General features: G+C 38.3%; 8 protein-coding genes and 1 pseudogene across 18 annotated transcripts; 6 read left to right on the top strand and 3 right to left on the bottom strand.

Annotated features, from left to right (window-relative positions):
• Window positions 1-388: 388 nt before the first annotated feature.
• On the bottom strand, window positions 389-24,444 carry aars2 (alanyl-tRNA synthetase 2, mitochondrial (putative)). Of its 4 annotated transcripts, XM_051693695.1 has the most exons (22): window positions 24,159-24,444; window positions 22,142-22,330; window positions 21,701-21,846; window positions 21,419-21,610; window positions 19,007-19,151; window positions 17,591-17,736; window positions 17,386-17,494; window positions 17,218-17,256; window positions 16,939-17,053; window positions 12,936-13,063; window positions 12,656-12,800; window positions 10,989-11,158; window positions 10,786-10,899; window positions 10,350-10,490; window positions 10,125-10,262; window positions 5,718-5,821; window positions 5,492-5,600; window positions 5,250-5,375; window positions 5,008-5,118; window positions 4,693-4,776; window positions 922-1,035; window positions 389-843 (listed from the first exon to the last, which is right to left on the bottom strand). In XM_051693695.1, exons 1-22 carry the CDS (start codon window positions 24,414-24,416, stop codon window positions 658-660), a joined length of 3,009 nt encoding a protein of 1,002 aa, XP_051549655.1. In that variant the 5' UTR covers window positions 24,417-24,444; the 3' UTR covers window positions 389-657. The 4 variants fall into 4 exon arrangements, with proteins under 4 accessions (XP_051549655.1, XP_051549656.1, XP_051549657.1 ...); XM_051693696.1 differs by lacking the exon at window positions 4,693-4,776; XM_051693697.1 differs by lacking the exon at window positions 10,350-10,490.
• A 1,497-nt stretch (window positions 24,445-25,941) lies between these two features.
• Window positions 25,942-56,533, bottom strand: rrbp1b (ribosome binding protein 1b). 6 transcript variants are annotated; one of them, XM_051693693.1, is made up of 27 exons: window positions 56,419-56,533; window positions 53,354-54,083; window positions 53,108-53,256; window positions 52,895-53,017; window positions 52,416-52,568; window positions 52,201-52,319; window positions 51,866-52,019; window positions 51,184-51,322; window positions 39,681-39,808; window positions 39,452-39,489; window positions 39,247-39,363; window positions 38,940-39,002; window positions 38,794-38,854; window positions 38,595-38,629; window positions 38,411-38,498; window positions 38,039-38,131; window positions 37,683-37,775; window positions 35,190-35,294; window positions 34,993-35,082; window positions 34,797-34,889; window positions 34,635-34,706; window positions 34,221-34,313; window positions 31,579-31,662; window positions 29,943-30,020; window positions 28,567-28,647; window positions 28,332-28,475; window positions 25,942-26,512 (listed from the first exon to the last, which is right to left on the bottom strand). In XM_051693693.1, exons 2-27 carry the CDS (start codon window positions 54,048-54,050, stop codon window positions 26,477-26,479), a joined length of 3,126 nt encoding a protein of 1,041 aa, XP_051549653.1. In that variant the 5' UTR covers window positions 54,051-54,083; window positions 56,419-56,533; the 3' UTR covers window positions 25,942-26,476. The 6 variants fall into 6 exon arrangements, 2 of the variants coding, with proteins under 2 accessions (XP_051549653.1, XP_051549654.1); XR_007896693.1 differs by lacking the exons at window positions 25,942-26,512; window positions 28,332-28,475 and adding an exon at window positions 30,456-30,795 and having other exon boundaries at window positions 28,577-28,647; window positions 29,943-30,155; XR_007896692.1 differs by lacking the exons at window positions 25,942-26,512; window positions 28,332-28,475 and adding an exon at window positions 30,729-30,795 and having other exon boundaries at window positions 28,577-28,647; window positions 29,943-30,570.
• A 7,056-nt stretch (window positions 56,534-63,589) lies between these two features.
• Window positions 63,590-65,653, top strand: LOC127438294 (protein PET117 homolog, mitochondrial). The gene is made up of 2 exons (XM_051693796.1): window positions 63,590-64,140; window positions 65,501-65,653. Exons 1-2 carry the CDS (start codon window positions 64,045-64,047, stop codon window positions 65,651-65,653), a joined length of 249 nt encoding a protein of 82 aa, XP_051549756.1. The 5' UTR covers window positions 63,590-64,044.
• A 4,384-nt stretch (window positions 65,654-70,037) lies between these two features.
• LOC127438255 (cysteine-rich protein 2-binding protein-like) lies at window positions 70,038-76,436 on the top strand. The gene is made up of 10 exons (XM_051693709.1): window positions 70,038-70,296; window positions 70,541-70,662; window positions 70,900-71,021; window positions 71,190-71,368; window positions 71,688-72,107; window positions 74,323-74,903; window positions 75,031-75,164; window positions 75,321-75,496; window positions 75,638-75,828; window positions 75,934-76,436. The coding sequence occupies exons 1-10, from the start codon at window positions 70,038-70,040 to the stop codon at window positions 76,105-76,107; spliced, it is 2,358 nt and encodes a 785-aa protein (XP_051549669.1). The 3' UTR covers window positions 76,108-76,436.
• Window positions 76,437-76,929: 493 nt separating this feature from the next.
• On the bottom strand, window positions 76,930-94,731 carry dzank1 (double zinc ribbon and ankyrin repeat domains 1). Its single transcript, XM_051693710.1, has 21 exons — window positions 94,567-94,731; window positions 93,237-93,361; window positions 92,994-93,147; window positions 92,782-92,899; window positions 92,137-92,218; window positions 90,656-90,759; window positions 90,469-90,557; window positions 90,227-90,344; window positions 89,759-89,872; window positions 89,572-89,664; window positions 89,130-89,252; window positions 88,652-88,807; window positions 86,143-86,365; window positions 85,955-86,058; window positions 85,518-85,601; window positions 85,313-85,403; window positions 78,266-78,348; window positions 78,089-78,172; window positions 77,811-77,938; window positions 77,645-77,719; window positions 76,930-77,241 (listed from the first exon to the last, which is right to left on the bottom strand). The coding sequence occupies exons 2-21, from the start codon at window positions 93,343-93,345 to the stop codon at window positions 77,070-77,072; spliced, it is 2,304 nt and encodes a 767-aa protein (XP_051549670.1). The 5' UTR covers window positions 93,346-93,361; window positions 94,567-94,731; the 3' UTR covers window positions 76,930-77,069.
• Window positions 94,732-96,439: 1,708 nt separating this feature from the next.
• Window positions 96,440-102,887, top strand: polr3f (polymerase (RNA) III (DNA directed) polypeptide F). Its single transcript, XM_051693768.1, has 9 exons — window positions 96,440-96,662; window positions 97,205-97,322; window positions 97,404-97,471; window positions 101,441-101,508; window positions 101,588-101,700; window positions 101,810-101,953; window positions 102,076-102,183; window positions 102,274-102,465; window positions 102,556-102,887. The coding sequence occupies exons 1-9, from the start codon at window positions 96,607-96,609 to the stop codon at window positions 102,631-102,633; spliced, it is 945 nt and encodes a 314-aa protein (XP_051549728.1). The 5' UTR covers window positions 96,440-96,606; the 3' UTR covers window positions 102,634-102,887.
• An 841-nt stretch (window positions 102,888-103,728) lies between these two features.
• On the top strand, window positions 103,729-116,183 carry LOC127438266 (neuronal pentraxin receptor-like). Of its 2 annotated transcripts, none has more exons than XM_051693733.1 (5): window positions 103,729-105,048; window positions 111,709-111,943; window positions 113,722-113,954; window positions 114,034-114,213; window positions 114,306-116,183. In XM_051693733.1, the coding sequence occupies exons 1-5, from the start codon at window positions 104,371-104,373 to the stop codon at window positions 114,537-114,539; spliced, it is 1,560 nt and encodes a 519-aa protein (XP_051549693.1). In that variant the 5' UTR covers window positions 103,729-104,370; the 3' UTR covers window positions 114,540-116,183. The 2 variants fall into 2 exon arrangements, with proteins under 2 accessions (XP_051549693.1, XP_051549692.1); XM_051693732.1 differs by having other exon boundaries at window positions 103,731-105,048; window positions 113,713-113,954.
• Window positions 116,184-123,905: 7,722 nt separating this feature from the next.
• Window positions 123,906-129,292, top strand: LOC127438293 (dynein axonemal light chain 4-like). Of its 2 annotated transcripts, none has more exons than XM_051693795.1 (4): window positions 123,906-124,029; window positions 124,494-124,571; window positions 128,282-128,365; window positions 128,626-129,292. In XM_051693795.1, the coding sequence occupies exons 2-4, from the start codon at window positions 124,500-124,502 to the stop codon at window positions 128,788-128,790; spliced, it is 321 nt and encodes a 106-aa protein (XP_051549755.1). In that variant the 5' UTR covers window positions 123,906-124,029; window positions 124,494-124,499; the 3' UTR covers window positions 128,791-129,292. The 2 variants fall into 2 exon arrangements, with proteins under 2 accessions (XP_051549755.1, XP_051549754.1); XM_051693794.1 differs by having other exon boundaries at window positions 123,915-124,029; window positions 124,489-124,571.
• Window positions 129,293-134,255: 4,963 nt separating this feature from the next.
• On the top strand, window positions 134,256-143,772 carry LOC127438087 (extracellular serine/threonine protein kinase FAM20C-like; annotated as a pseudogene).
• Window positions 143,773-144,179: the final 407 nt, after the last annotated feature.

Raw genomic sequence — 144,179 nt, 5'->3', positions numbered from 1 at the left:
CTCAACTATTTTGCTGATCGGGGATCCGATTTTGTGGATCCATTTAGTTGTATGGGTTGAGTGAGACAGTTCAAAGTATATGCCAAGAAAATTAAATATAAATTGGGTATAACAGTAAATATTTGAGAAGTTTTGTATTCTAAAATTCAAGCTTTTAAATTATTAACATTGAACAATCTATTTACAATTTTAAGCCCCATTTTTTTAGGACATTGGAGACAGAATGGAAAATCAAGCACAATTACAATTTCTTAATTTTCTTATGGGGTTCACAGCAAGGTATTTACTAGAAAATAGAACAAAGAGAATAGTGTAATTTCTTAGATTCAAACATAACACAATGGTTTTAAATTTAAATGATTAAATTATAAACAGATGTATGCAAAACCAGAGGAAATAAATCATTTATTAGCACTGTTTTATCTCAAAACACAACCCCACCCTCAAAACATTTACAATGAAAAATATACAGTAGGTATCCTTTTAAAACAAAGGACCAGGTTAACAAAACTCCCTTTTGTATATTTTAAGTGTCGAGCTTCCTATATTTTAAGGTTGATTTAAGCATTTTCATAAAGCAGATCCATTGTACTATGCCACTGGTTTGGAGTTTGTCTTTCCTCCTTAACCAATCCAGTTATAATCATCCAAGCTTGTTTAGTTTGTCCAGTTTCTGGTTTTGCTGTGAGGAAATTCCTCAGCCCAGTGCAGGATCTCTGTTATATCAGTGACATCTGTCACATTGCCGACACCATTAGCGACCACGTTGGATCCGCCTGCGTTTCCTCCCAAACGTGCACACACTGAGAGAGCCCACTCGCTTGCTGAAACACTAGTACAGGCCTACGACAAAGTATGAATATCAATTGTATGACTGTGAGTGGTTATAGTGTAGTTATGTGATTTTGTGTGTGTGTGTACCTTGGGTACTTGGCAGGCACACAGCACTTTCCCTAATGGCTGCAGGTGAGACAGCAACATGACCAGAGAATCTGGAGTGTTCTTACTCAGCTGGTTCACAGTTTTCATTAAAACCTGCAGAAACACCATCACCATCACTAACACTGTTATTGTTATTAACATCATCAGCATTATTATGAACAATGTTAACAACACCACTGTCAACACAAACACAGACACGATCAATAAAAGCAAGGGTTGGCCAGTATATCAATTGTTTATAATATATTTGATATTGGCAATATCAAATGAACCAAAAATGTAAATATCACAATTATTTAAATGCACTTTTAACTTGCCCATTAAAGGGATAGTTCACACAAAAATGAAAATTTTCTCATCATAACTTTCTTTCTTCTGCAGAACAGAAAGAAAAAAAAAATAATAAAATAAAATATTTCAGCTCTGTAGGTCCTCACAATGCAAGTGAATGGTGGTCAGGACTTTGAAGCTCCAAAAAGCACATAAAGGCAGCATAAAAGTAATCCATCAGACTCTAGTGGCTAAATCCATGTCTTTAGAAGCGATATGATGGGTGAGAAACAAATTTAACTCGTTTTTTACTATAAATTCTCCTCCCTGCCCATTCAGAAAGCGAATAGCCAAAAACAAAAGAAGAAGAATGTGGAAGTGGAGATTTATAGTAAAAAGGGACTTAAATATCGATCTGTTTCTCACCCACACCTATCGTATCACTTCTGAAGACATGGATGTAGGCCCTGGAGTCATATGGATTACTTTTATGCTGCCTTTATGTGCTTTTTGGACCTTCAAAATTCTGGTCACCATTCACTTGCATTGTATGGACCTACAGAGCTGAGATATTCTTCTAAAAATCTTCATTTGTGTTCAGCAGAAGAAAGAAAGTCATACACATCTGGGATGGCATGAGGGTGAGTAAATGAGGGAATTTTCATTTTTGGGTGTACTATTCATTTAAGTTACCTTTTGTGGAGCATATTTAATCCAGTAGGTGGCGACAAAACTGCATCTTTTTTTGTATGAGTGAGTAATTCAATCAATGACACATTTTCAATTAAAGTCATTCACCAACGAAACAATGGAAGTAAATGAGAATGATTGTTCACTTATAAGATTCGTTCAAAAACACTGATTTTTTTAACGAACAAAACACCACAAGTTCAAAACCAGAGTATGAGAGCAGTGCAGAGAGCAGAGCTGTGCTTGATATTCTGACTTCATTTGGAACTATTTTAGCTTGCGGAGAAAAAACTGGCCAGTTATTTAATTATTTACTTATTTTTTTAACAGTATACAGTGTATACTATATATATATATATATATATATATATATATATATATATATATATATATATATATATATATATACATACACTGTTGTGCTCAGAAGTTTGCATACCCTTGGAGAATTGGTAATATATGTACCGTTTTTAAAGAAAACATGAGTGAGCAGGCAAAACACATTTCATTTATTTCTTATGGGATTCATATTCAACTGTAGGTTATAACAGAATGGCACAATCATAAAACAAAACATGGTAACAAAGAAAAAAATGAAATGACCCCTGTTCAAAATTCTGCATACCCTTAGTTCTTAATACTGTGTATTGCCCCCTTTAGCATCAATGAAAGCATGCAGTCTTTTGTAATAGTTGTCTATGAGGCCCCAAATTCTTGCAGGTGGTATAGCTGCCCATTCGTCTTGGCAAAATGTCTCCAGATCATGCAAATTCTTTGGTCATCTTGCATGAACAACACTTTTGAGATCTCCCCAGAGTGGCTCGATGATATTAAGGTCAGGAGACTGTGATGGCCACTCCAGAACCTTCACCTTTTTCTAACCACTGAAGGATCAACTTGGCCTTGTGCTTAGGGTCATTGTCATGCTTGAAAGTCCAAGAGTGTCCCATGCGCCGCTTTCGTACAGAAGAATGCAAATTGTCTGCCAGTATTTTCTGATAACATGCTGCATTCATCTTGCCATCAATTTTCACAAGATTCCCCATGCCTTTAGAGCTCACACACACCCAAAACATCAGTGAGCCACCACCATGCTTCACAGTGGGGATGGTATTCTTTTCACTATAGGCCTTGTTTACCCCTCTCCAAACATAGTGCTTATGGTTGTGACCATAAAGCTCTATTTTGGTCTCGTCGCTCCAAATTACAGTGAGGCGTGTCAAGGTGTAGTCGGGAATACTGTAACCGGGCCTTTTTGTGGCATTGGTGCAGTAAAGGCTTCTTTCAACCATGCAGCTAATTTCTGCTCAAGTATCGTCGTATTGTGCTCCTTGAAACAACCACACCATCTTTTTCCAGAGCAGCCTGTATTTCTCCTGAGGTTACCTGTGGGTTTTTCTTTGTATCCCGAAAAATTCTTCTGGCAGTTGTGGCTGAAATCTTTCTTGGTCTACCTGACCTTGGCTTGGTTTCAAGAGAACCCCGAATTTTCGACTTATTAATAAGTGATTGAACAGTACTGCCTGGAATTTTTAAGGCTTTGGGTATATTTTTATATCATTTTCCATCTTTATAAAGTTCCATTACCTTGTTACGCAGGTCTTTTGACAGTTATTTTCTGCTCCCCAAGGCTCAGTATCTAGCCTGCTCAGTGCATCCACGTGAGAGCTAACAAACTCATTGACTATTTATACACAGACACTAATTGCAATTTAAAAAGAATGTAAGAAGATGGTTGGAAGAAGATGAACCAGACAGTGATCAGAGTGTCCCAAAGCTGCTCTAGGAACAGAGCGATATGCATCCTTTATTGTTGTGTAGCAGTGATCCAGTATATTTCTGTCCCTGGTTGGGCATGTAATGTACTGTTTGTATTTGGGCAGTTCACATGTGAGGTTTGCTTTGTTAAAATCCCCAAGAATAATAATAACTAAGTCTGGGTATTGTTGTTCTGTGTCTGTGATTTGATCAGCCAGCTGTTGCAGCGCTGTGTTCAAACACGTGTTTGGCGCGATATACACACACACCAGAATAAACGAGGAAAACTCCCGCGGCGAGTAGAAAGGCTTACAGTTAATAAAGAGCACTTCCAAATTAGGACAGCACATCTTCTTTAACGTTGTTACATCTGTACACCAAATTTAATTGATGTAAAAGCATGTTCCACCGCCTCTCGTTTTCCCCATTAACTCCACTCTGAACAGCTGAAAGCCCGGCAGATGTAACATGCTGTCCGGAATGGCTTCACTCAGCCAGGTTTCTGTGAAGCACAAGGCAGCAGAGGTTGAAAAGTCCTTGTTTGTATGGGTGAGGAGATGTAGTTCGTCCGTTTTGTTAGGGAGAGAGCGGAGATTCGCAAGATGAATGCTCGGCAGCTTTGTTCAAAAGCCCCGCAGACGGAGCCTAACCAGCGCGCCTGCTCATCTCCCTCGACTGCGTCTCATAGCTCGTTTAAACAACACAGCCGTGCCTCCAACTAAAATGTTAAACAAAAGGTCAGAATATTCAAAATCCGGGAAAAGATTGACTGGTATATACTGTCGAATGTTCAGCAGTTTGTCTCTGGTAAAACTGACTGGAAAAAGATTACTAAACACAGGACAAACAAACAAAAACAACAAAACAATAGAAGCGCTCCACACTGAGGTGGCCATCCGCGGCGCCATCGTGATGTAAAAAAAAATAAAATAAATATATATATATATATATATATATACTGAACACTGTGTATACACACTGACGCAAACACCATCACTATCACAAAGAGCACTAAGAGGTATGACCTCATACCGATATGGAGTCTGTCTGGACTAAGTCAACCAGCACAGTTTTATTAGAGTGTTTGTCCAGCAGCTCCTTTGCTCTCAGGGCAGCCTGAAATAAGAAGAAACAATTAACCACTAGAACAAACAACACATAACACATGAACAAACATTTCACAGAGTGAATATGACATAGACAGTGGCTGTGTTTCAAAACCTAGTGAGATGCTTACATAGACAGTATTTTTTGGGCACCATAGGTACATTGGTACATTTAATTCAAACATGCCTACAATGCCCAAAAATGCTGTCTAGGTTCGTACTGGTAGTTCACGAAGTCTACCTCTCTGATCTCCAGTTTTCTGATGGTGGTGTTGGTGCTCCTTTGCAGAGCTTTCAGGCGAGTCTGCAGCTCTCTTCTCTGCCACTGTGGGATAGGTGTGCTCTCAACGGCCTAAAACACATAAACAGGTGTAGTTATGTAGCAACTGCCTTTATCTTACATATGATATAGACAACTGAAAGAATTCTAAAGCATGTCTAGATCCAACATTGAAAAATTTATATGTGTGGAGATTCACATACTTCCGTCAGGAGGCCGAACTCTTTGGAGAGCCTCTGTGCTGCTGATAGAGAAAGGGTGTTGTCAACACCTATACGGGCTGCCAATGACTCCACCTCGTCCTGCAAAGCTTGGCCCGCCTCCCGAGCCTGGATCACAGGAACAGTCACATGGAGGCAGTGTGTTTTCACTAAGATGCACCATTTAGGACCATATTAGACAGAAGATAAAAATCATACTACATGGTGGCTTTCATTTTTCTAACCTCTTTGGCTTCGTCTCCAGTAACGGCAATGATACGGCTGATGCCTTTCACTATCTGTCGCTCAGACACGATGACAAGATCCATAATTTGTCCTGTCCGCAATAAATGCCTGATCAACAAACAAACATATTAGTAGCTTTGATTGCAGCTTGGGAAGGGTAAAACGGCTAACGTTATCTTATTATGAAGTATTTGCGATAATTTGTAGTTTGCAGCCGAATCTTACGTGCCACAGCAGAACTCCACAGAAGTGTGTTTGTCTTTGTTTGAGGTGAGCAGATCTGAAACAGGCACAGCCACGGACACCACTCGCACTGGGTCTGGATACACCTGAAACAAACACACAAAAGACCACAGTTAAAGAAAATTTCTGTTTAATACAAGATCAGTTAAAATCTATTATCAGCATCTCTGACATGCTGTTAATTACCACAGAAAATAATTCTGATTCGTCACTCAGTTTGCAAAAAAAAAAAACAGTAATTCACTTACAATGGAAGTTTATGGGGCAAGGAATTGCACCAAAATAAATGATAAAACACACCATGTTTTGATAGTATAGCCACAAGATTTACACATTATACAGTGGCAAGAAAAAGTATGTGAACCCTTTGGAATTTGTGATCATAAAATGTGATCTCATCTTCATCAAAGTCACAATATATATACAAATATAGACAAACAACAATGAGCTTAAGCTAACAACACACAAACAATTATAATCTTTCATGTCTTTATCGAACACATCCCATTAAACATTCACAGTGCTGTGGAAAACCTATGGACACCATGCCTGTTTAATGTTTTCTGTATAGTAGACTCATGAATAGAGATGTTAACCAGTTCCAATGATTTCTTCAAGTCTTCAGCTGTCACTCTAGGTTTTTTTTTTTTTTTTTTTTTACTCATTGAGCATTCTGCAGTGTGCCCTTTGAGTCATCTTGGCTGGATAGCCACTTTTAGGGAGAGTATCCACAGTACTAAATCATTTCCATTCATAGAAAATTTGTCTAACTGTGGACAGATGAAGCTCTTCAGGATAACTTTCCAGTGTTATGCAAAGCAACGATTCTTGATCGTAGGTCATCTGAGATCTCTTTTATGCGAGGCATGGTCCACGTCAGCAGGTGCTTCTTGTGAATAGCAAACTCAAAATGTTTGAGTGCTTTTTATATGTCAAAGTAGCTCTAACCCACACCTCCAATTTATTTTCATTAATTGGATGCCAGGTTTGCCAACTCCTGACTCTAATTAGCTTTTGTTGACGTCATTAGCCTAGGGGTTCACATACTCTTTCCATCCTACACTGTGAATGTTTGAATGATGTTTTCAATATGAACAAGCCAATACAATAATTTGTTCATTATTAAAACAGATTGTGTTTGTAAATTTTTGTAACTGAGATGAAGATCAAACCAGATTTTAAAACAAATGTATACATAAATGCAAAGGGTTCACATACTTTTTCTTGCCATTGTACATGTTAACAAGAGATTAGTGTGATGAAATGTTCTATTTATTATCTTATCTGTGCAAAGTTTTATCCAATTTTTCAACTCATGTCATGACCACGCAAAGTCGGAAAACCCTGTAAATTGCATGATACGCGCAAGGAAACCAGGGCCCGTATTCACAAAGATTTTTATTCTTACCACTAGGAGTTCTCCAAAGAGTTCCTAGCTAGGAGTTTTTGCTTAAAACCTATTCACAAAACTGCTAAAGACAAGTTTTAGTAAGGAAATCTTAAGAATAATGTGGAGTTGACCTCGTTGCTATGTATGACGACATTTTATTAGCGTGCTCTTTTGAATCACCCTCAGTGATTGGTAGACAGGGAACTGCTATTTGTCAGCTAAGACAGACAAACGAGATATTATATATATATATATATATATATACTGTATATACACTGCCGTTCAAAAGTTTGGGGTCACTTACTCATTCTTTATTATTATTTTTTCTTCACATTTTAGAATAATAGTGAAGTCATCAAAACTATAGAATAACAGAAATGGAATTATGGGAATTCAAAGTAGCCACTCTTTGCTTAGATACAATTATATTTTTGTCTACAAAACTAATTTCAAACATGTATACTGTTGTTCAAAAGTTTGGGGTCACTTGATTGAAATGTTTCTCATCATCTTAAAAACCTTTTGATCTGAAGGCGTATGCTTACATGTTTGAAATTAGTTTTGTAGACAAAAATATAATTGTGCCAACATATTAATTTATTTCATTACAAAACTAAAGTTTTTGACATGGATGACTTGGACCGAATAATAAAGAAAAGCAGCCAATAAGTGCCCAGCATAGATGAGGACTCCTCTAATCCTGTTTTAAAAGCATCCCAGTGTGATACCTCAAGAAGTTGGTTGAGAAAATGCCAAGAGTACGTTTCTGCAAATTTTAAGCAAAGAGTGGCTACTTTGAATTCCCATAAATCCATTTCTGTTATTCTATAGTTTTGATGACTTCACTGTTATTCTAAAATGTGAAGAAAAAATAATAATAAAGAATGAGTAAGTGACCCCAAACTTTTGAACGGCAGTGTATATACAGTATATATATACACACACACACCAGGGCTCCAGACTGTGAATAAAATGGTTGCATACGTGATCAAAAGTAATTATTGCGACAATAATTTAAAATCTATTCGCCATTGGCAGACGGGTTGTGAACGTTCATATGCGGTTTCATCTTGTGAGTTATTGAATACATCTTTAGAGCACGCACCAACAATGTGTCTCAAGCCGCTTTTCACCCATTCTGTTGTGATTAGCCTGCAGCACCACACGCAATAACAAACCCAGCGCAAGAGAGTCAGGACCAAATTACTCTTTTGAACTGGGTCTTTTTCATGAATCACCCAAAAATAACTGAGGGTGTCAACTCAGGAGCTCAGGTTAGCAGTTTGAATCAGAATCACTTTCTCAGCAAATCATCCATCAGTGTGTTCACAACTGGGAGCGCAGACATTTCAAAATAGAGTCCCATGTATATTTCGGGGTTCTTTATAATTAAAAGTCCCACATACCTATATATAAGAGATCCAGCTTTTGACATTTAGGATGACTGAGGGACTCATACAACTATTACACAAGGTGCAAACATTCATTGATGCTCAAGAATGCAACACACTACTATATGCATACTATGCTTTATGTAAATATCTGCTTATGTAGTTTCTGAAGGGCAGTATTAAATACAAACATTTGCATCTCTTATATTTGTATAAAGTATGAAAGTGGTGTGAACATTGATGAGATAAAAAGGGGAATGCAAACTTGCGTATCTTCTCAACTATATATACTGTTTATTAAACCTCAGATTAATGGGTTATCAGCTGTCAGCTGATTTCTATCTTTTTTCTGAACAACAATCTAAATTGAGCAAATATATTATTTGGCGATTAAAAATAGCCATTTGGCTCCTTAATGTATCAGTGAAGGAGCCAATGGCTCCTAAGTCATTTTTTTTTTTAGTCTGGAGCCCTAAATACATACATGTAGTAGATGATAGATAGATAGAAAATAGATGATAGAAATTCCCAATTCATCCACTACACAGTTTATTTTGATGTGGCCAGCGAGCACAGAGTTATCAAAACCTTTATCTCTGGTGTAATTTGGTTGTTTCAGTTTTTGGGAGAGGTAATTGCATCTTTAACTAAGTTTACAATAATGAAAACACCTTCGCGATTCAGGCGATAGCTTTTTTAAAAGTCAATGTAAACAATATAATATTTATAACATTATAATATTATATTATTAAAATACATAGACTCAATTGTGATTCATGCGATTCCTTTTTAAATGGTCAATGTCATTATAATATTCTGCTATATTGTTTTTAATATGGACTGACAACAGCAGCCACGGTTTGGATTGTTTGCGAGTCACTCTTAAGGAGTTCAAGGTCCTCAGGACGACTTCTAAGCTGTCATGGGTTTAGGAGCTACTTTTAGCATTAAAATGCTTAATGAATTACTCTTAGATTAAAATTTTACGAGTCCTAAAATTAGGAGTGACACACCCCTAATTTTTAAAAATTGCTCTTAAATTTCTGCGTTAGGAGCTACTTTTAGCCTTAAGATTTTATGTGAATACGGGCCCAGAAAGGAATTACATAATCTCTGTTACTCAAATTACTCAAAAAGGTAGTCCATTTCAGATTATCAATTACTTTTATAAAATTTTAATCAGATTACTTCCACGATGGAAAAGTAACCATGCAACTAAATACTTTACTTTTAAGTTACTTTCTAAAACCTCTACTAACATTTTTCACAGAAACATTTTGGTTTTCCTGGTCAACAAATTCAAAATAATGCCTTTATTTCCTCCTTGTCCATTGATGTACACAAGCCATAGACTCAGTAAGTGTAATCCAAGGAATTAAATTGTAACTTTGAAAAGTGAAAGTCAGTAACGGTAGTCTGATGAAAGGATTTAAAATGTAATCTGTTACATTACTTTTTTGACTAAAAGTAATTAAATTACAGTAAATAATTACTTTGTAATTGGATTATACCCAACACTGCCTTAACAATACACATAACAAACCCTATGTGTATTCATCTCATACCTAAAGCACAGCAGAACCCATGCATTTGAGAAACATTCATTACCTCATCTACTGTTCTCAGTCCTGCAATCTTTTTCGCTCTGGACAGAGAGACCTCCTCTATGTGCACGTCTGCATTTTGCTTAATAATGTTCTGCACCAACTCCTCAACTTGTTGCAGTTGAGACACACTCAAAGAACCCTGCATTTAAAAAACATACACCAACACACTGTTATTAGCTATCTTTGTAATCATTTAATTACTGAGGTGACTAGACAAACATTTCACCTTGACGCTGAAGTCAAAGCGGAGGCGATTGGCGGTAACATGAGAGCCTCGCTGGTTAACAGAAGGACCTAGCAGCTCTCGCAGAGCGAAGTTTAGAATGTGTGTGGCAGTATGCTTCACCATGCAGCCCAGACGCCTAGCCTACGCACACAAACATTCAGTATACACCACTCTTACAAGTACTTTGGCTTTACTGTGGTAGAGATGGTATCAGATGACTGCAATAACATGGTACTTTGAAGTATACCATGCTACTGATTGAATACTGAATGCTACCATGGTTTTTATAGAGTATTTCCAAGGTTGTACCATAGTACTACCATGGTGCATGTAAATAATAAATGTAAATAATTGTTTGTTAGTTAAACCCAGAGGTGTTTAGGTTATCAGCCTTCAAACATGACTATAAAATGCAACTCTGCTATGTAACTCCTACCTCGTCCAGATGAAGCTGCACTTGATCTCCAGTTCTTACAGTCTCTGCTGCAGTGACCTGATGTACAGCGTAACCCCCCACCAGGCGGACACACTCTACGGGGAACAGAACATCCTGAAACACACAATCCCAAATCATTATCATACCTGCTTATCAAATACACTATGAAAAACAAGACATGTCAGGTGGGAGTTACAATTTACCTGTAGTCCTTCCTTGGTGAAGTAGCCTTGGTCATGTGCCTGTCCTCCCTGCTCTGCGTAGAAGCTGGTCCGGTCCAGAATAACACCACAGCGCTGACCCTCACCCACCTCTGACACAAGAGACCCTCCTGTGTATAGTGCCACAACTGATGCTCTGCAAGGTTGAAATACTGAGAGAAGAAGGCAGTTTAATCTTACACCAAATCCTAACCAGGTACAGTGCAATAAAGCAACAAGCGATAAATGCTCTTCCATATTAAAGGAATATTCCGAGTTCAATACAAGATAGGCTCAGATGACAGCTTTTGAAGCATAATGTTGATTACCATAAATTTTTTTAGACTTGTCCTTACTTTTTTTAAGCTAATATCTGGGTTACACTGAGACACTTACAATGGAAGTGAATGGGGCCAATCTGTAAATGTTAAAATACCCACAATAGTTTCAAAAGTACTGCCACATGATGTAAATAACAGTCGTGTTAACATGATTTTTGTGTGATAAAATCACTTACTAACCGATTCTATGTAAAGTTATCAAATTTTACAACTTCCTTGCCGTGACACCGTAATGTTGTAAACCCTAAAACGACTCTAAAAACCACTATTTGAAAAGTTTTAACAGAATTGTTTTAACAGAAGTATTAATGTAAGTGCGTTTATAAAATTATATGCTTCACATTACTGTATTTAAATCCTCCAAAAAAAAATCCCATTCACCTCCATGGTAAGTGCCTCATTGGAACCCAGATTTTCACTTTTTTTAAAGAAAAGGAGGAGTTGGGGGGGGAAGGGGGGGTCCTGGGTAGCTCAGCGAGTACTGACGCTGACTACCACCCGTGGAGTCTTGAGTTCGAATCCAGGGTGTGCTGAGTGACTCCAGCCAGGTCTCCTAAGCAACCAAATTGGGGTAACCTCCTCGTGGTCGCGATTAGTGGCTCTCGCTCTCAATGGGGCGCGTGGTAAGTTGTGCGTGGATCACGGAGAGTAGCATGAGCCTCCAAATGCTGTGAGTCTCCGCGGTGTCATGCACAACGAGCCACGTGATAAGATGCGTGGATTGACTCTCTCAGAAGCGGAGGCAACTGAGACTTGTCCTCCGCCACCCGGATTGAGGCAAGTAACCGCGCCACCACGAGGACCTACTAAGTAGTGGGAATTAGGTATTCCAAATTGGGAGAAAAGGGGATAAAAAAGAAAAGAAAAAAGAAAAGGAGTTGAAAACTTTCCACTTTTCAAAATATGTAATTGCCCAAAATCACTTGAATACACCAAAATCACTTGAACACACATCACGTCATAATAACAATTACTCGTAAGTAGGAACTTCAAAGGTGGACTTTAAGGCAGCAATAGTCATAACCAGCCGTAACATTCTACAAGGCATTTTGTCAATCACTTGTTTTTTATTTCTGTCATGTCGCAGTGGGTAGCCCCGCCTACACTGAAGTATCATTGGTACAAATTCCTGCTCCACATAGCTACATATTGACCACCAAATATGTTCTTGTTGGTTGAAATTTTATGCACAGCATTTTGCTTTCAGTTAGGACAGAAAAACCACTTAATGCTAGAAACTTGAAGCCTCACATCTGATTTGGACATAGTGTTAAAGACATTTAACAGCTTCACAAACTTCTGCATACATTCCCTCTTCACTCTCAATACCATATCGTCCATCCGGCCCCAAGGTGTAGCAGTATTTCGGCGAGTCATCTGTGTGAGGAACTCCTTGGTTTTGCAGCTCTGCTAGACTATGGACATCCAGCTGGTCCACTCTTTTGCCATCCTCCTCCTCCGACTGACACCTCAACTGATAAAAACCCCAATTATATAAAGTCCATATTTCACAGCAGGCTCATCTACCATTCAAATTCTTGGTTAAGAAAGCCACTCTGTTGTTTAGTTTCACAGCCAAAAATTGGACAAAATGTATTACTACTAATACCTTCTCGTATTCATCTTCAAGAAACTCCATTTCTTTTTTATCCACCTTCTTGCCTCCCTCCTCCAGCATCAGATCAATGAGTTCGAGAGGGAAGCCCAGGTTACGATGCAGCGACCAGGCAACTGAGGCTAATTAACAGACAACAACACAGGGGACAGAGAAGGTGGAATAAATCAACATCACATACAGTGTATCAGTATTCATGCAAGTGATTTTCGGTGATCTGGAGTGGTGGCTTAGTGGTTACAATCTGAGCTGGTAACTGAAATGTTGCCGTTCACAGCCCACTAGGGACAATCCATGAGCTATCACCCTTGTCCCCTTGAGCAAGGCACTTAATAAAGGATTGCTTTAGGGCAGTGTCAGACAGAAACTTTTTTTTTAGTAAGGGGCATTTTTTGCCCCCAGAATTGATTCTCAGGGGCTTTTTCTTACCTTTATGGGGGCACTTATTTCCTAACATATAAAATGTGTCATCCTTTCATCTAAAATACTTTTAATCAAATCATTAAAAATACATTTTCCCAGGGTGTGCTGAGTGACTCCAGTCAGGCTTCCTAAGCAACTACCTGTATGCCCTAGCAACCTAACCGGTTGCTAGGGAGGGTACAGTCATGTTGGGTTAACCTCCTCGTGGTCGCTATAATGTGGTTCTTGCTCTCGGTGGGGCATGTGGTGAGTTGTGCATGGATACCACGGAGAACAGCGTGAAGCCTCCACACGCGCTAGATCTCCGTGGTAACACGCTCAACAAGCCACGTGATAAGATGCGCGGATTGACGGTCTCAGACGCAGAGGCAACTGAGATTCATCCTCCGCCACCCGGACTGAGGCGAGCCACTACGCCATCACGAGAACTTAAGAGTGCATTGGGAATTCCAAATTGGGGAGAAAAGGGGAGGGGAAAAAAATACATTTTTAATCTTATTAGATTACCAATAAAAATAGACAGATAAATTTTGTCAAGAGAAACTTTGATGTTGTTGACCTGACAAAGCCTTGTCTGAAAGTTTTAACTTGTCTTAAATGTTTGATGGTTTCAGACGGACTGTCAAATAGATACAGTCAGACAGACAGACAGAAATATAGACAGACAGACAGAAAAAAAGAGATGGATAGATAGACAGACATACATACAGACAGACAGACGTATAGGTAGACGGAAAGACAGAAAAAATAGAGATAGACAGACAGACATACAGACGTATTGATAGATAGAAAAAAGATAGATAAACAGACAGACAGATGTATAGACAGACAGAAAAAAATAGACAGGAAAACTGTCAGACAGATAGACAGACAGACAGATGTATAGATAAATAGACAGAAAGAAAGAAAAAAGATAGACAGACAGACAGACAGACAAACAGTCTGTCAGATAGATAGATAGATAGACAGAAAGACAGAAAAAAGAGATAGACAGACAGACGTATAGATAGATACAGTTGTGCTCAAAAGTTTGCATACCCTGGCAGAAATTGTGAAATTTAGGCATTGGTTTTGAAAATATGACTGATCATGCAAAAAAACTGTCTTTTATTTAAGGATAGTGATCATATGAAGCCATTTATTATCACATAGTTTTTTGGCTCCTTTTTAAATCATAATGATGGCAGAAATCACCCAAATGGCCCTGATCAAAAGTTTACATACCCTTGAATGTTTGGCCTTGTTACAGACACACAAGGTGACACACACAGGTTTAAATGGCAAATAAAGGTTAATTTCCCACACCTGTGGCTTTTTAAATTGCAATTAGTGTCTGTGTATAAACAGTCAATGAGTTTGTTAACACTCACGTGGATGCACTGAGCAGGCTACATACTGAGCCATGGGGAGCAGAAAAGAACTGTCAAAAGACCTGCGTAACAAGGTAATGGAACTTTATAAAGATGGAAAAGGATATAAAAAGATATCTAAAGCCTTGAAAATGCCAGTCAGTACTGTTCAGTCACTTATTAAGAAGTGGAAAATTCGGGGATCTCTTGATACCAAGCCAAGGTCAGGTAGACCAAGAAAGATTTCAGCCACAACTGCCAGAAGAATTGTTCGGGATGCAAAGAAAAACCCACAGGTAACCTCAGGAGAAATACAGGCTGCTCTGGAAAAAGACGGTGTGGTTGTTTCAAGGAGCACAATACGACGATACTTGAACAAAAATGAGCTGCATGGTCGAGTTGCCAGAAAGAAGCCTTTACTGTGCCATTGCCACAAAAAAGCCCGGTTACAATATGCCCGACAACACCTTGGCAAGCCGCACAGCTTCTGGCACACTGTAATTTGGAGTGACGAGACCAAAATAGAGCTTTATGGTCACAACCACAAGCGCTATGTTTGGAGAGGGGTAAACAAGGCCTATAGTGAAAAGAATACCATCCCCACTGTGAAACATGGTGGTGGCTCACTGATGTTTTGGGTGTGTGTGAGCTCTAAAGGCATGGGGAATCTTGTGAAAACTGATGGCAAGATGAATGCAGAATGTTATCAGAAAATACAATTTGCATTCTTCTGCACGAAAGCTGCGATTGGAACGCTCTTAGACTTTCCAGCACGACAATGACCCTAAGCACAAGGCCAAGTTGACCCTCCAGTGGTTACAACAGAAAAAGGTGAAGGTTCTGCAGTGGCCATCACATTCTCCTGACCTTAATATCATCGAGCCACTCTGGGGAGATCTCAAACGTGCGGTTCATGCAAGATGACCAAAGACTTTGCATGACCTGGAGACATTTTGCCAAGACGAATGGGCAGCTATACCACCTGCAAGAATTCGAGGCCTCATAGACAATTATTACAAAAGACTGCACGCTGTCACTGATGCTAAAGGGGGCAATACACAGTATTAAGAACTAAGGGTATGCAGAATTTTGAACAGGGGTCATTTCATTTTTTTCTTTGTTGCCATGTTTTGTTTTATGATTGTGCCATTCTGTTATAACCTACATTTGAAAATGAATCCCATAAGAAATAAAAGAAATGTGTTTTCTTTAAAAACGGTACATATATTTCCATTTCTCCAAGGGTATGCAAACTTTTGAGCACAACTGTAGATAGATAGATAGATAGACAGACAGACAGATAGAAAAAAAAGATATTCATTATATTCATCAAGAATTCATTGGGGGGCATTTTTGTCAATTTTGGTGGCATTTTTGCCCCGAGCCTCCATTAATTTCTGACCCTGCTTGAGGGGGGAACAATTAATATTATATCTGCGTAAAAAAAAAAAAGTAATGATTGTCAAACTACTTCTCGCTGCCCATTCTTGTTGGTTCAAGTGGATATTTTCTTCACCCTGCTGTCTGTTGTATAAGAGAATAGTGCAATGGAAAATGCATACAGTATAAACATCAGATTGTTGTATACAAGCATTAAGTCATTTTGGATAACTCATGAACAGTGTTGGGTGTAATCTGATTACAAAGTAATTAATTACTTTAATCTTATTACTCTTTTAGTCAAAAGTAGTGTTATGCATTACGATTAAAATTCTTGTAATCAGATTACAGTTACTGACTTTCAATTAAGTTCATTACTTTTAAGTATACTACATTTCTAAAATAATATATTTTATTTAGAATAGATTTAAAACATGAATTATGTTTATATGTACATCTGTTTGTGTTTCTGTGACCACTGAAGAGACAACGACAATGAATGAGGAAATTCAAAGTGTAGATTATTTTGAATTTGTTGAGCGGAAAAACAAAAACATTTCTGTGAAAAGTGTCTAAAGTAACTTAAAAGTAAAGGATTTACTCATGTGATTATTTTTCCCATGATGAAATCATTAAATTAATCTAATTACAATTTCAGAGAAGTAATTAGTAATTTGTTGTGGATTACTATTTTTGTGTAACTTACCCAACACTGCTTATGAACTACATTTAGCATCAACTAATTGACAAATAGAACTAAAATGGTAGTTTATTTTCCCAGACCTCATTACAGGGACAATAAAGAGGCTAGAAAGAAGCAAATCATATCACTGTGTGTGTTTTACCTGGAAAAACAGCTGTGTCTCTGTCCATAATGCTCAGAGTTCTGTCAATCACCCTCCTGCCCTGCTTCAGTGAGGACAGGAACTGGGCTTCGTTTAGATTAATCAGATCCATGATCTACAGAAGAAACACCAAAAGGCAGGGTTCCCAGTTGTTCTTGATAACTGGATAAGGATTTTTCACATAATTTACAGATATTAATTAAAGTTTAATAAATCATTACCCTGACACCCAGTGTTTACCCAGATCAGATATATTTAATACTGTTCATACATGCTCACCATCTCAGACTCTGTGTGCAGCTCTGGATAGGCATCACCCTGTGAAAGAGAGAGGAAAAGAGAAAAAACATTGAACTTTTGAGCTTTATTCTTTAAGGCACAATGCAGTGATGTTATAACCTGATAGTTATAACCTGATAGCTCAGGTCTGAATCAGTCTTTTCTCACCAGTATATGTGCTACAGTAGGCACCAGGCTTGCCAGCGCACCCTCAGGTGCCTGCAGCACTTCTGCAGAAAACCGCATGGCACGTCTCAGTATACGCCTTAACACCAACCTATGACAAACAAATATACCACAATGTGAGAGAAGGTACATGCAGTGTATATTTAAAGTATTCAAACTATTTTGTCATGAGAGGTTTAACACTCACTCAGCACCGTTCATGCCTGGGTAAACTCCGTCAGCGATACACACGCAGAGCGTGCGAATGTGGTCCGCCACGACCCGGTAGGCCATGTCCACCCGACGCTCATCGGCCTCTCCGGTCCTGCTCTGATATGCAGGAGCCTTAGAGCACTACACAGGCACAGAATAGAGAAAATGTGCATTGTGGTTCACTACATGATTTAAAGAAAGTTATTTTTAGAGCATCAACCTTCTTTAGCCCTTTAAGTTCGGATGGGCCCACAGATAAAAAAAAATTGTTATAAAAATATTAATAACTATAGTCTCGACCAACACTTAACATTTTAAAGATTAAAAGCTGTACTTTACAATGCATGTAAAACTGAACAAGTGCTAAGAAATTTGCAGACAAATCAGAAGTGTTTAGTTTTGATAATTTATTAATAATTTTGCACGGCACATTTTTTTGAAATCGGTAAAAACATCAAACGGATCAAATAGCCATATGTCATTGGAAAACTCTCAAAGAGTAGAATAAAACCATCCTATGTTTTACTCACAGACAAAAATGTAGTGAGAAATAGCTAAGTACATTTCTTTGACATACATGTTACAAGTAAACAGGTGTTGCTTATATGCCGCATTTTTGCTTATAACTTATCAAAAAAATATCACATACCAATACTTAGAGGAGGTGGCTATCTTTAAAATGAGCCTACACACAATGTAATCGAATGCATAGACCATTAGATAATCCACACGAAGCACAATGTGCACACAGCACATAATGTGCTATCTGGCTAAAAAAACATTAGCTTTCCTGGATCAGATGACTTCATCGGAAAATAATGTAGTATGTTGTCCAGCGTCATGGAACGCTAAACCAATTGTATCAGGATTCAGATCGCTGCAACCAGAGGTGGAAGTCATCTAAATATGGGCAGGGAGGATCCTTCACTCTAATTACATATGGCCACCAGGAGATGGTGCCAAGTACATGACACAGAATCAATGATGACTCAAATGACACAGAATGGAACTGAATGAGATCTCGTTACTCATGCCTGCTTGCTTTGGAGAGACAGTATACCTTTAGTCATTTAAGAATTTGCATGTGTAATTAGTTTTTATGTACAATTTTTATGTTTTATTTGTTTGGAGAGGCTTTCTGACACTTGGAGACGTTTTTGGACACTGGGATAAATTATATTTATAATGCTGTAACTTTTGATTGCTTTGTCGTATCAACACAAACTTTTAATTAGTTACAGGTGACATGATTGGGAACAAAACAAAAGCAGTTTTTCGGAGCTACCTTATTCATACCCTGAGATATAGAATGTCAATTCAGAAAAATAAGAAACATTTTAATTTTTGGCTCAAGTTTTTTTTTATGATTTTTCAGCAGTTTCTTAGGCTGAGAGTCTCAGAATTTAGAGACCTGGTGGATGGCAGACAATAGAGGTGTGAAGAGGTCTGTGTCGTAATTGGAACGTTTCCCCTGTAGCACAGTCACCAGTCGCTCTAGACCCATCCCAGTGTCCACACTGCACTGGGGCAGAGCTCGCAGACTGCCATCCCCCTCCCTGTAACACACACACACATTCAGAACTACACAATGTAACTTTACTAAACACATAAGAACATCACTTTCACACAAACCGGAATCGAATGAATGTGACCAGTGCAGTCCGACGCCCGAGCGAATTACTCTTATGATTCAGTTCTTTTAAATCTATCCCACAAAACATACATCACTTACTCCCAAGCAAATAACTTTTATTAGCTTGTTCTTTTTAGTGAATCAAAAACATACTAAACCGCAAGTAATTCAATTCATCATGTTTGCTTGAAATGAACCAAGAATTCAAATTAATTACTAGATGGTTGTTGTTGTTTTTTTTCGATTTTCTCCCCTTTTTCTCCCTAATTTGGAATGCCCAATTTCCAATGTGCTCCAAGTCCTCATGGTGGCATAGTGACTTGCCTCAATCCGGGTGGCGTAGGACGAATCTCAGTTGCCTCAGCGTCTGAGACTGTCAATCCGCACATCTTATCACGTGGCTTGTTGAGCGCGTTACTGCGGAGACATAGCACATGTGGAGGCTTCACGCTATTCTCCGTGGCATCCACACACAACTCACCACACCACCCCACCGAGAGCAAACCACATTGTAGCGACCACGAGGAGATTACCCCATGTGACTATACCCTCCCTAGCAACTGGGCCAATTTGGTTGCTTAGGAGACCTGGCTGGAGTCACTCAGCACGCCCTGGATTTGAACTCACAACTCCAGGGGTGGTAGTCAGCGTCAATACTCGCTGAGCTACCCAGGCCCCCCTACTAGATGGTTGTTGATTTGACAATGTGTAGTTAAAGCTAAACATCATGAGTTTTTTTCCAAGTAGTGGTATTTTATAAAAATGAATAAATTATCTTAATTAAAAAAGTCTGTGTAAACACTACACGGCATTAATTTCATGCGATTAATTCTATGAAACTGTGCAAAAAAAGCAGCTTTAAAAAAAAAAATGCAATAAATCATGTCCCCAACCCGTACATAAATTCAGTAATAAGGAATGTTTCTACTATCAGAGCAATTTATGCTTGATGTACCACCTAGGCAAGGAGGGGCAGTCAGTGCGTCACCTGTACATGTAACGTGCCTCGTCAAACCAATGAGCAGGCATCTCAGCCTTTTACATGTGCACTTTTGCACTCAAAGACAGCTGGACAGAACTGAGATCCCGAGACACATTTTTTCAAAGTTTCAAACTATGTTTAACTTAGCACATCATCTTAAAAACCCAGGGCTTAGGACTAGAGGCGCTGAAAACTCGTGAGATGCAACGCAACCAAGTGAGAAGCTCCAAAACTGTGCATCTGACGCACAAGTACATAGACCAACAACTGAAAATAGAGCAGACTGAAGTAGGCCAATATTCTGTTATGTTCAATGATATGGAAATAAAACAAACTTATTTAGAATTTTAAGGACACTTTTTAAATTGTCTAAATGCTTAACTTGTCTGTTTCCACAATATATGTATAAGATATGTATTTGAATTTAGGGATAGGCATTTCGAGTAATTTTGTAGTCGAGTACTCTAACACATAAAAACACGAGTAATCGATTAATTGAAATTTTGAATTATGTTCAACCTTTGAACCTGTTATTCTTATGAAACAAATAAACATACATTCAAAGTCTTCTGTAGCGATCACTTTAAATAATTTAAATATTATTTTTGAGTGAACTATTCCGTTAACAATGTCATGCATCCACAGCACCAACCAATGCATTAAGTGGTAACAGGCAAAGGCACAAAGGAAAATCTAATTTCAATATTCAAGTAGTGTTTTTGCTAGTCGAATATTTAAAGCTGAACCAGTACTCAATTAGTCGTTTACTTGTGCACATCCCTATTAATTCTGAAAGTCTGAATTTTTTTATTATATATTTACAATTACTTTATTAAATTCTAAATTACTTTTATTTGGGGGCCTTTCTCAGTAAATATTTATATGTGATTATTCGATTAATTAATTGGCAGATGTAATTTATTCGATTAAAAATGTAATTGATTGACAGCCCTAGTAAACACCATTTGTGAGAATCTGTTCTGTAAATATGACATTATCTCATCATTTGGTAACAGACTGCTAAAGGCAGTAAATCCAATAAAAATTAATTAATATATTAATAATTATTAATAATTTCTTCCTCAAAATTTTTAAAATAATTAATAATGGAACCATTTAGGAACTGGAATAGATAAGAGATATCGAAATTGGAACAGTGAAACCCTTACAATAAAATTCCTTTCGATTCAAATCACTACATTTCTTACCTGTTATACTGCATAAATACTAGATTCCAGATCTCCACCACATCTGGAGTGTCCGCATTAACCAGCGAGGCTGCCTTCCGATTCCCAATGTGATCATAGTGAATCTCAGTGCAGGGGCCACATGGTCCCATCTCGCCCATTTCCCAGAAATTATCCTTCATTCCAAACGGCAATACATGATCTGGCCGTACTCTGTAGAGGAATGTCACATTGTCCAATGAATGTCCTACATCAAACTAAGCAAGCAAGTAAAAAGTGATTTTTGCCCATCTGTGAACATACCCCATGCTGAGCCAGATCTGCCGAGTTTCCTCGTCGGCAGGGAGACCACTCGCTGCATCTCCAGCAAAGTACGAGACATATAGGCGTTCGGCAGGAATGCCGTATTCTTCTGTTAAAAGGTGCCAGGCCATTGCACATGCCTCCACCTGTAGAGTTATTGATGATACACAAGAGTATAATTGTATGTACCATGGTACTCCATGGAGCTTCAAAGTATACATATGATATTGCTATGGCACAAAAAAAATATATAGTACCATGCTACTTTTTGGCAGTTTTTGTTAGTTATGTAGTCCTCCAGCTAGACCAGCACCAACAAGTCTAAACCAGCATGGAAATTTATGATGGTCTAAGCTGGTCTTTTCAGTAGGGGAATCAAGTTGCCTAAATAGGAGTTGCCCTCATTCTTCAATGAGAATGGCCACAGAACTTCAAATATACCTTAAAATAATCTCCAAATGACCAGTTTCCCAGCATTTCGAAGAAGGTGTGATGGTACACGTCCCTCCCCACATCCTCTAGGTCGTTGTGTTTGCCTCCAGCACGGACACACTTCTGACTGTTCACCACCCGCCGGTATGATGCCATCTCACTGCGGGGGTCTGCGCAGCCCAGGAGAATGGGCTTAAACTAAGAGACAATGCATTTATGACAGACTATCATCAAAATTCTAGGTAGAAAAGACAGTACACTGTTTATTAACATATTGTTGAGTCAGTTTCATTGAAGTTCACACAACTATTCTTGCAGAGTAACCCCAGGTGTAGTTCATCATATCAACTATGGAAAGGTTCAACTAAGCTTGACAACCAGAAAGTGTACCAATAGTTTTTCTATTTTATTTTGAACAGCACATCTATTGTTTTAATTTAAAACCGTACTATTTTTTGGTGAAATGTTTTGCTTTAAAAAAAATATGCTTGTTCTATTTTTCTTTTAAAATAACTACCACTTAGGTTAACATGATATCTAATGCAATGAAATGTTTGTGTTAAAAAAAAAATTGGCTACTGTAAATAAATACTAATTCAGAATTAATTAGTTGTATGTATTTAGTCTTCTAGATAAGCTGGTCTATGATTTTATATACTAAAGAGTTGAATATGAGTTAAGATTTTAACCTGCTGTATCTTATTGTTTTTCATCTAGGTCTTTCGGTTAAGCGTAATTTATAATATCTAAAAGTGTAATCTCTATGGAAAGCCAAATTATCTTTTAATGTTCCCAGCTTTACTCATCATAATTGCATTTTTTCTAGTAAGAATACCAATTACAGAGGTCTATAATTGAAATTTTACTAGTAATAATTTTAATTAGAGAGCTCTCTAAATATATTTTTACTAGTAAGAATTTCAATTAGAGAGCTCTTTAACTGAATTTTTACTAGTAAGAATTTCAATTAGAAAGCTTTTTAACTGAATTTTACTAGTAAGAATTTCAATTAGAGAGCTCTTTAACTGCATTTTACTAGTAAGAATTTTAATTAGAGTGCTCTTTAACTTAATTTTTAGTAGTACGAATTTCAATTAGAGAGCTCTTTAACTGAATTTTTACTAGTAAGAATTTAAATTACAGAGCTCTACAATTGAATATTTACTTTTCATATGTTTCAATTAACTCCCATTCTTTTTAATTACAAAGCACTACAATTGAATTTTTACTAGTAAGAATTCCAATTAGAGAGCTCTACAATTTAAATTTTACCAGTAAAAAACAAAAACATTAAAGATATGTTTAATTGCAGAGCTCCGAAATTGAATACAGAGCTCTGCAATTATATTTTTACTAATAAGAATGTAATTGGAGAGCTCTGTAATTTATTTTTTTACTAGTAAGAATCGAAATGCAGAGCTTTTCAATTGGATTTTTCACTAGTTAACATTGCAATTGCAGAGCTCTGTAATTCAACTGTAGAGCTCTGCAATTGCATTCTTACTAGTAAAAATGTTATTAGAGAGCTCTGTAACTAAATTCTTACTATTAAAAAATCATTTGTAAATGTTTTTAATTGGAGTTTTTACTAGTGAAAAAAGCTAATAGAGAGCTCTGTAATTGGAATTTTAACTAGCAGACATTGTATTGTAGAGCAAGTAACACTGGGAGCTTTAATAGCTAAATCGACTTGCCATTTAATCCCTACACGTTTCCCTAACAAAAAGCACTGTGGCAGTATCATGATACAGTGATTGTGTGAGATGGTAATACCATAGTACTGAATAGTTACCATAATGATGTATATTTACATGGTAATCCAAGGTACAAACAAAACAATAATATTATTATTACATGTACGTGTAGGAAAAGCATTATATTACAACGACCCATGTCCAACATGGTGCTTTCTAGTACTGTTTGTTAATGTTGTCGTTTCTTGTCTGTTTAATGTTCTGAAAAACAAACAGTCCTGTACGCAATGGCATGCATGTGTCATTTTCACATGAATGCGTTGACTCTGTACCTGGTTCATTCCTGCATTGACGAACAGGAGGCTCGGGTCTCCCCTCGGACGCACGGGGGAGGACGGCACCACTCTGTGTTCGTAACCCACCCTGAAAAAGTCGATAAACGTCTGTCGTACTCTTTTAGATGTGAACTCTTTATTAGCTTGCGAATAGGATCGCGACGAATATCTTCTTGAGCCTGTCGATAATGTACTTAATTTCGTGTTTAAAAATGCACAGTGGAGTTGTTTCACCAACCCTATGCGCGCAGCCATCTTGCCAGCTGGCCGGGGTTACAGCGTCAAGCAGCATCCAATAAGCGACGAGCAGGAAACCGAAACTAAAAGAAGAGCTGGCGCGCTCAACGCTGCAAGTCCCAGTGCCAAAATCTCTTTCACTTGATTTCATAGTCTATTTTTAAAGAAAGAAAAACATTTGCTGTCTAATACTTGTACAGTTAGATATTACTGTCCAACCTATTTTTTTACTTTCAAGAATATTTTGGCTAGACACTTGACTCAACTGAATGACATTTTTGAGTAACATATTTAATACGCTTGTTTTGCCTTTGTGTTATTACAGGTCTCATACGTTATGTAGACATGGAATTATTAATAAATGTTTAATAACAAATATAATCGTTACAGTAGTAAATGTTTTTTAGTTTTGACACCTAGTCAAACATGGAAACCAAATATTGGTCTTTAGCAGAATAATCCGGGTTTAATGCAAATGAAGCTCTATTTGCCCCTCCTTTTTTAAATAAAAAAAGAAGAAGAGGGGGCCTAGGTAGCTCAGTGAGTAAAGATGCAGACTACCACCCCTGGAGTCACGAGAGTTCGAATCCAGGGTGTGCTGCCTGACTCCAGACAGGTCTCCTAAGCAACCAAATTGGCCCGGTTGCTATGGAGGGTAGAGTCACATGGGGTAACCTCCTTGCGATCGCAATTAGTGGTTCTCGTTCTCAATGGGGCACGTGGTGAGTTGTGCGTGGATTGCAGAGAGTAGCATGAGCCTCCACATGCTGTGAATCTCCATGGTGTCATGCACAACGAGCCACGTGATAAGATGTGCGGATTGACAGTCTCAGAAGCAGAGGCAACTGAGACTTGTCCTCCGCCACCCGGATTGAGGTGAGTAACCGCGCCACCATGAGGATCTAGTAAGTAGTGGGAACTGGGCATTCCAAATTGGGGAGAAAAGGGGATAAAAGAAAAAAAGAAGCAGCAAAAATCAGGGTGACAGTGAGGCACTTACAATGGAAGTGAATGGGGGCCAATCAGTAACATTAAAATACTCACTGTTTCAAAAGTATAGCCACTGAATGTAAACAATACGCATGTTAACATAATTTTGGTGTAAAAAAAAAATGACTTACTAACATTTTCTGTGTAAAGTTATAGCCAATTATACAATTTTGTTGCCATGATGATGTAACCACAGAAGCCACAAAAATTACGATTTAACCAACTGTACAGCTCAAATAATACAAAAGTTTTAACAGAATAATTAATGCAGTACTTTTATTAAAATTACAAGCTTCACATTTATGCCTTTAAATCGTCCAAAAATTGGCCCCCATTCATTTTCATTGTAAGTGCCTCAGTGTAACCTCGATTTTGCTTTTTTTTTTTTTTTTTTTTTAAGAAAAGAAGGGGCGAGTCGAAATTCATTTTTATGGTAATCAATAGTATGCCACAAATGCTGTCGATTGAGCTTAACTTGTACTGAACCCGGAATATTCCTTTAATGTGAACATGTTTTAATTCTTTTACTCTAATTGACGGACATAAAATGTGATACATTTTTACAATTTTCTGTTTAATTTCTTAGTCCTAAATGCCTCATATCAACATACACACAGGGTCTTATTAAAAACCTTATAATAGTAGTGTACATAATACATATTCTGGTATAAATCATCTCAACAACAAGATCAACCAAAAGTCATCAAGTATACTGATTTTTATTATTATTTTATCAAATTTTTCAGCAGACAACTGCAAGGTGTAAGGCTTGTACTGCATTGCTACACCATGAAATGGTCCTTTTTTTTGTCACCAATGAGAACATACAAACAAAAGATTAAAAAAATGAGTGATTGCACAAGTCATCATGTATCTTTTACACAAACACTTCTCCCTTTTCTTTAACACTGAATACGGTTTTGTGGGAACTTTTCAGTCACCTAATAATAGCTCAATAAAGTAAAAACAAACCAAAAAAAAAAATGCTCCCACCCTTTACATTTCTCTGATTTCTTATATTTGCTACAGGAGAGAATACAAAGCAAATAATGCATAAGGAATTTGTTGTTGTTGTTGTTTTAATTCGGTCACACAGTTGTCCCTTCTTTTGTCTCTTCAACTTCCTGTAGAAAAAAAATAGAAAACACATTAGAAAAATGAACCTCTATTTTGTCTTTATCATCTAACATACAATAAATATGCAGGGCTATCTTTAATTAAACTGTCCTGAGTGCTCAGTGAAAAATCCATCCAAGATGGCAGCCAAAGCAAATGTCAATTATAAATACTATTCATTCAAAATGAAAAAGTACAGAATGTTTACTTACAGTAAATCTAATAAAAAATAATAATTTGTAATATAATGGACCCAATATTTGTGTGTAGGACTGGGTATTGATAGAGATTTCCCGATTCGATTTTACTTCACAAGTTCTTCATTTGATTCCGATTTCAAATCGATTGGTATATTTCAGTTATAATGTGCATTTTGCTTACATATATGAAAGAAATTCTATTCTCAGCTAATGCGGTTAATTATACAGGGGATTTTACAAAAATATACATTTTGCAAATGATATTTTATCATTAGTTTTTCATCATTTGTCACATTTTACCTTTTTAAAAATGTTCAAATTCATGTTTTCCATCAATTGATTTGTAGAACACACACTGAAAACTGGTACTGTCTCTTTAAGCGTCTCTGTGCTTTGGTTGAGCGTATGAGCGTATGACACACTCGAATGACTTCTTTACCGCATCCTTTTGATCAACAATTGACTGTAAAGAACAGAAAGGATATTAAAGAGCACCTATTATGGTTTTTAAATGTGCCTAATTTTGTTTTAAAGATCTCATACAATAGATTTACATGCATCCAAGGTCAAAAAACACTTTAATTTGCTCATAATTTAAATTGCAGCATTACCTTTTTTTCCCCAGTGTCAAAAATGACTTGTTCAATGATCCATTCTAAAGGATTTATTCTAAACTCCTCTTTTCAGAGAGCCTACTCTGCTCTGATTGGTCAGATGTCCCAGTCTGTTGTGATTGGTCTACCGCTTAGTGTAGTGTTTGAGGGTGGGTCAAAGCTGTTCAAGAGCAGCCAATGACCAGAGGCGGGTTTTTTGTTACCAAATTACGTAGGTTAGTACAGGAAGTATGTCTGGAATTACTAACAACTCATTTCAGGTGTTCAGAATCGGTTCTCTCTTTTGGGAGTCAATAACTCCATTTGTCGTGTACTTTGATTTTTGAAACTTTGCAGACTTTTTTACATCCACAAACAGCTATATAACACACTACATGAAAGGTGATATTTGAAAAACCATAATAGGTGCTCTTTAAAAGAGACATTATTCAGTGACAAATGGTTTGCTTTGTACACTAATTATAATCTGATTACACAGAACGAGTCAAATCAAAACCAAACTTTTTGCACTCTCAATATGCATTGGAAGGATTGCTACACTTCTTCACCAATATACTACTCAATTACTGGCAAGTGAATCTAAACATTTACCAGCCAGTGGCTAATCACAAACATTTTTAGTTGCATAGCGCTAAATGTGCTAGCATATTTGAGTGATTTACTCGCACTGTAGAAGGCTGTTGCATCGAGTAAAAGATCTAACTTGGAATTTAAGAATCGATATCGTTCAAATGTAGATTGCAAGTAGATCAAATTTTTTTTTACCCAGCCCTATTTGTGTGTTCTATGTATTATTATTCCTATTTGAGTATCGCAACGTTAGCTTAGCAACATGCTATTGGAAAACTCCATCAAAATCAGTTGGGGCTTGAGTATTCTGTGCAGAGATGTAACAGCATGTGAAAAAAAAGTATAAAAGTATATCCCAGCCCTTAAAAGGCTGCTGCCTATGCAGCTGACGGCAAAGCAGCTCACTAGGTTTCTGGAAGAGATCCATAGCATTTGTAATTAACCTTGTCCTGATGCTGCTCTTGCAGGCTCTTCGCTGTCTCTTTCTCTTTGGCCAGCTCTTCCTGAGTGTTCATCAGGAGCTGCTGCAGTTTAGTGGCTGCCTGGCCAAGATCTTGCGTCAGTTTACTCTCTTTCTCCAGTCTCTCCTAATATAGAAACACATACAAACCTTTTGAGACCACAGCTCCTTGATAGGCTGGTTTAACCTGAGATGGTGAAGTTGAAAGCAGTACGAACCTTTAGCACTTCAGTTGCTCCCTCTTCTGCAGCTTTTAACTGTTCTAACCGGACCTCAAGATACCGCACACACTTCTGTGCCTGAGTGGAAACAGACACATATGAACAACTTCAGAATTAAAAAAAAAAAAAAAAACACACCATTCTATTAAAACACCAAAAATTATTACATTTCTATTAAAATAGAAAATAAATTTAGATAAAAATGAAATCAAGTGTAACTAAATACAATTAAAATAAAACAAATTTAAAATTAAATCAATTTTAAAATTAATAAAGTCAATCAATTAAAATTAAATTAAAATTTCATAATTTTATAATTCTAAAAAATTAATTTATACTGAATAAAATTACATTAAAATAAAAATAAATTACATTTGATTTAATTTATTTTTATTTACATTATTTTACTTATATTTTATTTATTATAAATTATAATTGAATGAAAATAGAAAAATTAAAATAGAAAATAAATGTAGATAAATGAAATCAAATGTAATTAAATGCAATTAAAACAAATGTAAAATAAATTATAAAATGAATCGAGTCAATTACAATTGAATTAATAAATTAATAGTAGATAGATATAAACATTTTGTTATTTTATAATTCTAAAAATGTATTTATAATGAATAAAATTACATAAAAATACATTTGATTTATTAAATACCTTTATTAAAAATTTTCATTTTAATTATATTTTATTTATTATAAATTATTTTTATAATAAAATCATGAAATTTTTATATAAATCTATTACTGATTAATTTAATTGTTTTACTTGAATTTTATTAAATTATTTAAAATTTATTCCATTTTATATTTGTTTTTTAATTTGTTGTTTTTTTAATTTAATGTTTTATTTTAATTTAATTGCATTTTGTTACATTTATTTAAAAAAATTTAGATTAAGAAAGATATATCTAATAATTTTCTAAGAATGTTAAATTTATTAAAATGTTATTTAGAATTTTTTATTGTAAATAAGTATTTATAAATATAATATATATGTAATACATTATTAATTAATAGTATATTGATATTACATTTCATTATTTTATTATAAAAAATAATTTACAATTAATCAAATTAATTAAAATACAATTAAATAAAATGTAAAAAATGTAAGAAAAAAATCTAATTAAGATTCATTTATTAATTTAAATTAATTTAAGCTTAAAATAAATCAAATTAAAGTAAAACCAATTAAAATGTTATTAATAAATAATTAATAGTAGATTGATTTTATTTTATTACAACAATAATGAATAAAATTAAATAAAATTAATTAATTATTACTAATTTAATTTAAATTATTGAAATTAAAGGGGAAAAACGACTAAAATAATCGAAATTAGACCTCTAAAATGTGTTACCTGTTCGTAGTCATTTGCTAGCTGCTGCCTAATGTCCTCTTTTGTCTGCAGTTTATTCGTTGCCTCCTCCAGCTGCGTCTGTACCAGTAAAGATGAACAGCGAGTGAGATACAAGCCAGCTATTGATCCCAGTAAACAAACACAACAGCATGTACATGTACATATGGTGTTTAGTGATGATGATGATGACATGGGTTAGGATATGACTTCATCCTGTAACAGCAGAAGAGATGAAGTTAGAAATGAATAAAGACAAAAAGTACTCCAAAAAGATGTCTTCAGGTCAGGTGGCTGCAATCTAGCAAACTTATAAATGATAATAAAAAATACAATAAATAAAAATAAAATACCCTCAACCATTAGTCTGTCCTTTACCATAGGTCTTTTATAAGTAACAAAGAGCATAAGATGCAAAAAACAGAATATTCAACCGACAATGGGAGAGGAAAGGTTAGATATTGCCACTGCAACAGATACTAATACACACACACACACATCAAGGTTAATGCCAACCAGTAGGGCTTCAAATTTGAAGGGAATCACCAAACACGACAGAACAGCGACACAGGGACTGGACGTTATTCCTTTTCAACAAATGGCTTACTTAGAGCTGACTCTGTATATTAGGCTGGGATATGGGAAAGAAAGAAATTGCACATATCAGCTTTAACTTTGACCATTAATCACTCTCTGGGCTTATTTCATTGTTAATAGTGGTAACAGGTGTATGTGTTTGTGTTTGGTGGTTCCTGTAAATCTGACCAGAGTGCCATCCACTAGCCTGACCTGAGTGGACTGTGTGCTCTCCTCATTCCGTATGCATGTGAGTCACTTACTGCAGCTCCTGTCTGACCTGTAACGCACAGCTGTCGATCAAAATAGAAAGCCATTTGGGCCCTTCCCTCATTTGTAAGACAAATAGGAATGGGTGTTTTCCTTGATAACACGTGTGCCATTCAGAACTGAATCAAGAAAATTCCAAAAAAATTCCTGAATTTAAATTGATGTAGCAAACAGCTTGCAGAATTCTATTTAGAATTTTCATTTATGTGAAATAGAATGAAATTAAAATAAATTCATATAATGTTTGTGCACAGTTTTTAAAACACTTAAATTTTCAAATATGAATTACCCATGTTATCATAAACAATAAATGAAGTCTATCCAGAAACATTCAATGGCATTAATAATAATAAAATAATAAATTAAATTAAATAATAATAAAACTTTGAAATGCCATCTATAGAAATTGGTAACATAAATAATGAATTAATAATTCATATAATAATATATATATTTTTAATTATCATTCCCAGAATGCTCTAAGTACTCCAAAATCTTAAAAATGGAGCAAAATAACATTAGAGGCTTAAACTTTAAACAGAACACCTAATAACTTACACGTTCTTGCCCATTTTGTGTTACTTTGTTAAATTTCTTCAAATTATAATTCTCAAAATTCCTCTTCCTGTCATTCCAATTCAAAGAGCAATGTAACATTCTGTGGTTCATGACAAATTCAATTCAAATTCCAAATCATGAATTGATATGGGGCTAATATTTAAATTCTGAATTTTTCCAAATGCTGGTATGTGATAGTGTTAATTGTGTGCATGTAATGAGATCTTAAACTTACCAATAAAAATTCTGCTTTCTGTTTCTGAGCCTCTGCTTTGGATAATTCCAGCTGGCTCTGAGTTTCTGATAACAATGCCTTCATCTAAGAGAGATAAATAACGATATGATGAACATATTCAACATTTTAACCTAATCAGAGTTATTAACGTATCCTTAAAACTAAAACAATTTAAAAACATTTTTACTGAAAAAAAAAAAAATAATAATACTAAGTAAATGATAAATTAAAAGCAAAAAAATAAATAAAAAAAAACTGGCAGTTAGGCACAAGTAAACAAGCAGTAGATACTGTACATTGAGCTGATAAAATTGTTTCCCACAACCGTGATTGTGGAATTACAAATGCGGCTTCATTCCTCTAAACTGATTCCTTAACCACAAATTACTACAACTAAAACTAAAATATAGCTGCAAGCAGCAATTACGGGACCAAGCACACTTACATGTAAGGAAGTCATAAAATATCGATATATACATTTTTTTGATTAGCACGTTATTTTATCAATATATTTTTGAGGCATCAATATATACACATTTGCAGACATTTAAATTAGAAGCCTAATTTGTGTGCTTTCTAATTCACTCAATGGTCCTTCTGTTTAATAGTGTGGAGTAACAGCGTTGGGAGACCACAAAGAGGGTGATATAACATTTAATGAAGCCGGGTCAGGGGTAGGAAAAGCACCAGTATCACACACAGAGAACGAGCTAATGCGGCGCAGCTGATGGCAGTCCAAAGTTACTAAGGTTTTTGTACTTCAAGAATGAACAAAGTGACATTGATGAGTTTGCAGGTTAGTGTATGAAACTGGTGTAACTGTGCAAACTGAACGTTTAGAAATGGGGACGTTTATTATGCAATTTTTCTGTATGTAGCCTTAAACAGTTCTTTCATTCAAGCTGTCAAACCACAAAATGACATACTTGTAATTGAAAATACATGAAGTAAACTTTATGAAAGATACATACACACAATATATCATCCAGTTATGGTTATAGTAAATAATCTTTACCCTTTGATAATGATTTGGGCAGAATTTAAAGGAAAACTATGCAAGCTGTGCTCCGTGGCACTGCAGAATTATGACGCTGAGCATTGGCAGTGTGTGCGTACCTTTATAGAAAATAATTGTCATGAATTTTAGAATGTGCCATGTCTTCCTCCAGGCGCGTCTGGTGTGCGACCCCCTTTAATTTACCCTGCCGCTCACACTTTACCAAAGTTGTGTCGAGAAATATGTTTGAAAAGACAAAAACTATTGTGCAACAAGCAGCCATATATATATATATATATATATATATATATATATATATATATATATATATATATATATATATATATATATATATATATATATATCGATAATCATCAGGAAAATCTTCCGATTATCGATGCATGAAAATAGCATAAATCCCAAGCCTAATGATCAGACTTCACTGATTAGTATTTAAAAAAAGCGGTGTAAAAAAATGTCAGTAGAAACGCTTAAATTACAACACAATTCATTATAACTTTTGACCAATAGGTGGCGCAGTCACCAAATATATTTGGTACGGTCAGGGTGTGGTGGCAATGACGCTAAAGCATTGCCGAGATATAGCCTTAGATCCTTTTAGGAGTCTTGTCATCTATTTCATTGATACGTAATTCCAGAACCGTTTGGTCTATAGAAAAGCTTTTGATAACTTTTTGTCGAGAGTATCCCTAGATGATACATGACAAATTTAATGCGAATCGGACCTACGGCTTAGGAGGAGGTCGAAAAAGTAGGTCTTCAATAAAAAATTCTAAATGGCGGACAGGAAGTTTGGCTGACTATGGAAAATTTGGTAACATCATACTCAGTATGAACCTAGGAAGCTAACAACACAAGTCTCATGACAATAGGCCAGTTTTTATATAATTTTACCACTAGGGGGCACTTTTCCAAAACTTTTTATATACCTTCAGGACATGTCCCGATGACACAAATAAAATTTCGAAATGATACACCAATGCATTTCTAAAATACAGCAATTTAAGACAAAATTCCAATATGGTCAAAAAGAAAATTCTATCATCTCGAATTCCATAACTTTTTGTGTCTCTAGTTGATGTGTGCAAAATTCAGAGCGAACTGGACATACAGTCCAAGAGGAGTTAGAAAAAGTAGGTTTTCCGGAAAATTCGAAATTATGGAAATCTAGTCAGCGAAGCTTTGAAACAATGAAACCATTAGGACTCGGCATGCCTGACCCAAATGAATCAGAGGAAAAAATAATTTTGTTTCTAGGCCTTCAAAAGTTATAGGCCAAAACATGTGCAAATTTGAACAGTAGGTGGCACTAGAGGGTTTGAGTTAGAGACCCCAGATTTGGGTCAGATACATTTGAGAGTATCCTCTATCAGTGTGCCAAATTTCATAACTTTCCTGTGTATGGTTCTATGGGCTGCCATAGACTTTAAGAGATGTCAGAGAATAATAATAAGAACACTGACAGATACAGTAGGTGCCTACGCACCTTTGGTGCTTGGCCTCTAAATATATCAAAACTAAACTGCAACTGAAACTAGACTGAAATGTGAAGTAAACTGTAAAAAGATAAAATAAAAATACTAATAACCTTGGAAAAAACTGGCACATAAGTGAGTCGTTTTACCTGAGACATTTCTTCTGCATAAGTCTGGCTGATGGTTATGGACTCCAGCTGTTTCTCCAGCTGTGCCTCCAGCAGCATCACCTGACCCTTCAGCTGTTGAGAACAGAGGAACCTTAAGCGAGAATTTGAGTTAATCTCAAAACAGACACAATGAGTCTATGGAACATCTATTAAGGACTACGTGACACATTTTAATTCTGGTCTTAGAATAAAAAACAATCAACACTAGTCTACACTAGTCTAGTCTAGGACTAAACTTAAAAAGGTGATGTGATTTTTTTATTTTTATGTTAAATACTTTCTCCTCTCCCAGTTTATGTAGAGACAACTCTAAGTAATCGATTTGTATGTTGTAGGTTGATTGCACCAAAAAGCATTGAGCATCCCGACTGGGAAGGTTGTATGAGTATGCACCTGATCTGTATCCTGTCTCTCCGCTTTCATAGTCTCTATCGTCTCCTTTAGCACCTTCACCTGATCCAGGGCCTGTATGAGATACCTACAAATTTAGTACAACAGCAGGGATGCAGAAACAGCACACAAAACCAGCAAAAGTCAGTGTAGTGAAGTTCTTACTGCCTGCTTCTGCTCTTCTGCATCTGAGATCTTTGAATTCCACACGAGCTCCCCGTCATCCACACTATTCTGCAGAACTTTCAGCATGCTCTCCTGTACAAACACAAAACGACCAACCAAAAAAAATTATCTAATGCACCTTTAAGAATAAAGCATGGTGTATTTTTGTATGAAAAATGTGCGAGTGTCGCTGTACCGTTTTACTGAGAGTGGATCTGTACTGCTCACACTCAGCATGCAGTGACCTTTGACTCTCCTCTGATTGGGCGAGCTTATGTTGCAGTTCCTGCATGACAAAGATATACGGATGAACATGGGACATGAGGAGAAGGGCTCTAACAAGAGAAGACTAGAAAATTCCTGCTCAGTGTGTGTACAGAGGGGATCTCTCACCGTCAGTTCTTTGCTTGATGTTTCTGTCTGCTGTTCTGTTGGACTCTGTTGACTGTGTGTGAGGCTCGCCTGTGCTTCATGTGTGAATGCTTCCAGCCAGTTACTCTACAACACATGCATTCAGCCCAAATATTCATAAAAAAAGACTTAATAAATTAAAACTTTTTTTTTAAATGGATTGTTCACACAAAAATGAAAATGTAGTCATTTTTTACTCACCCCTGTGTTGTTATAACCCCATATGACTTTCTTTTTTTTTCTTAACACAAAGGGAGAAATTGTGAAAAAACGTTGTGCTCAGTGATGTCATAAAATGGCAGTTTATAGTGACCACCTCTTCAAGCTTCAAAAGAACACAAAAGTATCATTCAGAAGTCTAATAAACTTGACTTGTGATTATGAAATCATATGATAAGGTTTGTAGAGAAACAAACCTAAATCTAATATATTATTTAGTGAAAATGTTCACTGACCATTGATCTCCTGTGCACGTTCATGATAAGACACGAGAGCAACAGTTCACGCAGTCCCCTCGTGTCACAGGGGCGTTCAAGCGAAAACTTTTGTTTATCTAAAAACCGGTCCTGCACAGCATTAGCGACAACAGAACACAACACAGCTGCACACAAAACAGAAAACAGATCTTACTAAACATGTCTGAAGAGTTTGTACTCAAAGAATTGATGTATTTCTATGCCCATGCCCAAGTTTTGGACTGATGACAGTTTATAGCGGATGGATTTACCCACACGATGCTGAAATGTACTGTCACTCGTCACAGCTGGTTAGGAAAAAACTCTGATTACCTCAGAAAATATACCTTTTATCACGTTGTTTGCCGTCAGTTTAGGACACAGTGTGACTGTGTCTGCTTGTTGCCTCCTCTATGAGTACTCCATTCAAAAAAATATGGCGTGGCATAGAAATGCATAAATGCTTCAAATACAAACTCTTCAGACATGTTTAGTAAGTTCTGTTCTCTGTTTTATGTGCAGCTGTGTTGTGTTCTGTTGTCAATATCGCTGTGCAGGACCTGTTTTTAGATAAACAAAACGAGTTTTCGCTTGAACGTCCCAATGTCGCGAGGAGCTGCGTGAACTGTTGCTCTTGTGCCCTATCATGAACGCGCACAGGAGATCAACAGTCAGTGAAAATTTTCACTAAATAACAAATTAAATTTCATTTTGTTTCTCACCAAACCTTATCGTGTGATTTCATAACAATCACGAGTCTCATGGTATAATTTATTAGACTAATGAATTAATCACGGAGCACAACATTTTTTCACAATTTCTCCCTTTGTGTTAAGAAAAAAAAAAAGAAAGTCAGATAGGGTTATAACAACACAGGGGTGAGTAAACAATGACTGAATTTTCATTTTTGGGTGAACTATCCCTTTAATAAAGTAAATTACAAGTTATTTTTAATTAGTAAAATATATTTTAAATTAAATATAATATAATAAGTATATAATATAACTAGTCAAATACTAATTATTTATTTAAATTCAGTTAAATCACCTAAAAATATAAACAAAACTAAACAATAATAAACTAATAAAAAGTACAAATTATATTATTCCAAATTAACTAAATTAAAATAAGTAAATTATAATCAGTAAAATACTAATTAATAATAATAATAATAAATTTACCTTATTTAAAATAAGTGGTTAATTATGCATTAGTAAAATCAACTAAAAAAAACAAACTAAATAAAATTAATAAAATTAAGTAAAAAATTACATTAGTAAAAAACAATTAAAGCTGAAGTGTGTAACGTTTTCGATGTTAAAATACTTTCTACTATCCCAGCTTAATATGCAGAGACATGTATAAGTAAGCCACTTAAATATTAATTTTCTTGACAACTGTAAACACTCTGTAAACACGTATCTCTGTGTCTCTATGAAAATGCTATTTTTTTTTTTTTTTTTTTTTTTAGCGACCCATCTCGTTAGACACAACAACTGACTCAACCAATAGTGTAACTTGGGGGCGGGACTATATGTTTGTTTGATCACTGACCAACTGGTGTATTCAGAAAGCTTTTGAATTTTTTATTTTTCCAATTCCATTTGGTGGTTCTAGTGGTACAGTAATGACACACTTCAGCTTTAACCAATTTAAAATAAGTAAAATATAATAAGTAAAATACAAATTATTTACTTTATTTAAATTAAATGACTAATTATTAATTTGTAAAAAAAAAAAAAATACTAAAAATTAAAACAAAATTAAACAAAAGTAAACTAAATAAAATTGAAATACAATTAAGGACAAATAATTTAATTAAATTAAAAATAAGTAAAATACTAATTATGTTTTTACTTTTTTTATAAAGTCTAATTATGCATTAGTAAAATAAATAAACTAAGAATTAAATTAAGATAAACGAATAAAATTAAAGTCATATTATTTTAGTAAAATTAACTTAATAAAATGTAACCTTAAGATTTGCATTTTTTCTACATATCCACAGCGGAATTCTAACCTGATGTGTTTCAATGGTGATGTGAGGAAAGAGTGTCTGGAGGGCGTTTCTGGCGTCTGTCTGGAAAGAACTCAGTTTCTGCTCTACCTCATTCTACACACACACACACACATACACACACACACACACACACACACACAACACACACAACACACACAACACACACAACACACACAACACACACAACACACACAACACACACACACAATATTTGATCACTTCAGTTCTTGCATCAGAAGACAAATATTTAATTGTTTTATCCAACTTCATCATCCTGATGTTAATGAACACCTCATTCGTCATACGCTTTGTGTATTCTGTAGATATACAAATGAGTGTGTGTTTATCAGTGTCACCTGTGCGGCCCTGGCCTGGCTCAGTCTTTCTTCACTCAGCCTCTCAGCAGCGGCCAGAGCCTCCACCGCGGTGTAGTTCTTTTCCCGCAGTTCCTGAACACACCAAGATTTTCAGTTAATAACAACTTAAACTTTGGTCAGTCACTCACATAAAAGCTATCGAATGACTTTCGAAGACTTGTAATATAGCACGCCAGTCATATGGTCTACATTTATTCAATGTTTATGGTCTTCTTTTTTTTTTTTTTTTGCTTTTTGAAGCTTGACAGTGTAAATCACCATTCATTGTCGTAATTTGGAAATAAGCAGCCTGAACATTAATCTAAACGTCTCCTTTCATCCTACGTTGCATGAATAAACAGACGGACTTACATTGCTCTTGGTCTTCATTCGCTCCATTTCTTCTTTCATCTGCTGAAGCTCCTCCTCCAGTGAGATCATGTGGGCGTCCTTTTCCAGACTGATGGACACAAAAACAAAAATAATTTTCAAGAACATCTCAGTTTAGGCAGAATGAGGAAAAAACCTAAACTAATTGACCAAAAACATCTCTTACTTCTCAAACGGTGGCTCTGCTTCAACCGTTTCTGTCTGTGGATATAAAATTATGATTCAGTTAACACTTGTATTTATACAAGTGTTAACTGAATCATAATTTTATGATAATTTTATGATAATTGATTGATATGTGTGTTTGTTGTACTTTAGTACAACAAACACACATATCAATCAATTATCATATATGCTGCACTCACACTTCCCATCTTCTCCATTTGAGCCTGCAGGCATGCCACCAAATCCTCCTTTTCTTTCAGACTGTTGAAGAGAGAAAGAAAGAAAATGTTTTTGAAATTGTTTACACCAGACACCGAAGGAAAGAATTATGAGCTGTATGGTATACCTAGTTTTCAGCAGTTCGATCTCAGCTGTGTATTCTCTCCTCTCTGTCTCTGCCTCATTTTTCCTGAAGAACACATCCATGTTGTTTACATCAGATGCCAGAAAGCACCACATTCACAAATAATTGAAAGTCAGGACAATAATAACAAGTACAGCTGCGTAATATATCGAATATTTACGAAATATTCACAATGATTTTGTTGCCATTATAAAAATTAAGCTAGTCAGGAAACTAGTCAGGATATATATTGGTGGTTTAGTACTACATTCTTATGTGTTAAGACTTTAAATGATATCAGAGGCAGTACCTATTCTGAGCTGCCTCAGATTGAGCCTTCTGTACTGTTTCAAGCTCCTCCCTCAGCTGCATAAGCTCCGCCTCCAGTGATGTCTGCTGATCCTCCCTCTCTTTCAGACTGCTCACACTACATTAATATACTCATATCAAAATTACCATTCCACATGGAATATTAAACTTATAAATATCAATCATATGAATTGACTCCACATTACCTGCTTTTCAGTTGTTCAACCTCCTCTGAATTGTCCCTCTGTACAGAACCAAAACATATACATATATAAAGTACTTTTTTTTCTTTTTTTTTTTAATATAGGGTGATACAAGCCAAATGGTTTGTGTTATTAAAATCCTGGCAAGCAATTTTACAAATTTCCATGCGGTGAAAGATGCGATTTTGGTGCATTATAATGGCAATGAAATGTGAGTGGCAGATCTCTGTACCTGAGTCTCAGGGGCTTCTGTCTCCACAGCGCTCTTTGTTGTTTGAGACAGCTGTGCTCTCAGCAGCTCCAGTTCTTCACATCTGTCCTTCAGATCTGCCTCTGTAACTTGCATATGCTCCTGGAGCTCTGGAAACAGAGAACACGATGACAATATTTTAAAACCCACTGTTTCTTATTTGAAAAATTTCAATGTTAATGTTTTGGAGTGTTCTTACTCACATATTCTGTGTATTAGATCTACACTACAAGCAATACGTTTGAAAACACCTACTCATTCTTTATTATTACCATTGTCCACATTTTAGTATAAAAGGCATTAAAACTATGACACAACACAAATGGAAGTATGGCAATTATTTAGTGACCCCAAAAAAATTGTAACAAAATTAGTGATATACCGATATATCGGCCAGGCCGATTAATCTGCCGATATTTGGACATTTTGCGATTATCGGCATCGACTGATAAGTGTGTTCACATGGCAAATGAACAGAAGTGTTAACTTTACCATGTGTCAATTCTAGAATCTACCAATAGATTTGTCAAAGGATAGAAGTTATTTCCAATTTAAGCAAATTTGAATAAATATTGTATAAAGTGTTCGCTTCACTTTAGAAATTTTGTGCACATTTGATTTGCTGTTGTTAAATTGTATTATCGATATCTGCATTTATATCGGTTATCACCCATCCTGCTCGCTAGGTATCAGGTTCGACCACTAAACAAAACTCTTTTATTCAAGCTACTTCAAAGTAGATCAAACCCTCTGTCTAGATTACGGCTCTGCGCACGCTGTTCATTCTCTCAACCAACTTTGTAATATACAGTACTGTGCAAACGTTGTGAAAAATTTTGCATAGTGAGGATGTCTTCAAAAATAATGACATAAATAGTTTTCATTTATCACTTAATGTCATACAAAGTCCAGTAAACATAAAAAAATCGAAATCAATGTTCGGTGTGACCACCTTTGCCTTTAAAACAGCACCAATTCTCCTTGGTACACCTGGACACGGTTTTTCTTGGTTGTTGGCAGATAGGATGTTCACAGCTTCTTGGAGAATTCGCCACAGTTCTTTTATCTATTTAGGCTGTCTCAATTGCTTCTGTCTCTTTATGTAATCTCAGACAGACACGATATTCAGTGGGGGGCTTTGTGGGGGCCATGACATCTGTTGCAGGGCTCCCCGTTCTTCTATTCTAATCATTTCTATTTGCAAAAGTAATGTTTGGGAGTCTAACATTTATATTTCCTATTGACACACTAAAGCTGAAGATATAAATAACCATCTTAAGACAAATGCTTTTGTGAAACATCTTATGTGCCTAAGACGTTTACACAGTAACGTATATCCTGAAATGCTTTTAAAACAGTATTGAAGAAGTTCCCATGTATACTGGACTCTTTTTTTTTTCTGCTTTTCCTTCACTATCCAATCCAAAACTTAGTTTTGTAAACAAATTCATACATAGGTACAATTTATTTGTCTAAAAAATAACTCAAAAATCTCAAGCATTTAAGCTTTTAGATCAAAATGGTTTTAAAGGTGCTATAAGCAATTTCAGCCATTCTACTTTCACGAGACTGAGCCATTGGATTAGCCACGCCACCTCTTTGAAGAAGAAAAAAACAACTCCAAAGATACCAAAATGAGCTTTATTGGGAGCAGAAACGGTTGTTAAAAACAACATCAGCAAAATAGCGCCCTTAACTGACAACTGACTGTTGTATATCTGAAGCCCACTACCTCACCTCAAGACGTTATTCCGACTCGATTCCTGAAGTAAATTAAAGACACTGTTGTTCCTAGTATACTGTCCATAGTAAACGAAAGCTTGGTCACAGGGACCAGAGTATTTTAAACATGCTGTTGTACAGCCTCTCCTTGAAAAACCTAATCTTGATAGGACAGTTCTTTCTAATTTTAGACCTTATTACCTTTTATTTCTAAGATCATGGAGAAAGCGGTACTTGCACGGTTACAGACTTTTTTAGATAAAAATAATATTCTTGAAGTATTTCAGTCTGGTTTTAGAACTTATAGCACTGAATCAACACTTAAAAGAGTTTTTAACGATATTTTCTTAACTGTTGACACAGAAAATCAGGCAATTCTGGTGCTGTTAAATCTTAGCGCAGCCTTTGATTCTATAGATCATAGTGTTCTCATTTCTCACCTTGAGTGGTGCGTGGGTATTTGTGGAAATGCTCTAAACTGGGTCAAATCATCTGTCTCAAATAGAAGTTTCTCAGTTTGTCTTGGAGAATTCTCATCTGTCTCGGCCCCGCTTATTTGTGGCATTCCTCAGGGCTCTATTCTGGCCCCTGTCTTATTCTCTCTGTACATGCTTCCTTTAGGAAGTGTGTTTAAGAAACATGGGGTATCATTTCACTGTTATGCAGATGATACCCAAATTTACTTACTGCTGAAAACAAATAACAGGAATGCATTAGAACCCCTGCTGGCCTGTCTAAATTATGTGAAATTATGGATGTCTTTAAACTTTTTAAGCCTCAATGACTCGAAAACAGAGATAGTTATGTTTGGCCCTTCTGAGATGGCTGGCTCTGCCAAAGATAATTTGGGACATTTGGCCCCTTTTCTTAAATCGTCAGTTAAACATTTATGCTTTGTATGTGACAGCACACTTAAGTTTGATAAACAGATAAATGAAATCATTAAAACTAGTTTTTTTTGGAGGTCACGTGACGCTATGCAAGAAGCAGACGTGTGAACGACGAGCTCTGCGCACTTTGCTAAATTTTTAATTATTATCATGTTATAATCTGGTGAAATTCGATACACCCAATTACACATTTGCTCTTTGAGGTAAAACATGGCAAAGAAGTCAAAATCATAGGGCTCTGGAGACATTAAAAGACACTTACGTGTTCAGGATGAAAGGCCCGGGCAGGCCTACAGACCGGAGACTCGGTTTGGATGGCGCAATGGGAGAGGAGATCCAGCGTCAGTTGTCCAACATATCGGTGATGATGACAAAGGTTCTTGCTGACTTGGAGGATCTTGCTGTAATACGTCGATCAATTACGGCGATGGAAATAAAATTCTCTGAGTTAGTTACAAGAGTGTCAGATGCTGAGAAACGAATCGATTATTTGGAGTCTTCGGAGAGGTAATTATCCGCTGATCCGCCTGCGACCAAAGTTGATCTGGAACGTATTCTTGAAAAATTTGAAGATCTTGAGAATAGAAGCCGCAGGAATAACGTCAGAATTGTTGGAATTCCTGAGCATGAGGAGGGCAGAGATATGGTGAAATTCCTAGACGAGCTCTTCCCAAGTCTGCTCGACATAACAGGCCACAAGCTGGAAATCGAGCGAGCTCACAGAGTCCCTGCTTGGAGATCTGCTGAGGGAGACAGGCCCCGATCTACAGTGCATCCAGAAAGTATTCACAGCGCTTCACTTTTTCCACATTTTGTTATGTTACAGCCTTATTCCAAAATGGATTAAATTCATTATTTTCCTCAAACTTCTACAAACAATACCCCATAATGACAACGTGAAAGAAGTTTGTTTGAAATCTTTACAAATGTATTAAAAATAAAAAAAAGAAAAAAAATCACATGTACACAAGTATTCACAGCCTTTGCCATGACACTCAAAACTGAGCTCAGGTCCTGTTTCCACTGATCATCCTTGAGATGTTTCTACAACTTGATTGGAGTCCACCTGTGGTAAATTCAGTTGATTGGACATGATTTGGAAAGGCACACACCTGTCTATATAAGGTCCCACAGTTAACAGTGCATGTCAGAGCACAAACCAAGCCAAGAAGTCCAAGGAATTGTCTGTAGACCTCCGAGACAGGATTGTATCGAGGCACAGATCTGGGGAAGGGTATAGAAAAATTTCTGCAGCATTGAAGGTCCCAGTGAGCACAGTGGCCTCCATCATCCGTAAATGGAAGAAGTTTGGAACCACCAGGACTCTTCCTAGAGCTGGCTGCCCGGCCAAACTGAGCGATCGGGAGAGAAGGGCCTTAGTCAGGGAGGTGACCAAGAACCCGATGGTCACTCTGACAGAGCTCCAGCATTTCTCTGTGGAGAGAGGAGAACCTTCCAGAAGAACAACCATCTGTGCAGCACTCCACCAATCAGGCCTGTATGGTAGAGTGGCCAGACGGAAGCCACTCCTCAGTAAAAGGCACATAACAGCCCGCCTGGAGTTTGCCAAAAGGCACCTGAAGGACTCTCAGACCATGAGAAACAAAGATTGAACTCTTTGGCCTGAATGGCAAGCGTCATGCCTGGAGGAAACCAGGCACTGCTCATCACCTGGCCAATACCATCCCTACAGTGAAGCATGGTGGTGGCAGCATCATGCTGTGGGGATGTTTTTCAGCGGCAGGAACTGGGAGACTAGTCAGGATCGAGGGAAAGATGAATGCAGCAATGTACAGAGACATCCTTGATGAAAACCTGCTCTAGAGCACTCTGGACCTCAGACTGGGGCGAAGGTTCATCTTCCAACAGGACAACGACCCTAAGCACACAGCCAAGATAACAAAGGAGTGGCTACAGGACAACTCTGTGAATGTCCTTGAGTGGCCCAGCCAGAGCCCTGACTTGAACCTGATTGAACATCTCTGGAGAGATCTGAAAATGGCTGTGCACCAATGCTCCCCATCTAACCTGATGGAGCTTGAGAGGTCCTGCAAAGAAGAATGGGAGAAACTGCCCAAAAATAGGTGTGCCAAGCTTGTAGCATCATACTCAAAAAGACTTGAGGCTGTAATTGGTGCCAAAGGTGCTTCAACAAAGTATTGAGCAAAGGCTGTGAATACTTATGTACATGTGATTTTTTTCGTTTTTTATTTTTAATAAATTTGCAAAGATTTCAAACAAACTTCTTTCACATTGTGATTATGGGGTATTGTTTGTAGAATTTTGAGGAAAATAATGAATTTAATAAATTTTGGAATAAGGTTGTAACATAACAAAATGTGGAAAAAGTGAAGTGCTGTGAATACTTTCCGGATGCACTGTATCCTGACCAAATTTCTGAGGTCATCCGATAAAGATCTCGTGTTGCGCCAGGTGAGGAGCAAAGGAAAGTTTTCTTGGAGGAATCATAATATTTTCTTGTTCCCGGACTTTGCGAGTTTGACAAGAGAGAAATTGATCGGTTCAGGCAATGCAAGAAACTCTTGCATCAGCGTAAGATCACTTTTGCATTGATGTTCCCGGCCAAACTGAGAATAGAAATGAAGGACAGTCGCAAAGTATTTACATGTCCCAATCAGGCAATGTCTTTTATAGAATCAATGGGTGAGTAAACCATTGGATGTTTCTCATGTGAGTGGGTCGACTTGCTGTACTTACTCTGGCTTTAAGGAAGCTGGGCGTCATTTTGGTTTCTTTTTGTGCTGACTCCGCCCAGCGGCTGGAATTTGTTTTGTGAATAACACTTTCCTTAAAGAAGCTTTTGCATTGACGGAAGATTACTTTTGCATGGAAGTTCCTGGCCAGTTTGAGAGTGGACACTACAGATGACCGCAAAATATCTACATGCTCACACAAAGAATGTCTTTTATAAAGTTGACGGATTGAGTAAGTCATGGTATATACTTTTATGCGGCCTCCGAGTGAATTGACTTGACCATCCGGGGAACTGGGATGTCGGTTTTGTTTCTTTTTGTGTTGGCTCCACCTAGCGGCTGGAGCTTGTTCCGTTTACGGGACACTGGAATGATTACGTCATCCGCTGAACTCATAACGGCTGGCTCACTGAACATTCGTTTGTCTATCTGTGAAACTGAGCAGTTTTATATCAGCTTCACAAATTTGTGAGGCAAAATTGTGCAATCCGATGGCAAAGTTGTCGTGGGGGCTCGTGGGCGTTCATGGACCTTTTGAGTTTAGAGGGATTGTCGGCGGTTGGCGCTCTCGTGCGCGGGGTTAATGCGCATGTTTTTCTTTTTTCTGTTTGTTTTGTTCGGGGGGGAAGTTCAGGGTTTGATTGTTTCACCAATGGGGAATGTGGTCTGTATAATTTTGTTTTTGACACACAGTTTATTTGTTTTTATTTTATCAATATGTCAGTTGTTAATATGAGTGTACTATCTCTCTCCACATGGAATGTGAATGGGTTGGGTCACCCCATAAAAAGAAGGAAGGTTATTTCTTTTCTTAAACGTAAGAAATATGATATAGTGTTTCTTCAAGAAACACACCTTTCTCCGCAGGAAGCGAAAAAATTTGGGAAGATAAGGGGTGGGCATGTTTTCTTTAGTGCTGGCTCTAGTAAGACCAAGGGAGTCATTATATTGGTAAATAAACATTTACAATTCAAATGTCTCAAACAGATTAAAGATAAATTAAGAAGAGTAATTATTGTTTTAGCTGAAATTCAGGGCAAAGGTTGATTTTGGCTAATATTTACGCACCTAATGCTGATGATCATGGCTTTTTTATAGATCTTGAAGGGATGTTGCAAGCTGCTGGCACCCCTCATGATATAATATTGGGAGGAGACTTTAATCGTTTGATGGACTCAGTCCTTGATCATAGTGAAGCAAAAGTGTGTAAGCCCTCTAGAGCAACATTGATGCTTCACAGGATGTGTAAAAATCTTGGTCTTACAGATATTTGGAGACATTTGAACCCATATGGTAGGGACTATACATTTTTTTTCATCAGTCCATAGGATTTATTCTAGAATAGATTTTTTTTTTTATATATATCCAAGTCCCTCATTTCATCTGTTGTGGATTGCTCAATTGGAAACATTTTAGTCTCAGATCACACCCTGGTGAGTTTAGAGGTGGTGCCACATACGGAGAAAAAGAAATCAAATAGTTGGCGCCTTAATGTGTCCCTTTTGCAAAATCCTGGATTCCAACAAATGTTAAAGACTGAAATCAATGTTTATATGGAGACCAACTGGTCCTCAGTATCCACTGTGGGTGTGGCTTGGGAGGCACTTGAGGTGGTTCTTAGGGGCTAGATCATACAGTATGCCTCATTCACCAAAAAAATCAAAGCATGAGAACTTGTGGCGTTGGAAGGAAATATTAAAAATGCCGAAGCAGAGCTGAAGTGCCGTTTGTCATCCGATGGCCTCAGAGAATTGACTCGATTGAAATACAGATATAATACTATTTTGTCCCGGAAAGTGGAGTTTTGGCTATTCAGGGCAAGACAGTCATACTTTGAGTTGGGGGACAAAGCAGGAAAACTTTTGGCTAGATATATAAAGCAGAGAGAGACTTTTTCTACCATTCCCTCAGTGAAATCTGCTGGTGGTGAAATATTTACCTCGGCCATTGATATTAATAATGCTTTTAAAGAATTCTACTTTGATCTCTATAATTCCACGTCTTCGTCTACTGATGAAGATATTAGAAACTTTGTGGAACCATTAGATCTCCCTAAACTGATGACTGAACAAAAAAATTCTCTTGATTCTGAGATAACCTTGGAGGAGCTTGGTGAGGTTATTAAGGCCTTACCTACAGGCAAGGCTCTGGGGCCTGACGGCTTTGCCACTGAGTTTTTCAAATCTTATGCTACAGAACTGGCTCCACTTTTGCTAGAAGTTTATACTGAATCATTAAAGAATGGAAAGCTTCCGCCAACCATGACACAAGCCCAGATCAGTCTGATTCTTAAAAAGGACAACGATCCAAGCGAGTGTAAAAGTTACCATCCAATTTCCCTGACCTAGTTTGATGTAAACATTTTGTCAAAAATTCTGGCTAATCGATTAAGTTATGACATCTCTTACACATATAGATCAGGTGGGGTTTATTCGAGGCCGCAGCTCTTCTGATAACATTAGGCATCTCATCAATATCATGTGGTCAGTAGCGAATGAACAATCTCCGGTCGCTGCCATCTCACTTGACGCCGAAAAGGCATTTGATATGGTAGAATGGGATTATCTTTTTAAGGTTTTGGAAATATACGGGTTCGGGAGTACGTTTATTGGATGGATTAAGTTACTTTATAGACACCCAGTAGTGGCGGTTCAAACAAATGGATTAATTTCAGATTATTTTACTCTGGATAGGGCACCCGGCAGGGTTGCCCTCTTTCCCCATTACTGTTCTGTCTTGCCCTGGAACCATTAGCAACCGCGATAAGAAAGGAGGATGATTTTCCAGGGGTGGTGGCGGGAGGTATGGCGCATAAACTCTTGCTTTACGCAGATGATATTTTATTATTTGTCTTTATAATTATTAACTCCTTTTCTATGTTTTCAGGATATAGAGTAAATTGGTCTAAATCCGAAGCTTTGGCTCTGACAGCGTACTGCCCAGAAACGGCTTTCCAGCTGGGTGCTTTCCAATGGCCCAAACAGGGCATTAAGTATTTGGGTATTTTATTTCCAGCAAATTTGTGTGATTTAGTTAGAGTTAATTTTGACCCCTTAATAAAATGGTTTTCGAGCGATGTGGGCAGGTGGGCTTCATTACATTTATCTATGATTGGGAAGGTTAATGTTATTAAAATGAATTGTATTCCAAAATTCAGTTACTTACTGCAGTCTCTCCCTGTAGATGTCCCACTCTCTTATTTCAAGCAATCTGATAGCATAGCAAAGTCCTTCTTTTGGAACGGTAAGTGTCCCAAATTACATTTCAATAAGTTACATAGGCTGATTGACAAAGGTGGGCTAGGCCTACCCAAGATTTTATTTTATTATTATGCATTCAGTCTCAGACATTTGGCTCATTGGTCACTTCCACCTGAGAGAGCCCCTCCCTGGTTCTGTATAGAACAGGAAGTTCTTGTCCCTATTTCGCCACTGCAGAGCCTTTCTATCAAATTAATCGGAGAAGCTAAGTTACATCCCGTTATCTCACACTTGAACTCAGTATGCACAAAAGTGTCCAGACTGTTTAATTCTGACATTTTTTTAAATGTTGCCTCGAGCATATGGCTGAACCCCAAATTATGCATCAACAAGTCCCCTTTTTGCTGGTCAGAGTGGATTGGGAGTGGGGTTACTACACTTGGTGATCTATATGTGAATGGAGATCCTTTCAAAATTTGGTTCAACTTTTTGGGATTCCTAGATCTCAGTTCTATAAGTATTTACAGCTGCGCCACCTGCTCTGTACTGTTTTTGGGTGTGGTTTACACCCTCCTAAAGCGGCAGATACTCTGGGAGTGGTGATTACTGCTTTTGGAAAAGGTCATGAGGCATTGGTGTATTACTCCCTACTAATTCAGAGTCTGGGAGATGGAACTTCAACTCTCTTAAGAGATTATGGGAGAAAGATCTAAATTTGGTACTGGAGGAGGGAGAGTGGGATGGTATCCTAAAAAACGTCAAATCTGCATCTAGAGACGCAAGGGTTCACCTCATGCAATTTAAGATTTTACATAGAGTCTATTGGACCCCCTCTAGATTGCATAGGCTTGGTCTTAAAGACACACCCACCTGCTGGCGATGTCAATCAGAAGATGGAGACACAACCCATGTCTTTTGGGGATGTGTTAAGATGCAAGAATTTTGGATGAGGATTCAGAGTTTTATGTGCGAGGTTTTGGCCTCTCAAATTTTATTTTGCCCCAGACTCTGTATCTTAGGAGATGGGGCAGTCATTAATTTGGTGAATAAGCACATGAAGAACTGGGTCCTAACTAGTATTATGATCGCCAGACAGATCACTTTGAGGAGTTGGAAGTCGGCTGGAGCGCCCCCGTTTCAGGAGTGGTGTTCGGAGATGGCCAGAGTGGCAGCTCTTGAGGAGGGGGTATCCAGAAGACTGGGGAGTTTAGACATGTTTGTGAAGAAGTGGGGCAGACATCTGTCTTTTTTGGAGGGCTCTCGGGGAGGGACGGTGGAGAGAGAGGTGTAGGGGTTTTATGTGCGTGATTTGTTTTATTTATTTTATTTTATTTTTATTTATTTATTTATTTTTGTTTTGTGTCTATGGTTGTGTGACCACTGGGGTGTTGTTGGGGGTCGGGTGGGGGATAGTGGGGGTTGGATATTGATTCTGTATATGTGTGTTCTGCTATTTATATTTAATGGTTGAATCAATAAAAAAAAATTTAAATCACAAAACAAAACCTAGCTTTTTTTCAACTGAGACTTTTATCTAAGGCCTAAAGCCTCTCCTGTCTTTTAAGGATTTTGGTTATCCATGCTTTTATTTTTGCTCGCCTGGATTATTGCAATTCCCACTATATAGGAATTAACAATGCTTCCCTTGCGGGGCCTGGGTAGCTCAGCAAGTAAAGAAGCTGACTACCACACCTGGAGTCGCAAGTTCAAATCCAGGGCATGCTGAGTGGCTCCAGTCAGGCTTCCTAAGCAACCAATTGGCCCGGTTGCTAGGGTGGGTATAGTCACGTTGGGTTAACCTCTTCATGGTCGCTATAATGTGGTTCTCGCTCTTGGTGGAGCATGTGGTGAGTTTTGCATGGATGCCGCAGAGAATAGCATGAATCTCCACACGCGGTAGGTCTCCGCGGTAAAGTACTCAACAAGCCACGTGATAAGATGCACGGACTGAGATGCAGAGGCAACGGAGATTCAACCTCCATCACCCGGATTGAGTCACTACGCCACCACAAGGACCTAGAGCGCATTGGGAATTGGGCATGCCAAATTGGGGAGAAAAGGGGAGAACACCCCCCCCCCCCCCCGCCCCCCAAAAAAACTAAAAAACAACAACGCTTCCCTTGTGAGACTGCAAATGGTCCAAAATGCTGCAGCCACTGACAGGGGCCTGTAAGCGTGACCATATTACTCCTATTCTACACTCTCTTCACTGGCTGCCAGTTCAATTTAGAGTTGATTATAAAATACTTATTTTCGTTTTTAAATCCCTAAATGGACTAACACCTCCCTACCTTGCTGACCAGTTGCATATGCTAAATCCTCAGAGATCCTCAGATCGTCTGATCAGAAGCTCTTGATAGTCCCTAGGACTAAATTGAAGATGAGGGGCGACCGTGCTTTTGTGGTAGCTGCCCTTAAACTGTGGAACATCAGCATCAACAATACATGATTTTAAAACCAAGTTGAAAACATTTTTTCACCTTGGCTTTTAATCAATCCTAGTGCTTGTGCTTTGTATTTCTGTATTATTTGTGTGTTCTATATGTATTATCCTGCTATTTTTACCCTTTTGTATTGTACAGCACTTTGGTCAACATCTGTTGTTTTAATTTGTGATTTATAAATACATTTGAATTGAATTGAACTTTTATGAGCAACATGGCATGAAAATGGCATCATGCCCCAATAATTCGCTGCAACTACAATACTACGAGAACGCGCAAAATGATTGACAAGCAGAAAGCGTCGTTGTTTGCAGAGTCTAGAGCTGTCACAGAGATCGGTGAGATATTAGGGACACTTATTTCATTAATATCTTTCAGGGAGTAGGAACATTTTTTGCATACGTTTCCATGAAAATAAATCACTTACTGCACCTTTAAGATCATGATTAAAACTTAAATTCAGTCAAATGTGTTCTAACTTTGAGAGTGATAGTAAGGTGTTTATGTCTACTTACCAGTAAGGGTCTTTGTTTGCTCTTTTGCTCCATCTAGTTGAGCATGTAGGGTGGTGCTGTTATCCTGAGCCTGACGGAGCTCATCACTGACTCTATCCAGCTTCTGCTGCAGAACCTGCTCAGCCTCCACACGGTTTGCCTAAACACACCAGATACAGTGCCTTTAATATCAAATCCAAAGTTTGTTTGTTTTTAACGCTGTGCGAACTTCTATGGCTATTTTCATGGCGAAATCCAGGTTAAAATACAATATGTAAAAACAACTAAAAACCATTATATGTCGAAATAAGACTAAGATCCATTTTTCAAAAAATGCTAAAACTGATTCTGGACCGACTTTGTTAAAGACCTTTTCAAGGGTGTCAGCAGGATGGATTTATTTTGTGCAGTTTTTTTGTAAATTACTGATTCAAATCCAAGGAGTCACTCAACAGCCACAGGCTTTTACATTTCTCACATTGTTAAGCTGAAGAACAAAAAACGTAAAAATACCCACCCACAAAAAAATACACAATATTCTGAGAGAAATACCAGTAATCCCAAAGACAGATAGCCATTGCTTATGAAGGTTAAGTATATGGTAAAATTCCTACCTTGAGGTAACAGAACTGTCACGGTTCAAACACCACAACCACCTGACAGAGAGGAGATAACAGGAAAGAGGTCAGAGATCAGGGCTTACTTGTGTTTGTGCTAGCTGTTCTTCTGCTGCCACCATCTTGGTTTCCAGAGCTTTACTGCGCTCTTCCGCTGCATGCTGAGCAACTGTGCGGTCATTCAGCTCTTGGTTGAGACGCACACAGTCCTGACGCAACTTTGCTAACTCTGCATTCTGCCTGTGCATGTGAAAAAGATTAGAAACTGCTTTACTACATGAGCACCAAGGCTCGTGCTTGGAGCACATATGTTAACTGCTAGACAACCGTTACAAAAGATGAAAAACGTAAGAGAGGAAGCGTGCAATTTCTGTACCACTAGCAACACCAAACGGAATAGCAAAAACAATGCATGTCATACCTGCTCTCCGCCTGGCTGGTGGCTTGGTTGAGGGCATCTCTGAGAATGGAGTTCTCTTGCTGCAGACGGGCTAGTTGAGCATTTGGTCCATTCTCAAATTGCTCTAGCAGGCTTTGGATCTTTGCCCAAACACAAAAAAACACATATTCATTAACTTAACTACACACTAGACAGGCTAGCGAGAAAGACAGTGTGACAGGCTGATGACCTCTGACCTTGCTGTTAAGCTGCTGTGTCTCAAGGACGTGCTCCTGGTAGGATGACTGCATACGAGCCTGTAGAGTAGCGATCTCCTGCCCACGGGCGTGTAGCTCTGAGCTCATACGGGTCTCAACAGATGTCATCTTGCTCTTTGCAGAACTCAGCTCCTATTGGCCAGAGCAATGATATTCAAAGATACAGATCACTACCCCTTTCCTTAGGGTGACATGTTCCTGGAGCAACATTAGTGTTGGTCCTTGAACATCATTCTGATCAACTAATCAGATTTTAGGGATAGGGGTCGGGAAAGGGGTAGGGATAGGATTAGGACTATGTTCATGACTATGACAGGAATGTGGTTTCAGGACCAGAATTTTTTTTTTCTTTTTTTGGCAAAATCGGTGACCTTTTACTTAACACTCAATCATGAATGGAGACTAGCTTGAACACATCATTTGTTAACTTGTAAAGTCTGCATTTTTGTACATGTCACCTTGGTAAGCTCGCGGATGCGTGTCTTGGCTGCAGCTATGTTTTCCTGCTCAGCAGTCAACTGCTTTTCCTTGTCCTCAAGCTGTTTCTTCAATGCTGCCAGTGGGTCTCCCTTCTGAGATGCCTGCCAATCAGAGTGAAAAAGAAAGAGACATTAGTGCTACAAGATGAAGAAAGGTATTCTCGTAGAAAGCAAGACAAGTTGAGTAAGTACCAGTTGCCAGGAGTCTTCTCCTGCCTTCTTGCTGATTATCTCCAAGAGTTTCTGCATCTCTGATTCATTAAACGATGCATTGTTCAGACTGGAGACCAGGGTTTTAAATGGTGACAGCAGGGGGGCATCGTACATCTCTACAGTTACCACTTCAAAGAAAACATTTTAAAATTAGGATGCTGTTAAAGAACTGCTCAGGGTTCTAATATTTAAGATTTTAGATAGATATGACCACTTGACACTTACCTGGGTCAGCCTTCTTCTTGGACTTCTTCTTGGTTGGAGCTTCAGGTTTGGGTTCTAGCTTGGGTTCTTCAGCCTTAGGGGGAGCAATTACATCAGGAGCGACCTCTGCTTTCACAGCCACCTTGGCGACCACTGGTTCCTCTTTAACTACAACCTCTGGGACCTCTACTGTCTTGCCAGGGGCTGGTTGCACCTTGGCTACCTTCTTCTTCTTCTTCTCCTTTGGGGAAGGAGCAGATGGGGCCACCACAGCACTTACATTAGGTGGAGAAGTGGACTTAGCAACCTCAGGAACTAGAACTGGTTCAGGTACAGGTGGCTTGGGTGTAACTTCAGGCTTGGGAATGGTCACAGATTCAGGTTGGGTTTCTGGTTCTAGTTGGGGTGCTGGTTCTGGTTCACTGATTTCGATGACATGTTCAGGTTCAGGGCTGGACTCAGGCTCAGATTCTGGAAGTTTTCCATCGGGTTTGTCCTCCTTCTTTCTGGCCTTGTTTTTCTTCTCAGATGCCTTTTTCTTCTTGTCAGAACGTTGGGTTGGGGTCTTGCCTGACTCTTGTTGTTGTTTGGCCAGGGCTTCTTCGTAAGATGTCTCCTTCATGGAAAAAGTGGAGACGAGTGTGATGCCAATGGCAGAGAAGACCATGAAGCCACCAAACACCATGATTCCAAGAGTTTGAGGGTCATATACATCCATCTTTGCTCAGTCTTGTCCCTCCTAATCCAGATACTACAACAGAACAAAATCCATCAGTACCTAAGATAAAGGCTATGTTCCATTGACGCACTCAATTGTGCAAGCAAGAACTACTCAATGGTAGTGAAGGGCAACCTCCTCTGAGAGTTTCACACAAGTCACATTTAAAAATTAGGACACAAAAGAACCAACACTAAAGCTTAAGGTTTCAGAGATTGTTTTTGAACATTTTCACCTTAAAGGTGCACTATGTTTTGTTAATGATCCTCTGGCTGATATTACAGTAGTTTTGGACTTTATACTGACACCTACTAGCAAGGATAAAGCAACATGCAACATGTTTTTGGTAACTGATACAATGCCTTTGAGATTGAGTATTCGGCAGGTCATGTGTTCTCAAAACTGTGGACACCATAAGGGATTCCACTCATATATGTTAAATAAAATTTAATTGGAGCCACTGAATTTGAGTCTTAATCATTTAATCATATTTGTCAAAATTACAATTCATGTAAAACTTTTTTAAGTGGAAAAATACTTATTGCACATTTAAAGTGCAGGTTGCACAGTGCCTAGCTGTTGCCAGAAAAAACAAAAATATGTCTACAGACAGTGCGAAACATCTCTACTCAGTGCAAATGTTGAAAAAGAAAAGTTATTTTCACTGAAAAACGGCACCTCTGTAAATCTTGCCCACTGGAGCTCATGTTATGCAACATCCCACCGAGAGACCACGCTCATCAACATTCCCTCACACACATTCAGTTTCCAAAGGACAGGTCTGTGTGCAGCGAACCATAATAACCTCCCCCTCCCATCCTTGTGTTTGCACTAGCCAGTGCAACTCTTTATTGGAATTTCGACAGAGGGGGTCTCTAAATGTCTGCCTCGGGTAAGGAAGAGAATGCAATGCTGACTGGGCTTAAAGGAAACCCACCCCTTTACACATAACATACACAAAAAACATGCATGTTTTCAAAATGCATTACTGTACGTAGCCTATAACTTATGCAATATGCTTTTTTTCCCCACTGAAACAGAAAATGACTCCAGAAAGTCTTGGGGAAGTACCATGGTGCACTTTTGGTATCAAATGGTGATACTGCTGTATTTTGACATATACCATGGTACTGAATGTTTAACATATTCATGCACCATGGTATTTATTTGGTATTCCAATATACTTCAACGAATAGTGAAGTACTAAAAAGAAAACATGGTATTACCATGGTACTTTTTGGTACTTTTTTGTTGGGGGGGGATCAATATGATCTTGAATCCCTAAAATTTAGTACACAAAAGGACTGTATCACCATGATAAACTATGCAGAACTTCAGTTACCCACTAAATTACATGCTGCAATTTTAAATGTTTCCAGACATCTTCCTAGGACATGCTTAATTACCACAATTTTTGGGTTCACATGAGAAAATCAAACAGTAGAGACTCAGGCTACAAGTTATGAGGAGTTCCTGAAATCCAGTGAATCTAAGTGAAAGGGGGCTGCTTTACTGTGTCAGACATTAACCCTTTCAGCAAAAAACAGTGATGTTACATAAATATCCAGCTGAAGGAATTCCAGCTCATCCACTCTTTATTATTAAGACTAATTTATAGGAAAACTTTGCTATAGTAGGGCCTTTTCCCCCCATGTATTTTCTTATCCATGTTAATGTTGACTATTTTAAATATACAAATAGTTTGTATATACTGCACAACAGTCTTTTTTTTTTTTATCTCTTTCACTCATAAATGAATAGCCACATAAACCTAACAACAATACAGAAAATATTTAAAACATTTCCATGATGACTTGAAGCAGTGAAGAAATGAGGAAATGTCAGTGCAACCTTTGCACAACGCAAAAGTAAACAGATATTTGGATCTGTTACTTAATCAGGGAGATGCAATGAACCTTGGAGCTATTTTCAAAGTGTTAGTCTATACAATAAAAACAACATATTCTTAAGGTTGATCTCCACTCTAATAAAGATCTATTCTGAAATGCATTATCAATATGCAAAGCAAACTAAATTCCAAGTATTAAAACCTGAATGCACAAAGCAAACAATGTCGTTACATTATTAAGCGTAGCTAGATAAAAACAAAGAATGATGAAAGTCAATGAAAGCATCTTCAAATTACACATATATATATATATATATATATATATATATATATATATATATATATATATATATATATATATTTTAAATGCCAACAATACACAAGTTCAACCATCTAATAATGAAATTTTTTTCCAATACAATCCGGAAAAGCAACAAGACGGAGATAACTTCAGATTAATACAATTACAATATTCATCATGATAAAAGGTTAAAAAAAAAAAAAAAAACGTGCGCTTACCTGCTGTCAAATAATTCAATGATTATGAATCGCCGTTGACTTTTGGAGTCGTGGCACTTTCTGCGAGTAGGCGCTGCGCCCGCCTGTGTAGCTGATACGCGCCGAGACGCTGACATCTGATTGGCTAAAAGTCTGTCAATCAAAGCCCTTTAAACCAACCAGGTCATGTGTAGTATCTTCAAGCATATGGTGGGAAGCAGAGGCGGATTCTTTGAGTTGTGAGAGGGACGTCCGAAAGATAAAGAAACTTATGTGAAATATAAAACATATATGCTTTAAAATAATGTTTTAAAGGATAGAGTTTGTTTCAAAACATATGATATAAAGGTGAAAACACGTTTAGCAGCAAACACTTGCATTATAGGCATGATCATTCTTATATTTCCCTTACTATGGCGGTATCAGTAATTCGTAATACCGTGGTACTTTGATATCATGGTATTGAATTATTACCAAATTCAAGTAAGTATGGTATTACATGGTATGCCAATAAACACCATGGCACTACTATAATACATGTCCAAAAATGATAAAACTGCGTTACATGGTCGAAAAATCATGGTAGTACCATGGGACTAATTGGCACAGTTGAATGATTATCATCTCTCTTGTCATTAATTAAAAATGATTTGAAAACAGAAAATTATTTGGAATAAGAAAGTTGTCTGGAGTTTTTCTTTTTTCAGATCCCTTATGAGCAATAGTAACAGTAACGTTTGCCTTAAAAGTTTAGTTGACCCAAAAATGAAAATTCTCTCATAATTTACTCACCCTCATCCCATCCCAGATGTGTACGACTTTCTTTCTTCTGCTGAACACAAACAAAGATTTTTAGAAAAAATATCTAAGTGAATGCCGGCCAGAACTTTGAATGTCCAAAAAGCACATAAAGGCAACATAAAAGTAATCCATATGACTCCAGTGTTTAAATCCATATCTTCAGAAGTGATATGAAAGGTTTGGGTAAGAAACTTAAGAAAAGAAATTTAAGTCATTTTTCCTATAAATCTCCACTTCCACTTCCATATTCTTCTTTTGATTTGGCGATTCGCATTCTTCATGCATATTGCCACCTACTGGACAGAGAGGAGAATTTATTGACCTGTTTCAGTGACGTCACTTTTTCCCCACAGCTGCCATATTTGTGACCATCAGCGGGAGGAAACAATGGCGGTGAATGGAAAAACACCCGTAAAACGATCTCAATAAAAACATCAAAAAAATGTTTTGACCCATGCTAAGTCTCACGAAAGGTGTATACAGGTCTGAGGTCAGCACAAATATTGCCAAATTTGACTTTCGCAGACATTTAAATATATTGTATCCACGATTTATCTCCGTATACCGGCAAGTCTAATGTGTGACCGGAAAGCACACATGCCTACCGGTACATCAACATGAACATCTGTTTTCTGCTCTGATTTGGTCAAAATATTGCAAAATGTCTGTAATGATCCTGTCTGTATAAATGTAAGAGCTGCTTTTACCTCATGAAGAATACACAGAAAGCAACCGATGCATAAAGTCTGTGCTTCATGATCTTATGATGTGTTGTTTATTGACTGACATATACACATTAAATATGCACTATATATATTAACAGTATAGTGCTTTTTATTTATTACAATGTGTTACAATTATGACATACCTTTTATGCATTTTCAGTTTAATTGTATCCGATTCGATTATGTTATGAATAGAGTAGACATGTTTATAGATAACTGACATGTCTGAATAAATGAGCAAAGACCCACAAGTGTTTTATCTGTGTTCTCCCCTTCATCGCTGCTTGACTTTGGCGAAATGAAGCCGTCACTTAAAATATTAAACTTTATTTATATTTATCAAATTACACTTTGGCTCTTGTCATTTAGCAGAACCTTTTCAAGATAGATGTAAATGGAAACAACATTTTGCCGCATCCCACAGCGCAGCACAATGAAGAAATATGGAATCATGTCATACAGTGGTCATATAGTAACGTCACATGAAACAGTTCAATAGTAAAAAGGACTTAAATATTGATCTGTTTCTCACCCACACCTATCATATCACTTTTGAAGACATGGATTAAACCACTGGAGTCATATGGGTTACTTTTATGCTGCCTTTATGTGCTTTTTGGGGCTTCAAATTTCTGGCCTCCATTCACTTGCATTGTATGGATCTACAGAGCTGAGATATTCTTCTAAAAATCTTCGTTTGTTTTCAGAGGAAGAAAGAAAGTCAAACACATCTGCAATGACATAAGTTTGAGTAAACAAGGAGAGAATTTTCATTTTTGGGTGAACTATCCCTTTAACAAGCACTACTAATTAGAGAGTTTTGATGCAAAAAAAAAAAAAATGGCACGTAATGTCAGCTTTTACTGAAAAAGAGGAAAAGTGGGAAAAGAGCTTGCATTTGCAGAACCCATTATCTTCCTCCTGTCAACGTCAATAATTATTGATGACAATATGTTCCTCTCAAACATGTGTTGGTGATGTAATTATTAGCCCTGAATTCCAGTAATCTTACTGGACTACAGGCAGATTCGATTTTCCCTGAGGGCAGAGAAATGTTATAGAGTATAGATTTGTCATTTGTGTTATGTACAAATCAGTCAAACCAATAGTACACATACATAGAGAGATTATGTTGCAGGGCGAATCTAGGGGGGTGCTGGGGTGGGCTCTGTCCCCCCAAATTATCCCCATTGCCCCCTTTATCTAACCGTTCTAGATCCAGGCCTGCTATGTTGTGTTATTATCAGTAAAGATGTAGGTTGTGCTTTGGTATATCCTGTGTTTATGTGTGTTGAAAGGGCTTGATGTGAAAATTGGAAATAATTGACTGAAACTCCTCCCAAAAAGTATATCCTTTGGTTTCACCCCAGTTGCTGAATAATCCTTCACCACAGTCTTTATGGGATCTCATGCCAGTGTTGTTTGTTCGCTAATGATTATAGCTTCTGGTAACAAACATACAGTTCATTTACCTTAGGGTTAATAATTTGAACAAACCCCTTACCCTGCAGTAAGTATTACACTTTTCAATACTGTTTGTTTTATGGACATGAATGATACCTCAAATCACTTGGCTTAGTGTGTAATTACTTTTCTAAGCAATCAGATTTTTGCCTGGCAGACGATAAAACAGATGAAAAATCCCATAGATTTACATTGGAGGGACCTGAGTTGAGCATGCTTGACTGAATTAGTGTAATCCCACATTCTCCTCGGGTTAAATCCAATCAACTGCTGTTTTCACCCGAATGATTGATGTGCTCAGAAAGTCTTTGAACTTTTAAAGATATCTAAAACACAGTACACATCCACCCACCCACACATACTAACACAGACTGTTTCTTTTTCTCTGAAACAGTTTAGAACAAAGCAAGGTAAAACATTGGAGCTCATCTGGAGGGGGACAGTTCTCACATCATTTCCAGACATGATGAAGGAAAAGATAGTCTGCAGATCAACAAACCAGGGAATCTGTTAACTTAGTACAGAGAGATCTTTTTCCATGCTACACAACATGCTGCTGAGAGTAGCACCCAGCTGTTAACTCTTCTTCTCTTTCTAGGTGTGTTGTTGGGACGGCACATAATGGACATTAAGAACGATAGAAACAGAAATAAAATATTAGAAATCTAAATTAAAAATTTAAACGTAGATGGAAAATGCTTTAAAGTAATGTTATAATTTTGTTGTTCTTTTCTTTCATATATAGTGTGATAAAATAGCTTACTTACCTTATCAATGTAAAGTTATATCCAGTATAAGGCTAGAACTTTATTGTAACGACGACGCAATGCCGATAAACCCTGTAAGTGATTTTATCAAACTAAAATCATGTTAACAAGTATTATGTTTACATTTTATGGCTATACTTTTGAAACTGTGTATTTGAATGTTTTTGGACTGGCCCCATTCACTTACAACTTACATCCTTTTAGTCTTTTACCATATGGGAATCTTTCTACAATTTCTTTTTTTTTTTTTTTTTTTTTTTTTCTTGTCGAGATTAAGGGACAGCATTTTGAATGATCTATCAATGTTCTTAAAATTTGGAAAATGAAAATCAATCAAACTGATTTTGGATGTTTCTTGAAATTCTGTGTAAATTTATAGGAATTGTAAAGACATACAGTACATGTAAAGAAGATTCATTTATAGATAGGTAGACAGACAGACAGACAGATAGACAGATGGATGGATGGATGGATGTATTATATTTAATTATAGATAGACCAATAAAATGGATGGATGGATGGATGGATGTCTTATGTTTAATTATAGATAGACAGATTGGTAAAATGGATGGATGGATGGCTGGATGGATGGATGGATTTCTTATGTTTAATTATAGATAGACAGACTGATAAAATGGATGGTTGGATGGATGGATGTCTTATGTTTAATTATAGATAGACAGATAGACAGTAATTTTTTCCTTATGAAATTTTTTTTACTACTAAATACATGAATTGTAATTTAAAAAAACATGTATAAAATCATGACCACTCACAAAGACTTCAGTCATATAAAACCTTATAAAAAAGCTGTTTTATTCTACATGAGGATCCTCATGGGGGCGGCCATGTTAGGATCACATGACCAGCTGAATACTACTCGCTTTTTCTTAGTTACCACCCTGTTATTAGTCATTTTTACTCAGGAAATAAATAAATCCTGACTGACCGTGAATACTGAATTTCTACAATTGCATCGGTAACTAAAAACTATTGCAGTTGAATGATGCTGCATCCATGCCCCTAGGTGTCAGTGTAAATCCAAGATGAAATATTCAAAAAATTACTGAATGCTTGAAATGGTTTTAAAAAATATATATGAAACCAACATGCATACAAATATTGCATTTCTAAGAACTTGGCACATGTGTTTTAAACAAGATTTTTTTAAAGATTTCTCCTTTTATCATCTCAGACGTACTTATTTGTCATTGGTCCACTGACAGAAATAATCAAATGCAAGTGACCTGCATTTAACAGTGGCATTATGGGTGTTTTTCTTTTTCTTTGTGTGTTTTTTTATTTTATTTTATTTTTTATACAAATTAGCAGTGCTGTTTGTGACCAGCCTATGAAGTCAGACAAAATCAATTAATCCATCCATCCATCTTCAACCGCTTATCCGGGACCAGGTCGCGGTAGCAGCAGACTAAGCAAAGTACCCATACATCCTTTTCCCCAGCCACATCCTCCAGCTCATCCTGGGGGTTCCGAGGTGTTCCAAGGCCAGCCAAGAGATATAATCCCTTCAGCATGTTCTGGGTCTTCCCTTAGGCCTCCTCCCAGTTGGACATGCCTGAAACACCTCCGCAGGAAGGCGTCTAGGAGGCATTCTAATCAGATGCCTGAACCAACTCAACTGGCTCCTTTCAACGCGGAGTAGCAGCAGTTCTACTCCGAGCCCCTCTCAGATGTCAGAGCTTCACACCCTATCCCTTAGGGTGAGCCCTAACACCCTACAGAGAAAGCTCATTTTGGCCGCTTGTATTCAAAATCTTATTCTTTCAGTCACTACCCAAAGCTTATGACCATAGGTGAGGGTTGAAAAGCACACCGACTGGTAAATTGAGAGCTTTGCCTTTAGGCTCAGCTCCCTCTTCACCACCACGGTCTGGTACAGCAACTGCATTACTGCAGATGCTGCACCGATTCACCTGTCGATCTCAAGCTCCAACTTTCCCTCACAAGATCCTGAGATACTTGAACTTCTCCACTTGGGGCAGCTGCTCACTCCCTACCTAAACAGCGAAACCGGGGACCTCTCCTGGAGCCAGGCCCGGGGGAGGAGCTTGCAGGTGAGCGCCTGGTGGCTGGGCTTTGACCTATGGTGCCCTACTGGGCTTAGCCCAAAAAAACTATGTGGGGCCACCTCCTTAAGGGCACACCACCTGCAAGGAGAGAAATAGGGGACCTGTGCGATGCCCAACAGGTAGCAGGCAAAGGCGGGGGCCTGTGCGGACTGGACCTTGGTCAGACAAAATCCCGTATTCATAACTTTAAACTTAGTAGTTGCCTAGTGAGACGTGCATACACACTGGAGGCTGGAGTCCAGTTCAGAACATCGTGTACTGTATTAAGGAGTCCACCACGCTTCTACAGGAGAGAGTGGAGGAGATGAGGCTAGAGAACAGAGAGGGACAGGATGAGGTATATAATACATAATGGCTCTGAATGCAAAACAGACAGAAAGAGATAAGGCAGAACGAAAGGGAGAGAAAGAGAATCAAAGATAAAAAGAATTAGCAAAGAAATATACTGTACATAAAATATTTATTTTAAAGTATCATCTTATTCCCTATTTGAATTCCTACATTAATGAAAGACCCACCATGTAGAGGGAACCCACTGTGACAGATCAATACATAATAGGTTAGTCTCAAAACGCTCACTTCTGCACTATTTTACGCCATTTTGTAGTGTAAGTACTGCAAATGGTATGTTAACACTGAAAATGCAACAAAAAGAAGTGTACTATGTGTACCCGGATAATGCACTTCTTACACCATCAAAACTAAGTGTGGAATGTTAGACACTTCATGCACTCAGCACTAGCAGCTTGCCATATGTAGCGATAGGGGTGGAGTTACCTGGCTGCATTGCTGGCCTGACAAAACAATTGTAAACAATGGAGAATGTCGCAACTAGCGAAACTTCAGTGAAGACAACACCTTACAACTGTAAGAGGAATGTTTTATCATCACCCCACACTCTGTGAATATGCTAATTATTTTAGATATAAGTGTTGGAACTTAGTTTGGCTAAACGCGCTAAAGCTAGCGGCAACGCATCACGTGCATTTGAAACGTCACTTCCATTAGCTGTTAAATGGCTAATGCTTCTGTGTAGTATAAAAACTTTAAGTGTTACATTTGGGACAGTACTACACTTTGAAAACCCTTACAAAAATTGAGTGTTCGTGGCAAATTTGCCGCAAACTCGCTGCAAATTAGCCACTGATCATTTTCACATGCAAATGAGCATTGCGCCAAATTGCCCATTGTTCCCAAAGGTTTGCTGCAGTTTCACCACTACCAGTGAAGAGCTGCAAACTTCTGGACATTTGCATTGAATCACAAGCTCATTTGCATGTGCATATAATGAGCTGCAAATTTGCTGCTAGTTTGCCAGAACTCTAGTTTTTTTTTTTGTTTGTTTGTTTTTTTTTGTAAGGGAATTAATACACTACATGGCTGAGTGCATAGTGTATAGTGCATAATTTGGGACACTCCTAATCAGTCTTTAAACTAGATGTGGTACTTTTGTGTTGATAAACTTGTAACTTGTTGGACTATAGATTTCAAGCAGCGTTGAAGGTAAACAGTAAAATGCTGTAAAGTAATTAAGTCATGTGTCAACAATGAATGTAGCAAACTGTTTGAAATGTTTACCCATGCATAATGTGTACTCTTTCACATGCTGTTTTTGAATCATAGTGGCGCACCCAGCCAACATCTGTCCCATTCACTACACCGCCGCTCCTGTCCGGTAGGTGGCAGTAAAGCGCTTGGCATCCTATCGTAAACCCTACAGAACAAAAGTCTACTTCGTGCTGTTATCAAAGTGCCCTAGCCATCCTGCTGTTGTTTAATTTATAGTAATGCTCCATAACTATGTCTACGGCCTCTAAGGTTGTTCTGGGGTTATCGATAGTACTCACTATCAGCACTGTTGCGGGCGTTCATATCAAGCAGAGCTGGGACAGACAGGTAAAACACACTTGCCCTATTAGCACCATGCCTTTATAATGGATCATGCGGTCTTAGAGGTCTCATAACGTTAGAAATAACTCCAATCAGTACATGAGGCTAAATACTGAAGTGGTATTATAAATAATAAATGGGAGCAGTTGTTAATAAAGCCAACACGTATGTTTACATTACATGCATACACGCTATCAAAATAAAGATAAAAGAGAAATGTACTGCTTTTTGTAATGCCTGAAGCAAATTAAAATTAATTTTACTATTGTAAACTCAAACAATTTTACTTCTAGTAACTACATTTTACCGTAATTACTATTTAATTTAGGCTAAAATGTATATTCATAGTAAATAATTTATTAATTGGATTATTGAATTTACTTACATTGTATTACAACTATTGAAGTTGTAGTTATTGTTTCAAAGTATGTTTAGTATAAAACTGCTACCTTTCGTATCAAATACATTAAAGGGACAGTTCACCCAAAAAATGAAAATTCCCTCATTTATTCACCCTCATGCCATCCCAGATGTGTAGGACTTTCGTTCTTCTGCAGAACACAAACTAAGATTTTTAGAAGAATATTTCAGCTCTGTAGGTCCATAAAATGCAAGTGAATTGTGACCAGAACTTTGAAGTTCCAAAAACCACAAAACCGCAGCATAAAAGTAATCCATACGACTCCAGTGGTTTAATCCATGTCTTCAGAAGTGATATGATAGGTTTGAGTGAGAAACAGATCAATATTTAAGTCCTTTTTTACTATAAATCTCCAATCGGTAAGTGAAAGCACTTTCACTTTCTTCTTTTGTTTTAATTGATTCGCATCCTTCGTGCATATCGCCACCTACTAGGCAGGAAGGATCATTTATAGTAAAATGGGACCTAAAAATGTATCTGTTTCTCACCCACATCTATCATATCGCTTCTGAAGATATAGATTTAACAACTTAGGGATTACTTTTAAGCAGCCTTTTTGTACTTTTTGGAGCTTCAAAGTTTTGGACCCTGTTCACTTGCATTGTATGTACAGAGCTGAGATATTCTTCTAGAAATCTTTGTTTGTGTTCAGCAGAAGAAAGTCGTACACATCTGGGATGGTAAGAAGGTGAGTGAATGATGAGAAAATTTTTATTTTTGGGTGAACTATCCCTTTAATTAGTTTTATACTTAATTTGTTTTAAACTTAAATCCTGCCATGATAATGAGGAGCTATCCATGGTTTTACCTGTTGTTGCTGTGGTGTTACTACAAAAAAAAAAAAAAAAAATGCTATTTTGAATGGTTAAACTATGGTTTCGATGCAGGAAATATGATAATTTATATAAGAGTTGCATTATAATAACAGGTCTGTCACATTCACAGAGGCTGCACGAGGGCGTGTTGCGGGATCTGGAGCGCGTGGAGCGCAAGCGTGAGAACCTGCGCATGCTCGAGGAGCAGATCCAGCTGACCAGAGAGCTTGTGACCGAACGAGACCGACGAGAGGCTGAAGCGGCGAGAACACCCAATTCATAAACCAAAAGTTTACAGAGGTACAAGTAATTTACACGTTGAAGAACTGTTACTTTGGTTGCTCTTTTGACTTTCTCAACCTTTTGGCACAGGTTGGACCCTCACAAAAATGGCCATGATAAAATATTAGGGATGCACCGAAATGAAAGATTTTGGCAGATACAGATTTTAACAAAAACCATAGATCGCCACTTAGCCTACCATATTTTGTCATTAGATCACTATTTTACTTTGGAATTTTGCTTTAAAAATGTACAAAGAGATACAAAAGCTTTTTTTTACTGTTTTAACAATAAATAATTTCCATTGAACATGGATTTGATCTGTTGAACTCTGACAGGCCAACATTTTAAAGAGAATCCACAATAAAAGATGAATAGAAGGTAAAAAGATACAAATAAAAAATAACTAAATATAATAACATGGATAAAAAAAAGGTTATTTTGTACTTCTAAAACATTTATGCACTTCTGTTTTTGTAGTTCGAAACAACAGAACTCTGTATATGATAGAACATTACAAATTCATTCTATGCATATGTTGGGCAATTCCATGGAAATGTCAACCACATCATAGAAAAATAAAAAGTTTAAACCAAAGGAACAAAACACCCTTTAAAGTTCTGTATTATAGTGGTATAATGGACAACGTATAATGCCATCCAGACCCCTAGAGGGCGCTGCTTACTCACACAGCGATGACTGAAGCGCTAAATGCAGAAACGCAGGCAATATTGCGTTTCAATCTTAATTCAATCAGTCATGCAGCATGAATAGATATTAATTGGATATCTCAGAAGTCAAAGTCTGCTGGTTTCAAAGTGTTTTGGATGTTTTCCTCATCATGTAGCCTAGGGGTTCCCAAAATTTTTTGTCAGCTGAACCCTTTTGACCTAAATGATGACGTACCCCCTGATATTTTGAGTAATGTTAACCTTTCTAAATATAATTGTTACATCATTGCACTTTATTTTTCATATTTTTCATATTATTGTTATATTTGAATGAACCTATATTACATCTATTGTTCTTTTCTTATAATATTTATATATTTCATTTAATTCACCATTGCCGTTTCTATCCCAATCAGAGATTGCACTACATTCCCAGTAGTAGGCTAAAATTTACACACACACACACACACACATCATTTTATCTGTCTTTGTATAATGTTCTATTTTATTTCTTTATTTGTTTTATTTTCCCCGAAAATTTTATAAATACAGGTGCTGGTCATATAATTAGAATATCATCAAAAAGTTGATTTATTTAGCTAATTCCATTCAAAAAGTGAAACTTGTATATTATATTCATTCATTACACACAGACTGATATTTCAAATGTTTATTTCTTTTAATTTTGATGATTATAACTGACAACTAAGGAAAATCCCAAATTCAGTATCTCAGAAAATTAGAATATTACTTAAGACCAATACAAAGAAAGGATTTTTAGAAATCTTGGCCAACTGAAAAGAATGAACATGAAAAGTATGAGCATGTACAGCACTCAATACTTAGTTGGGGCTCCTTTTGCCTGAATTACTGCAGCAATGCGGCATGGCATGGAGTCGATCAGTCTGTGGCACTGCTCAGGTGTTATGAGAGCCCAGGTTGCTCTGATAGTGGCCTTCAGCTCTTCTGCATTGTTGGGTCTGGCATATCGCATCTTCCTCTTCACAAGTTAAGGTCAGGCAAGTTTGCTGGCCAATTAAGAACAGGGATACCATGGTCCTTAAACCAGATACTGGTTGCTTTGGCACTGTGTGCAGGTGCCAAGTCCTGTTGGAAAATGAAATCTGCATCTCCATAAAGTTGGTCAGCAGCAGGAAGCATGAAGTGCTCTAAAACTTCCTGGTATACGGCTGCGTTGACCTTGGACCTCAGAAAACACAGTGGACCAACACCAGCAGATGACATGGCACCCCAAACCATCACTGACTGTGGAAACTTTACACTGGACCTCAAGCAACGTGGATTGTGTGCCTCTCCTCTCTTCCTCCAGACTCTGGGACCCTGATTTCCAAAGGAAATGCAAAATTTACTTTCATTAGAGAACATAACTTTGGACCACTCAGCAGCAGTCCAGTCCTTTTTGTCTTTAGCCCAGGCGAGACGCTTCTGACGCTGTTCAAGAGTGGCTTGACACAAGGAATGCGACAGCTGAAACCCATGTCTTGCATACGTCTGTGCGTAGTGGTTCTCCCCCACATTTTTTAATGGGTTTTGTTTCACAATCCTCTCCAGGGTGCGGTTATCCCTATTGCTTGTACACTTTTTTCTACCACATCTTTTCCTTCCCTTCGCCTCTCTATTAATGTGCTTGGACACAGAGCTCTGTGAACAGCCAGCCTCTTTTGCAATGACCTTTTGTGTCTTGCCCTCCTTGTGCAACGTGTCAATGGTCGTCTTTTGGACAACTGTCAAGTCAGCAGTCTTCCCCATGATTGTGTAGCGTACAGAACTAGACTGAGAGACCATTTAAAGGCCTTTGCAGGTGTTTTGAGTTAATTAGCTGATTAGAGTGTGGCACCAGGTGTCTTCAATATTGAACCTTTTCACAATATTCTAATTTTCTGAGATACTGAATTTGGGATTTTCCTTAGTTGTCAGTTATAATCATCAAAATTAAAAGAAATAAACATTTGAAATATATCAGTCTGTGTGTAATGAATGAATATAATATACAAGTTTCACTTTTTGAATGGAATTAGTGAAATAAATCAACTTTTTGATGATATTCTAATTATATGACCAGCACCTATATATTCCATTCCATTTGTGTATGTAACCTACATTTGATATCTTGATATGATATAGACATTTTTTACATGTTCAATAATTAAAAATATATTTACATTGAAGTAACAAGCCAGGGCTGTAACAACCATTATAACCTGGGGTGGGGGAACATGTCCCCCTTACTTCTAGAAATATTTTTGCATGGAAATAGTAGGCAGCCACCTAACTGACACCTTTAAGACCCATCAGAAGCCTCCTTCAACCGTTCGGTTTGGCTGTGAACAGAACCAGCGCACAAGAGGTTAACAGTACAGGCTAGGAGGTACAGCCATTGCCTATTGCTTTTCAGGACTACAGGGCAAACAATGTCAGGTTAATGAAGGTTTTTTACTCTTAAAACAAGATTATGCTACATCATAACTTTGTATAGAGAGTAGCATGTAATTTAATTTGCATTAAAAATGTCAATTTCTCACCGTCAATCTGTTGCATGGAAGCACTCATTCACTTTCGCTCTCTCTCTCACACACACACACACACACACACACACACACACACACACACACACACACACACACACACACACACATATGCAGCACGCACAGAGAGAGAGAGAGAGAGAGAGAGTGTGCGTGCGTTTTTAAAAATCAGTCAGACGGACATATTTTTGTACGCAATCTCTAGACACTCTCATGAACCCCCTGGAGTTCCCTCACGAACCCCTAGGGGTTCACAAACCCGTTTGGGAAACCCTGATGTTGCTTGTAAGTAAACGCCGTTTTCACAACTGTCACACCCATTTATGGTGGTTTTCCCGCATTAACATAATAACAAGAAAGAATAAAAATTAAATATGACGTTCTTAAGAGTGCCAACTTTTTCTACATATTGTGGCTATTATTATTTCTGGATTGTGCATTTAAATTCAGAGTTTTTACTAAGTGTGTTACTAATTATTTATAAATCAACCGGTGTTTTCATGCTAATAACTGATTTGCCGAAGTTTTTAATTTGGTCAGTAATTGGCTGATAAATTTCGGCAGCCGATACATCGGTACATCCCTATAAAATGCTATGCCAAAATACCATAGTTACTTTAGTACACTATGGTACTATGGTACAGTTTTATTCTACAATGAAACTGTGGTAACTAGGCATAAGCCAAAACTGTCACCATAATATCCTTACAAAAAATACTGTCCCATTGTACCTTGATATTATTGGATGGTAATACCATGTCCATGGTATATGCATAGTACTCAAAGGTACTTGAAAGAATACCATGGTAAAGCATGGTGTGTGTCTGAAAACATGTAAGTACGAATGTTATGTTTGTTAGTAAAAAAATAAATTAAAAAAAATGTTAATTTCAGAAAGATTTTAAAAGATTGAACATGGATTTTAGTAACAATATCTATGGTAATTACTGTGGTTACCATGGTATTTTTTGTAGAGCGAGTCCAGTCCTCACCTTAAGGGGTGTTCACTTCACATTTACAGCTATTTCTAGCATCAAAGCAAACAGAAGACGTTAATTTTCATTCAGTTTCATTGGAATTTGACATGCCATGAGCGAAAAATCTCGCAATTTAATCACTGTCAGTTGAAATGGACCTTTCTTCTTTTTCTTTTTTTTAAGATTGAGACATGGACAGTGGGGACCAAAGGAGTCTTGCAGGACAGGATGAGGAGACCATGTGCACGTCAACTTCAGAGGGTCTGGAGGAGGGCGAGGTGGAGGGAGAAACTCTCCTCATTGTGGAGTCTGAGGACCAGGCATCCGTGGATCTGTCTCACGACCAGAGCGGAGACTCGCTGAACAGTGATGTCGGGGATGATGGGGAGGGAAGCTGGAATGAGGACATGTCCTTCTACTGTGACAAGTGCCACAAGTGGATCCCGTCTGGTGAGAAGACCAATCAGCTCCAAGTCAATGGGACATGTCAATGGCTGATAAAATGCCATTATACAACCGAAATTCCTTGAAAAATTTCTGATTTTGACACGTTCTGTCTATGTGTTAGTTTGGAGACACAATGTTGTGTCATGTTTTTGGTGCCTCAATAAAGACTGACCCTGAAAAGAAAAAGAGTGCCTGGTCTCAGAGCTGTCTTTCTTGTTCTTCCTTTATTTTCCCTTGTATGATTCAGCCCAGCTTCGTGGAGAGCAGCCCAGCTACCTGAAAGGAGACAACTTCTTCAAGTTCATCTGCGTGGATTGCACGGAAGACGGGAAGGAGAGTTTTGAGAGGATGAGGCTCACTTGGCAGCAGGTACATGCTTTTGAGAGAGCTTGAGAGTACTTGATAAAACTGCATCTAAAATAAACATTTCAGTGCTTTTCAAAATCCATCTGAATGCCTGAACACCAGTATAAAAAGATATACAACACTATCACAAATTACTATTGTATGTTATAGAGAGCAGATTTATGTAGTAAATGTGTTTTCTCAGTGGTGGTGTTTTGTAATGCATTGACATGAAGTTTGATGACTGGACTGTATTAATAGGTGGTAATGTTGGCCATGTACAACCTGTCTCTAGAGGGCACAGGACGACAAGGCTACTTCAGATGGAAGGAAGATATTTGTGCATTTATCAGTCGGCATTGGACTTTTCTACTTGGCTCCAGGTGAGGGACTGAGAGGAGCTGGTCTTTTCCCTTTACATACTTACCTACATGTGTTTTATATACTAGATATTGGTATTATGTTGATAATAGGTATTAGACAAATTTCGGTCTCTTTTATATCTTGAGGTTCAGGGTTAACATTTTTATACTGTATTTAATCATATTCAGAAAGAAGACTTCCACATGGTGGAGCACTGTGGCTGGGTGTTTGTCTGTCGGCAGCCCAACGTTCTTCCGTTCAGGGGCGCAGGAGTTTGGAGAGCCTGGCTGGTGGAAGCTAGTGCAGAACCGCCCGCCTACTCTGCGGCCCGAGGGGGAGAAAAGCTCTGCTTCTCTGAAGGCCAAAGGTAGTAATAGTCCAGACTACATCAGATTAACCGCCCCCTTGGTTTACGATGTTTTGAATTGTAGTTTGCACCCCTTTAGGTTTATTCGAGTAGACTTGATTGCTGTTTGGGCTGTGAAATGCCCCAAGCTAATACCAATATGTTGAGAGCGGGGTGGCCGATGGCTTATATATATATATATATATATAAATAACATAGTACTGAAATACTCAAAATTCACAAAAAAGTTTAAAACAGTAGGTACCTCTTTTGTTAATCAACCAAGTAGATATGCTTATTGGCCCATAATCACATAATGTCTACCTTCTTTTTCCCCTAGCGGTGTCAAAGCCATCCCTGGATCCCATCATCACGGTTGAGGGTTTGAGGAAGCGTGGAGGTCGAAACCCAGTGGAGAGCGCTATGCAGCTGAAAGAAAAGCGTTCCCGCACACAAGAGGCAAAAGAGATCCGTCGTGCACAGAAGGAAGCAGCTGGCTTTCTTGACCGCAGTGCCTCATCCACACCTGTCAAACTGTGCAGTCGTGTGCGACGGTCTGAGCCGTATCTGGAGAAGGGCGAGGTTATTGACTTCTCCTCCCTCAGCTCATCAGACAGAACCCCGCTCACCTCTCCCTCACCCTCTCCTTCACCAGACTTCTCAGCTCCAGGAACGCCCGCCTCGCACTCTGCTACGCCCAGTCTGCTGTCAGAGGCCGATCTGATCCCAGATGTCATGCCCCCTCAGGCACTCTTCCATGGTATGATGCTGCATTTGCTAACCGACCAAATACTAGTTAATATTACAGTAAATTTTACTTATGTAAATTTCCTTCCGACTTCCGATTTTCACCTGGCAGACAATAAAACAGGTGAAGAAATCCCATAGACTTACATTGAAGGAGGAACCCCAGCCATATCTAGAGCTTAGAAAATCATCCCTGCATCTGAAATCTTGTACTGTCAAAGAATGTACTGTATTTGTTAAAGGATGCACTTCTTGGCTGGTAAAACAGTACGTTCTTTAGGTATGCATGCAAGTAGTATGAATAGATTCCGGACATACTTCTTCCGGGGAAGTGGGTATTTTTAAAAAAATTTTTTTTAAAGATTTTCCCCTTTTTCTCCCAATTTGGAATGCTCAATTCCCAGTGTGCTTTTAAGTCCTCGTGGTTGTGTAGTGATTCGCCTCAGTCTGGGTGGTGGAGGATGAATCCCAGTTGCCTCCGCGTCTGAGACCATCAATCCGCACATCTTATTGCGTGGCTTGTTGACCGCGTTGCCACGGAGACATAGCGCGTGTGGAGGCAACCACGCTCAACTCATCACGTGCCCCACCAAGAACGAACCACATTATAGCGACCACGAGGAGTTTACCCCATGTGACTCTACCCTCCCTAGCAACTGGGCCAATTTGGTTGCTTAGGAGACCTGGCTGGAGTCACTCAGCACACCCTGGGATTCGAACTAGCGAGCTAGCGAACTCCAGGGGTGGTAGCCAGCATCTTTTACCACTGAGCTACCCAGGCCCCCCCGGGGAAGTGGGTATTGACCTGTGACCTTTATATAATAACAACAACTACAAAAATAATCTGCTCTGGTTTTGTTAAACAAGCACCATTTAAGCAGAAGAAACAACTTTCTTGGTATATTTAGCACTTACAAGTTGAAAAGAGCAATCTGACTAGAGGTTCACCGCCGTTCTTTTAAATCCAGCATTTTGATCGTGACTTCTCCTCACCTCCCGAACGATAATGGGATCATAAAGTGTCCAGTTGATCTGCAATTCAAAATATTGCCGTAAATAGTAGGTCATCCGAGTATTTCTCGCTTACTGCCTTATGAATACTGAGGAATCGGACATACTACTCCATTGGCATTACTGTTTGTGGCACACTATATAGTAGGGAAGTATGGATATTAGGGTGCGTCGATAGACTCGGAGGTGGGCTTTTTTGACTTGGGCCAGTAAGCAACTGCCTAGCAATATCCTAACAAACACCCACACCAAAGCAATTGCCTAGGACAGTATTTCTCAATACATTCATGGTGGACCACTAACACAGCACATATTAGATGAATGAATGAATGAATAAACATGTTACATTTATATAGCGCTTTTCTGACTATACACTCAAAGCGCTTTACATTGTAAACTAGGTATTGTCCTCAACCACCATCATTTTGCAGAATCCACATGGATCATGTGACAGCAGCCATAGTGCGCCAGTACGCAAGGGATGTCTTCTGTATCTAACACACCTGATTAGCTAATTAGTAGAGTGCTCTGTGATCTGAACTGGGTGTGTCAAATAAGGGAGATGTCCAAAAAGTGTAGTGTTAGTGGTCTTCCAGGAAATGATTGAGAAACCCTGGCCTAGGAATACCATACTCAAGCAACTGTCTAGCAGTGCCCTAGCAACCAGTCAGAACACCCTAGCAATGCTCTAGCTACCACTAGAATACCCTAGCAATGTCTTGCAGTGTCCTAGCAACTCCTCAGAACACCCTAGCAATGCCCTAGCTATCACTAGAATACTCTTGCGACCTTAAGCAATGCTTTAGCATCCACTCAGAACACCCTAGCTACTGTGTAGCATTGCCCTAGTACCACCCAGAACACCCTTGCAACCCCCTTGAGACCACTCCGATCATCATAACTCATAGCCATACCAACAACCCCGAAAACCCTAGCAATTCTCCAGCAACTGACTAGCATTGTCTTTAGCCACCATAGCAACTGCATAGTAACCACTCATAACCACTCAGTAACCACTCAGAACATCAGGCAACCACAAAGAAAATACTGGGAATGTTGGCAACATGTGGCAGCAAGTTTTGGGCAGGCAAGCACCACTCACAAATTCTGAAGAAAATTATTCTACTGATATTGTATACATAGTAAAAAACATAAAAACTAATAGACATTATTACAGTATCTTGTTTATTGATACTTATTTTATTGCTTTCGATCAGACGATGAGGAATTGGACGCAGAGGGTGTTATTGACCCCGGGATGGAGTACATTCCTCCACCCAGCATGCCTCTGGCCACTGGCACCATCATGGTCAGGAAGAAGCTGCGTACAGCCGAGCTCATCAAACAGGAAATGGAGAGTGAAGATGACGAGCGGGCCAGAGACGGAGAGGAAGATGAGGGCCAGGAAGAAGGCTTGTTGCCCGCAGGACGGGGGCGTACTGTAGAGCGGAGGAAGATTCTCCAGGATAAGGGCGAGGGCTGCGTATCTTTGTCGAACCCTTGCTACACATTCATCAGCCTCTACGAAGAACGCATACTGCTCCACAAGCTGGAGACGTGTCCGCAAGCGCTGGCGGTCACACCACAGGCCAAACGACTGCATCGCAAGTTGCTCGTGCGGCAGGCGAAAAGGGAGCGAGGTCTTCCTCTGCTGGATGTGGATCAGGCTGTTACTGCTACGCTTAGCTTAGTTGGGGGTGTGTACGGGGCACAGGAGGGATTGGCCAGCCACAGGACATGTGGAGAAGAGAAATACAGAACCACCAGTCAGGACCTGCGTATACTTGATCGTTTTCAGGTAACATATTGTCTCAACATTAACTCGCGGTAACCTCAGAGCACAACAAAATATAGAGGCTATGTTATTATGTTGACCTTTTCTGAGTAATGTGTTGCAAAGTTATGTATTTGGTGTTGTTGTTCAGTCAACAGTGTCTGTACGGAAAGGGTTCTATCAACCCACAGTGTCATTCTCGCACAGACTAATGGGATCTGATGTCTGCATGGATCAAAGTATCAAGAGTCCCTACACATCCAGAGTGCTCAAGCCATATATCAGGTATGTCCACACACTACACAATTTAAAGGGAACACCTCTAAATTTGCTCCTCTGACATAAGAGTTTGCACTGTAGAAACCTCGACTAACTTTATAAACAAGAAGACAGGTTTTATGGAAAGCTTTTGAATGTGTATAATAATGGAACTTTCTTTAGAAGAGACTATGAGAGCCGGCCACTGAAGCTATGTTTGCTCTCGGAGATCCGAGCGTATCATCACAGGAAGGACCCTTCCTGGGTGCCTGAACCTGATGCACCTATAGACTACTGCTATGTACAGCCCAATCACATCCCCTCCGTCAACTCCATGTGCCAGGACATCTTCTGGCCTGGTAACCATCGTTTATTCTTGACCTTAAACTGCTTCGCCAGTGCACCAATCAGTACCATCAGATTTGTTCAGTTCCCAGAGGGAACTGCATAATACTAGTTCCTGATGGTTTAGATTCATATCAAGCTGTTCTATCCAACAGGTATTGACCTGTCAGAGTGCCTGCAGTACCCAGACTTCAGCGTGGTTGTGCTTTATAAGAAGGTTGTGATTGGTTTTGGCTTTATGGTGCCAGATGTCAAGTACAACGAGGCCTACATCTCCTTCTTGCTGGTACATCCGGAGTGGAGGCGAGCTGGTATCGCCACATTCATGATATACCATCTCATTCAGGTAAGACATACCCACTAAGATTAATATAAGGCTGAGTTTCATAGCCTCTGATATGTGAAGTAGTTGTGGAATCTTTGTTCTCCGTTTTGTTTCTTTTCTTTGTAGACGTGTATGGGAAAGGACGTGACTCTACATGTGTCAGCTAGCAACCCTGCCATGCTGCTCTACCAGAAGTTTGGCTTTAAGACAGAGGAGTACATCTTGGACTTCTATGATAAATACTACCCAGTGGACAGCAAAGAGTGCAGACACGCCTTCTTCCTGCGCTTACGACGCTGAGGATTCTTGAGATCTGATGTGCACCTTTTTTGTTCTTTAAAACCCTCAGTAAAGGCTAAGGTATATTTAGGCTAAGGTATACCATTATTTCATGTTTATTGAGGTTTAGTCAGACTGTTATTTTTTATTTGGTTTGATGGTTAAACTATAGGGAAGGATGTTGTGTTTCAGTTTATATACCAGCAGTGGAGATTCTGACCTCCACGTCATAAGTAAAGTAAAAGTTGTTTTCCTATTTCAAGAGAGTAATATGTTTTTGTATGTGTTCACAATTGTGCAGATGAAAATCTTGGCACCTAACTGTTCAATAAATATGTAAATGATTTATATTGTCAGTTTTGCTTCCTAATTAATTTTTCTTATTAACTTCTTTAATAAAGTTTACACAAATCACAATTTCTCATTAAAGAAATAGAACAGACCAAAATGTGCCGTGTGTGTATATGGCACTCTAGGCATGCATCAAGTGTGAGGAAGTGTAATCAAGCTTCAAATCATGATCACACCTGGAATACTGCAGATGTCAAGATTTATAGTGAAAAGGTGTTACATTTTGGTCTGTTTCTCATCCAAAACTGATTAAATCACTTCAGAAGACATGGATTTAACCACTGGAGTTGTATGGATTACTTTTATGCTGCCCTTATGTCCTTTTTCAAACTTGAAAGTGTTGTTCACTATTGACTTGCATTCTTTGGATATCCTCACAGCATATCTCCATTAAAATATTTTCATTTGTGTCCCACAAAAGAAAAAAAGTCATATGAGTTTGAGACTGCATAAGGGTGAGTAAATAATGAGACAATTATAATTTTTGGGTAAACTATTCCTTTAACAATGACCAGCAGGAAATCACACTCTTATTAAAAACAATTATTGAATCATACATTAACGATCATGGAATGAACAGAAATAACAACACGCTATGTGGTCATTGATAAATGTTTGATTGGATGTTGGTCTCATGAGAACGTATCCAGTCCTGGGGGGATCCTGGCCTTGGTGTGGTGCTGAAGGAGACCTTGCCCCATGTGAGCTGCCATCAGAGAGACCACAGAGTTGCTCCCTGTGGCCATGGCAATATCATATGCAGTCTGGCCGCTATTATTCTGCTTTCTGATACTTGCATTACACCTGCACACAGAGAACAACAAAATACTGCATTCTTTGGTAAAAATGTCAATGCATTAAAATCTTACAGACTGGTCCTTTTCTAAACCACATCTGCAAAAGATGTTGGGTGTTCATCCTCGATCATTTAAACCTTACTGTCAGGCTACTCTTTGGTTTTCTTTTTTTTTTTTTTTCTTCATTTCTGTCACTGAGGTTGGTCAAACAAACTTTCTTGATTATTTGTAACATGACCAATGGTGACTGATTAGTCAAAATATACCAAAATAAATGATGACAAGAGTAAATTACAACATTATCTTCATTTTTGGTTGGACTATATCTTTACCTGTAATCAAGATGGATCCATATTAATCTACAGTTTAAGACTTATAACTTAAACATGGTTAATATTTGTGAAGCTCACCCCAGCAATATCTCAGCACACTTCAGGCCTTCATCTCCCAGAGCTGCAGCTTCATGCAGTGCAGTGTTATACAACCTGTCACCATCAAAGACAATAAACAATATGCATTTAACTTAAACTACTTGAATATTACTGGACAAATCAAAAGAAGCTTTTTGAAACTCACGGTCCAGATGCCTGGTTAACATTGGCTTCTCTTTGCACCAGCACAGGAATAACATCATGATGGCCATTTAGCACTGCAGCGACCAAAGTTGGACGCCCATCACTGCCCAAACATGCTGGGTCAGCACCCTGCAGACACAACACTGACAGATTTCACATAAAAGCATCTGAAGTTGCTTGAAATTTATGAAGCTGTGATTAGCTGATTCCTATGCTGTGGCTTTGTTCTCATTTCTGGTGCTGGGTTTTGAAGTGCTGGGATTGGTTCTCTTGACTTACCTCGTCCAAAAGCTGCTGCACCACTTTGATTCGGCCCCACCCCTCAGGCCCAACCTCCTTTAAAAGTAGACTGTCTTTAGACTCCTAAGAAAGACATTAACAATTATGATGAAACAATCATCTTTCTTTGAATCAAGTCATTGAATGGAAATGCCAACATATTTGTTTGGTACTGACAGGCTTGTTTTCGGTTTTCGGTGTCCAGCTCTTTTTGTGTGTCTTTCTGTTTTCTGAGGATCCTGCTGTACCACTCTTACTCTCTGTCCACAGACCACATGACATATACACAAGGAATACAGCACACCATATAACAACACATACACAACAGAACACAATCTTATATACACTCACTTAACACTTTATTAGGAACACCTGTCCACTTATTCATGTGATTATCTAATCAGTCAATCGTGTGGCAGCAGTCCAATACATAAAATCATGCAGATACGGGTCAGGAGCTTCAGTTAATGTTCACATCAACCATCAGAATGGGAAAAAAATGTGATCTCAGTGATTTCAACTGTGGTATGACTGTTGGTGCCAGTCGGGCTGGTTTGAGTATTTCTGTAACTGCTGATCTACTGGGATTTTCACACACAACAGTCTCTAGAGTTTACTCAGAACGGTGCCAAAAGCAAAAAACATCCAGTGAGCGGCATTTATGCGGACGGAAATGCCTTGTTGATGAGAGAGGTCAATGGAGAATGGCCAGACTGGTTCGAGCTGACAGAAAGGATTTGGTAACTCAGATAACCACTATATACAATTGTAGTGAGCAGAATAGCATCTCAGAATGCACAACATGTCGAACCTTGAGGTGGATGGGCAACAACAGCAGAAGACCATGTCGGGCACTTTATTAGGATCGTAGTGTTCCTAATAAAGTGCTCAGTGAGTGAACACACAATTAAATAATATTTTCACACTTTTTTCGTAATATAGCATTATTCTGCTCGCAAGAGATATTTACCTTGATTTTTTTTCTTTAAACATCACTTGTCTCGTATTTCTCAAGCATGCTCTTCACTGACACAGTCATCGGTTAATAAATACACACATTTTTTTTTAAACTCTAGGGGTTGGGGCCTGGGTAGCTCAGCAAGTAAAGACACTAACTACCACCCCTGGAGTCACAAGTTCAAATCTAGGGTGTGCTGAGTGTCTCCTAAGCAACCAAATTGGCCTGGTTGCCAGGGAGGTTAGAGTCACATGGGGTAACCTCCTCGTGGTCGCTATAATGTGGGGTGCGTGGTGAGTTGTGCATGGACAGGGTTGGGAGGGTTACTTTTGAAATGTATTCCACTACAGATTACAGAATTCATGCTGTAAAATGTAATTTGTAACGTATTCCGTTAGATTACACAAGGTCAGTAACATATTCTAAATACTTTGGATTACTTCTTCAGCACTGGCATTTTTTCACTTGTTTTGACTATAAAAACACTGCCAATACAGTAAGACAAAATACACGTTAAAAATACATTCTCTGAAAAACCTAAATATCTTATGCAGTGTTGTTTCTAAAACAAGATAAATCGAATTGATTTTTTTTTTTAAGGATTTTTAGATATTTTTACAGCAAAACAATACAAAAATTATTATCAAGAATACGATTTTTGCCCTAATACCAAAGTTCTTACTAGAAAAAAAGAAATTATGATCCAACATGAATTTTCTTGATAAAAAATATGATCGTACCTGGTAACGTGCATGTAAAATGGCTAGAAATAGCATTTTAGCTTAGCGTAAAGCTGACAATTTACACAAGGTTTATTTCTATTTCTTCTGCTCCAAACTTCAAACTTACTTCTCTGTCTGCTCGTATGAATGTAACACAACATAAGAAAGTGTTTCACCGCTGTTCAAATGCACTTTGGATCGCATCATTTATATATATACATTTTTCCATCTGAAAGGACTAAATAGGATTGAGTCACTATGCCACTACGAGGATTTAGAGTGCATTGGAAATTGGGCATTCCAAATAAAAAAAAAATAAAAAAACTCTAGGGGTTTAATTTTTTGGTGTTGTGGAAATGACGTCACAGCTGTTGGACAGTCATAATTTGAGAAAAAAGTATAGAAATCAACATAGTATTTTGTATTTTTATAATGGATTTTAATAGTTTAATATTAAAAGTCTGGGTCAGGGACAAGGCTAAAACAGTCTAATCTCTACATAAAAGGCATTTAAAAAGTACCAAAAATAAATGAAGGTCTTTTGAAAAGTTTTAAATTCAGTTTTAATGAGACCCAGACATAACAAAAAGAAAAAAGTTTAAATCTACAAAAAAAAAAAAAAAAAAAAAAAAAAAAACCCAGGACATGAAATGGTAGAAATTATATATATGCTCATACAAAAATAAACTCAGCAAAAAAAGAAACATCCTCTCACTTTCAACTGCTTTTATTTTCAGCAAACTTAATGTGTAAATATTTGTATGAACATAAAAAGATTCAACAACAATGACATAAACTGAACAAGTTTCACAGACATGTGACTAACAGAAATGGAATAATGTGTCCCTGAACAAAGGAGTGGTCAAAATCAAAAGTAACAGTCAGTATCTGGTGTGGCAACCAGCTGCATTAAGTACTGCAGTGCATCTCCTCCTCATGGACTGCACCAGATTTGCCAGTTCTTGCTGTGAGATGTTACCCCACTCTTCCACCAAGGCACTTGCAAGTTTCCAGACATTTCTGGGGGGAATGGCCTTAGCCCTCACCCTCCGATCCAACAGGTCCCAGACGTGCTCAATGGGATAGAGATCCGGGCTCATCGCTGGCCATCGCAGAACACTGACATTCCTGTCTTGCAGGAAATCACGCACAGAACGAGCAGTATGGCTGGTGTGATTGTCATGCTGGAGGGTCATTTCAGGATGAGCCTGCAGGAAGGGTACCACATGAGGGAGGAGGATGTCTTCCCTGTAACGCACAGCGTTGAGATTGCCTGCAATGACAACAAGCTCAGTCCGATGATGTTGTGACACACCGCCCCAGACCATGACGGACCCTCCACCTCCAAATCAATCCTGCTCCAGAATACAGGCCTCGGTGTAACGCTCATTCCTTCGACGATAAACGCGAGTCCGACCATCACCCCTGGTGAGACAAAACCGCGACTCGTCAGTGAAGAGCACTTTTTGCCAGTCCTGTCTGGTCCAGTGAAGGTGGGTTTGTGCCCATAAGCGACGTTGTTGCCGGTGATGTCTGGTAAGGACCTGCCTTACAACAGGTCTACAAGCCCTCAGTCCAGCCTCTCCCAGCCTACTGCGGACAGTCTGAGCACTGATGGAGGGATTGTGCATTCCTGGTGTAACTCGGGCAGTTGTTGTTGCCATCCTGTACCTGTCCCGCAGGTGTGATATTCAGATGTACCAATCCTGTGCAGGTGTTGTTACACATGGTCTGCCACTGCGAGGATGATCAGCTGTCCATCCTGTCTCCCTGTAGCGCTGTCTTAGGCGTCTTACAGTATGGACATTGCAATTTATTGCCCTGGCCACATCTGCAGTCCTCATGCCTCCATGCAGCATGCCTAAGGCACGTTCACGCAGATGAGCAGGGACCCTGGGCATCTTTCTTTTGGTGTTTTTCAGAGTCAGTAGAAAGGTCTCTTTAGTGTCCTAAGTTTTTATAACTGTGACCTTAGTTGCCTACCGTCTGTAAGCTGTTAGTGTCTTAACGACCGTTCCACAGGTGCATGTTCATTAATTGTTTATGATTCATTGAACAAGCATGGAAAATATTGTTTAAACCTTTTACAATAAAGATCTGTAAAGTTATTTGGATTTTTACAAAATGATCTTTAAAATACAGTGTCCTGAAAAAGGGATGTTTATTATTAGTTTATCTTATTCTGCATAATAATTTATTAGCGTTCATACACTATATTGCCAAAAGTATTCGCTCACCCATCCAAATAATTGAATTCAGGTGTTCCAATCACTTCCATGGCCACAGGTGTATAAAATGAAGCACCTAGGCATGCAGACTGCTTCTACAAACATTTGTGAAAGAATGGGCCGCTCTCAGGAGCTCAGTGAATTCCAGCGTGGTACTGTGATAGGATGCCACCTGTGCAACAAGTCCAGTCGTGAAATTTTCTCGCTACTTAATATTCCACAGTCAACTGTCAGTGGTATTATAACAAAGTGGAAGCGATTGGGAATGACAGCAACTCAGCCACGAAGTGGTAGGCCACGTAAAATGACAGAGCGGGGTCAGCGGATGCTGAGGCGCATAGTGCACAGAGATCGCCAACTTTCTGCAGAGTCAATTGCTACAGACCTCCAAAGTTCATGTGGCCTTCAGATTAGCTCAAGAACAGTGCGTAGAGAGCTTCATGGAATGGGTTTCCATGGCCGAGCAGCTGCATCCAAGCCATACATCACCAAGTGCAATGCAAAGCGTCGGATGCAGTGGTGTAAAGCATGCCGCCACTAGACTCTAGAGCAGTGGAGACGCGTTCTCTGGAGTGACGAATCAAGCTTCTCCATCTAGCAATCCGATGGACGAGTCTGGGTTTGGCAGTTGCCAGGAGAACGGTACTTGTCTGACTGCATTGTGCCAACTGTGAAGTTTGGTGGAGGGGGATTATGGTGTGGGGTTGTTTTTCAGGAGCTGGGCTTGGCCCCTTAGTTCCAGTGAAAGGAACTCTGAATGCTTCAGCATACTAAGAGATTTTGGACAATTCCATGCTCCCAACTATGTGGGAACAGTTTGGGGATGGCCCCTTCCTGTTCCAACATGACTGCGCACCAGTGCACAAAGCAAGGTCCATAAAGACATGGATGAGCGAGTTTGGTGTGGAAGAACTTGACTGGCCTGCACAGAGTCCTGACCTCAACCCGATAGAGCACCTTTGGGATGAATTAGAGCGAAGACTGCGAGCCAGGCCTTCTCGTCCAACATCAGTGTCTGACCTCACAAATGCGCTTCTGGAAGAATGGTCAAAAATTCCCATAAACACTTGTGGAAAGCCTTCCCAGAAGAGTTGAAGCTGTTATAGCTGCAAAGGGTGGGCCAACGTCATATTAAACCCTATGGATTATGAATGGGATGTCACTTAAGTTCATATGTGTCTAAAGGCAGATGAGCGAATACGTTTGGCAATATAGTGTATATTACTACTGTTGGGCCTCATGTATTCAGATAGAAGACAGGCCTAACACAGTCGTAAAAACATAACTCAAGCCCCCACCTTCTAAGTCATAAATTTTACTGATAAAAATCATGCCAAAATCAAACAAAGGGAGTCCAAAACAGACTACAGATCCATGAAGCCTTGCTCACTAAAGGATCGAGCTCTCAACTCCTATTGGATGAGGCACACAACAGAACGTCCCTCAAACATGACATCATCAGGAGTTGAAATACCTCTAAAATGTTTCGTGAGTTGCTTCCAGCGACTTTGTTCACCGAATATAGACGTAGCTTTTTTTTTTGCTGCTCTTCGGTGCAACCTCGTGGCACAAGGAAGTAATGTCCGACTTGAAACTGTAGCCATACAATCTCCATCTCACTGGACGAGTTGAGATTACACTGTGTTCAACCAAACACTCTAACGGATCCGAAGGAGACCGCCGAGCAATTCGCATCTTCATCCGTTTGCCTACAGAAGTGAAGAGATTAAAGATTTCTCTTCCATCTTCAATCAAGTCAACATTTCTGAGTTCTCCGCCAGCCCGCCGAGAATCAACAGCCGTACCGCCCGCCGACAATTAACAGCCGTACCACCCGCCGACAGAGCGAGGAAACGGCCTCCCGTCATCACCCGAGCCTTAAGGAACCGGGTCAAAGTTAAAGGACGGAGGAAAACACATTCTACCTGTGTCTTCATGCGATACAAGTAAGAGGTTTACGTCTGGGCAGAGATAGAATATTATAGCGTGTTATTCTTGTGTTTCAAGGTTTTTGCTTGTACAGTTTACGGATCGCCATGTCCGCTCATTATTAATACTCAGGGTATTAATTATCACAAATTTGTTTTGCTGTATTGTGGTCCAACCAAATTGGATTGTGCAATTTCGCCATCGCGGGTGAGACAGAAACTGAGTTCATCCATTAAAGAGTCAAATAACGCAGGACTTTTACGAGCCCCGCTTGTAAAACTGCGTCTCTGAGTGATGAACGCAGCTGCTTTCTCTCCCGCTATCGCGAAATCAGCTTTAGGGCTGTCACTTAATCATCTCTCTCTCTCTCTCTCTCACTAACCACACGACACACACACACACACACACACACTGTCACACACACACCTTATGTGTTATAGGATTATTTTATTTCCATATCTAATCATATCACTGTTTAGTTTGTAGTTGTAAGTCGGAAGTTTATTGACTGCATTGTATTAATTATTAATTGATATTACTGCATAAATAAACTTTGTTTATATTACAAAGAGAAGTGTTTTGGTTTGTTTTGGTTTTGCATATGCCTGTGTCATGCTGACGGGATGTCAGTGCTCGGATTCAAACCTTCATTCATTGTTTTTTTTTCCCGAAAATCGATATTCTTCGGATGTCGATTTTCCTAAGAAAACAATCTAATATTGAGACTGTTTTAATATTTGGTTACTAATCCCTGATTCCAGGTTGGTGCCCCGTCAATGTTAATCCTTATTAATATTCTATTGATTTTTGATAATTGATAATTATCTTTGATGATTGTTGAATTTGAATGATCAATAAGCTAGTGTTAATTTTAATTAATGTTTCATCGATGTTAACAATTAACGATTATCTTTGATAATTGTTGATTTTAAAGGATTAAAAAAGCTAACATTGATTCTCATCAATGTTCTATTGATTTTAATAATTAGTAATTATCTTTGATAATTATTAATTATTGCTAATAACCAAACTTGCTCCTAAACATAGCACACTACATTTACTGGAGCCCCATATGAGGTTTTAATGAGTTAGATCCAATTAATTAATTTAAATATTAATTAATAACTACAGAAATAATTATTAATTATTTCTGATAGTAACACTGATCTAAACAACCGGTAAAGCACTACTATATAATACAATTAATATTAAAAATAATTGATTATTTAATGATTGAAATATTTATAAAAAGTATAATAATACATAGTTTTTATATGGTTACATTTCATAGTTTATAATTTTTTTTAATAATATTTAAAAAAATAATTAATATGAAATGAAAATGATGTATGAGAATGAATGTATGTGTGTGTGTGTGTGTGTGTACCTGGGCTGGCTGAATTTCTTCCCACTGTCACAGTACTGAGGTTCTGATTCTCTGATGCCACAGATTTGCTCTGCTGTCCTTTAGACGAGGACTGGAAACAGACATCACACACATGTGCACACTCACACAAACATTGAAAATCATTAATTACTCAAGAAACTCTCTTGAGACTCAGTGTATGAGCTCTTGGGGGTGTGTTTCATACCCTGGACGCCTCAGGTGAGGCAGCGATGAAATTGATGCGGAGGCTGACTTCATACCTGTCCTCCTGAATAACAGCAGAGATCATCTGGGGAGCAACAAACTAAATTAGAATCAATATTATGTACATTACACATAAAAAAATAACAATGCACACATCAATTTCAGAATATACAAATATAAGTTAATATATTGACAACTTATATTAATATGAGTTGTACCACACGTGAAAGAGTGTTTACAAGTGGGTGGGTGTTTATGTTTTATGAAGCAGATTTATTCTGATTCATTTTTCGGAATTAATAATCTCAAAAATATATTATATATCAACTAGGATATATCTAGGCTGAGGTTTCAAGGCACATCTATGCACACTTAGCTTTAATTGTGAATGTACTTTGTGTATTAACAGTGTTTTAATGTGGAAATGTCTGGTCTTACTCTGCCCAGACGAGGTTCTCCAATCAGAGCTCTGAATTCAGTGTTATTCTGAGTGTAACTGCGCAGATGAGCACAAATATGATCCAGCTGCTTCCTCCAGAACCCTGAAATCATACATATGCTCCCCAAATAAACACATCTGAAAAAGTCATGCATATTTATTTAAAGAAACATGTACATTAGTGTACCTCGGCCTGGGCTAATGGCAGTGAGGAGAGGCTTCCTGTCACTCATCTGCTCCTGTCTGCTAAGCTCCGCCTCCCTCTGCTGGCTTCGCTTTTTTAACTCAGTGCAGGAGGGGAAAAACAGACCCAATGTCTGCGTCTGTGCATCTGCACACATACGCAAACCTGCAGCTGGAGGCACAGTTGATGATTCACGTGCTGGCACTGCCTGCCAGGTGGCTGACGTCTATATATGAGAGACAGTACAATACAGTAAAGATATAGGCCTAGTATTCAAAATTAAGACAAAGCATATTTTGACAATTTCTGGTTGTCAAACTTTGATCATGTCCATAGTTCCCTATCTGTCACTCACTCGACGTTGTGTCAATGTAGTGACACTAGGGGTCACTCTTGGGAGCCCGAAACACCTCTGGTCTTTGATAAAAGGCCAATGAAAATTGCCGAGTGGTATTTATATGCAACCACTCATTCAAATTTTCTTTTCAGAGCCGAACGGTCATGCTCATTGAGCTGAATTCTCACGACTGTTCATTCACCTCTGCTGGATCTGATGGCGCATTTCAGCGGGGCACTGCAGAGAACGCCCCTGGGCGCTTCGGCAGAAAAAAGAGAGTATATTTTCTGAAAGAGAATATTTCTCTAAAAGAGTATATTTCTCTAAAAGAGCGGCACACACAGAACGTCTTTTTAAAGACACGTCTTTTTAAAGATGTCTTTCCGATTGTGTGTCATTCTTGGTTGCGATCGTTACCTCTCAACTTCAGATGGTCATGATTGCTGTCTTTCGTGTCTGGGCGTGACCCACATGGAGGCAGTGTTCGTGGATGGTTCATGTTCTCACTGCGAGAACATGACCATGGCAACGTTGCAGTCACGGCTTGCTTTCGTAAGAAATGGCGGAGCGGCCAGGGGCTATACAGCGATTCCCCTGGTGGATAAGGCGCTCGAGGTGCACCTATGCCCGCAGAGTGCCGACACCTAGCGCGGATGCCAAAAGCTCCCATCCAAGCCCTGTAGGTTCACGTCGTCCCTGACGGCTAAAGCCTACAGCACTGCTGGAAAAGCCGCCTCTGCCCTGCACGCCATGGCTCTCCTGCAGGTCTACCAAGCCAAGGCGCTAAAAGAACTGCACGAGGGTAATGCCGCCCCAGATTTGATGCAGGAACTGCGCTCGGCGACCGACCGCGCTCTCCAAGTGACAAAGGTCACGGCGCAGTCTCTTGGGTGGACGATGTCCACATTAGTGGTCCAGGAGCGCCACCTTTGGCTCAACCTAGTCGAGATGGGTGAGGCTGACAAGACACGGGCATAGATACGCTGGCACACAGCTGGCCTCCTGGCCTACGCAAATATGTTTTTCCCCCAGTGAGCCTACTTGCACAGACTCTGTGCAAGGTCATGGAGGACGAGGAGCAGGTCATCCTGGTAGCACCCTACTGGCCCACCCAGACGTGGTTCTCTGACGTGGCAGCCCCCCCCTGGCGAATTCCCCTGAGGAAGGACCTTCTTTCTCAGGGACGGGGCACCATCTGGCACCCACGACCAGACCTCTGGAATCTCCATGTCTGGCCCCTGGATGGGACGCGGAAGACCTTGGGAGGGACACCCGCCGACTAGACCTGGTGGCCCAGTCGGAGAATCCCCCTTCTTTTTTATGGAGTGGAAAAAAAGAAAGGGGAAAGAGGCCACGACTGGATTAGCCTGTCTCTATCTTTTGAGTAGTCGACTTGTCCCCAAAGGGCCGTTCGACACGCATAACTATGTTGGGGGAGGTTACGTGTCGGCCTGGTGCGCTGGCTACGAGGCACACAGTGGTCTGCCCGTCACACACTGTCAGTTCACGTAACACAGTTCAGCCAGTTGCGGCGTTTCGTATAGGGACCCCTAGTGTCACTACATCGACACAATGTCGAGTGAGTAACAGATAGGGAATGTCCTGGTTACTTGCGTAAACTTCATTCCCTGATGGAGGGAACGAGACGTTGTGTCCCTCCTGCCACAGTGCTGAACTACCCGCTGAAATGGCCGGACCTTGTCTCGGCTCCTCAGCATAAAACCTGAATGAGTGGTTGCGTACCAGCTCCTTTTATACCTGTATGTGCGGGGGAGTGGCATGCAAATACCACTCGCCAATTTTCATTGGCCTTTTATCAAAGACCAGAGGTGTTTTGGGCTCCCAAGAGTGACCCCTAGTGTCACTACATCGACACAACGTCTTGTTTCCTCCATCAGGGAATGGAGGTTACGCAAGTAACCAGGACATTACTGTAGTAAACTAAATCTGTGGTTAGATGATAAAACAAAAAATAAAAATAAAAACTACAGCATCATTTGGTAGCAGATGCCATTTGCTTATATATTTGGTTTCTAATGCAATAACAATCAGACATGTTTAAGTGTCCAGAAATGTCCAAATACGTTTGCTGCCACTGTATGTGCATGGATGAATGTTTCTTTGTACTAATACTGTAAGTTTTAAAATGAGTGCAAAATAGGCTGTGTACTGTACCTGTTCTGTTTCCTCTTTTTCCTGTCCTGGGCTGGTTTGTGAGGGCGTCCTGGGTGGACCGTCCAGAAAGACACCACAGCCCCCACAGTAATTAGCATATGGGTGGCTGCTCGCTCCACACTGAGAGCATGTCACAGTGCTGCTTTTGTGGCCAGGCTGCATGAATACCCACACAAACCAACACAAACTATATATATATATACACACTACCGGTCAAAAGTTTTGAAACACTTACTCATTCTTTATTATAATTTTTTTCACATTTTAGAACGCCGGTTCGAATCCCGTTCAGAGCGGGTTGAGCAGGACAGGTTACATAATGATCCTTTAAAAGAACCACAATATAACTTTGAACGGCAAACTAAAATGCCGAAAGCAAAAATTTATTTGCAGACCATATATAAGGATAAACTACTTGAGGAGCCATTTGAAATGATCTTTCTGGCCAAATTTGGGACTTAAATGTTTGGGTTCTCACCTTTGCCCCACACCAGTCACAGAATCGAGCATCTGACTGGTTGACTCGATTGCACTTCGAGCATGAGACCATTTTGCCCTCTGAGCTGGGTAGAGGTGCAGCTCGCTGTCCACTCAATACAGGCTGTGGAATGAGTACCATTATAACCACAGTACTGACCTACCACAACATCCTAATGGTTTTCATTAATGATGATATAATGATTTAGCAGACTTCTGATTGGCTACCCTCATGAAAAGACCAGTTTAGGCCAGTATGGAAATTCTCACCTTATGAATTTCCATTCTGGCCCAGGCATTTCTGATTAAGCTAGTTGACTGAGTACGTTTGGCTGGTTAAGCTAGTAAAGAAGCCTTTTGGACACCAGAATCCCAAACATATGCTGGTCTTTTCAGCAGGGCACATTGAGATTTGAGATTTTGCAAAAATGCAATGTGCTCACAGTGGTTTGCTGAAGCAGTCTGGATTCACAAGTGACACAATGATTGATGTTAGAGGGGTTTCCTGTCCCACATGACTGGCAAATGAGTTTATCCTGAGAGAGAACACATTACAGTATAAGCAGTACTTTTTTATTGAGTGTAATAGCATTTGTAGTTATCTCACTATAGAGAATTTGAAGCATTTACTTGCAGTCTCAGACTGGCCTGTGGCTGAAGTTGTTGAGCCAGTGGAGACTCACACACTACACACATGGCCGTGTTAAGAGGCACCATGGTTTTACAATGCACACAAAAGCCCATCTGCAGAAAAAGCCACAGCAAGTACATACATTACTGGGGAATGTTTAAAAATACACTGGTTTTCTGGGGGAGCTTGTTTACCTACAAGCTCAAGTCAAAGGGCCCAAGAACCCATATATTTGGCTAAAATCCCTTCTTCGATGTGAATCTAGGGATTTAATCACCCATTCATTATCCACTAGGCAAAAATCCTAACTGCGATCACTTAGAAATAAAATATCTCAAGTCTCCTCAACAAAATGCACGATTTGAGGTGTTATTCATCTCAGTTGCACAAATGGTGAAAGACGAATTAAAGCACAAATGTTTAAAGGTCTCTGTTTTGATATTGCGTAGTTACAGGATTTGTTGTACCTGTCCTCCTTCAGTAGGGGGTAGTCTTTGTCCAGGTATTGGGGGCACTGGCGCTCCACAGCGCAGACAGAATCTGGCAAAAGGGTCTGAGGGGCGATGACTCAGGCACTTTGAACATCTACAAAGAGACAGAGATTGACATATACTATATTTATACTAAGTGATGCTTATTACATTTTTGAAATACACATCTGCTTATGCATTTCAGACTCAAAACAGCTGTCTTTTTCTCTTTCTCTCACCTAAGGAAATCTGTTTCTTTCTGGATCCGAGACATATGAGTGCTCGTCAGGTTTTTGAAGGGGCTCTTCACAACATCTACGCTCTGGCTCTGGTGGTATAGAGAATGTTGTGTAAAACTCAAAAAAAAAAAAAAAAAAAACCACAACAAAAAAAACAGTGTGTGCTATTTGTGTTGTAGACCCTTACTTGTGTGATTTGCATTGACTGCCGTGTGGGTGATCTTGGGCCCAGACGTTGTGAGAGGAATCGAGGGCCTTTCAGAGGTCTGAGAGATTCACTGCTGGGAATATCTGACACACACAAAAAACATAAAGCCACATGAACTTTAAATGAAGTGTTCCTCGAGTCTCGAGTCTGAGCCCTAAAATTTAAATTGAGTGTGTTTACGTGCACAGCAATACGCTGATAACTATCAAAAATCAGCTTCAAGTAAACCTGTGTTTACATGAGATGTAAAATAATCTGATTATTCTCTGCTTTTGACATCAAAATGTAAAAAGGCATGCGCACAACACTTGCGCATACTGGATAAGCCGGTAACAACACCGGTTTACATGCAACACAAAATAGAAGGACTGGCCAAAAATATATGTGTGCCAATTGGTTTATGCTAAAACCGTTTATGACCTTACCCTGAAAAGGAACGTGACGCTGTTTAAGGCGTTTACATGACCTTACAAGTTGTTCGCTTATTAAGCATAATCGGTATAAAATCGTACATGTGAGCGCACTCAATGAGCGCATTTATATGCACAGCAATACGCTGAAAACGATCAAAAATCTGTTTATTCATGAAAACATAAGAAACCCACATTTACACGAGATTTGAAATAATCGGGTTATTTTCTGCTTTTGACTTCAAAACGTTTTGCTCACATTGGATAAGCTGGTAAGAACAAAGATGCAACACGAAATCGTTATAATAGGTAAAAATCTATGTATGGCAATTGGTTTTTGCTTAATCAGTGTATGACTTTATCGCGAAAAAGGAAAACCCTTTAAATTGTTTACATGACCACACACAATAAGTGCATAAACATACACACCAATATGCCGATAACTATCAAAAATCAGCTTATTGAAATAACCTGTTTTATGGATTTACATGCAAACCAGTAAACTGGCAACACAAGAAAACTGTGTTTACATGAGAATTGAAATCATCGGGTTATTCTCTGCTTTTGATGTCAAAACATAAATAGGCATGTACACATTGGATTAGCCGGTAAGAGTGCCGATGCAATGCAAAATCGAGGTAATAGGTACAAATCTATGCATGCCAACTGGTTTATGCTTAATCCGTTTATGAACTTACTGTGATAAAGGAAAACCCTTTAAGCCGTTTACATGACCACACACAAAAAGCGCGTAAACGTGCACATCAGTACGTAAATAACTACTAAAAATCAGCTTATAATTACCTATTTTATGGGTTTACATGCAATCCAATAAATTGGCAACACAAGAAAACTGTGTTTACGTGAGAATTGAAATAATCGTGTTACTCTCTGCTTTTGACATCAAAACATAAATACTGTAGGCATGCGTACAACATTTGTGCACACTGGATTAACCGGTAAGAAAGCCGATGCAACGCGAAATCGAGGTAATAGGTAAAAATACCTACTATGTGACATATACATATTGACAAAAACATAAAGGTATACCTAAATACTTAACAGTGGAATCACCAGCTCCATTTTCACTCCCCTTCAAATTCATAAATGGTGCAATGACATCATAAGAATCCTGTTGAATATAAAGTTACATTTCTATTATACACATGCTTATACACAATTTCCCTCTAGAAAGTATTTGGACAATAAAGGCACAATCAAATGTACTGTATAAACTGTATGTCATTGCATTATATAACAAAATATCAAACTAAGTAGCATTTCTTTTTTTTAAAAGATAGCACAAGCACACTTTTTATGCAAAATATTACACAACAAGTATTTTGTGAGGTTTTAAAATGATAAAACAATAATAATGACAAAATAATAATGATTGTTTTCATGATAATGTGCTGTTAAAAAAAGTGGAAAAGTATTAGAACACTTTCTAATTATCAAACCACATGTCAGTGGAACATGTCCATAGTTAATGTGATCACCATGAGACCAACTGGTTAAAATTAATTGCAAAAATGGCTCTAAAAAGTGAATTTGCCACTTGGTTTAATATTTAGATTTTTATACATTTTAAGTGTATTTCAAGTGTTGCTTAAGGGTCCGAATACTCCTCGAGGGCCACTCTATAAGCAAGGCCTTAAAGACAACATGATCAAGTAAAAAACAGAATGTGTTTACAGAATGTATGCCATTCGTTAAAGTGTCGTCATCATTATTCTTAGTCAGATCTTGCTCATTTGATGGAACAGGCTCCACTATAAAAACCTTGGTAACAACTGCACTCTGTCGTCCATCACTGCAATACAAGATAATGAGGTTATTGCTATAGGACTCCTTATTTGGTACAATTAGTGTTCTAATTTGTAGCTATACAAATGTACTGTTCATACCTGGTGATAGCCATAGCTCTCACAGACACCTTTCCCACAGGTAACCGAATAGGCTCAGTGTACTTCAGAGTACTGCTGTCTCCAAAGCCTGGTCTCTTCAGGATCTCTGGTTTACTGCCATTCAGTGTGTACAGTATACTTACATCAGAGGACTCTGGAATATAAGCAATTGTTTAATCAAGATATAAAGTCCAACTCATGATTCAGATCTCAGGGGCAATCTTGTCTTAAAACCACACTCACCTGATTTGATCTCAACTGGCGTGCAGGAGTCTATCTCATGCTTGGCTTTACCAGGAGGTGGAATGCGAACAGGAATTATTAGTGGTGCTGCCACTGAACCTGCAGTCATGTTTGTACTCTTGAATCTAGTGAGTGCAAAATAGATAACAGAGAACATTAGTGGAACCAGAACTACAGTATATAGTTGCTTCTACTAATGAATCGTGTTGTTTAATGGATGCGTAAAAATTAGGCGTGCTCAATCGACAGTGGCATAATGTTGATACCACAAAAATTAATTTCAGCTCATCCCTCCTTTTCTTTTTCTTTTTTTCTTTTCTCCCCCCAATTCCCAATGTGCTCTAAGTCCTCATGGTGGTGTAGTGACTCGCCTCAATCCAGGTGGCAGAGGACAAATCTCAGTTGCCTCCGCACCTGAGACCATCAATCCGCACATCTTATCACGTGGCTTGTTGAGTACGTTACCGCAAAGACCTAGCACCTGTGGAGGCTTCACGCTATTCTCCGCGGCATCCACGCACAACTCACCATGCGCCCCACCGAGAGTGAACCACATTATGGCGACCATGAGGAGGTTACCCCATGTGACTCTACCCTCCCTAGCAACTGGGCCAATTTGGTTGCTTAGGAGACCTGGCTGGAGTCACTCAGCATGCCCTGGATTCGAACTCGCGACTCCAGGAGTGGTAGTCAGCATATTTACTCGCTGAGCTACCCAGGCCCTGTCCCTCATTTTCTTAAAAAAACCCACTAAAGTCTTGTTTACAGTGAGACACTTATAATGGAAGTGAATGGGGCCAGATGATAAACATTAAAATACTCACTGTTTCAAAAGTATAGTCACAAGACATAAACAATATTAGTGTTAACATGATTTTAGTGTGATAAAATCACTTACTAACCTTTTCTGTTTTTTTAGTTTGTTTACACAACTTTACAGCTCAAATAATACATGAGTTTTTAGAGAAAAATTCATGTGTGCTTTTATAAAATTATAAACTTCACATTTCTGCCTTTAAACCCTCCAAAAATTGGCCCCATTCACTTCCATTGTAAGTGCCTCACTGTTACTTTGACTTTTGCTTCTACTTCTCTTTTTCTTTTCTTTTCTTTTTTTTTTTTTTTTTTAAAGAAAAGGCGGGACGAGTCGAAATAATTTTTTTGTGGTAATCAACTTTATGCCACAAATGCTGTCGATTGAGCTTAACTAGTATTGAACCCGCAATGTTTCTTTAAAAACAAGCAGTTCGGCTTTGACGAATATATAAAACATACATGAAGGTTAAAAATGAACCATATCAATATATGAAAGCAGATGATTCTATAGTACCTGCAAGACGATGGCTGTTTCCAACAACGATGCAATAATGATACACTCAACAGACAGCTGGACGTGCTATTGATGCGTCACGTATCCCATAGCAACCACAAATTAATGAGTTGTGCGCATGTGCATGAAACCTGTGTAGAATGTATTTATAAGAATATCCAATAAAATAGAATTATTGTCTTTACGAGTTAGTGCAAAATACGCAATATGTTGGCATGTATATGAAGATGTTTTTGTATATATTTTCAGGGAAATAAACACTAACACTATAGTACCACGCAGGGATAATTAAGTGGCAGAAAGTTTCAATAATCGGTAAAATAAATATAAATTGACTAAGATGACAACGTAAGTATATATGCGTTATTTATTAGTCACAACCCGCCCTTTGTACAAAGGGGCCTCCGTTTGTTCCTGGGAGGCAGCACATGCCCTAACCCCGCCCCAACCCTAATCCTAACCATATTAACCCTGATTACTCTGCAAGGAACAACTAGAGGCACCTTACTCTCATCGCGCACAAACCCTACCATTTTCTCACAGGCATAATCTGGGACTTCCACACATGTAAACCGGTGTCATGGTAAATCGAGTCTCCATGGGAAATGGGGTAAATGCTTCAAAACAGGACTATATTAAACGAACAAATATTATCCCTTCTAATTTGCTGCTTTTGTTGAAATCTTGCAAACTATATTGCAACATAATTTGGTATATCCCTCAACCATCTATACAAGGTGTTAGTATTTCATATATTAAATGTATTAATCCATTTTTGAGAAATTACATTATTACTAATAATAGTTCAATTATTAAAGCGAATGTTAATTTTCAGAAGGTATGGACAGTGTCAACAAATTTCTATTTTCTAATAAAGTAAAAGAAGTCCATTTAAAAATCATTCCTCATTACTACCCTTGTAATAAATATTTAAGTAATTTATCCGAAATATTTCCCCACTGTGTTCCTTTTGCCAAGAGGAGGAAGACTCTATCTCTTACCTATTTTATTTCTGTTATTACACTAAACATTTTTGGCTACAATTATCAGCATCTTTATTTTTTGTGTTTTACCAGTTTAGTAACATTTCTATCAATAGGGTTCTTTTCCATTGTGACGATTCTGGCAGTAGGGAGTTAGATGATGTCTTAAACTTTGTTTGTATGATGGGTAAATACCACATTCACAAAACAAGATTCCTTAAATTTAAACCTAACTGTAAAGTATTTGCTTTAGATTTACGTCTACTATCATCGCTTCAAAAAATCTCCTCCAATAAAAAGCTTTAAAAACTGCATTATTGAACAATTTTTAAACAAACTGTAAAGTTGTTTCTCTCTCTGCATCCCCCACTTGTTCTCTGTAATGTTGTATTGTTGTTGGAATTTAAGTCTTGCAAAAAAAAAAAAAAAAAAAGAGTCCTGATGGGGTAACCGTTTTTAATGCCTGAGCAAAAACCTATCATGTTATTGTGATAGCATGTTATTGAAGTCTAGGATAACTGTAAAACCCAAACATTGACACATCTTAAATTTCACAATCTATATTTTTAGTTACATACTATTATGTGTAACCTATGGTTTAAAAGTCATTAAATGTCTTATTTACAAAGTTATATCGACATACATCATAAAACGATTTGAAAGGATTTCTACTCAGGCAGTGAATATAGTACCCATTAATAAGCCCCTCAGCCAATGGAATTGCTGTGACGTCAGAGGGGGACTCGATTTTTTTTATTTGTATTTTTTTTTATTGCTTAATGAACAACAGTGACACAATAGACAAAACAAAACAATAGTTATAACCAGACATACATAGGGGATATAGTACAATACTTTACATACAACTATACATATTCTTACAAAAAAGAAGAGGACTCGATTTTCACGACACCGGAAGTCTCTGTCGGTCGTAGGACCCCTGAGTGCATGCTGTAATGTTGACAGTACGTCGCACATAACTGTAAATGGATCGTTAAATGAATCAATTTCGTCTACATATTCCGAATTTTGTCAAATCTTTCCTTTCACATGAACCATGACAGAAGTTAAAGTCAAGAAAGAGTCAACGGATCCTGTAGATATTGAGAATAGGTGAGTTCAGCACACTTTTAGCCCATAATATTTAAAATGTGGGTACTTTTGGCCATGTTGTGGACTTTTAGAAAATAAACTAAAACACTTTTTTCACACTCTCACTAGTTTATGTAATTTGACCACTAAAAATTTCCAACAGATTTTATTCATGCATCACACGAAATGGTTGGATTAATTCATTCTTTGTTTAGAAATTATTCTTTTTTTTTTTTTTTTTTTTTTTTTACAATTTAATAATTATACTTTTATGATGGGTTTTCATATTTTTAGATATCAAAAGTCTGGTTTTCAGACAAGGGCAAAACAATAAATCCATGCTGTAAAGTCATTTGGAAAAGCAGCTAAACAACTGAAGGCATGTTAAAAAGTTTCTAAGACAATTTTAATGTGACCTTCATACATATAAAAAAAATAAATACAAATAAAATAAATAAATTGATCTGTGGTAATAAAAATCCTTTACATAGCCAAAGAAACTTTTATCACTTTAATGTTGAATGGCTATGACTTATTGACCTTTATCTTGGTTTTCCCTGAAGGATAAAAGAGCTTTGCCAGCAGTTTCCGCATGGGATCACCGACCAGGTCATTCAGAATGACATGCCTCACGTGGAGGCGCAGCAGCGAGCCATGGCCATCAACAGACTGCTGTCTGTGGTGAGATATTTAGCTGCTGGTGATAGTGCATGATGGCTCTGTTCTCTATACTCATGTCAAATTCTGCTTTTATGTTCTCAGGGTCAGTTAGACCTGCTTCGAAACAGCAGTGGCCTTTTATACAGGCTTAAGGATCTGCAATCTGCAAGGTAAGGACAGTTAGTCACTATATGTGAAAGTATACTAACACAAAAATTAAACTTCTGTCATCATTTACTCACCCTGATCTCAAACCTATATGACTTTTTACAGTAGAATTATAGTGAATGGGGATGTGTGATGTCAAGCTCCAAAAATGACAAAAAGTGCTTTAAAGTACCATACCATACTTTGTCTTCTGAAGTTGTCTTTGTGTGAGGAATGAAATGATTTGCGGAAAATTTTTATTTAAAGTGATAGTTCGCCAAAAATGAACATTCTCATTATTTACTCACCCACATACCATCTAAGATGTGTATGACTTTCCACCTTCTGCAGTACACAGAGATTTTTAGAAGAATATCTCAGCTCTGTTGGTCCATACAATGCAAGTGAATGGTGACCAGAACTTTGAAGCTAACAAAACAGATAAAGTCAGCATAAACATAATCCATATGACTCCAGTGGTTTAATCAATACAGTGCATCCGGAAAGTATTCACAGCGCTTCACCGTTTCCACATTTTGTTATGTTACAGCCTTATTCCAAAATGGATTAAATTCATTATTTTCCTCAAACTTCTACAAACAATACCCCATAATGACAACGTGAAAGAAGTTTGTTTGAAATCTTTGCAAATTTATTAAAAATAAAAAACGAAAAAATCACATGTACATAAGTATTCACAGCCTTTGCCATGACACTCAAAATTGAGCTCAAGTGCATCCTGTTTCCACTGATCATCCTTGAGATGTTTCTACAACTTGATTGGAGTCCACCTGTGGTAAATTCAGTTGATTGGACATGATTTGGAAAGGCACACACCTGTCTATATAAGGTCCCACAGTTAACAGTGCATGTCAGAGCTCAAACCAAGCCAAGAAGTCCAAGCAATTGTCTGTAGACCTCCGAGACAGGATTGTATCGAGGCACAGATCTGGGGAAGGGTACAGAAAAATTTCTGCAGCATTGAAGGTCCCAATGAGCACAGTGGCCTCCATCATCCGTAAATGGAAGAAGTTTGGAACCACCAGGACTCTTCCTAGAGCTGGCTGCCTGGCCAAACTGAGTGGTCGGGGGAGAAAGGCCTTAGTCAGGGAGGTGACCAAGAACTCGATGGTCACTCTGACAGAGCTCCGGTGTTTCACTGTGGAGAGAGGTGGACCTTCCAGAAGAACAACCATCTCTGCAGCACTCCACCAATCAGGCCTGTATGGTAGAGTGGCCAGACGGAAGCCACTCCTCAGTAAAAGGCACATGACAGCCCGCCTGGTGTTTGCCAAAAGGCACCTGAAGGACTCTCAGACCATGAGAAACAAAGATTGAACTCTTTGGCCTGAATGGCAAGCGTCATGTCTGGAGGAAACCAGGCACCGCTCATCACCTGGCCAATACCATCCCTACAGTGAAGCATGGTGGTGGCAGCATCATGCTGTGGGGATGTTTTTCAGCGGCAGGAACTGGGAGACTAGTCAGGATTGAGGGAAAGATGAATGCAACAATGTACAGAGACATCCTTGATGAAAACCTGCTCCAGAGCACTCTGGACCTCAGACTGGGGCGAAGGTTCATCTTCTAACAGGACAACGACCCTAAGCACACAGCCAAGATAATAAAGGAGTGGCTGTGGGACAACTCTGTGAATGTCCTTGAGTGGCCCAGCCAGAGCCCAGACTTGAACCTGATTGAACATCTCTGGAGAGATCTGAAAATGGCTGTGGACCAATGCTCCCCATCCAACCTGATGGAGCTTGAGAGGTCCTGCAAAGAAGAATGGGAGAAACTGCCCAAAAATAGGTGTGCCAAGCTTGTAGCATCATACTCAAAAAGACTTGAGGCTGTAATTGGTGCCAAAGGTGCGTCAACAAAGTATTGAGCAAAGGCTGTGAATACTTATGTACATGTGATTTTTTTTATTTTATTTATTTATTTTTTAATAAATTTGCAAAGATTTCAAACAAACTACTTTCACATTGATTATGGGGTATTGTTTGTAGAATTTTGAGGAAAATAATGAATTTAATCAATTTTGGAATAAGGCTGTAACATAACAAAATGTGGAAAAAGTGAAACGCTGTGAATACTTTCCGGATGCACTGTATCTTCTGAAGCGATACAGTTGGTTTTTGGTGAGAACGGACCAAAAAATTATTTCACTGTACATCTTGACAGTTGTCTCCTTGGCGATCATTATTTCAAGCTCGATTACGCTTCCTTTTGCGCCATCTAGTGCTCTGTGCATGCATCAAGCACTAGGAAGTGTGATTGTTCTTGAAATCATGATCGTGCCTAGAGACTGCAAAGACAAGATGTACAGTGAGAAAGGAATTACATTTCGGTCTGTTTTCACCCACACTTATATCGCATTTGAAGATATACAGTATATTTAACCACTAGAGTCATTTGGATTACTTTTATGCTGCCTTTATTTACTTTCTGGAGCTTCAAAGTTTTGGTCACCATTCATTTGCATTTTATGGACCTACAGAGCTGAAATATTCTTCTAAAAATCTTAATTTGTGTTCAGCAGAAGAAAGAAAGTCATACACATCTGGGATGGCATGAGGGTGAGTAAATTATGAGAGAATTTTCATTTTTGGATGAACTGGATAATTTTTAAGAGGTTTGGATAAGAGGTTTGGATAATTTTTGCACTGAAACATCAGCTCCACATATATCAATTAAGTTACATCAACATATTTTTTTCCTTTTGGTTTAGCTCATTAATTCTTTGTCAGGAAAGTCATTTCAACATAATGGAATAAAGTTTATTTTTGAATTATCCAGTTGAGTAGCCTCAAAGTAATTTTATATGTGTCCCTCACACGATTAATTTCCTCAGTTTTACATAATATTTTTGTGTCCCATTAAGGGTTTATGTTGTAAGCTTATGCTAGTTAGCTAACTTTTAGCTAGCAATAGCATACATTAACATGCTAAATGCTAAGTAATAATTGCTTCTTGAGTAAAGCAACATACAGCATGTTGTTTGTGTAGCTGTCCTCAAGCTAAGTAAAAGCTTCAGTCTTCACGACAGAATCAGTTCCAAGTCCCAAAAGAACAAAATGAAACACTATTAAGTACCCCCTTTTTCTCATCTCGCTTAAAAATGCATAAAATAACACTTATTATATAACACTTATGACCTTATTCACAGCAGCGGCATCTTTGATTTTTGACAGGAATGACAACGAGGCTGTGAGGGACAGACGTACAGTCTCTTCAATGGGTTGTACTGTTGTTTAAAGTGTTTTTGGTTTGTTCTGCAGACAAAACATTGAAAAAATATATTTCCAAGAACATTCAGTAGACAAACTCCAGACAACACGAGTTGTGGAAAATCAGATGTGATCTAGGAGCTTTTTACAGCTTTATACTGTTCACAGCCTCGTTGTCATTCCCATGAAAAATCAAAGTTGGCGCTACTGTGAATAAGGTTTATTTCAACAATTTTACTAGAGCTGTCAAAATCAACGCATTAATTTTTGCTGGTTTATGCTTTATTAACGTCGAATGCATTAAACGCGATTAAGAAAGGCTTTGTTTGGCAAATCTTAATAAAGCAGTATTGTAATATATTGTTTTGTTTTCTTTTCTAAGAAGGAAATGAGTACATTTTTACCAGAAAAATATATATATACAGTATAGTGAGAGTAAAATTTCATCACTTTTAAAGACTGCGATTTAATCGTGATTGACTACAAAAAAAAAAAAAAATTGACTGACAGCACTCATTTTTACTCATCAAATCCCCTTGCCCATGTTGTTGAACATACTTGATTGATTCATTTTTTTAGAAAATCACATTAATCATAAGTAAACAAGATTTGAAGAGAAACACAATTTATTGTGTAGATCACAAATAATATGATTTAGTAATTCGGACAACCTGCTTTTTCCTGTTTTTTCAGTGTGGGTGAGCTATTTTTTTAACACTGAATTTGCACGTGTTTTCTAACAAATGTTTTGTTTGTTAATAGTAAAGTAAAGGGCTCTGATAACCAAGAAAAACTAGTTTACCAGATCATAGAAGATGCTGGAAATAAAGGTAAAGTGAAACTTCCTTGCTTGCAATATTGACTAATTAAAGAAGCCTTATCGTTGACCGTCTTTTTTGCTTCCTTAAGGAATCTGGAGCAGAGATATTAGATATAAGAGTAACCTCCCTCTGACAGAAATCAATAAAATCCTCAAGAACCTTGAGAGTAAGAAACTCATCAAAGCAGTGAAGTCGGTTGCGGTGAGTTGATCTCCAAAGACAGGATAAAGCAATAAGGCACATCAACTTTTTAAAACAAAAGCAGCCATTTACCTTTGGCTCAATCATGCTGCAACTCTTTATCATCTAGGCCTCTAAGAAGAAGGTTTACATGCTGTATAACCTGCAACCTGATCGCTCTGTGACAGGAGGAGCATGGTATAGCGATCAGGATTTTGAGTCTGAGTTTGTGGAGGTTCTGAACCAGCAGTGCTTTAAATTCCTACAGAGTAAGGTGAGATGTTTCATGTTATTTATTCTTACTCCTCTTGAGGTCTTTGATCTTGAAAGTGTATGTATTACTTTGTTGTTTTTGATTGTCTGAATTTTGATGCCACTCCACTGGGTTTTTTTTAGGCAGAAGCAGCGAAAGACAGTAAGCAGAGTCCTATGGTGCAGAGAAATGGCTCATTAGCCACCTCTCATGAAGTCTGGAAGTACATATGTGAGCTCGGCATCAGCAAAGTGAGTGCATTGAATGTTTATAGGTTTAATATCAGTTGATAGCAGGTCTGCTATGTTGTTGTACTGATCACACCATGAGGATGTCTGTAGGTGGATCTATCCATGGAGGACATCGAGACCATCTTAAACACACTGATCTTTGATGGGAAGGTGGAGATGACCATAATTGCTGCTAAAGAAGGGACTGTGGGAAGTGTAGATGGACAGATGAAGCTCTACAGGGGAGTGAACCCCATCATCCAGCCCACGGGCCTGGTCAAAACGCCATGTGGACTCTGCCCGGTAAATGAACCCAATACAGAGCTGCAACCCAACTCATGATATAACTTCCATTATGGTATAATGTGCTTACCATGGCCCTCTATCCCTTAGGTGTTTGATGACTGTCATGAAGGCGGTGAGATCTCTCCATCTAACTGTGTTTACATGGCGGAGTGGCTGGACTTCTGACCAGCCGAATGAATGTCTTTGTTTTTTCATGCAACGATTTGATGCAACTTAAGATATCTTTTTTTTTTTTATAATGAACATTGATAGCTTTAATGATGAAGCTGAACTACATCAACTGAACAGGAGGCAGCATCCAAATGATCTTGTTTTTTAGGTTATTCTTATTGCTTCTCCTCACCTCCGGATTATTTCCATTGATATATCTTGACATCTAGCCACAAATAAAGGTTTTCATTTTTGTTGAGAGGTCTATAGATTTTGTGACTCTTTGTGAGTATGGTGTTTGTCCCTTGTCTCCTTGTTTTGCAGATTCATAATTGAGTGTTTCTTTAACTTTGGGCACTTTGGATTTCTAGAAAATGAAGCCTTTTTTAAACCTTTTCCACACTCTCAATAATATGTATTTTAATTTGTCTAAAAACAATTTCGAGGAGTTTATGTACGTGCATCAGAGGGGGCTTATGTTATTTCTTTTGAAAATCATGAAAATTCCCACCACTGTGTCATTTTCTGCACATCTCATATTTTATATTGTGTTTAATAGAATTCTGTGGTGGAAATGACATTTTTAACTATTTTAAATTGACTCCTTTGTCTTGCTTAGGCTATTCTCATTGCTAACATTTGATGATTTTATGACTTTCTTCTGCAGAGCACAAACAAAGATGTTTATAAGAATATTTCAGCTCTGTAGGTCCATAAAATGCAAGTGAATGGGGAACAGAACTTTGAAGCTCAAAAAAAGCACATAAAGGCAGCATAAAAGTAATCCATAAGACTCCAGTGGTTTAATGTCTTTAGAAGCGATATGACAGGTGTGGGTAAGAAACAGATCAATATTTATGTCTTTTTTTTTTTACTATAAATCTCTACTTTCACTTTCACTTCTACATTCTTTTGGTGATTTGCATTCGTTGTGCATATTGCCACCTACTGGTAAGGGAGGAGAATTTATAGTAAAAAAGGACTTAAATATTGATCTGTTTCTCACCCACACCTATCATATCACTTCTGAAGACATGGATTAAACCACTGGAGTCTTATGGATTGCTTTTATGCTGCATTTATGTGCTTTTTTTGAGCTGCAAAGTTCTGTCCACACTTGCATTGTATGGACCTACAGAGCTGAAATATTCTTCTAAAAATCTGAGTAAATGATGAGAGAATTTTCATTTTTGGGTAAACTATCCCTTTAAGAAACACCCATTACAGAACTATGATTTTTAATAGAGTAATTCAATAAATCTGCAAAATAATAATAATAATAATAACAGAGGTAAAATGTTTACGATATGTCATGTCATCTACATGTCATCAGGTGTGGAAACATTCTTTGAGAAACCAAGCCTGCTGCCAGCTTGTCATCTTTTAACATCCATGTTTATTTTATATTATATCTTCTGTCTCCCAGCCTGTTTACATGTACATATTGTGCCAAAGCATTCATAGATGATGAAGAGACCAAAAGGTGTTTACTTAAATGTGACACATCACGCATTCTTCATCACAGTCTCTCACCGCCCTCTTTCCCGCGCGGCAGCCATGGTAACGAGAGCGAAGGGTGCTTAGCAACACGAGAGGAGGAGACACTGCATCATCTGCTGAGAGCGGAGAAAAATACTCACAGCCGCCGACCTTCATTTCGTCAAGAGCTGCTTGTGATGTCGACTTGAAATAGTGAAAATGGAATGTTAGGTCGTATAAACACTTATCGATAAATACATCTAAATAAGCGCGATGAAGTTTGTCATGGTTTTAGTCGCCTCTGGCCTTTTGGCTTTTCTTGGCGCGATCATCTGCATCATCGCCAGCGTTTATTCACGTTCATCGGCCGCCACGCCGCAGGCGTTATCAGACAACCGCTCGCTCTCGCTCCGGGAGCCGCTACCTGGATCCGTGGCGCACGCCGGCCCGCTAGGAGCTCTCCATGGTGCTGAATCCTACGGAGGGGGCGGTTTGGACATCGGCTTGGAGATACCGTCGCTCAACGAGCTCAGTACCGGGGATGTAACAGGCCCCAGCCCGAAACAGTTCACCCTCAACCGACTCATTTGCACCCCAGTTCCCATTGGGGATTGCAGATCTAGGGGTCTGAGACAAGCCGATGACCCGTTCGCTGACGAGGAGGACTGGAACCTCCGCACTACCGCTGAGGAGCTCCGACAGATCGTCATGCAGCAGAACGATCAGATCCTCATGGACCACAGGACCATCACGGAGCTCACCGGGAAGCTCTCAGAGTGTGAGAACGGACTGGAGGAGAGGACTCTCAATGAGCGGAGTATGGGGGTCTGGGCGGGCAACCGACGCCACATGGCCGGGGATGATGTGAGCAGCTCGGTTTCGGTGCAGTTGCAGACAGAAGAACTGGAGAGAGCCATTCTTCAACTGAAAGACCGCATAGAGAAGTTGGAGGTTGGTAGGAGAGAGTCTACACTTAATTTAACAAAATTAAATTATTAAATAAATTAAATAAAACATTTAGTTTTTTTGTTTTGTTTTGTTGTTGTTGTTGTTGTTGTTGTTAAAGATTACTCGATTTAATTTGATGGAATTTTGTTATGAAATTGAAATACGTAAATCTTAAAATGATGTTAAAATCTAAAATGTATTTCTTCAATTTGAATCTTAACTTAAATATAATTTCAATTCAATTTTAATTAACTTAAACGGAAATTTAAACGGTAAATGTAAATCTAAAATGTACTCTCAAAAAACTATATATATATTTTTTTTGAGTAAATGCTTCAAACTTGAAAGTACAATTCAAAGTTCAAAAATGTTGTTATGAAATTGAAATGCCTAAATCTTAAAATTATGTTAAAATCTTACATGTAAAATTTAAATTAAATTTAAATCTAAAATGTAATTCAAATTTAAAATTTAAACTGGAAATGTAAATCTAAAATGCACTCTCAATAAATTATTTTTTGAGCGTAAATGCTTCAAACTTGAAAGTACAGTTTAAAGTTAAAAAATCTGATAGAGGAATGACAAGATATCTAAAATCTCTTGGGCATTTGGTGCACCAGAAGTGGACACATTTAGGGGACAATTGTGTTACTACTGTACACTCCTGACAAGGATGTAACTAAATGTTCAAGATTGGGAGGACCAAATGTAAAAATGTAAGAATTAAAAATAAAAAATCTATATTGACTGACCACCAATCAGAATCACAATGTCTTAGACAAGATCTGTCATGTAACAGGCAAGTTCATCTCAAATATGCTCATGTTCAGTGACAACAGAGTCATTATGATTTGTATAGGGCTTTTCACAATACATATTGTTTCAAATCAGCTCTGTGTAGTGTATTAAATGTCTTAGAGTCCCCAATGAATATCTTCATTGAAAAAGTTAATTCAAGGAGGTCACGTGACACCATGCAAGAAGCAGACGTGTGAACGATGAGTTCTGCGCACTTTGCTATATTTTTAGTGTTATAATCTGGTGAAATTCGATACACCCGGTTACACATTTGCTCTTTGAGGAAAAACATGGCAAAGAAGTCAAAATCATAGGGCTCTGGAGACATTAAAAGACACTTACGTGTTCAGGATGAAAGCCCCGACAGGCCTACAGACCGGAGACTAGATTTGCATGGCGCGGCGGGAGAAGAGATCCAGCGTCAGTTGTCCAACATATTGGTGATGATGATGAAGGTTCTTGCTGACTTGGAGGATCTTGCTGTAATACGTCGATCAATTACGGCGATGGAAATAAAATTCTCTGAGTTAGTTATAAGAGTGTCAGATGCTGAGAAACGAATCGATTATTTGGGGTCTTCGGAGAGGGATTTATCCGCTAATCCGCCTGCGACCAAAGTTGATCTGGAACGTATTCTTGAAAAGCTTGAAGATCTTGAGAATAGAAGCCGCAGGAATAACATCAGAATTGTTGGAATTCCTGAGCATGAGGAGGGCAGAGATATGATGAAATTCCTAGACGAGCTCTTCCAGAGTCTGCTCGACATAACAGGCCACAAGCTGGAAATCGAGCAAGCTCACAGAGTCCCTGCTCGGAGATCTGCTCCTCGAAAGGCTCCGATCGATCCTGGCCAAATTTCTGAAGTCATCTGATAAAGATCTCGTGTTGCGCCAGGCGAGGAGCAAAGGAAAGCTTTCTTGGAGGAATCATAATATTTTCTTGTTCCCGGACTTTGCAAGTTCGACAAGAGAGAAACGTGATCGGTTCAGGGAATGCAAAAACTCTTGCATCAGCGTAAGATCACTTTTGCATTGATGTTCCCGGCCAAACTGAGAATAGAAACGAAGGGCGGTCGCAAAGTATTTACATGTCCCAATCAGGCAATGTCTTTTATTTGGAAGTTTTTTTGGAAGTTCCCAGCCAGTTTGAGAGTGGACACTACTGATGACTGCAAAATATCTACATGCTCACACAAAGAATGTGTTTTATAAAGTTGACAGATTGAGTAAGTCATGGTATATACTTTTATGCGGCCTCCAAGTAAATTGACTTGACCATCCGGGGAACCGGGATGTCGGTTTTGTTTCTTTTTGTGTTGGCTCTGCCTAGCGGCTGGAGCTTGTTCCGTTTACGGGACACTGGAATGATTACGTCATCCGCTGAACTCATAACAGCTGGCTCACTGAACATTTGTTTGTCTCTCCGTGAAACTGAACGGTTTTATATCAGCTGAAATTTGTTTTGTGGAGGATCACACCTTTAAAACAGTTCTGTGAATTAATCTACATGTTCTTTGTGTTCATTGTTCCTTTTGGCTGGGGTTTATTTTACAAAGTATTTTCTGTTATATAATTTTGCTTCACAAATTTGTGAGGCAAAATTGTGCAATCCGATGGCAAAGTTGTGGTGGGGGCTCGTGGGCATTCATGGACCTTTTGAGTTTAGAGGGATTGTCGCCGGTTGGCGCTCTCGTGCGTGGGGTTAAAGTGCACGTTTTTCTTTTTTCTGTTTGTTTTGTTTGGGGGGAACTTCAGGGTTTGATTGTTTCACTAATCGGGAATGTGGTCTGTATAATTTTGTTATACAGTTTATTTTTTTTATTATATCAATATGTCAGTTGTTAATATGAGTGTACTATCTCTCTCCACATGGAATGTAAATGGGTTGGGGCACCCCATAAAAAGAAGGAAGGTTATTACTTTTGTTAAATGTAAGAAATATGATATAGTGTTTCTTCAAGAAACACACCTTTCTCCGCAGGAAGCGGAAAAATTTGGGAAGATATGGGGTGGACATGTTTTTTTTAGTGCTGGCTCAAGTAAGAGCAAGGGAGTCATTATATTGGTAATAAACATCTACAATTCAAATGTCTCAAACAGATTAAAGGTAAATTAGGAAGAGTAATTATTGTTTTAGATGAAATTCAGGGGCAAAGTTTGATTTTGGCTAATATTTACGCACCTAATGCTGATGATCAGGGCTTTTTTATAGATCTTGAAGGGATATTGCAAGCCGCTGGCACCCCTCATGATATAATATTGGGAGGAGACTTTAATCTTTTGATGGATTCAGCCCTTGATCATAGTGAAGCAAAAGTGTGTAAGCCCCCTAGAGCAACATTGACGCTTCACAGGATGTGTAAAAATCTTGGTCTTACATATATTTGGAGACTTTTGAACCCATATGGTAGGGACTATACATTTCATCTCGTCCCTCGTTTCATCTGTTGTGGATTGCTCAATTTTTAAACATTTTAGTCTCAGATCACTCCCTGGTGAGTTTAGAGGTGGTGCCACATAAGGAGAAAAATAAATCATATAGTTGGTGCCTTAATGTGTCCCTTTTGCAAAATCCTGAATTCCAACAAATGTTAAAGACTGAAATCAATGTTTATATGGAGACCAACTGGTCCTCAGTATCCACTGTTGGCGTGGCTTGGGAGGCACTTAAGGTGGTTCTTAGGGGCTGGATCATACAGTATGCTTCATTCACCAAAAAATCCAAAGCACGAGAACTTGTGGAGTTGGAAAGAAATATTAAAAATGCCGAAGCAGGGCTGAAGTGCCATTTGTCATCCGATGGCCTCAGAGAATTGACTCGATTGAAATACAGATATAATACTATTTTGTCCCGGAAATTAGAGTTTTGTCTATTCAGGGCAAGACAGTCATACTTTGAGTCGGGGGACAAAGCAGGAAAACTTTTGGCTAGATATATAAAGCAGAGAGAGACTTTTTCTACCATTCCCTCAGTGAAATCTGCTGGTGGTGAAATATTTACCTCGGCCATTGATATTAATAATGCTTTCAAAGAATTCCACGTCTTCGTCTACTGATGAAGATATTGGAAACTTTGTGGAACCATTAGATCTCCCTAAACTGACGACTGAACAAAAAAATACTCTTGATTCTGAGATAACCTTGGAGGAGCTTGGCGAGGTTATTAAGGCCTTACCTTCAGGCAAGGCTCTGGGGCCTGACGGCTTTGCCGCTGAGTTTTCCAAATCTTATGCTACAGAACTGGCTCCACTTTTGCTAGAAGTTTATACTGAATCATTAAAGAATGGAAAGCTTCCGCCAACCATGACACAAGACCGGATCAGTCTGATTCTTAAAAAGGACAAAGATCCAAGCGAGTGTAAAAGTTACCATCCAATTTCCCTGATCCAGTTAGATGTAAAAAGTTTGTCAAAAATTCTGGCTAATCGATTAAGTAAAGTTATGACATCTCTCATACATATAGATCAGGTGGGGTTTAATCGAGGCCGTAGCTCTTCTGATAACATTAGGCGTCTCTTCAATACCATGTGGTCAGTAGCGAATGAACAATCTCCGGACGCTGCCATCTCACTTGACGCCTAAAAGGCATTTAATATGGTAGAATGGGATTATCTTTTTAAGGTTTTGGAAATATACAGGTTCGGGAGTACGTTTATTGGATGGATTAAGTTACTTTATAGACACCCAGTAGCGGCGGTACAAACAAATAGATTAATTTCAGATTATTTTACTCTGGATAGGGGCACCCAGCAGGGTTGCTCTCTTTTTCCCCATTATTGTTCTGTCTTGCCCTGGAACCATTAGCAACCGCAATAAGAAAGGAGGATGATTTTCCAGGGGTGGTGGCGGGAGGTATGGCGTATAAACTCTTGCTTTACGCAGATGATATTTTATTATTTGTCTCTGACCCCAGTAGATTTATGCCTTGCCTCCACAGAATTATTAATTCCTTTTCTAAGTTTTCAGGATATAGAGTCAATTGGTCTAAATCCGAAGCTTTGGCTCTGACAGCGTACTGCCCAAAAACGGCTTTCCAGCCGAGTGCTTTCCAATGGCCCAAACAGGGCATTAAGTATTTGGGTATTTTATTTCCAGCAAATTTGTGTGATTTAGTTAGAGTTAATTTTGACCCCTTAATAAAACGGTTTTCAAGCGATGTGGGCAGGTGGGCTTCATTACATTTATCTATGATTGGGAAGGTTAATGTTATTAAAATTCAATTACTTACTGCAGTCTCTCCCTGTAGATGTCCCCCTCTCTTATTTCAAGCAATTTGATAGCATAGCAAAGTCCTTCATTTGAAATGGTAAGCATCCCAAATTACATTTCAATAAGTTACATAGGCCATTTGACAAAGGTGGGCTAGGCCTACCCAAGATTTTATTTTATTATTATGCATTTGGTCTCAGACATTTGGCTCATTGGTCACTTCCACCTGAGAGAGCCCTTCCCTGGTTTTCTATAGAACAGGAAATTCTTGCCCCTATTTCGCCACTGCAGAGCCTTTCTATCAAATTAATCGGAGAAGCTGAGTTACATCCCGTTATCTCGCACTTGAACTCAGTATGCACAAAAGTGTCCAGACTGTTTAATGCACACATTTTTTTAAATGTTGCCTCGAGCATATGGCTGAACCCCAAATTATGCATCAACAAGTCCCCTTTTTGCTGGTCAGAGTGGATTGGGAGGGGGGTTACTACACTCGGTGACCTATATGAGAATTGAGTGTTGAGATCCTTTCAAAATTTGGTTCAACTTTCTGGGATTCCTAGATCTCAGTTCTATAAGTATTTACAGCTGTGCCACCTGCTCTGTACTGTTTTTGGGAGTGGTTTACACCCTCCTAAAGCGGCAGATACTCTGGGAGTGGTGATTACTGCTTTTGGAAAAGGTCATGAGGCATTGGTGTATCACTCCCTACTAACTCAGAGTCTGGGGGACTTCAACTTCTTTTAAGAGATTATGGGAGAAAGATCTAAATTTGGTATTGGAGGAGGGAGAGTGGGCTGGGATTTTAAAAAGCATCAAATCAGCATCTAGAGACGCAAGGGTTCACCTCATGCAATTTAAGATTTTACATAGAGTCTATTGGACCCTCTCTAGATTGCATAGGCTTGGTCTTAAAGACACACCCACCTGTTGGCGATGTCAATCAGAAGATGGAGACACAACCCATGTCTTTTGGGGATGTGTTAAGATGCATGAATTTTAGCTACTCATATACAAGCAAGGATACTGATTCTGTATATGTGTGTTCTGCTATTTATATTTAAAGTTTAAATCAATAAAAAAATGTTAATTGCAAAAAAAAAAAAAAAAAAGAAGAAAAAGTTAATTGAAAATCATGCCTTAATGATTTTGTCTTAAGTAAGCCAAAGGCAACTGTGACAAGGAACAAAAAACCTACAAGATGTTCTTGGAGAGAACACTGGGAGAAATCAAACTCCTCTGGCTATACATTATGAACATAAAGCCAGTATTAGTTAACTATGTGTAAAACAAGTGATGTTTTAAGTGTGTCAATTATATAACTTTATTTGGCAGGCAATGTTTAAAACGAAAGGGTAAGTGATTCTCATAGTTTTTTAATACTTTTGTCCTACTGAGTGCTTCCTTTCCCCCGCCATCTTGTTCTGAGGCATGTCTCCTGGGTAGAAAAACACTCTCTGTCTGAGTGAGGACAGAGAATGGTAAAGGTTCTCAGTTAGGTGGAGCTTTTCAGCAGTAACACCTGAATTGTGGATATTGTGAAACAGACTTTTAAAATGTTTTATTTATTTATTTTTTAACAAAAATTGATCTAATTTTATCAGATACACACGTTGAACAGGGTAAATATTAGGTTTAATATAATTCTCTCTCTCAGATGGAGATAGGCCCTGCTGCGTTTAACCACACTGGGCATGCTGTGAGCACGTTGGGGAGCATGGTGGTGGGTGAACCCACCAGGCCTGTGGAGGATCTGGAGGGAGAACTTGAAAAGAAGATTAGGCTGCTGGAGAAAGAGAGAAAGAACCTTCGTAAAGAGACCCAGAATCGCCATCAGCACATCGACCAGGGAATCAACACTCTGCAAGAGCGAATTACAGAGCTCGAACAGAGTAAGTATGGAAGCAGTGTTGTTATTGTTAATGAAAATTAAAATGAAAATTTTTTCGTTAACTGAAATAAAAATTCATGACTCTAAAGCTAACTAAAATAAAAATAAAAGTAGTTTTTTACAGAAGCTCTGAACCGCACTGTGTTTTTTAGGTGTCTTAGTGCCTTCCTGAGCTTAAGTACTAAAAAAAAAAATTATCTCTGAAAAAAGTTTTTTTCTCTCTCTCTGAAATGTATTTCTTCTCTCTGATTTTTTTTCTTTCCAAAAATGTGTTTATGTTCCCTGCAAAAAATTTACCATGGTTTTACTATTCGTAGTGAATCCATAGTGATAATACAGGAAAACGAAAACTATCCTAATAAAAACCATAATTTTGTGGGTATTATGGTTTTATTATGCAAATACCATAGTTTAACTCTCTCTCTCTCTCTCTCTCTCTCTCTCTCTCTCTCTCTCTCTATCTCTATATATATATATATATACAGTACTGTGCGAAAGTCTTAGGCACATAAAATGTTTCACAAAAGCATTTGTCTTAAGATGGTTATTTATATCTTCAGCTTTAGTGTGTCAGTAGGAAATATAAATGTTAGACTCCCAAACATTACTTTTGCAAATAGAAAAGATTAGAATAGAAGAACAGGGAGCCCTGCAACAGATGTCATGGCCCCCACAAAGCTAAATAGGTAGAAGAACTGTTGCCAAGAAGCTTGGAACATCCTACCCTAACCCCTGCCAACAACCAAGAAAAACTGTGTCCAGGTGTACCTAGGAGAATTGGTGCTGTTTTAAATGCTAAGGTGGTCACACTGAATATAGATTTAGCTTTTTTTTTATGTTTACTGGACTTTGTATGACATTAATTGATAAATGAAAACTATTTATGGCATTATTTTTGAAGACATCCTCACTCTGCAACATTTTTCACAAGTGCCTAAAACTTTTGCACAGTACTGTATATATATATATATATATATATATATATATATATATATATATATATATATATATATATATATATATTAGCCTATTTTTAAGATTTACACATTTCAGTTTCATAACAAAATTCCATCAAATTGAACTGTATAATTTTTTTTTTAATAAAAATTACATTAATACAACTTAAAATACCATAGTAATATTTTTTTCTATAGTAATATTGTAATAACAATGATTGTTGAAGGCTAACCATTTTTTTTTGTTGTTGTTGATGGAAACCATGGAAAAATTTCAAAGCTAATTGTTTTGGCTCAGGAAGGCACTAAAAGACACCTAAAAAAATTTTTTTTCACCTAGTTTTTTTTACTGTGTGGTTCAGGGCTTCCGTAGTTTTTGATATACGGTATAGTATAATCAGTGTTGGGTGTAATAAGATTACAAATTAATTAGTTACTTTAATCAAATTACTTTTTAGTCAAAAAGTAGTGTAAAGCAGGACATTTTAAATTCTAGTAACCAGATTACAGTTACGGACATTCAGTTAAGTAAATTACTTTTAAGTACTTTACTTTCAAAGATGGGTCAAACTTAGGGGAAGAGGGGATAAAATGATTTAGCAGATGTAAGCCAGATTTCTTCGACACATGTTAAGCCCAGTAGTGGATTAAGGCACCATGCCAAAGGGATTTTTCTAAATAAAAAGATTCTAGGACATGGCTTTGAAATGGAATTTTCTTTCTTTCTTTCTTTCTTTCTTTCTTTCTTTCTTTCTTTCTTTCTTTCTCTCTCACTCTCTCTCTCTCTCTCTCACTCTTTCTCTCTCACTTCCAGGTCTTACAGATTACAATTACCCACAAGGGTATAAACTTTCCTTCCCTGTGCGAACTAACTACATGTATGGGCTAGTCCGGCAGAATATTCCCGAGATATACGCCTTCACGGCATGTTTGTGGCTTAAGCCAACCGAGAATGGAATTGGAACACCATTTTCCTATGCAGTGCCAGAACAACCAAATGAACTTGTCCTGCTTCAGGGTATTCATAACCCTGCAGAACTACTCATCAATGATAAGGTAAGACCCACAGTACAATTACTGCTTTGAGGGAAAAATTGCATTGATTGGCATTTAACATGTTTTTGCCCATTTTGAGGTGGCACAGTTGCCCCTATCTTTGCTCCAGGGCATCTGGCAGCACGTATGTGTGAGCTGGACACTACGGGATGGGGTTTGGAAAGCATATCAGGGTGGCAAGTTGAGAGGACGGGGCGAAGGGCTGTCAGCATGGCACCCAATCAAATCCGGAGGCGTGCTGGTGCTGGGACAGGAACAGGTGAGTAAGACAGCAAATGCTGGAAGAGTCTGAATATTAAACATTGTGTTTGTCAATGTGTAACCCTCCTACTCTTCTTGGCTCTGCTGCAGGACACCCTCGGTGGGCGGTTTGACGCATCCCAGGCTCTGGTTGGAGAGCTGTCATTATTTAACCTGTGGGATCGTGTTCTGTCACCTACAGAGGTGGCAGCTCTTGCAACTTGTGCAGAATCTCCAAAACTGGGAAACGTGGTGCCTTGGACAGACCGAGATGTAGACGTGTTTGGTGGGGCCGTCAAGGACCCCATGGACCCCTGCGTTCACAGCTCCCATCCCCGGCAGTGAGCGGGGTCATGGGTCGATACCATTCTTTTTTGGGGTGGAGTATAAAATGAGACAAAAAAAAAAAAAGGCTTGAAAATTGGAGACAAAGAGATAACAAATGTATCATGGTTCCAGAGTTTGTATAGAATGTATTTACCATTGAACTGTTTCTGCAGGAATCTATGGAGCTGCTGCCGAAAGCTTTATGGCCTGTTTTCTTCTCGTGTTGCTTGTGTTCTTTCACGCCCCTCTTCCCAACACATTATTGCACTGTGGTCCCTTCAGATATAGAGAATGTTCTTTAATAAGATGGATGTGGTTTATTCTCACAGCAATCATCTATGTGCTTTATTCGTGTAAATGGAGCTTTTGTTTCTATCCCAGAGCAGTCTTTTCTTTTCTTGTTTGCATTAACTGTCCCTTGACTCATTTTTACTGTAAAACACTGTTACGAAGTCCAACAGCACCTTTAACAAGACAACATATTAAAGTCAACATGAAATAAAAATTATCCCAAAATAATTTACTTCAATACACATTCCTGGTCTTATTGTGAAGGATTTATCAATGCATGATTTTCCTTGGCAATCATTCATAAAAATATAATAACTTGCAACGCCTCTGAAACTACTTTTCTTCTCAGCCGACACATACAGACCACTTTTCACAATCCAATTAAGTACTGATGGATAAAATATAAAAATATGTTATATAATATATATAATAAATATATATATATTAAAAAACATTCTCGTAAAAAATCCTGCATCAAATCACGGATGTAAAATGGGTTGCGGATGCTGTTTCATGTTGACTTAAAGATTATCATTACATTTCTTTACTGTCTCCAATTTTCAAATTGTTAGAGTACGGTCCTTACCAGTGTTTGGTGTAATCTGATTACAAAGTAATTATTTACTGTAATCTAATTACTTTTTAAGTTAAAAAAATTTGTATAATTCATTACATTTCCAATTCTAGTAACCAGATTACAGTTACTGACTTTCAATTAAGGGAATTACTTTTCAGTACAAAAATATTATTTATGTACAGTATAATAAGATGTTCGAAAATGAACAAGGAGGAAATATAGACATTATTTTGAATTCATTGAGCGGAAAAACTAAAAGTTCCTGTGAAAAGGGTTAAAAGTAAAGTAATTAGTAATGTGATTACTTTTTCAATTAAGTAATAAAGTATTCTGCCATTTGTAAATGGATTGCTTTTTTAAGGTAACTTACCCTGTACTGGTCTTTACACAGTGTATCATCACCGACTTTACTTTAAAAGACAAATTCAGACAGAATCCAAAGTTTTATTAAATAATAAACTTTTTTTAATGTAAGCGTTAACACAGAGTATCTTAAACCTAACCTACACAAAAATTTGAAGATGATCACCATCATCAAATAAGTATGGCGTGCAGCCTGCACACTTTGAAAATATGAATGCAAAACAAACAGTGTTTAAATACAGAATCTTTCAGCATCTTGTCACGTTACCATTGCATTGCACCTAGTACTCCTTCTGCGTGCCCATCAGAGAAAGCTTAGGGAAGTGCCTATCTATTTATTTGACTCTTGCTATTGGTTGATGATCAGCTGTGATGTCAGTGTAGTGCTTCTTTATATTTGCACCACCAAGGATGAACAATAAACAGTGAACAAAGTGAATATCAGAGTGCATTGTCTTTATAAATGTGTATTTATGTGTGTGTTTGGTGACTCAAGCTGGCGCCGAGTATGGCAGCTGCGTTGCGAGCTCCGACAAAACATTACAGTTTTTGTTTTATTTTGTTTACAATTCTTATGTTTTTTTGTCTTGGATGTTGTCTACCTTATTGTCTACGACAGACAAACACTTTTGGACATTGGCTCTGCAATTGCACACCATAAACCGGACTTTAAATACCTCAATGCCGACCCGCTGTTTACAAACACGCCAGCAGAGCCCTTTGTCTGGGCAGCTCGGCCACGGAAACGCAGAAGGAAAAGGGGAAGGAGAGCCGGCGTTCTCATCAGAATAAGACGTCGCGCAAATCAACACCCGCTACCCAGTATTCTACTAGCAAATGTTCAGTCTCTGGACAACAAGCTCTGCGAGCTGAGAGCGCGGATCTCTTTCCAACGAGAGACGAGGGACTGCTGCATTATCTGCCTTACGGAAACTTGGATGTCTTCTGAGATTCCAGATTCAGCCATCGAAACCGCAGGGTTATCCGTGCACCGAGCGTGTAAAAGCAGAGGTGGTGCTGTATGTTTTATGATCAACAAATCTTGGTGTGATCAGAGGAACGTACATTCTATCAAGTCTTTCTGCTCTCCTGATCTGGAATTTCTCATGCTTCTGTGTCGACCATTCTGGCTACCGAGGGAATTCACAGCAGTCATTATCACTGCTGTATACATCCCACCACAAGCCGACACAGACTGGGCACTCAAGGAACTGTATGGGAGTATAAGTGAGCAGGAAACCGTGCACCCCGAGGCTGCATTCATTGTGACCGGGGACTTTAACAAAGCCAATTTCAAATCAACCGCACCAAAATACCACCAACACATCAGTTTCAACACACGAGGGGACTGGGTTTTGGACCGTTGCTACTCTCCCTTCCGGGATGGCTATAAATACCTCCCCCGCCCACCATTTGGCAAATTGGACCACTCTTCCATTCTGCTTCTGCCCACTTACAGGCAGAAACTGAAACAGGAAGCACCCACCCTCAGAACAATCCAGTGCTGGTCGGACCAATCAGATTCCATGCTACAAGACTGTTTTGATCACACGGACTGGGATATTTTCCGGTCTGCCTCTGATGACGACATCGAGATTTACGTTGATAGCGTAACGTGTTTCATCAGAAAGTGCGTAGAGGATGTTGTTCCGACCAAAACAACACTGATCTACCCCAACCAGAAGCCATGGATAAATAGCAATGTTTGCACGGCACTTGAGGTGTGGACCTCCGCTTTTAATTCCGGGAATGCAGAGGAGCATAAACAAGCCAGTTATGCACTATCAGAGCAGCCAAATGCCAGTACAGGGACAAGATTGAAGGACAGTTTAACACCACCAACTCTAGAAGCATGTGGCAGGGAATTAATATCATCACGGACTACAAAGGGAATAAAAACACCACTGCCTCTCTCCCAGATGAGCTTAATACTTTTTATGCTCGTTTCGAGGGAAATAACACCGCCCTCGCGGAGAGAGCTCTCAGCTACAGAGGTTAGTTCACTCTGGTGCGAAGAATACATAGAATAATGTACAGATTTTGCTGTTTCGGAAGCAAAATGGTACTTTAATTCAACAAAGTGGCATTCAACTGATCACAAAGTATAGTCAGGACATTACTAATGTAAAAAACAGCACCATCACTATTTGAAAAAATTCATTTTTGATCAAATCTAGACAGGCCCCATTTTCAGCAGCCATCACTCCAACACCTTATCCTTGAGTAATCATGCTAAATTGCTCATTTGGTACTAGAAAATCCCTTGCCATTATATCAAACACAGTTGAAAGCTATATGGTTCATTAAATGAAGCTTAATATTGTCTTTGTGTTTGTTTTTGAGTTGCCACAGTATGCAATAGACTGGCATGTCTTAAGGTCAATATTAGGTCAAAAATGGCAAAAATGTAACAGCTTTCTCTAGAAACTCATCAGTCATTCATTGTTTTGAGGAATGAAGGTTATACAATGCTTGAAATTGCCAAAAAAAAAAAAAAAAAAAAAAACCTGAAGATTTCATACAAAGTTGTACACGACAGTCTTCAAAGTCAACTGGCTCTAACAAGGACAGAAAAAGATGTGGAAGGCCAGATGTACAACTAAACAAGAGGATAAGTACATCAGAGTTTCTAGTTTGAGAAACAGACGCCTCACATGTCCTCAGCTCACAGCTTCAATTAATTCAACCTGCTCAACACCAGTTTCATGTACAACAGTAAAGAGAAGACTTAGGTGTACAGGCCTTATGGGAAGAATTGCAAAGAAAAAGCCACTTTTGAAACAGAAAAAGAAAAGGATAGAGTGGGCAAAGAAACACAGACATTGGACAGCAGATAACTGGAAAAGAGTGTTATGGATCTTAACCCCATTGAGCTTTTGTGGGATCAGCTAGACTGTAAGGAAGCGTGGGGTGAAATGTCACCTGAGTATCTGGACAAACTGACACCTAGAATGCCAAGGATCTACAAAGCTGTCATTGCTGCACATTGAGGACTTTTTTATGACAACTCTTTGAAGTAGTTTAAGAAGTTCTGAACATTTTCTTTCAAATTGTAATAGTAATTTTTCATGTTATAAATGTCCTGACTAAACATTGTGATCAGTTGAATGCCACTTTGTTGAATAAAAGTCCCAATTACTTTCCATAAAAGCAAAATCTGTACATTATTCCAAACTTTTGGCCACCAGTGTATTTAGACATTTATTTAGACACATATACTGATTTTGGACTTGGATTCACATCCTGACAGTGCTACCACACAAATTTGGTTTGACCTTGCATTTAACAGTGTTTAGCATATATATCCTCTTGAAACCTTTGCTTCTCAATCCCATCTGACACAAATCTCATAATAGTATATACAAATTATCAGAAAATAATACTGTTTTGTATATGTACACAGTAACTCAATTATGATTGTTTTGCTTTAATGGCATAACTCATTTCATGCACTTCTTGAATAAAACTGTTCTGTGTTAGTGAGCTCAGTAAAGGCAACAAAAGTCTCTCTCTCTCTCTCTCTCTCTCTCTCTTAATGTTGCTGCAGTTTATGAATTATAGATGTATGTTCATCACCCCCTCAATCACATTGACCCCTGTTGCCTCTGTCCCACCAGCAATGTCTTTCTCTCTGTGTTTCTCTCTCTCTCGTCCTCCACCATACAATCTCTGTCTTTGCAAATTTCCTCTGAAGATTCATTATCACAAATAAGACAGCTGGGTATTCTTACAAGAAAACACAATCACACAGAAATGAAATCAAGACGTAATCTACAATGGCAGCCTTTTCCCCCATTGCATTTGTTACACACTTTCATAAAGTGACAATTGTAAATAGTTGAGTATTTTTCTAGGTTAACACTCTGTAAGTGTCATTCTGTTCAATACATTTTATCCCCAGAGCACAGCCAGACTCTAGAGTCATTTTTCACAGTTTCCCATCTGTCGCAGGCCATCTCTCCTCTCTTTTCCTTTCCCCTGCTCTAAAGGCACAATTCTTTTCCATCATATTCTTGCTCCAGTGAGATGTTAGATTATCCCATCCCCCTGCTTTTATTTGAAAATCTATCTAGAAACCTAAAATCCCCTATAATCCACAAAACTGAAATCAAAGCACTGTCTGCCTGGAAAACTAATGGAAAGCTTTTAGATGATCAAGTCAGATTTCATTAATAAATTTCAGCACCATCCAATGCAAAGACCTGAGATATCATTGTAATATAGAAGCCCTCAATTCAGAATCTCACTCATTATATAATTATTATTAAGACATTTAATAATTCGTATTCAAACTTATAACTTATTCAATAAACATATGACCAGTATTGCATATATTATGTAACTAGACAAGATCTGGCATATACATTTATTGTTATGTCTTGCAGAGGAGGATAAGTTCCTCTCAAGGTTTGTTTACCCCTTTAACTTAAATGTCTAATGGGGTTTTATCCTTGCAACAGCTGTCGTAGGCTTACTCACAGACATTAAGGCACTATTTTCAGCAAAAACTGCTTGGAAATTATATCTATATTATATTATAATGATAAGTACTTCGATAATAAAACTGACTTGTCTTATAGATTTGGTTGCATTCAAACTGCTGCATGCATAATGTTGTTTAATGTAATTGTGTTCTTGTAAAGTTTTTGCACTGCTAATTGTTTAACTGCATAGCTCATTTATTATTTATAATGTAGTTATGTTTTGTTTTTATTGATACAAAGAAGTGATTATATATATATACAGTGTGCGTGTGTGTGTGTGTGTGTGTGTGTGTGTGTGTGTGTGTGTGTGTGTATATATATATATATATATATATATATATATATATATATATATATATATATATATATATACAGTTGCGCTCAAAAGTTTGCATACCCTGGCATAAATTGTGAAATTTTGGCATTGATTTTGAAAATATGTCTTTTATTTAAGGATAGTGATCATATGAAGCCATTTATTATCACATAGTTGTTTGGCTCCTTTTTAAATCATAATGATAACTGAAATCACCCAAATGGCCCTGATCAAAAGTTTACATACCCTTGAATGTTTGGCCTTGTTACAGACACACAAGGTGACACACAGGTTTAAATGGCAATTAAAGGTTAATTTCCCACACCTGTGGCTTTTTAAATTGCATTTAGTGTCTGTGTATAAATAGTCATTGAGTTTGTTAGCTCTCACATGGATGCACTGAGCAGGCTAGATACTGAGCCATGGGGAGCAGAAAATAACTGTCAAAAGACCTGCATAACAAGGTAATGGAACTTTATAAATATGGAAAAGGATATAAAAAGATATCCAAAGCCTTGAAAATACCAGTCAGTACTGTTCAATCACTTATTAGGTAGACCAAGAAATATTTCAGCCACAACTGCCAGAAGAATTGTACGGGATACAAAGAAAAACCCACAGGTAACCTCAGGAGAAATACAGGCTGCTCTGGAAAAAGACCGTGTGGTTGTTTAAAGGAGCACAATACGGCGATACTTGAACAAAAATGAGCTGCATGGTTGAGTTGCCAGAAAGAAGCCGTTACTGTGCCAATGCCACAAAAAAGCCTGGTTACAATATGCCCGACAACACCTTGACACGCCTCACAGCTTCTGGCACACTGTAATTTGGAGTGATGAGACCAAAATAGAGCTTTATGGTCACAACCATAAGCACTAGGTTTGGAGAGGGGTTCAACAAGGCCTATAGTGAAAATAATACCATCTCCACTGTGAAGAATGGTGGTGGCTCACTGATGATTTGGGGGTGTGTGAGCTTTAAAGGCACGGGGAATCTTGTGAAAATTGATGGCAAGATGAATGCAGCATGTTATCAGAAAATACTGGCAGATAATTTGCATTCTTCTGCACGAAAGCTGCGCATGGGTTGCTCTTGGACTTTCCAGCACGACAATGACCCTAAGCACAAGGCCAGTTGACCCTCCAGTGGTTACAGCACAAAAAGGTGAAGGTTCTGGAGTGGCCATCACAGTCTCCTGACCTTAATATCATTGAGACACTCTGGGGAGATCTCAAACGTGCGGTTCATGCAAGACGACCAAAGACTTTGCATGATCTGGAGGCATTTTGCCAAGAAGAATGGGCAGCTATACCACCTGCAAGAATTTGGGGCTTCATAGACAACTATTACAAAAGACTGCACGCTGTCATTGATGCTAAAGGGGGCAACACACAGTATTAAGGACTAAGGGCATGCAGACATTTTTTTCATTGTTGCCATATTTTGTTTTATGATTGTGCTTTTCTGTTATAACCTACAGTTGAATATGAATCCCATAAGAAATAAAAGAAATGTGTTTTGCCTGCGCACACATGTTTTCTTTAAAAACGGTACATATATTACCAATTCTCCAAGGGTATGCAAACTTTTGAGCACAACTGTATATATATATATATATATATATATATATATATATATATATATATATATATATATATATATATATATATATATATATACGTATATTAAATCTGAAAACTACTGGTGTGTTCAGTTTATATCTAAAAAAAATATAAATCAAGCAGTGCTGCATATCTGACCGGTCTCAGATCCGTGTATCAGTTATCTGGGGCAGAGGCAAAATCACCCACTGGGCGCAGATGTGGCTGAAGCTTAAAACAGGTCAATAAAGAGTGAGAGAGAAAAAACAACACACAGATGAATGTAATGGGACCAATGCAGGCAGATTGCAGGATTCATCCTGCTTAGACTGCAGTGGGGTTACATGGGGACATACCAAAGCAAGCTTCTGCGCTCATCAAGTAGTTCACCCAAAATGAAAAGTCTGTCATCATTTACTCACCCTCATGTCATTATAGTGACCAGCAAAGAGACAAAAATGCAACATAAAAGTGGCCCATATACTACCTTTGCACTATATAGACATTATTCACAGCAGTGCCTGATTTTTGACGGGAATGACAACGAGACTGTGAAGGATAGACTCTTCAATGGGTTGTACTTTTATTTAAAGTGTTTTGGATCATTTCGTTGACAAAACATTGGAAAAAATTTTAGTAGACAAAAAACTCCAGACAACATGATGTGATCAAGGAGCTTTTTGATAGCTTTATACAGTGCATTTCATTGAAGAGACATTGAAGTCTATTCCTCATGCCTCGTTTTCATTCCCATTATTACGTTATTGTACAAAATCATGATCACTGAATCATAACTGCCACACAAATTAAAAGGATAGTTCACCCAAAAATGAAAATTCTCTCATTTGCTCACCCTCATGCCATTCCAGATGTGCATGACTTTCTTTCTTCTGCTGAACACAAAAGAAGATTTTTAGAAGAAAATCTCAGCTCTGTTGGTCCATACAATGCAAGTGAATGGTGATCAGGCCTTTGAAGCTCCAAAAAGAAGATGAAGTCAGCATAAAAGTAATCCATGAGACTCCAGTGGATTAATCCATGTCTTCTGAAGTGATCCAGTTGGTTTTGGGTGAGAACAGACCAAAATGTAATTCCTTTTTCACTGTACATCTTGACAGCCGTCTCCTTGGCGATCATGATTTCAGGCTTGATTACACTTCCATTATCTAGCGCTCTGCGCATGCGTCAAGCACTAGGAAGTGTAATCAAGCTTGAAATCTTGATCGTCAAGGAGACTGCTGTCAAGATATACAGTGAAAAAGGAGTTACATATATAAACTAACTGGATCGCTTCAGAAGACATTGATTAAACCACTGGAGTCTTACGGATTACTTTTATGCTGACTTTATCTCCTTTTTGGAGCTCTTGGATTTCTGGTCACCATTCACTTGCATTGTATAGACCAACAGAGCTCTAAAATCTTCGTTTGTGTTCTGCAGAAGAAAGAAATTCATATACTTCTGGGATGGCATGAAGGTGAGTAAATGATGAAAGAAATTTCATTTTTGGGTGAACTATGCCTTTAAAATATTTATTTAGTTTTAATTTTGTTGTGCTGTGGCTTATTTCTGTTCCATTGTGGCTTTTCTATTGTGTTCCGGTTTATTTTCATTATTTATTGTGCGCACGATGAACCCCTGGGCCACCGTAAGTGACTACTAGTTTTAGCAGCGGAGATACTGTATCTCCTCAGTCAAGACCGTGTAAATGAACGACACGCCCACCGACCAATCACGGCAAATGCATGTTGGTGTGGGGCGGGGCTACGTACACAGCTGTGTCGCGTAGGAGTGGTTAGCATCGGTTGCCATGGTCGACATGTCTCCTTAGCGACGTCGTTTTAAGTCCATCGAACTTCAGTATTCTTTCATTACGGTACGTATATGTGTATATCCATTTTCAGCTTTAGTTTATATGCAACGCTCGACAACTAGGTCATAAAAACACTTTAACGGAAACCGGACATGGCTACCTAGCCAACCAGGTTAGCTAACAATGCTAGGAAGCTAGATGATGTTTGCTGCTGAAAACACTTCATAAGTGTGCAGAACATAAAATACATATGTTTAAGTAGCCATAGCTATATTAACCATGTTACATTAACAAAAAAGTACCATTGTATTTTGAACATGGCACCATGGTAAAACAAGGGTGTTTGGACACTATCATGATAGAAATAACTTGGTATTTTGGTACCTTTATGCCATTTACTAGACTTAACAGATGTCTTATGAGTATTGTGCTCATTTGATCTAACAATAATGGCTCTGTTTACCTAGTTTCATGAGCTGTAACATTCATTAGAATGAACAATGTCGATGTTTCCTCCTCCAGAGCAGATTATCATGGCAGAGACAGCTGACAACAAGAAAGATGAAGCAGACTTCAAGAGACTGCACAGCTTCCCTCTCATACGGGTAAAACCTGGGCTTTCTAGTGCATGGATGGATTTAAATATTTACTTCACACTAAAAAGTGGCCTTTAAAGGGATAATTCACCCAAAAATAAAAATTCAGTCATTGTTTACTCACCCCTGTGTTGTTATAACCCCATATAACTTTCTTTCTTTTTCTTAACACAAAGGGAGAAATTGTGAAAACATTTTGTGCTCAGTGATGTCATACAATGGCAGTTTATGGTGACCACCCCTTCAAGCTTCAAAAGAACACAAAAGTATAATTCAGAATCTAATGTATTATTATTAAGTGAAACTCCTGAGCAACTGTTGATTTCCTGTGCACGTTCATGAGTCTGCATGCGAACTTTTCATGCAACTCTTTGCATGAGAGCAACAGTAGTTACGCTGCCGCTCGCAAGGTGGGGCATTCAAGCGAAGACTCGTTTTGTTTCGCTTCAACAGGACCACCAGGGATATTAACAACAGAACACAACACAGCTGCACACATACTAGAGAACAGAACTTACAAACATGTCTGAAGAGTTTGTAGTCGAAGAATTTATGCATTTCTGTTTCCGGCCTTAGAATCAATCAAACAGTGAGATGGAGTAGGCGGGAATGTCTGTCACCTCTTCTTCATTCTGAGCCGGTGAGTATTTGTGACAGACCTGAAGAGAGTGAGACCTCCGCAAAATACATTCGGTAGGTGTAACATTCTCAGCCAAAATCAAGTAGTTTTTAACCAGCTCATGAGATGCAGGGTTTAATATACTGTAATGAGAGTTTTTGGACCAGTGCCAGTTCACAGTGGAGTTACCCACGGATTGCTCATCGCTGCTGGTTAGGACAAAAACTCTGATTACCATAGAAAATATACCTTTTATTGTGTGTCGTTTGCCATCAGTTTAGGACACTGTGTGACTGTGGCTGCTTGTAGCCTCCTCTATGAATACTCCATTCAAAAAAATAAGGCTGGGCATAGAAATACATAATTTCTTCAAATACAAACTCTTCAGACATGTTTAGTAAGTTCTGTTCTCTGTTTTGTGTGCAGCTGTGTTGTGTTCTGTTGTCACTATCTTTGTGCAGGACCTGTTTTTAGATAAACAAAACAAGTTTTCGCTTGAACGCCCCAATGTTGCGAGGGGGCTGCATGAACTGTTGCACTCGTGCCCTATCATGATCGCACACAAAAGATCAACGGTCGGTGAAAATTTTCACTAAATAATACATTACATTTCAGTTTGTTTCTCACCAAACCTTATCGTATGATTTCATAACAATCACGAGTCTCATGGAATAATTTATTGGACTTCTGAATTATACTTTTGTGTTCTTTTGAAGCTTGAAGAGATGGTCACCTCACTGACAAGCAGAAGCTACTGTATGTCAATCATAAACATTATTACTGTAAAATACTGTTCATTTTTGTCATTTGTTATGCTTATATTACATCTGTTCATTTCTCAAAATGCATGAATAAAGTAGGTTTTTCCCCAGATTTCTAGTAGCCCTAGCTCTGTAACCAGTGGAATCTCAAACTCATAATTTTTACAGCTACTATAGAGGACTTATTTCTGTGAACATGTCAGGTTCTTATATGTCCCCACCAGAGATATTTAACCCAAAAGTGAGGGGAATTTTACAAAATTGCACTTTCCCACCCCCATAAAAAAAATAAGAGAAGTCTCAAACCTGAAATGTTTTGCATGCACACTATACTTGCCTACAGTCCATCCGGAAAGTATTCACAGTGCTTCACTTTTTCCACATTTTGTTATGTTACAGCCTTATTCCAAAATGGATTAAATTCATTATTTTCCTCAAACTTCTACAAACAATACCCCATAATGACAACGTGAAAGAAGTTTGTTTGAAATATTTGCAAATTTATTAAAAATAAAAAAACAAAAAAATCACATGTACATAAGTATTCATAGCCTTTGCCATGACACTCAAAATTGAGCTCAGGTGCATCCTGTTTCCACTGATCATCCTTGAGATGTTTCTACAACTTGATTGGAGTCCACCTGTGGTAAATTCAGTTGATTGGACATGATTTGGAAAGGCACACACCTGTCTATATAAGGTCCCACAGTTAACAGTGCATGTCAGAGCACAAACCAAGCCAAGAAGTCCAAGGAATTGTCTGTAGACCTCCGAGACAGGATTGTATCGAGGCACAGATCTGGGGAAGGGTACAGAAAAATTTCTGCAGCATTGAAGGTCCCAATGAGCACAGTGGCCTGGAAGACGTTTGGAACCACCAGGACTCTTCCTAGAGCTGACTGCCCGGCCAAACTGAGCGATCGGGGGAGAAGGGCCTTAGTCAGGGAGGTGACCAAGAACCTGATGGTCACTCTGACAGAGCTCCAGCATTTCTCTGTGGAGAGAGGAGAACCTTCCAGAAGAACAACCATCTCTGCTGCACTCCACCAATCAGGCCTGTATGGTAGAGTGGCCAGACAGAAGCCACTCCTCAGTAAAAGGCACATGACAGCCTGCCTGGAGTTTGCCAAAAGGCACCTGAAGGACTCTCAGACCATGAGAAACAAAATTCTCTGGTCTGATGAAACAAAGATTGAACTCTTTGGCCTGAATGGCAAGTGTCATGCCTGGAGGAAACCAGGCACCGCTCATCACCTGGCCAATACCATCCCTACAGTGAAGCATGGTGGTGGCAGCATCATGCTGTGGGGATGTTTTTCAGCGGCAGGAACTGGGAGACTAGTCAGGATCGAGGGAAAGATGAATGCAGCAATGTACAGAGACATCCTTGATGAAAACCTGCTCCAGAGCACTCTGGACCTCAGACTGGGGTGAAGGGTCGTTGTCCTGTTGGAAGATGAACCTAAGCACACAGCCAAGATAACAAAGGAGTGGCTACGGGACAACTCTGTGAATGTCCTTGAGTGGCCCAGCTAGAGCCCTGACTTGAACCTGATTGAACATCTCTGGAGAGATCTGAAAATGGCTGTGCACCAATGCTCCCCATCCAACCTGATGGAACTTGAGAGGTCCTGCAAAGAAGAATGGGAGAAACTGCCCAAAAATAGGTGTGCCAAGCTTGTAGCATCATACTCAAAAAGACTTGAGGCTGTAATTGGTGCCAAAGGTGCTTCAACAAAGTATTGAGCAAAGGCTGTGAATACTTATGTATATGTGTGTGTTTTTTTTTTTTTTTTTTTTGTATTTCTTTTTTTTATTTCATTTTTTATTTTTAATAAATTTGCAAAGATTTCAAACAAACTTTCACATTGTGATTATGGGGTATTGTTTGTAGAATTTTGAGGAAAATAATGAATTTAATACATTTTGGAATAAGGCTGTAACATAACAAAATGTGGAAAAGGTGAAGTGCTGTGAATACTTTCCGGATGCACTGTAGGTACCCCCTAAAAAAATAAAAAAAATTACGACTGAAACTTGAACCCTTCCCATTACAAATTTATGCTAAAAGTGGAACTTAGAGCAATCTTGAGCATAACATTTGGACTTTAGTTCTAAGTCTAAGGAACAAGAATGTTCAAAATGTTTACATATTACCTTGTAATGCATTCTAGAGATCAGTTTTTGTTCAGAGGATCTAGGACCATCCTGTGCTGAGATATTGAGGGTTCCGTAAATGGTTATATAACCAAAAAAATGAAAATTCTGTCATTTACTTCCCTTAATGTCATTACAAACCCTTGAATCAAACTGCCTGCTTTTTTTTTTTCTCTCTGCAGCACACAGACATGTCTGAAGAGATGAGAGTGGAGACCATGGAGCTCTGTGTTACAGCCTGTGAGAAGTTTGCCTCTAATAATGAGGTATGCGTGAGTGTAGTGGATGGTTTTCTTAATGCATTCTCTCAGTTTCAAAGAGACATTTACTACCCCCATTTTGCTCTGGACCTGTGTAACTATCTTTCTTCAGTGCAACACAATAGGCAGAACATTAGGAACTGACATAAGCATATTTTTGCAGTGAAAGTGAATATAAAGTCTTGATAAAATTTCACACTCATTAATTTTTTTAATTTGCATACTAATAATGTCCAACAGTGTCAGTAGTCTTTCTTTGTCAACAGAGTGCTGCTAAAATGATAAAGGAGTCGATGGATAAGAAGTTTGGAAGTTCTTGGCACGTGGTGATCGGCGAGGGCTTTGGTTTTGAGATTACCCACGAAATGAAGAACCTGCTTTACATGTTCTTCGGGGGAAGTTTGGCGGTGTGTGTTTGGAAGTGTTCATAACCCACAGCAACTCACGAATACATAAAAACTGACATAAAGACTTTTACAGAGCAAAAACTAGTTACAAAATCAAATCTCAAGGTTGCATGTGTGTGTGCTTGGAAATTGTTATTTTTCTGCCTGTAAATTCATCGATGAACGGGGTTTATCATTTCTTACAGTTTATTTAAAAAAAAGTACCATTTCATGTTCTCACCCTTTAATTGTCCATCTCTGTCCTTCTTTCTCAATCTTTCTATTTCTCACCCCATCTTTCTTTTTTTATCTGTCCATACTTTCCTTATCTCCTCCATAAACCATTTTTTTCCCTGATTGATAATGTATTTTTATAAGACAAATAGCATATTTTAATAAATTTGTGAATAATCTGTTTTTAAACTTTAAAATATTTATAGGCTTTGGTTGAAAATTTTGTACAGCTGTAATGCTATTTGTTATTTGTATTTGATTTAATGAATGACTATTACGTCATTGTCTTGTGTAATAAACCCGGTTACCTCTTTTTGTCATCTTGTTTGCTCTTTGCATATTAACATGCTATTTTCACTGCTGTTTTGTACAGTGATAACAGTAGTAAGATTTTGTGATAAGCAGCAGTCGAAGCTGTCTAAAACATCCTTTGCCTGGCAAGTTAAAAGATTTAATATAATATACTGATGGGAAATACTGTATATTAAGAAGTAAAGAGTGTTAGAGAGCAGTCTGTGCATGTGTTCGCAAAGAGGCACGTTTTATTGACACATTATTACACAAGGGAGTGTAGAAATCTGTCTTGGAGCGTCTGACCTGCTGTCAGGTTATTGTGCCCTTCATGTCATATACACACAATAAACTTTCTTTGCTCTTTGTTGCTTCACTTTTAAATATTCCTACCTGCTTCATAAGGAAGGACATTTTCCACATTATACTTAAAGTAATAGTTCACCTAAAACTGTCATCATTTACCCTCATGCTGTTCTAACAGAAAAGAAGTTGTGCAGAATATCCTTGCTACTCTTTTCCATACAATGACAATTATGGGGACAGGGGTTGTCAAACTCCAAAAATTACAAAAAAGCACCATAAAGGTATTCCATATGACTTTTGCACTATTTGCATAAGTCTTTTGAAGACATAGGATGGCTTTGTGTGGATCAGACCGAAACTAAATGGTGCTGAAAGTGATTGTAGCCGTTCTAGAATTTCCACAAACTGAGTCGTTGGATTAGCTACTCCCACTCTTTCCAAAATCTGCACTCTAAAGATACCAAATTAGCTTTATTGAGACTGGCATTGTGCAGAAACGGTTGTCAAAAAAAAAAAAAAAAAAAAAAACAGCAGCAAATTAGTGCCCTTAATTGGCAATTGTTATGAACAACATGGCATAAAAATGGCATTAAGCCTCATGAGAAGAGATATCACACAACACTTATTTTATTAATATATTTCAGGGAGTAGGAATTTTTTTTGCATACTTTTCCATGAAAAAAATTGCTTACAGCACCTTTAAAAATGTTATTTGCTAAAAATCCTCTACCTAATATGGCACGTCCAGATGCACAAGGAAAAAGAGCAGCTTGAAAATCATGGCTGGGTCTAGGGGGAGCATTGCTCCCTAGATTTTTCTTGTGGCCCCTAGAAATGTCTGACACCACTGTCCCGGTCCAATGAAGAGACAACCACTTGCCCACAATAAATATGAAATTTCCCCCCTGAAGACTGCATTTTAGTATTGGTCCTGGTGAAAATTCTTCAAAGTAACTTCTTTTGTGGCTTGGATGACTTTTTGATTTTTGGGTGCATATAGCAAAATGTTGAATCGCTTGTATATTTACATTACTTGAGAGCACCTATTGTGTTTTATTTCTTACATCTCTCCAATATTCACTGACCACCATCTTTGGGTCCACATCACTTAATGAAAACTCTCGACAAGGCTTTATGCGCACACCCACATGGTAAACAACTTAGCATTTCAAGTTTGGCCTTTGCATCTGTAGCATCTCCCTTCTGAACAATCAGTTCCATCTCAGAACTGTTACTTAGCAACTCACACTGACGTAATGTTACAGGACATTAAGAGACATTAGGAGTGTGGTGTGGCAGTGACAACACCAAGGTCATGGGTTTGATTCCCAGGGAATACACATACTGATAAAAATGTATACCTTGAATACACTATAAGTCGCTTTGGATAAAACTGTCTGCCAAATGAGTAAATGCGAGGATGTGTTCTTATGTGTTTGTGTGTTTATCAGTGGATCTTTGCCATGAAATCACATCATAGACTCCCCTCCTGATTGGTATCTCATTTCTATCTGTATCTGAAAGTTTAGCAAACCCGCTGATTTAATCACAAGAGTCGTGCCAGTCTATGGGTTGCAATGGTGAGGTGGTCCCTATTAGTTTTATAGGGTGAGATTAAAAGGCACCTTAGAGCATCTATACTACCTTATACTTATGTTTAAAGGTGCAGTCAGTGATATTTTCATTGAAAGTTATGCAAAAAAATTTTCCTACTCCCTGAAAGATATTATTATTTTATTTATTTATTTTTTATCCCTTTTTCTCCCAATTTAGAATGCCCAATTAAAACTACTTAGTAGGTCCTCGTGGTGGCGCGCTTACTCACCTCAATCCAGGTGGCGGAGCACAAGTCTCAGTTGCTTCCGCTTCTGAGACTGTCAATCTGTGCATTTTATCACGTGGCTCGTTGTGCATGACACTGCAGAGATTCCGCATGTGGAGGCTCATGCTACTCTACGTGATCCATGCACAACTTACCACATGCCCCATTGAGAGTGAGAACCACTAATCGTGACCACGAGGAAGTTACTCCATGTGACTCTACCCTCCCTAGCAACCGGGCCAATTTAGTTGCTAAGGAGACCTGTCTGGAGTCACTCAGCACACCCTGGATTTGAACTCGTGACTTCAGGGGTGGTAGTCAGCATTAATACTCGCTGAGCTACCCAGCCCCCCCCCCCGAAAGTTATTATTGAAATAAGTGTAATATCTTATCAGTCTCTTTGACAGCACTAGCCTCTGTACACAACAAACAAAAATGTGGCCACAGTTTCTGATGCTTTCTGCCTGACTATCATTCTGTGCATTCTCATAGTATTGTAGCTGCAGCATATTATTGAGGATTAATACCATTTTTATACCATGTTGCTCAAAACAGTTGTCAGTCGAAGGCACTATTTTGCTGCTATTGTTTTTGACAACCACTTCTGCTTAATGTCGGTCTCTTTGAAATGCAGGGTTTTGGAAAGAGGGGGCGTGACTAATCCAACAGCTCAGCTTGTGGAAATTCTAGAATGGCTAAAATCACTGACATCACCTTTAAATGAAATTAGTTGTGCAGACAAATACAAAATGTGTCTTCTTATGAAGTTACGAATATTTTAATTGATTTTTTTTATGAATGAATTGTTGTGGTGTAATCTCATTACAAAGTCATTAGTTACTGTAATTGCATTACTTTTTAGTAAAACAAAAAGCAGTGTAACACATTACATTTTTTAATTATTGTAATCTAATTACAGTTACTGACTTTTTTTAAATAATTACTCTTAAGTACATTATTGGGTTACTCATATTTATGAAAAAATATTGTTTGTGTAATACATTTTAAAATAGGATTTAATATGTTCATATATACATCTGTTTTGTGTTTTCTGAACGGTGTGCGAAAATAAACGAGGAAGAAATAGACATTATTTTAACTTCATGAATGGAAAAAAACATTTCTGTGAAAGCTGTTTTTGAAAGTAACTTAAAAATAAAGTAATTAGTAATGTGATTACTTTTTGATGTAGTAATCAATAAAGTAATCCAATTACAAGTTTAAAGAAGTAATTAGTAATCTGTAATCTAGGGAAAGTGTTTGAGCTACTTTGAAAAAATCTAAAATATAAGATAGTTTTGATTTATTTTTTTATTTTTTTACTTTTTTGGTCACTGCATAACTGCATAGTTCCATGTTGTTATATAGATATGATTGGTTCACTATTAATAAAAAATGTGTAACATTTTAATAAAGAAAAGGTGTCTCCAACATAGTTTAATGACAGCTCGTTCGAGATGAGGAAATCGTAAGATATCGTACGACTTTGCTTGTACAAAAAGTTACGACTTTTATTTTCATAAAGACCAACCAATCAAGAAACAGAATTTCAAATCGATACAATACAGGCATTAAATTTTAGCTAGCCTCCTATCCAACACTTTTTAGGTTTAGGGTTTGGGTAAGTGGTTAGACTTTATGATTAAGTTTAGGTTTAACATTAAACATAGGAAAAATTGTAAAAACAGCATTTTTTGGTTGGTGTATCCAAACCTTTGACTGGTAGTCACTCCACTGGATGTTGTATGGGGCAAAGTTAATATACTTCCATTCAGATCAGCCTAACCTGGCACCTCTCCTTTGTACTGTTTGAGGGAGAGATAGAAAGAAGCAGATCAAACAGGGGAATAAAGGGCTAAAAGACAAGCAAAGCTGCCTTTTAGTCAGGATAGACTGAGCAAAAAGGCAGAAAAGAGTGAAAACACCTTAAACTGCATGACAGGTATGTTTTGTTGTGCACTCTTTAAAGCTAAAGTGTGTAATTTTTTCAATGTTTAAATACGTTCTCCTGTCTCAGCTTAATATACAGAGACAACTATACTGTAAGTAAACCATTTGTACATTGATTTCCCTGAAAAGTATCTCTGTTGCACTCTCAAAATTTTGTTTTATTTGTTTGAGTATCCCAACCAGCCCGACAGAGCAACATTGGCTCAATAAGTTTTGGGGCGGGAATTTCTGTTTGTCTACCCAATGGAAGACGGGAAAGTGTTTGGTGACACTAGTGGCACAGAAATTGCACACTTAAAGGAACGGTTTACCCAAAAATGAAATTTCTCTCATTATGCACTTACCCTGATGCCATCCCAGATGTGTATGACTGTCTTTCTTCAGCAGAACACAAATTAAGATTTTTAGAAGAAGATAGAGCTCTGTCAGGTCCTTATAATGGAAGTACACAGGTGCCAGCACTTTGACAGTCCAAAAGTCACATTTAGGCAGCATAAAAGTAATCCATGTAACTCCATCCGATCAATGAATGTCTTCTGAAGCAAATCGATTGGTTTCTGTATGAAACAAGTCAATAATTAAAACATTTTTAATTTTAAATCAGCACTTCCATCCATCTTGTGGATTACATTTATGCTGCCTAAATATGACTTTTGGACAATCAAAGTGTTGGCACCCATGTACTTCCATTATAAGGACCTGACAGAGCTCTATCTTCATTTGTGTTCTGCTGAAGAAAGACAGTCATACACATCTGGGATGGCATCAGGGTAAGTGAATAATGAGATAATTTTCATTTTTGGGTCAACTACACCTTTAAGCTTTAACATGGGTGACATGGGGTCTATGTATTTATTTGTTAACTTGGGGTTAAAATTAATACTCTTTGCCATCTCATTTCAGTACAATGAGAGTGTGTACACCCCGGCGCTCACGAACCTTGCGTGTGTAGTTGTTAATTGTGTTCTTGAGTCTGCACTTGCTCATGGTTTTACTGGTACTGTCCATGTACCGTGCTTCCTGTGAGCTCCTTTCATACCCCGACAGCCAGATGTCCAACAGTCACTCTGTACAGAGTACATCCACTTCAACGAGCATGGCTGCAGGAAGTGAAATTCAGGAAGTTGAAATGGGGGATGCAGCTGCCGACCTTGCCAAACTGGAGGCTTTGTACTCCCACCCGTTGTATAATATAATATGCCCACCCCACCTGTGCCTGATGGTGATTGGCTGCTGAGAGATCGACCAAAAAGAAAAGAGGAAAACCAGCACAGCTCACAGCAGTGGTGAAAACATTATGACATCACTGTTATGATGTAATTTTTTGTTTGTCTGCATGTGGATTTGTTATTTTTTCTAATAACATGCAGGTTAAATAACTAATAATTTTTTTTTGTTTTTTTAAAGGTGGACTAATTAACTTTTTAATCTGTAAAAAAGTTTTGCCAAAAAAATTTGTAGTACTTGTGACAAATGGGTCATTGAGAAATAGGTTTGTCTGAGATTATAAAAAGTAGGAATCTTTTAAAAATCTCATTTAAAACATGTGTCAAGTTCATAGAATTGTAAAATCTGTGTCCATGCTGATTTCATACATTTTTGAAAAAACATTTATAGCATTTTCTAAGTTTAAGTCAATATAAACATATACATTACAATTATCATGAATTTTTGAATCATGAATATCTTGTCTTTTAAGAATATCTTATACATTTTTATAAGATAATGTTTTCTTAGGGTTACTCCATTTGACCTTAACAAAATAAGTCTTTCTATAAAAATTTCAAAATATCTCACATTTTTTCAAACACAGTCATGAGGATCTAAAAGGGTGCTCTCTGTTTTACTGTTTTATTGTCACATGATAACAAAATAGCAACCTACCTGTTAGTTACACCACCTGACTTCTATTTGGTGAATATATATTTTTTTTTAAGTATCAATAATATATATTACAAAAAAATTCAAGAAATAATCAAATATTATTCCAAACTACTTCAGCTTTCAATGAGACATTTAATATATATATATACAGTATATAAAAAATACACCACTTAGACATTTTTTTTTCTGTGTCTAAGTGACATAGTAGAGGTATTTTTCAATGTATTTTTGAATAATTTACTAGATCCAGATTAAAAAAAAAAGTATCACGTCATTGACTCAAATATGTTTAATGTCAACATGAAACAGCATTCGCAATCCATTTTGTTTCTGTAGTGAAAAATTATATTTCACAAGAAAAAATTAAGATGCGGGACCTGATTTTTGTATAATAGGATTTGATTTGAACATTAAAAAGTATAGCAGTTACATATATATTAGAATGAAAACAAAGAGGCATCAACTGAAAAGAAAATTCTTTTCAAACAGATATTGAGAAAATTACGAGGATTACGGTGCTATTCTCCAATGACCAGCTGATATCTAGTCACTTTATTTTAGTAATTGCCCTATTATTGGACACTAATGGTTGTGGAATACATCAAAAACATTTACTTTTGCATGATGGTGTATCCAGGTTCATAGGTGTCAGAAACATAAACAAAAAATTACTAAATGCACCTTTAATGACGACCAATCAAAGTCAAAAGAACTTGAGTAAATTTCATCCTATCTTTCAACACTGCTTGCTCTCTAGGCTGAGTGCCAGTGAGGACAGCTATGATCCTGTCCACTTGAACACCAGTTCTGATTCACATCCACCGTGGCTCCGGTTTCACCCTGGGATTTCTTGCTGGCAAATGTATCAGCAAAAAGACCCCAACTTTTCAACGCTGACTCAGCAAATGGCATCCCATCGCATTGTCGGTGCAGGTAGGTCACATTATATTTTGCAAAGCAAGGCCTTTGTATAAGAAAGTGAGAGGGAAAGGGATAAGAGGTGCACAGGAGAAGAAAATAGAAAAAAAAAATTGTCCAGTCTCTTGCATAATTGGTTATGGTGAAGTGTTTAAAACATATTTTCATGTTTTTTTTTTCTCAGTGCAGAAATCAGGTGGGACACAGCAAAAGATGGTGATGACATTTTCTAATTATGGTTAGAGAAACAGAATGCCTTATGCAGTGATAAACATTTAAATCAGTAATATGCTACAGTATATTGTTGTCACATTGACATTAAGTTTGTCATATGATCTCATTACATGCATGTTTAATTCTCTGAGTGGTGTTCACTCCTCATCTTGGAAATAAAACAGTTATTTTGCTTTTTTTTTTTTTTTTTTTTTTAAATCTAGGCTATGCCTCAACTCTTGGAAGTCAGATTAGTATTCCATACATACAGAAAATGTGCATACTATGTAGCACTGCACAAATAGTACCATGCTATTTAAAGCCAAAATTTCATGTGTACAGTATTTAACAATTTACTCTTTCTCTCTCACAAAAAGGATATTGGGTTTCAGGAGAATGCCTCCAGTGGCTAGGAGGCTTGTTAATGTAATTAAAGAGATCAAAGACATCACCACCGATCATAAACTGGTCACCTCGTTTTTCACTTCCCCATGTTTGTCCCACATAACTCTTAAATCATCTCACTTCTTCTAAAGCATGTTTTACATGTTTTTGTATGTCACTCTGTCTTTTTCTTTTTGCAGTAGGGAATACATGTTTCTATGGCCAATGTTCCTATTACTGTTCCACAGAGCATGCTATCTGTGGGCGCCCTCACAAGATACAGGGGTCTTTGGCTGCTATGCTGCCGGATATGTCTTTGGAACCATGCCGCTCCTGGAGGAGTCCCTGGAGACTCTCCTACAGCCGGATCAAGCTGGCTCTGTGGGTGGATTGTGTGTTTGTGTTATTTAATGTCTAAGTTTGGCTATACATGCATATTTATTGGGCTCTGACTGTCTGGTAAAAGTTATATTAGATGGTAAACAAATGAGAACATGTATTTATGAACTGTAGGGACTCAAACTACACAAAAAGCATATGACTTTATGGTAATGCTACAATAGAACAGTTGTGGACAGAAGGAAAAACAATGATAACTGTAAATAATTAGGGCTGTCAATGCCTGGATTCAATAAAAAATAAAAAAATAAAAAATTACTTGATGTGCTGATTAAAAAATTAATCACATATTCCAATATTTGCTGAAAAAGGCTACTAAATAAGTGTAATTCAATGTATAATCAAAATACGTTGCCTGTAGAGCTGGAGCTGTACTTACTGCTCCCTGCTGATTGAGACTTGCAAAAATATGGAAAATGTAGCAGATCTAGTCAAGTGCAGCTGGGGAGGAGGAGGGTTTCAGAGAAACCTCTGCTGCAGTGTGTGCTGCAGTGAAACCTGCTTACTTGGAAACTGAACAAATTTAAATGTTAAGCAAAGAAAGAGTATGCAAGTTAATTGGCTACCGGATTACATGTCAAAGAACCTATCGGCTTACACCATGTAAGCCCATTGTTTTGACATATTATATGTGAGCGAGCTGATTGGCTAAACAAATAACAGGTTCAAAGAATCTATCAGCTTGCGCCATGTAGAGTTTCATGCCTGAACTTAGTCATTAATACTTACATATTGGCGCATATTCATCTGTCAATTAGTAGAAGCTAGCCAAATTAGTTAGATGGCTTCATCCTCAAAAACCATTAAAAAACTAAGTAAAAGAAAATATGACCCAGACTATGCTAAAAATGGGTTATGGGTTTGGTATTGAGTTGGGCCGCCAATTGAACTGAATCTGCGTCTTGAAGCAAAACCAGTAGATAACCACTGCATTTCAATGTTGGATTCCATTAGAACACAAATGTCTAAAGACCACATAAGCTAGGCAACACAAGTGACTAGAAGATACCTCTGTCAAAGTAATATTTTATAATAATGAAGAATCCAAAGTAACACACTGATGATTACGTGTGTGCAGGTGGGAAACAAAATCAGACTATTGTGACTCAGTAAAAACGTCTCCTCCCTATGATTGAGGCACTCGATTGGTGGACCTGATAGACATGAGCATTCTGGACTTCCTCATGAGTAAGTCATGGCCAATAGATCAGTTCAGATAAACCAAAGGGGAACATTAATAAAAAGGTACCGCTCCAAAAAAAAAAAAAAACCTTGGTAACACAATGTAATTTTTTTTTAAGTATTACTCCCTTGGTTTTTTGACGCGATGCTTGGTACTACCATGTTTTTTGAACATGTTTTTATGGTAATCAATTAGTGCCATGGCAAACCTATATTCAAGTACTGTATACAGGTGCGTCTCAAATTAGAATGTCGTGGAAAAGTTCATTTATTTCAGTAATTCAACTCAAATTGTGAAACTCGTGTATTAAATAAATTCAATGCACACAGACTGAAGTAGTTTAAGTCTTTGGTTCTTTTAATTGTGATGAATTTGGTTCACATTTAACAAAAACCCACCAATTCACTCTCTCAAAAAATTAGAATACATCATAAGACCAATAAAAAAAACACTTTTAGTGAATTGTTGGTATGTTGGTATAAAAGTATGTTCATTTACTGTATATGTACTCAATACTTGGTAGGGGCTCCTTTTGCTTTAATTACTGCCTCAATTCGGCGTGGCATGGAGGTGATCAGTTTGTGGCACTGCTGAGGTGGTATGGAAGCCCAGGTTTCTTTGACAGTGGCCTTCAGCTCATCTGCATTTTTTGGTCTCTTGTTTCTCATTTTCCTTTTGACAATACCCCATAGGTTCTCTATGGGGTTCAGGTCTGGTAAGTTTGCTGGCCAGTCAAGCACACTAACACCATGGTCATTTAACCAACTTTTGGTGCTTTTGGCAGTGTGGGCAGGTGCCAAATCCTGCTGGAAAATGAAATCAGCATCTTTAAAAAGCTGGTCAGCAGAAGGAAGCATGAAGTGCTCCAAAATGTCTTGGTAAACGGGTGCAGTGACTTTGGTTTTCAAAAAAACACAATGGACCAACACCAGCAGATGACATTGCACCCCAAATCATCACAGACTGTGAAAACTTAACACTGGACTTCAAGCAACTTGGGCTATGAGCTTCTCCACCCTTCCTCCAGACTCTAGGACCTTGGTTTCCAAATGAAATACAAAACTTGCTCTCATCTGAAAAGAGGACTTTGGACCACTGGGCAACAGTCCAGTTCTTCTTCTCCTTAGCCCAGGTAAGACGCCTCTGACATTGTCTGTGGTTCAGGAGTGGCTTAACAAGAGGAATATGACAACTGTAGCCAAATTCCTTGACACGTCTGTGTGTGGTGGCTCTTGATGCCTTGACCCCAGCCTCAGTCCATTCCTTGTGAAGTTCACCCAAATTCTTGAATCGATTTTGCTTGACAATCCTCATAAGGCTGCGGTTCTCTCGGTTGTGCATCTTTTTCTTCCACACTTTTTCCTTCCACTCAACTTTCTGTTAACATGCTTGGATACAGCACTCTGTGAACAGCCAGCTTCTTTGGCAATGAATGTGTGTGGCTTACCCTCCTTGTGAAGGGTGTCAATGATTTTCTTCTGGACAACTGTCAGATCAGCAGTCTTCCCCATGATTGTGTAGCCTAGTGAACCAAACTGAGAGACCATTTTGAAGGCTCAGGAAACCTTTGCAGGTGTTTTGAGTTGATTAGCTGATTGGCATGTCACCATATTCTAATTTTTTGAGATAGTGAATTGGTGGGTTTTTGTTAAATGTGAGCCAAACTCATCACAATTAAAAGAACCAAAGACTTAAACTACTTCAGTCTGTGTGCATTGAATTTATTTAATACACGAGTTTCACAATTTGAGTTGAATTACTGAAATAAATGAACTTTTCCATGACATTCTAATTTATTGAGATGCACCTGTATATGCATCCAAGAACCATGGTACCCTACCACCACAATACTTTGAAAGTTAATGACATTTTTACCTTAGATTAAAATTAGATTTTGTACTTAACATTCCTCATTTGTTTCTTAAGATTTTCGTGAATGCGACACCTGATGTAAATCCTCACTCTATTATTTCTCTCTTTCCGTTTTCCTGATACTTTCTATCTATCTCCTTTAGGGAACATGGATTGGCATCACTACGAAACATTTCAGAAGTTTGGCAACAATACATTTCTCATTCACTTAGACAATGGAAGAGTGTGAGTATTCAGAATCAATAGGTTATTTGTAAAAGTTCAATCTCTGGCAATAGGTTTTATTGGACCATGTACAATTGATCTGTGTGTTGTAGGTTTGGACATTACTCTAAAGACGAACCCTCCATCCTGGCTCCTCTTGTGCAGTGCTGAAGGTAGAACAAACATCAGTAAAAAAATGTTTTTTTAATTTTTTTAAATCGGTCATTATTTACTTACCGTCATGTCAATGCTAATTGGCTTTCAAGCGCACAGACAAAACGCTCTGATGAACTTCATGTTTGCTTGTGTTCAGCAGAAGTCTTATGGAAATGCTATGTGATGATATTAATTCACATGGCTTATTGATGCAGTCACATGACTTTTGTGATGCACATCTATGTAACACTCTCATTGATGATCTGGCTCTGATTAAACGTCTTGGGAAACTACAATTAAATTAAACTACTAGTGAGATCTAAATAATTTCAATCAGAAAAATTTTCAATAACAGAATATCACTCAGAAATACTCAATATCCGGGTTCAGATACGTTAAGAAAAATTTGGTGGTGACTATTAATGTGAAACACAATGCAATTACTCAAGTGCTTCAAGATCAGATAAACTCTCAAAAATGTCAATTCAACAATTTCTTCTCACAGAAAATACACAAACTTTAAATCAGAACAAACCAGGGATATTTACTGAACTTGGATCTCTTTTTCCTCTCTGTTGTATCTGGAATGATCTGAGCAATGATTTCGCGAAGAATCAGGCACGATGATGACTAAGCATGCTGAAATCATACACGTAGACATACCTATCATCCAGCAGGTCTCGAAGAAAACTTTCTGCCACGAGCAGGCCCGAGTGCTCTCGTTGACTCTCTCACTCGCTGAGTGAGTCATCACACTCTAAATGTTCACCAATTAATCCGTAATGAAATTGGAGCAAGAGTACTGTCTTTTTTCTGTCTTTTGAGAAGTCGATGCACTTGAATCAAACAGCTTTTATGAAAATGTACTAGTATTACTTCCCTCGCGTGCGCACCTGATCTCATGATATGGGCGCACAATCACAGAGTCCTCATTGCGCTGTCAAACCTCGCCACTTGAACCTCAGATGTTAAACGGTAAACTTCTCCCATTGGCTAACAATTAGGATTTCTCTCAAAACACCAAATTACTTTTTTTCTTTAAACAGAAACAATAATTTTTAACACTTTAGAATGAAATAACATTAATTATGAATAAAACTTGCTTTTATTTTTAAACAATTTCCAATGATGAATTTTGTCTTTTCATTTATATGACTTTGACATTATAAAGAGCTAATTTTAGCAGGGCTCTACATCTATATTCCTATATAAATTTTATAGGAAATGAGTACATTTGTTTCCATCGTAGTTTATGTGCATGTCTTTTTGCCAAATAAAAATGTAACCACCTCAATCAAGCATGCAAATTTTTATGCTTATTTTGGAAACTTTATTCAGATCTTGGTGTTTCTATTCAGCATTTTTATGAAATATCCCACAATTTTTATAAAAATAAGCATCTGCTGCTAACATCAAGGGCCCTATTTTAAGAGTGCTAACGTCAAGCGCAATGCCATAAGCCATACATGAAAAGTCAATGGACATGACCAGGACATTTTGGTATTTTCATGCAAGCATGCGCTAATAGGCTGGGTCAAGTACAGTTTAATTATGAGGTTCTTCTCTGGCACCATCTGTGCCATATTATATAGTCCATTCCCTCAAGCACCAGCGATATACCAAAGACAGCATATTCATAAGAAGTTGACAGTGTAAATGGACTGTATGCAATGAAATTAGAAAAACAGAAATATGGACTTATGTTCTTTTGTGCATAATGATTTACTCTCCATTAAATTATAGAGAATGTAAGTATTATTAATCATTTTCATCTACTGCCACACAAATCATGGCTAGTAACAGTAATTGTATCGGAACACACTTCACTTCTACCAGTCGATTTTGATATTGAAATTTAAATTAATTTATTGAAACACGATAAACTACGACAACAGGTAGAAAAATGCCAATACAAATTAGATCATAAATACAACTGTAAATATAAACATAATAATAATAATAATTGAAAAATAAACCATGACCTAAAGATAGTTTAACACAAATCTCATAAATACAACAGCAACAACAGTGATCGTCTTGGACATAACTGGATGTTTTAACTACGTATATTTTCTATTTACATTTTCACTATATTTTCAGAATTTGGACTTGGACTTCATTACCACATTGCACTGCAAACAGAACTGCTTTTTTTTTTTTTTTTTCAACTTTCCTTGTGGTTGCGTAGTGATTCGCCTCAGTCCGGGTGGCAGAGGGCGAATCCCAGTTGCCTCCGCGTCTGAGATTGTCAACCCTTGCATCTTATCACGTGGCTTGTTGAGCGTGTTACCACGGAGACATAGTGCGTGTGGAGGCTTCACGCCATCCACCGCTCAACTCGCCACGCGCCCCACCGAGAGCGAACCACATTATAGCGATCACGAGGAGGTTACCCCATGTAACTCTACCCTCCCTAGTAACCGGGCCAATTTGGTTGCTTAGGAGACCTGGCTGGAGTCACTCAGCATGCCCTGGGATTTGAACTAGCGAACTCCAGGGGTGGTAGCCAGCATCTTTACCACTGAGCTACCCAGGCCCCAAAAGAACTGCTTTTGAAATGTCTTTGCACGATGACCTATTTATCAGGAAAATAGCAAATTGAGCTTTGCACCACTTCATTTACATACAATACACCCAGAGTTTGTGCGCATACACCCACAGATAGCGCAAATGCTCCCACCCACGCCCACTTGCGCTGGCACGAAAATTGCACTTAGAATTAACGCTCTCACATAATTGGATAAGACATAGTGCACGGTCGTAGCTCTGCGCTTTGCGCAGTCGTGAAAATAGAGGACCAAATGTTGTTGGTTCTCGCATGTTTCGTGACCAAATATCTGAAATGATATGTCATACAATGCCAACTTTTATGGAGTTTTTTTTTTGTTCTTTTAAGAGCTTGACGGACTATTCCTTAAGAGTGCTTGACCTTTAAATAATACATTTCCATTTCCTCCCTCTCTCAGGGCCCGCCTTTCCACTTTGCTCCTTACGCCTGCTCTCCCTTCCTCCATATCGGTTGAGAGATGTCATGCTTGCATCATTGTTTCAGGACCCTCTTGCAGCGGTGGCCCCTCTCCTCACTGAGCCGCATCTCTCGGCTTTAGACCATCATCTAGCAACAGTCATTAAAACCATCCAGGACTGTCTACAGCAGCAACAACATCACAGTGATGTCATATATGATGACATCATTGACTACTCCAGATAAGACACATTGGGCCAGTCAAATGTTCATTTTGTCACAGTTACTGGCTATTTGGCGTGACATTATCTTAAATCTCTCTCCATAACGACATGTAGGTACAAATGATCTTTCAATTAGACATTCATTTTATGAAACATGTAAAATTTGAATGAAATTTTTAGTCACATTTCAGTTTATTATAATCATGATTTTTATGACACAGAGGCCAAATAGCTTTTTTTATGGACATACAGCACAATAATTTTTTTTTTTTTCTTGAATTATTTGTCAAATTATATAAAAAAGTAAAAGCATGGACTTTAACTCCAGACTCTACTGCTACACATTCCAGGTATGATAATTATTGTGTAATGTATTTAATGTGTAACTTTTATCTGGATCTATAGATGGACACATTGATTCATGTCAGT

The sequence above is a fragment of the Myxocyprinus asiaticus genome, chromosome 49 (genome assembly GCF_019703515.2).
Source record: "Myxocyprinus asiaticus isolate MX2 ecotype Aquarium Trade chromosome 49, UBuf_Myxa_2, whole genome shotgun sequence".
NCBI classification, from domain to species: Eukaryota; Metazoa; Chordata; class Actinopteri; order Cypriniformes; family Catostomidae; genus Myxocyprinus; species Myxocyprinus asiaticus.
Note: the sequence above shows the minus strand (reverse complement) of the source record. Positions and strands in the feature narration are given on the sequence as shown.

Bases quoted from the DNA above. Each gene is read 5' to 3' on its own strand.
- aars2 (XM_051693695.1), bottom strand. From the start codon at position 24,416: ATGGCTGCGCGCATAGGGTTGGTGAAACAACTCCACTGTGCATTTTTA. The intron at 17,495-17,590 runs GTGAGTGTTAAA...TGTTTGTCATAG, and splicing joins CCAGGCATGAACGGTGCTGA to GTTGGTGTTAAGGCGTATAC. The intron at 10,263-10,349 runs GTGAAATGTTTG...TTTTAAATGCAG, and splicing joins GCTTTGACTTCAGCGTCAAG to GGTTCTTTGAGTGTGTCTCA.
- rrbp1b (XM_051693693.1), bottom strand. From the start codon at position 54,050: ATGGATGTATATGACCCTCAAACTCTTGGAATCATGGTGTTTGGTGGC. The intron at 51,323-51,865 runs GTAAGCCCTGAT...TGGTGTGTTTAG, and splicing joins AACAGCTAGCACAAACACAA to GCAAACCGTGTGGAGGCTGA. The intron at 28,648-29,942 runs GTAACACATTTT...GTTTCCACTCAG, and splicing joins TAGCAAATGACTACGAACAG to GCACAGAAGTGTGTGCGGTA.
- LOC127438294 (XM_051693796.1), top strand. From the start codon at position 64,045: ATGTCTACGGCCTCTAAGGTTGTTCTGGGGTTATCGATAGTACTCACT. The intron at 64,141-65,500 runs GTAAAACACACT...TCACATTCACAG, and splicing joins AGCAGAGCTGGGACAGACAG to AGGCTGCACGAGGGCGTGTT.
- LOC127438255 (XM_051693709.1), top strand. From the start codon at position 70,038: ATGGACAGTGGGGACCAAAGGAGTCTTGCAGGACAGGATGAGGAGACC. The intron at 71,369-71,687 runs GTAGTAATAGTC...TTTTTCCCCTAG, and splicing joins TGCTTCTCTGAAGGCCAAAG to CGGTGTCAAAGCCATCCCTG. The intron at 74,904-75,030 runs GTAACATATTGT...GTTGTTGTTCAG, and splicing joins GTATACTTGATCGTTTTCAG to TCAACAGTGTCTGTACGGAA.
- dzank1 (XM_051693710.1), bottom strand. From the start codon at position 93,345: ATGACTGCAGGTTCAGTGGCAGCACCACTAATAATTCCTGTTCGCATT. The intron at 93,148-93,236 runs GTGAGTGTGGTT...CTTATATTCCAG, and splicing joins GCCAGTTGAGATCAAATCAG to AGTCCTCTGATGTAAGTATA. The intron at 77,720-77,810 runs GTGAGTTTCAAA...TGATGGTGACAG, and splicing joins GTTAACCAGGCATCTGGACC to GTTGTATAACACTGCACTGC.
- polr3f (XM_051693768.1), top strand. From the start codon at position 96,607: ATGACAGAAGTTAAAGTCAAGAAAGAGTCAACGGATCCTGTAGATATT. The intron at 96,663-97,204 runs GTGAGTTCAGCA...TTTTCCCTGAAG, and splicing joins CCTGTAGATATTGAGAATAG to GATAAAAGAGCTTTGCCAGC. The intron at 101,509-101,587 runs GTAAAGTGAAAC...TGCTTCCTTAAG, and splicing joins AGAAGATGCTGGAAATAAAG to GAATCTGGAGCAGAGATATT.
- LOC127438266 (XM_051693732.1), top strand. From the start codon at position 104,371: ATGAAGTTTGTCATGGTTTTAGTCGCCTCTGGCCTTTTGGCTTTTCTT. The intron at 113,955-114,033 runs GTAAGACCCACA...GCCCATTTTGAG, and splicing joins AACTACTCATCAATGATAAG to GTGGCACAGTTGCCCCTATC. The intron at 114,214-114,305 runs GTGAGTAAGACA...GCTCTGCTGCAG, and splicing joins TGGTGCTGGGACAGGAACAG to GACACCCTCGGTGGGCGGTT.
- LOC127438293 (XM_051693795.1), top strand. From the start codon at position 124,500: ATGGCAGAGACAGCTGACAACAAGAAAGATGAAGCAGACTTCAAGAGA. The intron at 124,572-128,281 runs GTAAAACCTGGG...TTCTCTCTGCAG, and splicing joins ACAGCTTCCCTCTCATACGG to CACACAGACATGTCTGAAGA. The intron at 128,366-128,625 runs GTATGCGTGAGT...CTTTGTCAACAG, and splicing joins AGTTTGCCTCTAATAATGAG to AGTGCTGCTAAAATGATAAA.